Genomic DNA, 144179 nt, shown 5'->3' on the forward strand with positions numbered 1-144179 from the left:
TTTTATTAGACAAAATAGACTTTAAAACAAAAACCGTCACAAGAGACAAAGAAGGGCACTACATAATGATAAAGGAAACAATCCAGCAAGAGGACATAACACTTGTAAATATCTATGTACCCAACATAGGAGCACCTAAATATATAAAGCAATTATTAACAGACATAAAAGGAGAAATTGACAGGAACAGAATAACAGTAGGGGACCTTAACACTCCACTTACATCAATGCATAGATCATCCAAACAGAATGTTAATAAGAAAACTTTGGCCTATAATGACAACATTAGACCAGATGGACTTAACAGATATATACAGAACATTCCATCCAAAAACTGCAGAATACATATTCTTTTCAAATGTACATGGAGGGCCGGCCCCGTGGCTTAGCGGTTAAGTGCGCGCCCTCCGCTGCTGGCGGCCCGGGTTCAGATCCCGGGCATGCACCGATGCACCGCTTCTCCGGCCATGCTGAGGCCACGTCCCACATACAGCAACTAGAAGGCTGTGCAACTATGACATACAACTATCTACGGGGGCTATGGGGGAAAAAAAAATGTTTTTAAAAAGTGCACATGGAACATTCTCCCAGGGTAGGTCACATATTAGGCCAGAAAAGAAGTCTCAAGAAATTTAAGAAGATTGAAATAATATCAAGCATCTTTTCTGACCACAATGGTATACAACTATGAGTCAAGCACAAAAAGAATACTGGAAAAGCTGTAGATATATGGAGATTAAACAAAATGCTACTGAACAACAATGGGGTCAACAAAGAAGTCAAAGGAGAAATCAAAAAATACCTGGTGACAAATAAAAATGAAAATACAACATACCAAAGTTTCTCAGGTATGGCAAAAGTGGTACTAAGAGGGAAGTTTATAGCATTACAGGCTTACCTTAAGAAACAAGAAAAAATCTCAAATAAACAATCTAACAGTTCACCTAAAGAAACTAGAAAAAGAAGAACAAACAAAGCCCGAAACAATTAGAAGGAAGGAAATAATAAAAATCAGAGTGAAAATAAATGAAATAGAGACTTAAAAACAATAGAAAAAGTCAATGAAACTAAGAGCTGATTCTTTGAAAAGATAAAGAAAATTGACAAATCTTTAGCTAGACTCACCAAGAAAAAGAAAGAAGCCTCAAATAAATAAAATCAGAAACGAAAGAGGAGCAATTACAACGGACATCACAGAAGTACAAAGCGTTATAAGAAAATACTACGAAAAGCTATATGCCAACAAATTGGATAATCTAGAAGAAATAGATAAATTCTTAGATTCATACAACCTTCCAAAGCTGAATCAAGAAGAAAAAGGGAATCTGAATAGACTTATCACTAGTAAGGAGGTTTGAAACAGTAACCAAAAACCTCCCAAAAAACAGAAGCCCAGGACTAGATAGCTTCCCCAGTGAATTCTACCAAACATTCAAAGAAGACCTATCCTTCTCAAACTCTTTCAAAAAACTGAAGAGGAGAGCAAGTTTCCTAACTCATTCCATGAGGCCAACATTATCCTGATATAAAAATCAGACAAGGACAACACAAAAAAGGAAAATTACAGGCCAATATCACTGATGAACATAGAAGCAAAATTCCTCAACAAAATACTAACAAATCAAATACAACAATACATTTAAAAGATCATACATGATGATCAAGTGGGATTCATTCCAAGGATGCAGGGATGGTTCTGCATCTGCAAATCAATCAATGTGATACACCATGTTAACAAAATGCAGAATAAAAATCACATGATCATCTCAGTAAACGCAGAGAAACCATTCAACAAGATTCAACATCCATTTATGATAAAAACTCTGAATAAAATGGGTATAGAGAGAATGTACCTCAACATAATAAAGGCCATATATGACAAACCCAAAGTTAACATCATACTCAATGGTGAAAAATTGAAAGCTATCTTTCTAAGAACAGAAACAAGAAAGGATGCCCACTTTTGCCACTGTTATTGAACATAGTATTGGAAGTCCTAGCTAGAGCAATCAGGTAAGAAAAAGAAATAAAACAGATATAAATTTGAAAGAAAGAAGTAAAACTGTCACTATTTGTAGATGACATGATTTTATCTAGAGATAACCCTAAAGAATCCACCAAAAAACTATTAGAAATAATAAAAATATACAGTAAAGTTGCAGGGTACAAAATCAACATATCAAAATCAGTTGCATTTCTATACACTAACAATGAAATAGTAGAAAGAGAAATTAAGAATACAATCCCATTTGCAATTGCAACAAAATGAATAAAATACCTAGGAATAAATTTAATGAAAAAGTTGAAAGACCTGAACACTGAAAAATATAAAGCATTGTCGAAAGACATTAAGTAAGACAAAAAGAAATGGAAAGATATTCCATGCTCATGGACTAGAAGAATTAACATAGTTAAAATGTCGATATTACCTGAAGCAATCTACAGATTCAGTGCAATCCCAATCAGAATCCCAATGACATTTTTCACGGAAATAGAACAAAGAATCCTAACATTTATATGGAACAGTGAAAGACCCCAAAGAGCCAAAGGAATCCTGAGAACAAACGACAAAGCTGGAGGTATCACACTCCCTGATTTCAAATATACTACAAAGCTATAGTAATCAAAACAGCATGGTAGTGGCACAAAAAAAGCCACACAATCAATGGAACAGAATCAAGAGCCCAGAAATAAACCCACACATCTACGAAAAGCTAATTTTTGACAAGGGAGCCAAGAACATACAAAGGAAAAAGGAAAGTCACTTCAATAAATGGTGCTGGGAAAACTGGACAGCTATATGGAAAAGAATGAAAGTAAAGCATTATCTTACCCCACACAAAAATTAACTCAAAATGGATTAAAGACTTGAATGTAAGCCCTGTAACCACAGAACTTCTAGAAGAAAACATAGGCAGTACACTCTTTGACATCAGTCTTAGCAGTATCTTTTTGAATACCATGTTTCACCAGCCAAAGCAAACAAAAGAAAAAAATAAACAAATGGGACTACATCAAAATAAAGACTTGTGCACAGCAAAGGAGACCATCAACAAAATGAACGGACAACCTAAAAACTGGGAGATTATATTTGCAACTCATATATCTGATAAGGGGTTAATATCCAAAATATATAAAGAAATCACACAACTCGATAAAAGGAAACCACAAACAACTCAATTTAAAAATGGGCAAAGGATCTGAACAGACATTTTTCCAAAGAAGATATACAGATGGCCAACAGGCACATGAAAAGATGTTCAACGTCACTAATTATTAGAGAAATGCAAATCAAAACTACAATGAGATATCACCTCATGCCCATCAGAATGGCTATAATTACCAAGTCAAGAAATAACAAGTGTTGGAGAGGATGTGGAGAAAAGAGAACCTTCACACACTGCTGGTGGGAACGTAAACTGATGCAGCCGCTATGGAAAACAGTATGAAGATTCCTCAAAAAATAAAGAATAGAACTACCATATGATCCAGCTATTCTACTTCTGACTATTTATCCAAAGAACATGAAAACACGAATGCGAAAAGATATTTGCACCCCTACGTTCATGGCAGCATTATTTACAATAGCCAAGACTTGGAAACTACCTACACGCCCATCAATGGATGAATGAATAAAGAAGATGTGGTCTATGTATACACAATGGAATACTACTCAGTCATTTTTAAAAAAGATGAAATCTTGCCGTTTGTGACAACATACATAGACCTTGACGGTATTATGCTAAGTGAAATAAGTCCGATGGAGAAAGTCAAATACCATATGATTTCACTCATAAGTGGAAGACAAAAACAACAACAACAAATAAACACATAGATATAGAGATAAGATTGGTGGTTACCAAAGGGGAAGTGGGTAGGGGGGAGGGTGAAAGGAGTAAAAGGGCACATATGTACAGTGACGGATGGTAATTAGTCTTTGGGTGCTGAACATGATGTAGTCTACACAGAAGTCGAAATATAATGATGTACACCTGAAATTTATATAATGTTATAAATCAATTTTACCTTGATTAAAAAAAAGAAAGAAAAGAAAAAGGTGCTAGACCAAGAAACCCTATTTCAAATCCTAACTCTGCCACCAAATAACTTTATACTCTTGAGATAAAGAGTTCAGTTTTATGAATATAAATAATTTATAAATATATGCAATAAATGACAAATTCAGACTTTGTCACCACCCCCCCAAAAGAAAAGAATGATAAATTCAGGCCACGCTGTGGCAAAACTGGTATCTTCATATGCATATAGAGTGAGTGCCTTCTATCAAAGGTTCTGTACTATCTTTGAACCATTACCAATGAACCGTCATTCTTCTTATTTTAATGTGGTGGGAGAATGCAACTTCCTCCTTTATTTATAACCTGGGAATATTCTTCAGGATGGTAGTTGTGCCCATTTGCATAATTCAAAGCCACAAGGACCAATTTTCTTAGCCCACTTCTCTGATCTGCTTGTGTAAGAGGAATAGTTTTGTGACAGTGATGCTTCAAAGGTAATTAGCAGAGTCTGTTGTGTAGAACAGCTCCTGCCTTGTGCCTGCCACAAGAGACACATGGAGAGCTGGAGCCCAGGGGCTCCAGTGCCATTATCACCTACTCGTTGAAAGGCTGCTGTTGGACTAAGGGTCACAAAACTGCTCTGCTCACTCCTTATCTATATTCCTGTGGTGGTAAGATGGATGCGCCAGATTAAACCGGAGCAGAGGGGAAACATTAAAAGTGAGCCTGTGTGGGTTGTTTTTTAAAGCAGACTTTGTAATTACATTTAAAAAAATCATTGGCAACCTCTAGTGGTACTAGATATTACGACAGAGTTTAAAATCCAGGGGTTATAGCCTCCATGCATTTAATGACCTGTTTTACTGCCTAGGCACGTTCTTTTTGGTATGATCTTCTTTATTGTACCCATCATTGTTTCCTGTAGGATAGCTCTAAAGTGCAAAAAAGGGTGAGTAGAGCCATATTCTCCTAGAAAATGATCATTACTGTACTTGCCTCCTCTTGGAAGCCAAAGAGAATTAAAAGAAAACCTCAAAAAAAAAAAAAAAAAAAAACAACCCACTACCACATAAACAGATGTAGTAATTCTTATGGAGAAAGCCCTTAATACACATTATGGATAGTGAAGTACTCACACTAAAAGAAATATATATGATACCAAGAACACATTTTTTAAAAGCTTAGAATTTTAAGAAGGACTTGAGTTTTACAAAAGGGACAATGGGCAGAAGGAATTTTCAGAAAGGTGTTGAGGAGGCCGTTGGTATTCCAGTTTTGCTGAGACATTCCAGACTCCGACCTTTATAAACAGACCCTATCAGGGCTCTAGAAGTTAGATAGTGGGTCCCACTGGCACACATCACAGGCTGCCAGTGTGGAAGAATTGAAGCTTTGCTTTGGATACTAAAAACATAAGTAAATCTTTTATAAACACCATTTACTTTTTAAACTTGCAAAGACCTTGCAAGGATTAGGACCTAAATGAAGAAATATTTTTGACTGGGAAGAGAACATACACAGCTTTTGTACTAGTTGATTTAATTAGAACAAAATCAGTAAGATCAAAGTCAATGAGATCAGTGTTTAGAGGCTTGAGGAGCAAATTCTATACCCATGAGAAAAGCCTATAACTTTACATGAACAATTTTTTTTATAGGAAACAGTCTAAACGAAGGCAGCCTCCGACAACAAGCTTTACAGAAATTGAAGTTTTGAAATTTCAAAGAGGATACCAATATAAACTTTTTAAAAGCAGAATATCACAGCAGGTCTTCCTATAAGCAATCTCATGGGGAACTCAATTTCATGATAAAATAATTAGAAGAAATGTAAATTTAAGTTAAATCTTTATCCTCCCTAACTAACGTCTCTATATTTTGTGGCTTGATGTGTAAATACACCTCACTTCTGTTCATTACAAAAAGAAAGTGAAAGTAGCCTGATGCTTTTCATTAGTAAAACTCCTTGTGTCAACAACCATTTCCCCTTAAAGTTTCTCATTTAATACCACTATAATTTATGAGTCAATTTTTTTTTTTAATTTTAGACTTTCTAAAAATTAAGGCTGAATTAGAGTAGTTGGGACTTCTAATTCTATTTCTGTACCAGTCTCCAGTTAAAACCACCCAGGGCAAATGACTCTCTCTTGCTCATAGATATAGTCAAGATAATTCTCCACCTCCTGCTTTCCAACTACTTCATTCCTCATCCCCATGGCCTATACCTTGTTAATAAACCAGAGAATCAAATTCCCAAGACTAATTGATTTGTTTCACCCATGTAATTTAAGATCATTCCCTCATATTAGTCACCTTCAGGCATAACTAAGATTCAATACAATTTCATAAAAATTATTTCCTCAGAAATGATTATCTTGCCTTATCTAAATAACCTCAGATCACACACCATTTCTTCATGTATTCCATGTCTTAAAATCTGCCTCCTCTTTTTTCCACGATCTTTAAAAGTGTAAAGTCCATGGCACAACTAGTCTCTCTCTGAGCAGTGGCAACCAGGATGTGGCAGGAAAAGATCAAGATCCTCTTTAACCTTAAAGGTCAAGTAACAAACCTCCCAAACATCTAAGTAAGCCACAGTTAAACCTGTTATATATGTGTAATCCATGAAAATTTCAAAACATTGTCTAAACTTTTATTTTTGGCCTGTTTCAGTTTTTGGGATAACAAGTGGATTACTAAAACAAAATGCCATTTATTTTTGCATTAGAAAAAACACATAACTAAAATTAGGGGGAGGAGATAGTAAGCTTAAAAAATCAGAATACAGGGGCCAACCCGGCGGCATAGTGATTAAGTTCAGCATGCTCCGCTTCAGCAGCCCAGGTTCACAGGTTCGGATCCCAGGTGTAGACCTACACCACTCATCAAGCCATGCTTTGGTGGCAACCCACACAGAAAATAGAGGAAAGATGGGCACAGATGTTAGCTCAGGGCCAATCTTCCTCAAGAAAAAGGAGGAAGACTGGCAACAGATGTTATCTAGAGCAAATCTTCCTCACCAAAAAAAAAAAAAAATCCAAATGCAGTAGTCCTTTCTCTTAGAAGCAGTTGGGCTGATTAATCATGTAGTCATTTGTGCTTGTGCTTGTGCTTGTGGGGGTGAAGCTGGTACACTAAGCAGATGCAGCTACCTGGGGAGGACTGATTATTCTTATCAGGAGCTCAAGCTGTCCTCACCGCAAGAGAAGGGCATAAAGGTCCTCACAGTAAAGAAGAAGGAAGCCACGTGAGAAACACAGGACATAGAGCGGAGAGGACCTTAGTGGTTGTCTAGCCAGAGGAGCAGTTTATCTCAGAGCCAAAAGACTGACAGAGACAGAAGAGTGTAGAACGAGATGGCCTGCTCTGGGGGAGACGCAGAATGAAACCACGCCTGGAAGGGCACAGGCTGAGGTCTACCTCTGATGCAGGAGACAATTCAGAAACTATCCATGTTTCATTTGGTGGTAACACTTTTATGTGGTGTTTAGCACACGCATTTCATTTAGTAAATATTTACTGAGTACCTCTCTGTGCCAGGGACAGTTCTAAGGCTTGTTACGTATCCATCAGTGAAGATAGACAAAGATCCCTGCCTTTCTGGAGTTTGCATTCTAGTGGAGGGAGAGAGACTACAAACAACACACTTCAATCATTCATTCATTCATTTATTCATTCCATTAAAGGGGATAAAAGCTATGAAAAAATAGAGCAAAGTAAGACAGATTGGGAATGTGGGTGTGGGGTGGATGCAATCTGTAATATTAGATGTTAGAGTGGGCCTCAGTGAGGACGGTTTTAAAGTAAGATCATTTCTGTGTGTGTATTCTTTCTATTTTTGTCTCGCTTTAATTTCTTAGTAAACCTTCAAACTGCTTATGTGTTTGTAAAAAAAAGGAGATTAATGTTTTATGCCCTGTTGAGAGAGGGGAGCAGGAAAGAAGTGGCCAGGAAGGGATGTTAGCAGGGGAAATAGTAGCTACAAATACTCGTCAGCAGCTGGGGTGGTGTTTAGGAGCCAGCAGAAAGCAGGGCTGTGACCAGTCAGTGAAATCTTCCGGGGTGTGTGATGTCCAGAGACTGAAGGACTCTCACGGATATAACTGCCACTCTTCCCCTCAGGGAGTTCTGCCACACTCTCTACCAAGTCAAATAGTCCGTCTTTGACTTCTAAACTTACCCCAGGTTTCAAGGATGCTCATTGTTCAGGATCCTGACACTGAACTTGGTGAGCAAGTCTGTTTTAGACTAATATCACACTGCTGATGATTTCACATGGCTCCTCAATCCTCAGGTTCCGCAGATTCAGGATGCCGGTGCCTTTCCTCCCTCTCCCCCGCAGGGGGCTTTGTCACACGCTATTAAAAGATCTCTTGTGGTCTTGGTCTCCACGACAGGCCTCACCATCCCCCTCCCAGACAATGAGCTCCTTGTGAGCGAGGACCACCTGCAGGCACTCAAATTTAGTGATTTTTATCTCCACTTGTACAGTAGTCAAGATTAGTGAGAACAGCAACAGCTAACATGTTTGTTTACAAGATGCTTTACCATTTATTGTCTTCTTTGGTCCTCAAAGCAACTCTGCGAGGAAGGCAGGCCCGATGATGTGGTTATCCCAAAGCAGGGAAGACTCTGAGGTGCAGAGAAATTCAGTGACTTGCTCAAAATCTATTAGTAAGAAGCTGTTAAGAGTTAGGGCTTTGGTCCCAATTATTTGACTCAAAATCTTGAACGTATTCGCCTACTCCGTCGATAATTTTAGTTGTTCATTTCTTACTCTGTATCATCGAAATTCAGTATCCTGAAGTGCATACAGTAGAAAGCTAGAATATTTCCTTTTTTCTTTCAGTATTCCTTTTTTTCTTCCTCTATTGTTTTCCCCCTGAGGAAGATTCACCATGAGCTAACATCCATCGCCAATCTTCCTCTTTTTGCTGAGAAAGATTTGCCCTGAGGTAACACATGTATTCAGTCCTCCTCTGTTTTGTCTGTGAGCCGCCCTCACAGCATGGGACTGATAGATGAGTGGTGTAGCTCCACGCCTGGGAACCAAAACCAGGCTGCCGAAGATGAGCTGCCGAAGATGAGCACACCAAACTTAACCACTAGGCCACCAGGACTGGCCCTCTCCCTCTATTTTATCGAGTTTGTTTTGGCTACTCTGGTATATGGAGGTAGTATCCTTCTAGAGAACAGTATGCAATCTCTCCTTCTTTACTCTATTGTGAGCAATTAGGCTAAAAGAAAATTACAATATTTCTGTAAGGGCCTCTGTCGATATTAAGATTTAGTGAAAACTTGCCTGTCCATTCACACAGACTTGCAAGTTCTTTCTGTAATTTAACCTCACTGGCTTGACATTTCACTAGTGACAAAAATGCTGTTATCTGCACATTTGATATTTCACTGTGTATTTACTACATCAATAATTTATGACAAACGTTAAAAAAGAGAAGTCTGCACTGATCACTGAGGAATAATACCATTGGCCTCCTCCATTCAGAGCCCATTTATCTTTGCCTCTTCTTTCTGCCTCTCATCCATTCCCATTTCTATACAAAACAGCCTTCTTGTTCATAGATAAAACTTTAAAGATGTCACTGGTATGATGCTAGGAGTGACAACATTATTACATCCACTCTCCGTAAAGCCTCCCTGCATTACCCCGTGTCCACACTAACCACCATTAAGCAACTGGATAGCCATTCCTTCAGCATCCACTCACTAGGGTGGTATTCTCACACCCCATGTACCACTCACCATCCACGGCCACTTTTAGGCCATTCCTCCTGGAACCACTTAGTCACTGGCCCCTGGAAGCCCATGCCACCTGGCTGCACAACCCTCTACTCTGCCTCATGCATGGATTTCAAGTTTGCACTTCCTCATGCTGTGAACACTGGCTCCTGACTCACAGTCTTCCTCTGTCTCAAGTGGTGCTGTTCTTCTAATGTCCCTGGTGGGCAGAGTGACCGAGTAATGAGGAGGTACTAGCAAGTGGTGGAGTGAGTTAGCTCTTTGTGTCTCCATTCTTAAATCTCTAAATCCAACGCAAGCCTGAAATCTAAATGTATTGGTATTATATTATTTGCCATTTCATTTATGTAAAATCAAGTGCTTATTAAGTAATGCCCACAGAGGCAGAGTAGCAGACCAGGTAAGACCATGGGCTTTGCAATCAAGAAGACCTGTGTTCACACTCCCTCACTAGTTCTGAGACCCTGAGCAAGATACTGATCCTCTCTACACTTCATTTTCATTGCCTGTAAAATAAGGATAATAGCTCCTACCTCACACAGCGCCTTGCTTATGATGAATGTCAGAAAATGTCAGCTATTGTTACTTACACACGATTGTTATTACTGACATTTAAAAGTAATTAAATACTTCCTTTTACTGTTGGTTCTCATTTACCTCATGACAACTAGTGCTGATCTCCTAACTGTAGGTTTTAACTGTACAGAAAACAGAACTTATTTCTTCACTACAAGCGGAAAAGGAAGCCTTGTGTAAGATTGCAGTGCAAAGCTACTTATATTGTGAAGCTTAAATGTCACAGTCTTGTGGAAACAGTATTTACTAATCAAATTACTTTGGAAATAGTGAAATGTGTCCTTTTAAGGCGCAGGCACCTGCCTATAAGCAATTTAGAGTCTTCTGACACAATGTACAGGATAGTAGTATTTAGTATTTAGTATTATTTTCTAATCCAAGTTTATACTTAGTCTTTAAAGGTAGGACATGGTTATGTGTTTCCTTTTACATATCTTGCAAAGATTTCAGAAACTTGAGGCACATTATGCCCTAAATTTCAAAATGAAAGCTAATTTCTTTCAGAACAGAAACATATAATAAAGATGTTTTCCAATTTTTTTCCTCTACCAATTAGCAATAATACAGATGAAAAATCCAAAGAAGTGATTATCCATTTACACTCCCAAGAAGGCAGCGGTGTTCATCCTCAAACTCTGCAAACAAACCAGGAAAATCGCAGGTACCTAATACACATATTGAATTCAAAATGTTTTGAACAGCTGAAATATCGAAAATGGAAACAGGATTTGACTATGATATTGCACTAGTTGGATCATTGATACTAAAGAAGTTAGAAAGTACTTCAGGAGCTGTAAACGCCTTGTTTTTTCTTGGATTATGTTGTTTCCAGTGATTTGGGGTGATGACTCTGTCAGTGCTGTGCACAGGCACCATCTTTTCAAAGCCTCCCTATATTTTTGTGCATTTATGCTGTGAATCTTTGAGAAGTAGCAAGCTTTTCTTTTTCTGGTGGAACCCAAGCATTTGCCACGTGGGTGTGCCTCCACGTCCTCCAGCTCCCCTTAGATGTGCAGCATCTCTTAGGGACCCTGGGGAGACTTTGGCTTTACCTCCTCCCCTGCTTTCCCACTTTCACGGAATTCTCGACCTCACCCAGCCTCCTATGACTGCTTCTCCTTTCTGTCCTCCTCCACTTGGACTTGTTCCCATTCCTTATCCCTTCCTTCCACCTATCCACAGCAGCCTTACCACAAGCTGTTGTGTAGTAAACGTTTAGCTGTTTGCTAAAGGTTTGGGGTGAAAAGGGAAATTATACTTCAACCCAAGTGGCACACAACATAGAACTGAATATTAGAAATCACTGAACTGAAAAGTAACTGTTCCTGAAAAAAAGTTTTACTGGGCCAGCCACACCCAGTCGTTTACCTATAGTCTGTGGCTGCTTTCACACTACAACAGCTGAGTCGAGTAGATGCCAGAGACCCAGAGACAGCGTGGCGCACAAAACCAAAATACTTACTATCTGGCCCTTAAGAGGAAAAGTTTGCTGACCCTCACAGTGTGAGGATCTTCTCACTGCTGGTCCCTCTTTAGGCCTTGGCGTTCCAGCCTTTTCCCAGGTGTCTCTCACGTTAGACACTTGTCCCTTTTGTTCAAACCTTTAATGCACTCTCAGGGTACCTCACTTCCACTCTTGGTTTTCTTGTAAATTCAGAACCTCATTTTTCTTTATCATACAGAGCAGTTCACCTGGGCCTTCCTGACCCTGGCCATGCCCAGGAGTCCTAAAATTCCCATCCAGGAGATTCTCAGGGCATTGTTAGAAACAACAGCACCAAAAGCACTCGAAAGAGATTAGGCCGCTCCAGTAGAAAGCAGAATCAACAAAACCCACATTTTTTGTAAATTTCCTTTCTTTCTGTCCTACCTCTTTCCCACATCAACGTGCATTAACATAAACCTGGCATTTCATATCTACACACATGTCAAAATCTGAAATTCAACAGAGTACAGTGGAAGTGGCCACAGAAAAAGGTAAGGGGATGGGAGAGGCATTGGATAGCTAACCAAAATAAACGAAATTCAAATTTTTCCAAGCAAACAAAAATACAAATTATGTCCTATTTTCTACCCAAAAGAAATGAATTTGCAAAGCCCTATGTCTATTATCTGGCTTTTACTCACTTTGCTTCTGTCTAATAACTTGTTTTTCATGACTGTTTATGTAAGCAAACGAAATGTGCATTGTTTTTACACATTCAAAATTGGTAATTTACTTTGTGAAGGTTTAATAATCTTCTAGTCTGATCCTTCTCAAAGGGGCGTTTGCATATGTCTGGGGATGTGTGGCTGGTTTACCAAGGCGATACAGAAGTCTTGAGTGAAAATGGCATGGCTTCCTAGGAGAACATTTTTTCTAACATTATTCCAATAGTTCGAAGGGAAAATAGCATTATTTCTATATTAACACAAACACATAGATAAGGGAGCAGAAGGCCAATAATGCAGGAGACGTCAAGATAAAATCAGACAGAATATTGTGCTTTCATAAGTTCTGCCTCCAAGGCTCTTGGGGCGATGCATTGGCTTCCCTTTACAACTGGGGTCTATGATGGAAAAGCTGTGCAAAACTGATCCACAGACAGCCAAGCTGCCACCAGATATAACCAGACACAACAACAGCAGGCTGTGAAGGCAATGGTTGTCTTTACAAAAGTTCATCTAAAAATATTCCACAGCACTGGATTTCACCTCATTCCTGCCAGATTACCTGCCAAAAACACCTTGCCCCCTTTCTTCCCATGCAACTTGCATTAACCCAGCTCAGATTCACTCTCCCAGGGAGTTCTCCCGAATAACTGCAGTCCAAAGGGACGTCTCTGTGGAACTCACAGCACTTCCTGTCTGTACCATTTTTTAAATAAACCATTTCTTTTAAGAGTAATATGTGCTCACTATTGAGAATACAGAAATTATAGAAAAATATAAAGAATGTTAAAATTACCTGTAATAGCTTCCACCCAGTGCTTAGTATTCATAAGCTTCTTTGCATATCACTTTACATTTGCAGGGTTGTACCTTCAGATTATATTGTCTGCGTAATATTAAATCCTGTTTTTATTTCACCAAATGACAACCATTTCCCCCATCATTAAAAGCTATATCTAAACACATCCCATAATAGTCAACATTTCATGTGTTGTTTTTCGCCTATTAACTTTATTGCATTCATTCACTTGCTCATTCATTCATTCTTCAAACATTGATTGGTCACTTATAATGTACCAAACATTATGCTTATGTGTTTTCTTTCCCATGCCAAATTAACTTAAGAGTAAGGACACCTTTGTAAATTCTTTTATTTTTAAAGCATCAGAGAGAAGGTGACCCTTTTTTTTTTTCTTTTTTTGCTGGGAAACATTCACCATGAGCTAACATCTGTTGCCAATCTTCCCCTTTTTTTCTTTTTTTCCTCCACAAAGCCCCAGTCCATAGTTGTACATTCTAGTTGTAAGTCCTTCTAGTTCTTCTATCTGAGCCGCCACCACAGCATGGCTACTGACAGATGAGTGGTATAGTTCTGCGACCAGGAAACAAAGCTGTGCCACCGAAGAGTTGAAAGTGCTAAACTTTAACCACTAGACCTTCAGGGGTGGCTCGCCCTTTTAAAATTTGCCAAAATTTCTGAGTACAGACTTAATCAAATGTGCAGTGTACAGTAAATATTTGAGAATTAATTTATCACAATTTCATTTATCCTCACCTTTTTGGAAACATCAAGGTACATCTCAAATTATATGCATTTTCTGTTGACTACCTTTTAATAAAAGGAGAAAGTTCTTAATGAATTTGTCACAAATTTCTCTTTTAAGACTGGAATTTTGACCACCCTGTTCCACAGGAGCAAGGTTAAGCATTTGTGGCAACATATGGTAGACAAGGAATGAGTTAGAGTCTGTACCAAGCTTAAGACCTGTGTGCCCAGGCCAGGCACAGGGGCAGAGAGGGCGATACAGGTAAAGAGGCAGACTCCAAAGACACAGCCGTGTGCTGAAGGACATGGGAGGGTTCAAAGATGAGGCAGGTAACAGACGATGTTGGGAACTCCTCTGAGGTAGAAAGGGAACAATGATGAGGGATCAGGTAGCAGTGACAACTGGGGGTGTCGGGCGAGCTGATGGCTTCATCAGGGGTCTGTCAATTGGTGGAAGGACAGAGGTCCTGGCCTTCAGGAAGAAGAGAGGCTTCAGCATGGCCAAGGAAGCATTGGGATATCTTGGAGTGTACAACCCTTCTTTCCATCTTGACTGTGATTAGAGGAGGAGGACATGCTATCTGAAGCTGACCCTCCTCCAAACCACCAGCTCCTGTTTATGGTCCCCTGTCACATCCACAGTTCAGAAAAGAGACTCAAGGAAATATTTTGTCTGTTATGAGCAACTTGTATGTTTTCTGGAACAAGGCTCTTTTGGTTTAGTTGTTCAACTCTGAGAACACTTTTCCTTTGGCAAAAGAGCAATGAGGAAACGTCAAGTTATATTAATCTCTCTTTACCTACTCAGTGTCTCAGTATATGCCATACTTTCTTGTGCCCAACAGAGCAACCACAACAGAGAGCAATAAACACTTTTTTTGAACTTGTAATTTATGTGTAATGCTAGCATCATGATTATCAGCATATAAATTCTGGGTAGTTCAGTTGTCAACCATGTTGCCATCTAAATAAAAATATCCTGTTATTTCAGTGTCCTTCCTTAAAAGTGTACTATAAAGCTGGAGAACACCTCGAATTAAAAGGCTAGTTGCCAAGGAGACAATGCATTTCAACAGAAAAGACTTGAGACTTAAAAAATCTTTGAAGTAACTTCACAGAGATGCAAATATGCGCACTTGAAGATGCTGAAGGTCTCCCGGGGTCTGGTGAAGCTCCCTCCTCCCAGTTTGGATTATTGTCACTCCTTCACCCTCTTTCCTTTTGTTGAAAGCACACACCGTCTAGTCAGGGGAAAAGACTGCACTTAGGAAATATAAACAGTTTCCATTACTTCAAGGAAGAAGCTGTTGCTTAGGATTTCTGTTTACAAGTCTGTCATTTTTTTTCCTTATTTTAAAAGGTTTATAATATGGAATGAGCTCACTATGGACAATTTGGAAAATGTAGGAGGAAGATATGAAAAACATATAAATCACATATAATTACACTTCCCAGTGGTAATCACCGTTAATATTTTAATTCATTTTCTGCTAATCTTTCTTCATGTATGTTTCTTTACACACAGACGTGTCTTTCTTTCTTAAATAGCTTTTTTTCTTTTATAGGGCCGAACCCACTCCTTTTAGACATTTTGGAATAAAATATATGCTATATCAGTTTGCAGTTTCTCTAGGAGAAAAGGAATTTCTGTTTATTAAAAAGGCATTAAATAATTATAGGGAAGAGTGGTCAAGAGAAATATCTGGAAAAAAATTAAGCTTTGGATATTTCCTATACTCTGTTTGAAAAGCACTTTGTACTATGCTCAGTTTAAAAAATATACTAAAATTTAAATGAAAGAATTTGTATAATAAAACTAATTAGCTTACTTTTGTATGGATTCAGAATATGCCAAATTAACTAAGAAAGTATGACTTTTAAGAGCTTATAAAATTAATAAACGTATATTGACACTTTCTAAATATGTGGCCCTGGAGTCTTTAACGGGTCCACATCTTTATAGATCAAAAATTTATGTGGTATAATATTATGCACCATGCAAATGATCGCTAGAAAATATCAGAATCTTTCTGGATATTTAACAATAGGTTTGTACATGACTATTGCTAACTTCTGGGTAATTCTGGGTTTTAATAGTTGCTTCTAGAGTGTATTCTTCCATTTTTACCTTGGTAAATACAAAGAGTGAGCTGGATATGAACTTGAATTTCAATTTAAAATCATGCAAGATAAAAAAAAAAAAAAGCATAACCAAAGTCAACTGACAAACCGGGAGAAGAAAATTCAACTTACATAACAGACAAAGGGTAATTCGGCTTATTTAGAGAGTTAAACATTCAAAGACCACCCTTCCTCCCACCTCCCCCCAAATGAGCAAAGGACATGCACCCAGGTGACCAAAAAAAAAGAAAGGCAAGTAGCCCACAAATATATGAATAGATGCTCAATGGTTTTGCTTAGTTGAAATGTTAGCAAATCTCATATTATTTCCTGGATTCCTGAAGAAGTAACTGTGAAAGATGCCATGAGGGGAGCCATATTGAGATAGAGCCAGAGCAGCCATTACAGATGAGTTGCCTTGCACTTCTTTTCTTTATCTTCTAAACTGGACCAAACCACCAACATTCCAAGAAGTCAGTGAGCACAAGAATATCCTGTTCATAAGGACTGATGAAACTGGACTTTGCTGATGACCAAATGGCTAACCAATCAATGAAGTACCGATCTAGCCCTTTGCCTGATGACTGAATCTCAAGCCAATCTATGAAGTACAAACCTGGCCTTATCTCATCCAGGACCAATGAACTCTTCTTTAATACGGCTTACCTCATCTTCCTTTCTTTTTCCCATAAAAACCCTGAGTCCCTCTCCTGTAAGCGGGACACTTTGGGTTTCTACCTGAATCTGTGCTCCCTGAATTGTGATTATTTAATCCCAAAATGCTTGGGAATTGGCCTTTCTTAGAAATAAATTTCTCCATCACAAGAAAAAAATTTTTTTCCCAGAATTGAGTAGGTCACTGATCAATATGATTAACAAATATCTGATGCCCATGATTTTTTTAATTACAAGAAATACATGAGATTTTTTTTTTTCTATTACACTACTTACCTATGGGAAATACTATTTGTACTAACTATATGTAAAATCCTATATTGCCTAACTTAACTGGGATTATTGAGCAATTCTATTAACCTGGGGCCTTAACATTTTTCATCTGAAAAGCAGGGTCTGGACCAACTGGTCTCCAAAGCTATTGCTAGTGCTAACTTTCTAACTTCGTTTTGTTTTGTTTGCATTTTTGTAGACTTAAGGGTGAAATGTAAGTTAACGTCTATGACATTTAAATGAAACTTTCTGTCTCTCCAATTATAATGAGAAAGAAATAAAAGATTTTATCTTTGCAAATCTACTTATGGAATATAGTTTGTAGTACATTTACTTTTTAAAGCCTTCAAAAGCTAAGAGGAAATAAAATGAATATACGTTCCTTCTGAGAAATGCCCTCCTTTCTGTACTTGATTGGTTTCAGAATCCTCGCGGAGGGTGTGGCACACCACAGTAAAGCACTGACTGTGAACAGCTAAATATGAAGGTCCATTGGCTGTCAGCGGCTTACCAGGTATAAATAGAGATGGCAGGGCTCCCAGGGCCAACATCAAAAAGTGGCTTAACTATCCTCTGTTTAGCCATTCTCTTTCAGGTTTTCACAAATACCTAATGTGTAATTCACCATGACAGTGGAAAGCCTTTTCTGAGAGCATTCACAGGCCCATTCATGCTGCAACCCCCACCACTGAAAAGCATAATGTACATATACTAATTGAGGAGGCAAAGAGTCACCTAACATTAAGTTTTATGTGAAAGAAGTTGGCCTCCGTTGAATGACATCCCCATACACCTACCTCACCCTCCTGCCATTCATAAAGCCTAGGGAGATCTACCACACAGCTCAAAACCGGGTCTACAAACATGTGTATTCTCTTCTCTCCTCATTCTCTCTTTGGCAGTTTGACAAAATCTTGAGGGGGAGTTGGCTGAACCCCTAGTATTTACTCCCCTACTTCACTCAAAGCCTTGACTCTTGAGTTCCATCCCTGTCAGGACCTTAGGAAGTTCATGGTCAACACTCTCCCTCTGAACTCAGTCACTAAAATGATCTCAAGGCTAAGGGAGAGACAGTAGCTCCACTTCATAGGTCAGCTTACAATGCCTGCTTTAGGAGAGCTTTCTGTGCAGACAGTTGTAGCTCATTCCTTTCAGAGACAAATCCCATTTTGTTCCTAGTGTCTAAAAGTACTAAAATAAAAATCTCTCAGAACTTTCCCAGCATTTGGTAAATCCATGCTAGGGGAGAATTGGCAGAGACACGTTAAATGCACTTGACAGCAACATCCATTTATTTCATTCAGGATTTACTACATAGTGTTAAAAACCAAAATTCCACTGAGTAAATGTGAAGATCTAATTGGCTTTATGAAACAATTCATGAATGGAGCAGCATTCCATCCAGAAAGTAGAAGGGTGCTCTGAGGGGTTGTACAAAATGGAAAGTTTTTATAGGAAGAAGGGTGGGGCAAAGGAGCTACTGGCAAAAGAAACGAAACGGTTATTTTTGGCCAGGACATTTTCTTCTGGGGGGGAAGGGAACTGGCAAGGGTTTTATTACGCAGATTGTCTCTTCTTCCTCTGAGGGGTGGAGAGGGCCTACTTGACAGATTACTTTACTGGTACTTGACCAGAAAATTCCAGACTGGTAGATTAAGATGACATTTCTGGGAGAGGGTGAAACTGCAGTGAGATCAGGTATTAAATCTAGGTTTGGTATCATGGGCTTTTGGCACAAGTGACGCCATTTTGGGCCTGTGGTTTTCTTTTTAACAATAGGTATTTAATATGCACCTACTACAGGCCTACAACAGTCTCTGAACTGCAGATACAGCAAGAAAACTCTATGTCTGCCTCATGGAGCTTGTCCAGAAAAATAAGGAACAAGGTTCAGAACATTTCAAATGGAGCCTCTGTTGGGTCAAATCAAAATAAGTTAAAGAAATCAATGCGAAAGTCTTCAATTATATTCAGAATGGCTTGATGAACCACAGGTATACAAATTTCACTGATGAAAGCTCCAGTAAAACTCCAATCCTTGAATCTAATCTAGCACCTGTAACCAGGAAATCAAACACGAGCCAAATTTTTCCATTTTGTTAATTTTCTCATGAGAAAAGAAAAACTTCCAGTCTAGAAACAGATGAAGAAGTTTTTTTCAGCTTTATTGGGATATAATTGACATACAACATTATGGATCGCTGGCAGCAGAGAACAATAAATAGATTCTCTGTTTTCACAAATAAGTGCCAACACTGAGCCCCAGAAATTTTCTGTTTTATCACTCTTTTACAACTGTAAGAATCAACAGAAATTATAATTCCCCCTCATTGAGTTTCCTATTTGCTGTCTCCTTAATTATACCTCCTTCAATTAAGTGTTATCATGGAGTGTCTGGATTGTATAATCCAAGATACTAAGAGGTGTTTATTTTATACCTCATATCCACAGTTGGTGTCTATATGCTCTACCGAGAATTCAAACACTGCATTGGTCTGGGAGGAAGAGGAAATTGCATGGTTTTTTGAACCCAGAAAGTCTTTAGTACATCTCAGGTATAGAATTGTTTACATATAGATAAAGTTTTATAATTCCAGAAGATGCACTTGAGGTTTATACAGAGAGCTTCCATTTCCTCACCATCCTCACATACCTTAACCCTGTGCAATATAGGTTCTATCTTCCCTATTCTATGAACAAAATAGCAGTTGATATACAGGTTAGATTTTTTAATTTTTTTAATTTTTTATTTTTTTGGTGACAAAGATTGGTCCTGAGCTACCACCTGTTGCCAATCCGCCTCTTTTTGCTTGAGGAAGATTGGCCCTGAGCTAACATCCGTGCCAATCTTCCTCTATTTTTTGTATGTGGGTCGCCGCCACAGCATGGCTTTGATGAGAGGTGAAGGTCCACACTCAGGATCTGATCCCACAAACCCTGGGCCACCGAAGCAGAGTGTGCTGAACCTAATGACTATGCCATTGGGCTGGCCCCCAAATTTATTTTCTTTACCTGATTCCAAATGTAACATAGCGTCAATATAGAAAACTGAAGAGCACAAAGAAAATAAAATACCCATAATCCTATCAACTATTAGTTAACTTGGGTATATTTACAACTACTCTCTTTTTGTGTGTATTAATATACTACTTTTAATAAAAGGAATGCCAAAAGGCACACTCTGATTTCGAGTCTGCTTTTCCCGCTTACTAATATAGCATAGTTTCTCACATTGATATTTTTTTATACTGCTTGCTGCACAGAATTTCATCCCATAAAGCCACCTATCCAAAATTCCTGGGGCTGGCCTGGTGGTGTCACTGTTAAGTTCCTGTGCTCTGCTTCAGTGGCCCAGGGTTGGAAGGTTTAGATCCCAGGTGTGGAATGATGCACCACCACTTGCCAAGCCACACTGTGGTGGCGTCCCATATAAAGTAGAGGAAGATGGGCACGGATGTTAACCCAGGGCCAATCTTCCTCAGCAAAAAGAGGAAGATTGGCATCAGATGTTAGCTCAGGGCTAATCCTCCTCACACACCCCAAAAAAATACCTTATATTTTTGCTAGCCACTGAAGAGTTTATATTTTTTCCTAAATTATACATCTTTGATCACAGCTCTGATGACTTCTTTGGGATAAACTCTAAATGAAACTGGTGGTTTAAAAATCATGTCGCTTTTAAAACTTTTAATATATGGAAGAGTTATGTTAAAAATCCCAAGTCTGAGGGGGCCAGGCCCCCAATAGTTTTACTCACATTAGTTGACGTTTTTATTCTTTGCCAACTAATAGGAAGAAAACGTCAGCTCCTTTTGTTTGCTCTTTTAATACCAGTCACGTTACCTTTTTTTTTTTTCACTTTTGTAGTCATACAGGTTTACCCACGACTCTACAAATAAATCTTGCTCATTCTTAATTTTCCAGCACTAAGAGACTGTTTCCCCAGAAAACTTCTCCCTCTTACCAACTCCCAACCAAGCCAACAATAATGGCATTCACTGCTTCCAGGAATTTGGCACTTAATATACTCTCGTCCTTACCTTTTTCATACATGTATATTTCTTCTTCATAAACATTTAGTTGCTGAAGGGCAAGGGCCCATCCCATTGAGTTGAGGCGCAGTACCTAAGGGCTCAGTGTTCTTTAATAATTTACCTTCCCGGGCATCCCTTCAAGCGAGCAGGGGGAGAGTAATTTACATTAGGGGCTGTGAGTGCAGAGGCCAAGTCTTTGTGGATTTGAAGTCTAGCAGGCCTTGATGGGATTCAGGAGCAGAGGCTCAACCACGGTTCTCAAGTGTTGTCCCCAATTATGCCTGATTAACGCCGAATAGTGACCAAGGGCCCAGGCAGTCCTGACAGATGGAGCGCCCGGGACAAAACTGAAGCCCTGAGGGGTGTTGGCCCCATGGTGACCCGCTCCTGGGCGCCGGGTTTCTATTTTCAGGTCGATCCGCTTTATTCTTCCATCCAGCGTTCCGGAAAAGGGACAATGATGACCCCGCCGCTCTTGTTTCCTTTCCACCCTTCCTGAGCGGGGTGTTAACCGTTCTTGAACGCGGCGGTGACCCAGCGTTTCCCGCAAGCCTCCTCGGGCTTCCGGGCAGGTCTGCAGGGGGTGCGGCCAGAGAAGAGTCGGGCTCACGCAGGAGGGGCCGGGGCCGCCCGCCAACGCCAGTCCGTCAGATGCCAGTCAGGGTTACGCCGCGTCCTCTCCGGGCCTGACGCCCCGTCCCCGCGCCGACGCCCCGCCTCGCAGCCGCCAGATCGGCCCCGCCCGCCCACACCCCCGGCCCCGGTAGGTCGAGGCACTTCCGCCCCGGGCGCGGTAGAGGCCACGCCCACCTGCCGTTCCGCGCTGGACTCTGTGCGAGTGTGGGAATTGTTGCGTCCGGTGACCAGACTCCAGAAGGTCCGCTCGGCCGTCTCTCAAGACTCCCGCGGATCTCCCCGAAAATGACGGCGTCTTGCGCGCCGCGCACGGCGCCTCCCTGCCGCCCCGAGAGCCACTTCTCTTCTTGGAGCTTCGTTGGGGTCCTTTTGGGGGCCCTAGTGCTCCTGCTGCCCGTGTCGTCCGGTAGGAGCCTGGAGAGGGTGTGCGCTCCGGCGGCGAACGGAGCGGGTCGGGGAGCGGGCGGACCGGAGCCGAGGGCGGGGGAGCCTCGCTCGGTGGGTCGGGTGGGAGGCGCGGGGCTGGGTCGAGCCGGGCCGTGCGGAGTTGGCGCTCCGTGGCCAGGCTTCCCCCCGGGTGGTGCTGTGCGGGGATCCGGGGGGGTGAGGACCGCGTAGTGCGGGAGGCGGAGGCGTGCTTGGTGGTCGGCACTGAGCGGGGCGGGGTGGTGGGTGCGGCCGGCGTTTACCGGGGCCAAGCCGCGTCCCTGGCCAAAGCTTGCAGAGCGGTGCCCGCGCTGAGCCAAGTCGGGATGGGCGCGCGGACCGCTGCTTGCGGTGAGGGCTTGCTCTTGAGTGCCCGGGTGCGCGGGGGTGTTGCTAGGGCTCGGGCTGTGCCCGTGGGGAGGGTTTGTCCTTGTTCCCTGGGCAGGGTGGTGCCTTGTTGAGAGGGGTGTTTGTGCCCCGCTGGGCTGGGCTGCGGAAGCCCCGGCGGGTGTTACCGGGTGTGTGCTTTATGGAAGTGGCCAGCCCCGCGGTGCTGAGTGTGGGGCAAGGAAGCTGCTCGCTGTGTAAGGGGGCTGGGAAGTGCGTGGTGTGCCTGTAGCGCTGGGGTGAGAGCAGGCTCTGGGTGCCTGGGCTTTAGAGGGTTTGGGAAGGGCGCGCCATGCTTTTGTACCTGACGTTCACAGGCTCCTTGTTGTGCAAGATCGTGTTGATATCCGTTTGCAGGCTGTTGCTTTTTTTTTGTTTTTTTGGCCGTGTAGTTATATTCCTGTGCCCATCCAGTACAGACAGCCAATTCTATTAGTGAATGGCTTTTTAGCATTGTTCCCCTCTTTTCATTAGCTTGGATCATATTTGAGGGGATATCTGAAGTAACCTAAAAATCATTGGTAGTCAAACCTAGCAAGAAATGATTATTCCAAGAGATGAACGATAAATAATGTTAATCTGGTTTTCCCCTACAGCTCAAAAACTATAGCTGAAGGCCCATCTACTAACTTTGTTTCTTGTTTCATTGAATGGAAATAAGTACTTTAAAAATATATATGCTAAAAAAAGACATGCTTATTGTATAAAACCTAGTTAAAGGACAAGCATTTTTAATACTTGGGTATATTTCCTCTGTCTTCATATGCACATGTGCTTCTATGCCCAACTTATTTTCAGGACCCTATTACACATACAGTTTGTATGCTGCGTTCTTACCTTAGCAGCATTCATTCCACAAAGATTTGCCTTCTCTGCACCAGGTCCTGTGCTGGTCCTGAGCATACACTGGTGAGCAATAAGAAACCATTCCTGTTTTCAGGATCTTTAGTTGTCTGTTTGCACACATGCACACGAATATCAGCAGGGACTGTTGCTCGCTGTTATATCCCAGTAGGTAATCAAAAATATATGCTGAAATTTATTGGGAGTGGCAGTCAGTAATCAAAACATAATACTAATGAATACGTTATAACCCAAGAGAAGTGCTCTGGAGGAAAGGATCACGAGTCTCTGAGAGCATTTAACAAATGACTGGAGGCGGGGAAGACTTTTCTGCTCATCACACAGGCCGACTCTGCCACTTTGGGGCTTGTGCACTTGTATTCCCTCAGCCTTGGAACATAGTCCTCCTGCCTCTTGCATAAGTGGCTCCTGCTTATTCTTCAAATTCATTTGAGATGCTACCCCCTCAGAGGGACCTTCTCTGACCACCCTGTCTCAGATGGACCCCCACACACTCTCCAGCTTAAATCCCCCCTAACTTGTAGTCACCGTTCCAAAACTATCTTCTCTGTTTTCTCCCCATTACAATGAGGGATCTTGTCTGTCTTGTCACACTTGTGGTTGCAAACGCCCATTTTTTTTTTTTTGGCCTCCATATCAACACTCTTGCATTACTATTAAATACCAGAAAATTAAGTATACTATTCAGCAGGAGCTTAGAGCTCAGGCAAACATGCCTCCGGGAGGAAAGTCTTTTAAAGCACCATGCTTAGGATGGCCTTTTTGTGTTGCCTAAAAAGCTAAGGCTGGGATAGCTGAGGTCAGAGAGGCTCTGTCTTCCCTGTTAGTAGACTCTCCAGGGCTCACAGTATTGCAGACTTGCTTGTTACAGATCATGAACAAGTTCATTTCTATGTAGGAGGGGGGTGGGTGGTGGAAGAGTGGTAGTAAAACAAAAACAAAAGGGGGTGACGTCAGCATCATGGCAGAGTGAGCTTTCCCGTAAACTCTTCCCCCAATAAGATACAACAAAAGGAACAGTCACAGACCAACAACGGAATCCTAGACAGTGAAAAGCAAGGTCGGAAAGATCCATACTGCCGCACATCTGAGAGTGGAACTTGTTGGGCCCCCAGAGGAAGTGAGGAGAGGCAAAGAGAACTCCTCTCCCTCCCCATCAGATCAGCGATCCGGGTCCTCCTGGCTCCCAGAGAGGGGGGAGGGGCGGCCCTCTGCGGGGAAACAGTAGCTCTTCGGTCTCTCTCAGCCAGTGGGAAACTCCTACACAGAAGACTCAGAACTGCTACGGGGTACCATCAACATCTGAGCACCCCAGGAGAGCGGATAACAAGGGAGGAGTGAGAAGCTCCCCACGCCAGGGACCCTGCAGGTAAAAGAGAGATCCCCCCCCTCCCCACAAGCCGGACCCTGCAGCTCAGCTGACCAGACCAGACCAAACGACTGGCGGATCGCATCAAACAGCCAGGGCAGAGCGCAGGGGGCTCAGATTACACAGCCCTTTACCCCCCCAAAGTCACGGCGGGTGGAAATTGCAACCAGATATTTCCAGGATGAGGAAAAACAAAGCCAATACAAGAACCACAATGCAAAGGTACATGAAATCACCAGACCAGAAGGAAAATGACAAGCACCCAGAAACCAACCCTGAAGCCACAGAAATCCATAACCTAAAGGACAGAGATTTCAAAATAGCTATCATAAAAAAACTGAACGAAATATGAGACGACACAGACAAACAATTCAATGAGATTAGGAGTTTCTTCACAAAAGAGATTGAAATCATAAAGAACAACCAATCAGTGCTGATGGAGATGAAGAACACGATGGAGGAGATAAAGGAGAATCTGGAATCTTTAAAGAACAGAGCTGACAATATGGAGGAAAGAATTAGCATTATAGAGAACAGGAATACATATATGCTTCAGTTGGAAGAGGAGAGAGAACTAAGACTAAAAAGAAATGAAAAAAGTCTTGGAGAAATATCTGACTCTATTAGAAAATGTAACATAAGGATTATAGGTATTCCTGAGGGGGAAGAGAGGGAAAGAGGAACAGAGAGCCTATTCAAGGAAATAATAGCTGAGAACTTCTCAAATCTGGGGAAGGAGCAGGAAATACCAGTAAGCAAAGCCAACAGATCACCTAAATACATCAACAGGCAAAGGCCCACTCCACAACATGTAGTGGTAAGGCTGGCCAAACTCAATGACAAAGAAACAATATTAAGGGCAGCTAGACAAAAACAAAAAATAACGTACAAAGGAACTCCCATCAGGCTCTCAGCAGATTTCTCAACAGAAACTTTACAGGCTAGGAGAGACTGGAATGATATATTCAAAATACTGAAAGACAAAAACTTTCAGCCAAGAATACTCTATCCAGCAAAAATATCCTTCAAATATGATGGAGAAATAGTAACTTTCCCAGATAAACAAAAGCTAAGGGAGTTCATGGCCACGAGACCCCCACTACAAGAAATACTCAAGAAGGCCCTCAGGCCTGAAAAAAAGGAGAGAAAGGGAATACAAAGCTCGGAGCAGGGAGAAAAATAGGTAGACAAATTCAGAAAAATAGGAGATCTTTACCAGAATAGGTTAGCAACCACTTAAATACCAAAATCAAAGATCAAAGGAAGGAATTCACCAAAAATATATTTAACCTCATCACTATAAACACACAGCCACAACACAAGATAGAATAAGGCATGACAAGAACGACTTAGAAGGGGAAGAGGAAAGTGGTTGAATTGATTTAGTATAAGGAAATAGGAGGCCATCAGATGATGGACTATCTCATACACAAGATTTTTTACACAAACCTCAAGGTAACCAGTAAACAAATAATCCAAACAAAATCACATATGATAAACAAAGAAAACTAGAAGAGTCATAAGACAGAACAACCAAACTGAATTGGCTGTCCGAAGCAAATGGGACAAGAAACAAAGGAAATGCAAAAGAACTGGAAAATAAGTGACAAAACAGCAACATTAAGCCCTCCTATATCAATAATTACCCTAAATGTAAATGGATTGAATTCTCCAATCAAAAGATACAGAGTGGCAGGATGGATTAAAAAGCAAGACCCAACAATATGCTGACTCCAGGAAACACATCTCAGCTCTCAAGACAAGCACAGGCTCAGAGTGAAAGGATGGAGACAATATTCCAAGCTAATGACAAACAAAAGAAAGCAGGTGTTGCCATACTCATATCAGACAAGGTAGACTTCAAGATAAAACAGGTTAAGAGAGACAAAGAAGGGAAATATATAATGATGAAAGAGACACTCCATCAAGAAGACATATCACTTATAAATATATATGCACCCAACATAGGAGTACCAATGTACATAAAGCAACTATTAACAAACCTAAAAGGAGACTTTAACAACAACACAATAATAGTAGAGGATCTTAATTCCCACTTACATCAGTGCATAGATCATCCAGACAAAAAGTCAATAAAGAAATAGTAAACTTAAATGAAAAACTGGACAAGCTGGACATAGTAGTAGACATATACAGAGCGCTCCATCCAAAAACAGCTGACTACACATTCTTCTTGAGTGCGCATGGAACATTCTCAAGGATAGACCATATGTTGGGAAGCAAAGCAAGCCTCAATAAATTTAAGAAGATTGAAATCATAACAAGCATCTTTTCAGACCATAATGCTATGAAACTGGAAATCAACCATGAAAAAAAAACTGGGAAAGTGACAAAAATGTGGAGATTAAAAAACATGCTGCTGAACAACCAATGGATCATTGATGAAATTAAAGGAGAAATCAAAAACTATCTGGAGGGGCCAGCCCGGTGGCGCAAGCAGTTAAGTGCGCGCGTTCTGCTGCGGCGGCCCGGGGTTCGCCGGTTCGGATCCTGGGCGCGCACCAATGCACTGCTTGTCAAGCCATGCTGTGGCGGCGTCCCATATAAAGTAGAGGAAGATGGGCACGGATGTTAGCCCAGGGCCAGTCTTCCTAAGCAAAAAAGAGGAGGATTGGCATTGGATGTTAGCTAAGGGCTGGTCCTCCTCACAAAAAAAAAAAAAAAAAAACTATCTGGAAACAAACGAAAATGAAAATATGCCGTACCAAACCATATGGGATGCAGCAAAAGCGGTCCTGAGAGGGAAACTCATAGCAATACAAGCCCACCTTAACAAACAAGAAAAAGCCCAAATAAGCAACCTCAGATTACACCTAATAGAACTAGAAAAAGAAGAACAAACAAGGCCCAAAGTCAGCAGAAGGAGAGAAATAATAAAAATCAGAGCAGAAATAAATGAAATTGAGACCAAAAAAAGAGTAGAAAGGATTAATGAAACAAAGAGTTGGTTCTTTGAGAAGATAAACAAAATCAACAAACCCTTAGCCAGGCTTACTAAGAAAAAAAGAGAAAAGGCTCAAGTAAATAAAATTAGAAATTAAAGAGGAGAAATTATAACGGATACCATGGAAATACAGATTATAAGAGAATACTATGAGAAATTATATGCCAACAAATTGGACAATCTAGACGAAATGGATAAATTTTTAGACTCATACACCCTCCCAAAACTGAACCAAGAAGAAATGGAGAATCTGAATAGACCAATCACAAGTAAAGAGATTGAAATAGTAATCAAAAACCGCCCAAAAAATAAAAGTCCAGGGCCAGGTGGCTTCTAGGGTGAATTTTACCAAACATTCAAAGAGGATTTAATACCCATCCTTCTCAAACTATTCCAAAAAATAGAGGAAGATGGAACACTTCCTAAATCATTCTACAAGGCCAACATCACCCTGATACCCAAGCCAGACAAAGGCAATACAAAGAAGGACAATTACAGGCCAATATCGCTGATGAAGATATATGCAAAAATCCTCAACAAAATATTGGCAAACTGAATACAGCAATACATTAAAAAGATCATACACCATGATCAAGTGGGATTTATACGAGGGACACGGGGATGGTTCAACATCCGCAAATCAATCAACGTGATACACCACATCAACAAAACCAAGAATAAAAACTACATGGTCATCTCAATAGACACAGAGAAAGCATTTGACAAGATAAAACATCCATTTATGATATAAACTCTCAACAAAATGGGAATAGAAGGAAAGTACCTCAACATAATAAAGGCTGTTTATGACGAACCCACAGCCAACATCATACTCAACAGGGAAAGACTGAAAGCCACTCCTCTGAGAACAGGAACAAGGCAGGGTGCCCACTCTCACCACTCCTATTCAACATAGTACTAGAGGTTTTGGCCAGAGCAGTTGGGCAAGAAAAAGGATTAAAAGGAATCCAAATAGGTAACGAAGAAGTGAAAATCGCACTATTTGCAGATGACATGATTTTATATATAGAAAACCCTAAAGAATCCGTTGGAAAACTCTTAGAAATAATCAACAACTACAGCAAAGTCGCAGGGTACAAAATCAATTTACAAAAATCAGTTGCATTTCTGTATGCTAATAACGAACTAACAGAAAGAGATCTCAAAAAGATAATACCATTTACAATTGCATCAAAAAGAATAAAATATCTAGGAATAAATCTTACCAAGGAAGTGAAAGACATATACAATGGAAACTACAAGACATTATTGAAAGAAATTGATGATGACATAAATAATGGAAAGACATCCATGCACATGAATTGGAAGAATAAACATAGTTAAAATGTCTATATTACCTAAAGAAATCTACAGATTCAATGCAATCCCAATCAGAATCCCAATGACATTCTTCACAGAAATAGAAAATGAATACTAAAAGTCATATGGGCCAACAAAAGACCCTGAATAGCTAAAGCAATCCTAAGAAAAAGGAATAAAGCAGGAGGCATCACAATCCCTGACTTCAAAACATACTACAAAGCAATAGTAATCAAAATAGCATGGTACTGGTACAAAAACAGACACACAGATCAATGGAACAGAATTGAAAGCCCAGAAATAAAACCACACATTTACGGACAGCTAATTTTTGACAAAGGAGCTAAGAACATACAATGGAGAAAGGAAAGTCTCTTCAATAAATGATGTTGGGAAAACTGGACAGCCACATGCAAAGGAATGAAAGTGGACCATCTGCTATCACCATTCACAAAAATTAACTCAAAATGGATCAAAGACCTGAAGGTGAGACCTGAAACTATAAAACTCATAGAAGAAAATATAGGCAACACACTATTTGACATTGGTCATAAAGGAATCTTTTCGGATGACGTGCCTACTCAGACTAGGGAAACTAAAGAAAAAGTAAACAAGTTGGACTTTATCATATTAAAGAGCTTCTACAAGACAAATGAAACCAAAATCAAGATGAACAGACAACCCACCAGCTGGGACAGAATATTTGCAAAACATACATCTGACAAGGGGTTGATCTCCGTGATATATAAAGAACTCACACAACTGAACAACGAAAAAACAAACAACCCCATCAAAAAATGGGCAGAGGAAATGAACAGACACTTCTCCAAAGAAGATATACAGATGGCCAATAGGCACATGAAAAGATGTTCAACATCACTAATCATCAGGGAAATGCAAATCAAAACAACACTAAGATATCACCTCACACCCGTTAGAATGGCTATAATCACCAAGACAAAAAACAACAAATGTTGGAGAGTATGTGGAGAAACAGGAACCCTCATACACAGCTGGTGGGAATGCAAACTGGTGCAGCCTCTATGCAAAACGGTATGGAGATTCCTCAAAGAATTAAAAATAGAGATGCCCTATGATCCAGCTATCCCACTACTGGGAATCTATCCAACGAACCTGAAACCAACAATCCACAGAGGCTCACGCACCCCTATGTTCATTGCAGCATTATTCACTATAGCCAAGAAGTGGAAGCAATCTAAGTGTCCCTCCACTGATGACTGCATCAAGAAAATGTGGTATATATATACAATGGAATACTACTCAGCCATAAAAAAAGACAAAATCGTCCCATTTGCAACAACATGGATGGGCCTCGAGGGTATTATGTTAAGTAAAGTAAGCCAGAAAGAGAAAGACAAACACTGTGTGATCTTACTCATATGTGGAACATAAACTAACATGTGGACAGAGAAAACTAGATTGTGGTTACCATGGGCAATGGGGGTGGGGGTGGGCACAAGGGGTGAAGGGAGACATATATATGGTGATGGACAAACAAAAACGTACAACCCAAAATTTCACAATGTTAAAAACTATTAAAACATCAATAAAAAAATAAAAAAAAAAGAAAACAAAAGGAATTGTTAAAGAAGGATAATTTTTAGAATAGGCTTAAAGCTAGAAGTTGAAGGAGACTGAAACTTACTTAAAATAGAGTAAAATAGATAACTGAAATGAATAGGATGCATCATGGAAGGTAACAAAACTAGAAATGAAGAGGAGGAAAAACAAAGTTAAGGTTAAGGTTGAAAGGTAAAATCAGGAGTGGTATGAGACTTAGAGGAGTAAAAATGAGAATTCGCTATGCTGGGCAGGGAAGAATGTGGATGAAATAAACAGTTCACTTTTTTTTTCTTTTCTTTTTTTGGTGAGGAAGATTGGCTCTGAGCTAACGTCAGTTGCCATTCTTCCTCTTTTTGCTTGAGGAAGATTGTCCCTGAGCTAACATTTGTGCCAGTCTTCCTCTATTTTGTATGTGGGTTGCCACCACAGCATGGCTTGATGAGTGGTGTGTAGGTCCACTCCTCGGATCCGAACCCCTAGACCCCTGGCCGCCGAAGCAAAGCACGTGAACGTAACCACTATGCCACGGGTTTGGCCCCGAAACATTTCACTTTTGAAGCAGCTCATGAGGAGAAGATTTCGTAAGCAGACACTGTTGTGCCTGGGAGGCTTGTCATCTCAGAGGTACTTGCCAAATGTTATGAGGTCATAGAAGGGAACATTTGTCAAATTTTGGGAGCAGTCTCATTCCTCCAGAAAGAGTCTGCTTTTTTGACAAAACCCACAATCTACTGTTATGGGGGGGGTCTCTTCCGTCTACTGTAGGTCTTTTCTTTCCAGTAAAGAAGCCAAGATCAGTAAATGATAACACAGTAGTTACTTAGTTTCCTTCCTCTGCATATTACAGTGCAGAGAGCAGTCCTTATCTGGTCAATTGCTAGGTTACCAGAATCCTGGGAGATAGGCAACAAAAGAAAATATGTGGCCAGATCTCTCTCCAGTGCATAAAGCTTTAAGATGATTATCTTCTTGTCTGGAAGATGAGAGTTGAGCAGGAGTTGCTGCTGAGCAGGGAGGAAGGGTGTCCTGAGCAGAGGGAGCAGTGTGAGCAAAGACTCAGAGACGTGACAAGGCCCGGGGATTCATGGACTGCCAAGCTACCCAGTGAGGCAGCAGTAGGGCCAAGGAGGCGAGAGAAAGGAGAGGACTAGATCACAGAGTGATTGTGAAAAGCAGCAGGATAGTCAGGAATGAACAATCACCATCATAAAATTCAGACACGATGTTATTACCTGACCTTTTAGGGCTCCTGGAGCCCTTCTCTTTGACTTAGCACAACGCAGATCTAGACTAGGGTTGCTTTAATTTCCCAGACTCAGTAGAAGACCGTTTCTTGAGGACTAACTTGCAGACAGAGTGTGTTGGTGTAAGCACGCGAGGGTCCAGATGGGAGGCCGGGCCGGGAAGCAGTGTTGGTAGGAACCAGGCTGCCTGGCTTGGCTCCTGGGTCTGCTCCTACGGGAATGTTTCTTGGGCAAGTTACTTCACCTTACTGTGCCTCAGTTTGCGCATCTTAAGGAGGGGGAAATAGGACCTGTGGAACTATTATGGAAGAGTAATCTCAACTCATAGGATGATTATGAAGATTAAGTTAGTTTAAAAGCACGTAAAATATGGTTGGCACAAGTCGTGCTTAAATTTGCTATTTCTAAAGTAATTACTATCATCACTATTGTTGTAAGTACCAACTACTGGAATCTTTCATTACCATACTTTAGGTAAAAATATAACCCACAATATTTGGTGTTAACCTTTGATAATGTTAAAATACCATTTCATATAATAGCAGTAATGAAAAATGTGTTCATAGTGAAATAATAAAACATAAATATTTTGACATGAAAGAAATTTAAAACTCAGAAAAGGGATTTCTCTATAACTAAACCAATGAAATAAAATTGAAGACAGGCATAAAAACAGCAAAGAAAAAAGTCATGGTTTGCGGATACCTCTGGAACAGGTTGGCTGAACAGTAAAGAATTTGAATTTGGCCATTAGAGTGTATAGAACTGAGACCCGTGCTCAGTCAGCTCTGGCCCAAGGTCCTACAAATGCAGTGATGAGTGAGACATGGTCTTCAAGAAGGTGACAGTCTCGCAAGGAGTATCAACAATAAAGAATTACAATATGCAAAATGCTGTGAAAGAAGTAAATTGGGGCAGCATGAGGACACTTAGCCCAGTGTTTTGATTGAGAGATGTCAAGAGGTTCGAGGAAGAAGTAGCATCTAGGATGAAACTGAAGGATGAGTGGGGTGGGAGGAGTGGCAGGGTCTCTGGTCAAAGCTAAAGCAAAATGGTGCATGGAGGCCGAGAGTGCTAATGTCATTTAAGTAACTTGACGGGCTCGACATGGAATGGAATATGGCTTCAGAATAGTGTGCAAGAGTGAGCAGCATCCTGATAGTGACAGGTTTTAAGAGTCTGTTAGCCATGTTATGGAGGCTTAGACATTATCTTGAGGGCAATGGGGAGCCATTGACAGGCAGGTGACTTGGAAGAGGGTTGGTCACTGTATCACATCAATATTATTCTAGTTGCAGTGTGAGGAATTGCTGAAGTAGAAATGACATTATTCTAAGGAGAAAAAATCCCTCCCTCCAAAAAAAAATCCAGAAGTAAAAAATTTATCTAAAAGCCTAGCAATATAGTAGCTTTACTATAGGGATATATTGGATAAACAGCTCAAACAGCTACCTCAGGGAGCTTTTGAGGGAATGCACGATCCATAGATCAGCGAAGGAAGATTAAATTATGTAAAATAATGTCCAAGAAAGCAAAACTTTTCATGTAAGGCTATTCAAAGTAGTTCATTTGTGATATTTAAATGGCATCTATTCCTTTATAAAACGCTCATTTCACTGTTATGAAATCATGTCTTCTATTTGGAAGTTCTGCAGTCCATATTTATTTTGATCCATGAAATCCACGATGCTCATTTCATCTTTGCCTCTTACCGTAGCATTTCATGAGCACCCACTGGGTACGGGGTGTAGTAGAAAAAGAAGGCGTGTGGTCCCTGACCTCTAGGAACTTGCCTTGTGAGAGGAGACTGAGCCCAAAGTGACAGGTGGTCATGAGTTTGTGGTTCCAACTATGGAAGTGTAATCCCAGCAGAATGTTACATACTATAGAAGACTTAGAGGAGAGGTGAGTTTTGGAATGAATTTAGGAAAAGTGGAGAAGGATGCATACCTATATATTTTCCAACTAAAACCATTGATATTGTCTCTTAAATTTACTGTTGAATGAAAAGTCACCTTATTCCCCAACAAACCAAAAGCTGATAGAATGTTATTTAAAATAAAGCGAGAGACATCATCCATAAGTGTCACCATTTGGGTCAAAGCATGGGCCAGTCATGTAACGTCTTGATGAGAAGCTTTCCATTTATTCTGTACTACCTACCTGCTGCCAGGCTGGTGAAAGAGGTAAAATGCTTTATTTTTATGTTCTTATCCTCTTCTTTCTAGATGCCTGTGGTGATCCACCAAGATTCAATTCTATGAAGCTGAAGGGTGTCGCTCAATCCTCTTATAGTCCTGGGGACACAATAGAATATGAGTGCCGTCCAGGATACGTGCTCAAGAGACCTCCTCCTCCTACCTCTACTGTCTGTCAGTCTGATAACACATGGAAACCTCTCCAGGAGGCTTGTAGAAGTAAGCAAACAAAACTTATTTTGTATTTTTTTATGGCTTTAGAGATAGTCACACATTTTAGGGTGCATATTCCCCTACTGCAATGATGGTTTTCTCATGTGAATTTAGGTTTTAGAGAGCAATGTATATTTTCAGGCTTTGAAAAATCTCCAGAGAATCTTTTTCTTGGCAGTTGGTTACCTAGGTAGATCTGAATCTTAAGTTTGGCCTTAGAATAGTTAAGGAAAATAAATAATAGTCCCATGAATTCAAAAGAAGAGTTTTGATTTGGATTCAAATCTGTTTTAAAATTCACATAAAAGAATGAATTTGAAAATTACCTTTTAGGAAAATCATGTCCACAGCCAGGAGAACCCATAAATGGCAAAGTAGAATATATAAATGGAACTTTGGAGTTTGGTTCACAGATTCACTATGTTTGTAATGAGGGGTAAGTAAGTTGCTCCTTAGAGGAAATAAGGTAAATGTTATAAATTCCATTTTTGTTTCGCTTCTCTTCTTAAGCATTCCCATAAAGTTGATTTCATTTTGCTTACTATGTGACAAGTTCTACTTGTAGCCGGACAACTCTTGGGCATTTTATGGAGACTGAAAAGATGTGTAATTAATAGAAAGAAATTTAAATTGAAGGAAAGCAAAATTGTATAATACTGTATGTAATAATAAGCCTGTCACAAGCATTAAAAATGCAGTAACCATGGTGACTTTATCCTTGACATCAAAGTGCACCCTATTTAAAATGGTCAACTGTCAGAGTTGAAGTGGGGTTTATAGAAATGGGATGTAACATTGCCATCCAAAGATATTCTTATATCAAGATAGCTGTGTAAGGTGTCAGCAGAGCAAAATAGACCTGGTTAGCCTGGACCATAATGTTCATCAAGATTTCTAAGTTGGCAAACCTTATCTTTGAGACTGCTGCAAAGGAGTAGAGCATCTCAAAAAGAGGTACTGAGCACCTAATTATAACCTTTGTTCTATGGGGCTCTTTTAATACTTATTTATTATAACCTTTGTTCTATGAGGCTCTTTTAATAGTATGTATTGGGAACACTGGGCATTTATGAAAAATGTGCATTTAGAGGGTAAATGTAATTCACTATAGAAATGCAACTGATTTTTTTTTATCAACTTTGTATCCTGCTACTTTGCTGAATTGATTGATTAGTTCTAATTTTTTTGTGTTTGTGTGTGCCTGTAATCTTTAGAGTTTTCTACATTTGAGAGCATATCATCTGCAAACAATGATCATTTTATTGCTTCCTTTCCAATTTGGTTGCCTTTTATTTTTTTTCTTTCCAAATTGCTCTGTCTAGAACTTCCAGAACCATATTGAATAGAAATGGTAAAAGCAGGCATCCTTGCCTTGTTCCTGATCTTAGAGGAGAAGCTTTCAGCTTTTCACCGTTGAATATGATGTTTGCTGTGGATTTTTCATGTATGGCATTTATTATCTTGAGGTGGTTTACTTCTGTTCCTCATTTGTTGAGTATTTTTATCATGAAAACATATTGAATTTTGTCACATGCTTTTTTTGCAGCAATTGGGATGATCATCTGTTTTTTTCCCTCAATTCTGTTGATGTGGCATATTACGTTGACTGATTCATATGTTGAACCATCTTTGCATTCCAGGAAAAACTCCCATTTGGTCATGGTGTATAATCCTTTTAATGTGCTGCAAAGTTGTTTGTTAGGATTTTGTTGAGGATTTTTACATGAGTGTTCATTAGGGATATTGGTCTGTAGCTTTCTTTTCTTGTAGTGTCTTTGTCTGGCTTTGGTATCACGGTAATGCTGGTCTCATAGCATGAGTTTGGAAGAGTTTCCTCCTCTTCAAATTTTTGGAAAAATTCAATAAGGATTTGTATTAGTTTTTCTGGAAATGTTTGGTAGAATTCACCAGTGTAACCATGAGGGCCAGGGCTTTTCTTTTTTTGGAGATTTTTGATTACATTGCATTCAATCTCCTTACTCGTTATGGGTCTATTCAGATTATCTATTTTTTCGTGATTTAGTCTTGGTAGGTTTTATGTTTCTAGGAATTTGTCCATTTTATCTAGGTTATCCAATTTGTTGGCATAAAGTTTTTCATAGTGCTCTCTTATAATATTTTTTTATGTCTGTAGAATCAGTAGTAATGTCCCTGCTTAATTTCTGATTTCAGTAATTTGAATTTTCTCTTTTTTCTTAGTCCATCTAGGTACAGCCTTGTCAATTTTTTTGATGTTTTTGATGAACAAACTTTTGGTTTTATTGATTTTCACTGTTGTTTTTTTCTTCTCCATTTTGTTTCTATCAGCTCTAATCTTTATTATATACTTCCTTTTGTTAGCTTTGGATTTCTTCTTCTTTTTCTAGTTCCTTAAGTTGTAGAGTTAGGTTGCTGATTTCAGATCTCTCAATTTTTTTAATGTAAGCATTTTTAGCTATACATTTCTCCCTTGGCACTGCTTTTGCTGTATGCCATAAGTTTTGGTATGTTATGTTTTCATTTTCATTTATCTCAAAGTATTTTCTAATTTCCCCTGTGATTTCTTCTTTTTTTTTTTCAATTCAGTGGTTGTTTAAAAGCATGTTGTTTAATTTTCACAATTCTGTGAATTTTCCAGTTTTCTGTTTGATATTTTTTTCTAACTTCCTCCCTTGGGGTTATAAAAGATATGTTGTACAATAACTGTCTTTTTAAATCTGTGAATGAATTTATATTAATTTGTAGCCTACATAATTATGTTATTTATCATATAATTAATTGTATTATTAATAACATTAATTTGTTTTATTCATTTTTGGCCTGACATATGGTCTATCTTGGAAAATGTCCCATGTGCACTTGAGATGACTGTATATTCTGCTGTTGGGTAGACTGCTCTGTATATGTCTGTGACATCTAGTTGGTTTATTGTGTTGTTCAAGTCCTCTATTTCCTTACTTATCTTCTGTGTAGTTGTTCTATTCATTATTGTGAATGGGGTATTGAAGTCTCCAACTATTATCATACAAATGCCTATTACATAGAAAGGTGTATTTTCCCCTTCAATTCTGTCAGTTTTTGCTTCATATTTTTTGATAGGCTGTCGTTAGGTTCAGAACTGTTTATAATTGTTATATCTTCTTGCAGTATTGAACCCTTGTTAATATATAATGTCCTTCTTTGTCTCTTGTAACCTTTTTTGTTTGAAGTCTATTTTGTCTGATATTAGTATAGCCACCTCTGCTTTCTCTTGGTTACTATTTCCGTGGAATAACTGTTTCCATCCTTTCACTTACAAGTTATTTACATCTTTGGATCTCAAGTGATCTCTTGTTGACTGCGTATAGTTGCATCATGTGCTTTTATCCATACTGCCAAGCTCTGTCTTTGATTGGAGAGTTTAATCCATTTACATTTAATGTAATTACTGAAAGGAGGGACTTACTTCTGTCATTGTGCTATTTCATTTCAATATGCCTTCTGGCTTTTTATATCCCTCATTTCCTGTAATACTGTTTTCTTTTGTGTTTAGTTGATGTTTTTGTGTGTGTGTGAGCAAGATCAGCCCTGAGCTAACATCCATGCTAATCCTCCTCTTTTTGCTGAGGAAGACTGGCTCTGAGCTAACATCTATTGCCAATCCTCCTCCTTTTTTTCCCCAAAGCCCCAGTAGATAGTTGCATGTCATAGCTGCACATCCTTCTAGTTCCTGTATGTGGGACGTGGACCGAGCATGGCCGGAGAAGCAGTGCATCGCTGCACGCCTGGGATCCGATCCCGGGCTGCCAGTAGCAGAGCACACGGACTTAACCGCTAAGCCACGGGGCCGGCCCTGTTTAGTTGATTTTTGTAGCGAAATGGTTAAATTCTTTGCTGATCTCTTTTTGTGTTTATTCTTTGTCTATTTTCTTTGTGGTTACCAGGAGGATTCCATTTAACATCCTGTAGTTATAACACTCCAATTTGCATGTATACCAACGTAACTTCAATAAATTATAAAAACTGCTCCTCAACAGATCCATCCCCACCCCTTTTGGATTTTCATGTCATACTAGCCTCTACCCGTATAATTTTAATACTAGCTTCTACACTAATAATTACCTTCTTTACTTTAGAAAGATTAGTCTCTTAAATCAGAAAACAAAAATTGCAGTTACCGACCATTGTCACGGTAATACTAGCTTTCATAATTGCCCATATATTTACCATTAGGGAGAGCTTTATTTATCCAAATGGCTTTGGGTTACTGTAGAGTCCTTTCATTTCACCTTGCAGGACTCCCTTGAGCATTTCTTGCAGGGGAGGTCTAGTGGTTATGAAATCCATGTGCTTTTGTTTATTTGGGAATGCCTGAGTTTCTCCTTCACTTTTGAGACACAGTTTTGCTGGATAGAGGAATTTTGGGTGACACTTTCTTTGTTTTAGCACTTTGAGTCTATTGGCCAACTGTCTTACGGCTTCTGAGTTTCTCATGAGAAGTGTTCTGATAATCTTGTTCAAAATCCCTTGGACATGATGATTCAGTTTTCTCTCGCAGCTTTCAAGATTCTCTCTTTGTCTTTGGCTTCTAAAAGTCTGGTTATGATGTGCCCTAGTGTGGGTCTCTTTGAGTTCATCTTACTTTGAGTTTGTTGAGCTTTTTAGATAATTATATTCATGTGTTTTCTCAAACTTGGGAAGTTTTCAGCCATTATTTCTTCAGCTATTCTCTTTGCCCCTTTCTTTCTATTTTCTTCTGAGAGTCCCACAGTGTTGATGTTGATCTGCTTGTTGGTGTCCTGTGCGTCCCTTAGGCTCTCTTCACATTTCTTCAATCTTCTTTCTGTTCCTCGGGCTCAGTAATTTCCATTCTCCTATCTTCAGATTCAGTGATTCTTCCTTCTTCTTGCTCAAATCTGCATTTAATTCCTGTAGTGAATTTTTCATTGCAGTATTATACTTTCCAACTCCAGAATTTACTTTTGGTTTCCTTTATGGTTTCTATCTCCTAATTGATATTTCCATTGTGTTCCCACATTCTTTTCTTGACTTTCTGCAGTTCTTCTGTTGTTTCTTTGAGCATCTTTAAGATAGTGTTTTCTCTCTTCTTTCAAATTTTATTGAGGCCCCAGGTCCTTGGGGCTCACACAGGAGGCCACCCTGCAGGCAAAGGAGGAGCCAGTGGAGAGCCCGTATTGGACCTTCTTTCTGTGGCACAGGTTGTTGGCGTGTCCATACTTCTTGCGACAGTTGACAGCTCAGGGGTATAGGCGAGTGTAATACTTGCAGATCATCCTGTAGCAGTAGTATTTCTGGGTGAGCTGGCACCATGTACGCAGTGCACTCTTTCTGAATATTGTACCCTGTGAGAGTGCGACTATCCTCCAGCTGTTTGCCTGCAAAAATCAGACACAGTTGCTGGGTAGGAAGCCCTTATTGTCTTGGATATTGGTTTTGACATTCTCAGTAGTGTAACTGGAGTCGACCTCAAGAGAGATGGTCTTGCCCATGAGGGTCTTCATAAAGATCTACATCTCTGTGTCTGCCGCTCAGCCCCTCACTGTAGAAAATATAGTGGCAGTAGTGGAAACGACTGATTTGTGGCCAAGAACACCTGTGTAAGACAGTTATTTTAAAGTCTTTGTTTAGCAAATCTACCATGAAGTCTTCTTCAGGGGCCATTTCTGTTGATTTATTTTTCCTTTCAGTGGGCCATACTTACTGTTCCTTTGTATACCTTTTGATTTTTCGTTGAACTGGACATTTGAATCTAATAATGAGGTACTCTAGAGAGATTATCCCCCTTTCCTAAGGCTTGATGTTGTATTGTTTCTTGGTTTTATTTTTTTATCGTTGTAGAGTGTCTCTGTGCTGAGGATCAACCTGACGTATAAACTGAAGGTCTTCTCAGTTCTTTTCTGAGCCTTTCCCTGGACCTGTATAGTCACTGTCTGATTTTCCCCTCATATGCATTTGCTTTTCAATGTTCTAGTTTGTAATGTGTGGCTGCTGAAGGGGGAAAAAGTGAAAAATGAAGGGGGCAGCAAAAGGCACTGGATCTTTAAATCCCTTGAAGGTCACTTCAGCCAGCGTGGAGGGGCTTGCAAAAGTGTGCGTAGGTGTGACAGCAATGGCTTCCCACCCCTTTGTCAGCTTCTCTGTGATCGGAAGCAGCACTCAGTGATAAGAGCACAGATCCCCGATAATTGGAGGACAGAGTCCTTTTTGCCCAGCCTGGCTCCCACAGGCTGCTTCTTAGCTGCTCCAGGGACACATGCACAGTTGCCTGTTGGGGGTGGCGGATGGGTAGTTGCCACTGTGCTAGGAGTTGATATTGAAGGATATTAAGGCTAATTACCTGTCTAAGTCTTCCCGGGGAAATTGCAAGCTATCAACAGACTCCAGACTTCGTAAATAGTTACTTCAGGCCGATTCTACCAGTGCAGTTGTTGTCTAGGTGGGAAACAGATTCCTGGTGCTTCCTACTTTGCCATCATCCCAGAATCCACTCCTAATATATTCTAATATAGAATCAATGAGTGAGACTTGAGGGAAGAGTCCGCTGGAAGTGTGTACAGTCCGTTTTAGTTACTATTTTTTAATATGATCCAGTAAAGATATTGAACATCCAGGTAATACTTATAGAGAGAGAGCCTATTGGGCACTTTGAGGAATACCAAAGGTTAAGACAGAGACTTTTCTCAAGAAGTTATAGCCTTCTTGAGAAACACAATATAACCAGAAAGATGTCAAAGCAAAACAGTAAATGAGAAGTACCAAAAACATAGAATTACTCATGATCATTACAATGCGAGTCCAGAAGGAGGTAAGAGTACTGTGAATTTAAACCATCAGAGATTTCATCCAGTAGTATTCCTGAGCTATTCTTAGATATTCTGATCTAAAGGACATTAGTAAGAGCTAAAACTTAGCTGGCACTCACTGTGTGCCACATGCTACCTCATCTAGTCCTCAGAACACCCCCTGAGGTTCGTACTATAGCCCCTCTTCATAGATGAGGAACCTGAGCAAGAGAAACATTAACGGACTTGGCCAAGCTCAAATAACAAGTCAGTCATGGAGCTGGGACTTGAATCCGGCGGGGGGAAGGTTTTGGGCCTGTTCTCTCTACTCACCTGTTGTCCTTACTGAGCAGATGGCGTGAGCAAGGACACAGAAATGAATGTGTGATGTGATTGCCAGAGATAGCAAAGAGTGCAGATGGACAGCTATGACAGATTTATTTAGACATTTTTCCTCTTGGCCAATGTGTGTTCAAATGCAGAAACTCTTTAATTGAATTGCAGGTTTTATTAGCAGTTTCATTGTTTTACAAACTTTTTCTCAAACTATTGTCATGCAGGAAAACAACCATATAAAACTTTTGTTCATTATTATTTGCATCTTGTTAACTAGTAAAGAACACGGTAAGTTTTTCTTTTTTCTTTTAGTTTTAACTTAGTTGGACCAAAAATTCTATATTGTGAACTTGGAGAAATTGCAAGTTGGAGTGACAATCCCCCATTATGTCAAGGTAAGTGTATTCTCTCTTTAGAATTTCGAGCAGCAGTTGTCACACTTTTTGGCCTCAGAACCCTTTTCCCCTTTGAAATTAACAAAGACCCCAACGAGGTTTCCTTTATGTCATTTATATCTTGACATTCATTATATTGGAATTAAAACTAGGATGTATTTTAAATAATTGTTTGTTAATTCATTTTTAAGAACAGTAAGCTCAATACGTGTTACCATATGCAACATATTTTTATGAAACATCAATTTTCCAAAACTAGTACTGAGAATAGTGGCATTGTTTTACATTATCGCAAATCTCTTCAATCTCTTTCTTAAAGGATGACATCTGGGTTCAGTCTGTTGCATTATCACACAGTTTGTAGCCTCTGGAAAATTTCACCATACATTCATAAGGATGAAAGTGAAAAAAGACAATAATATCTTGGTATTGTAAACCACCAATTTAGCAAATGGATATATTTATAAATTACAAAGCATTTCTCAAGTAGCACTGAGTGTTATTTTTAATCACAAGCATATTTTCTCATTGTCAGCATCTCTTATCATGAGAACAAAAGACAGCATGACCTTGTAGATAAATGGAGATATTTCATATAGATGTTTGATATAGGTATTTAAGAAAATAGGTTTATTTTGAAAGTTGATTTCTATGTTAATGGTTTGAATTTGGGATGATATGGTGTCTCATAGAATCCTTCTTCTAAATGGATATTGGATTCATGACTAGATTTTACAAATCATATGTTAATGAATCTCTTGAAAGACTTTGCTAATGCTGTCTTAATCTTTTACCTTTCCTTTTGCCTTTCATGCCTTCTTTTTTTCCCTTTTTAAGAGATCTATTGTAGACCACCTCCAAAAATACAAAATGGAAAATACACCAGAAGCGACCAGGAGGAATTTAGATACAAGGATGTAGTAACTTACAGTTGTGATCCTTCAAATGGAACAGATGAATATTCACTTGTTGGAGAGAGCAGGCTCGTTTGTTCTGGGCATGACAAATGGAGTAGTGACCCTCCTAAGTGTAAAGGTAAAAATATTTCCATTTATTTCTATCTTCATTTGTAAATACTGTAGATATACTTTAGAAATAGTTCTACCTACAGGTAAATAAAACAGTCATATGTGCTTCCTCCTCCTGTTAAATTGACTTCTAATTTAATTTAATATAGGTCAAATTGAGTCAAAACAGTTCTCGTTGCAGAGTTCCCCACCCCTCACCTCCCGTGTTCTTGGCATTTCAGTTTTACATTCTGAACTACTGTGTACATGCCTGAGTTAGGATTTTTTTCTTGAAAGTATCCAAAAACTCAACACGCATTGGCTTAAATATTTAAGGACGTTTTATCATGTATTACAAGAAGTCTGAGAGTTCTGGCTATAGGAAATGGTAAAGTACTAGCTGTCTTACTGATAAGATTGAAAAATGTGATAAAAAATATTTTAAAAAGACTATTTCAGGCACTAGAGAATGACGAAAAGCAGGGAGACAATGGAGGGGATTTGACTCTTGAAAGAAAGGAACCACTGAATAACAATGAAATATTTACTCTTTTCAAGTGCGCTTGGAATATTCTCTAATACCATGTTCTAGGCAATAAGATAATTTTTAACAAATTTCAAAAAGTTGAAATCATTCACAGTACGTTGTCTGATCACAATGGAATGAATGTTAAAATCCAATAAAGATTATCTGTAAAATCCCCAAATATATAAAAATTATACAAAACACTACTAACAATTGAGTCAAAGAAGTAGTCACAAAGGATATTAGAAAGTGTTTTGAAATGAATAAAAATGAAAAGACAACATATCAAAATTTGTGAGATACAGCAAAAGCATTGCATAGAGGATATTTATAGCATGAAATACTTATATTAGAAAAAGAGAAAAGTCTCAAATTACTAGTGTAAACTTCTACCTTAAGAAAATAAAGAGAAGAGCAAATTATACCCCAAACTAGAAAATAGAATGAAATAAATAAGATAGAAAGAAATCAATGATATTGAAAAGAAAAAAATAGAGAATCAGTGAAACCAAATCTTTTTCTTGCAGAAGAACAGAAGAAAGGATAGCCCCATAGTCAGTATGACATGAAAAAAAGAAGATATAAATTACCAATATGAAGAATGAAAAAGAGGAAATCACTAAATATCCTGCAGACATTTAAAGGATAATAAAGGAACAAAACAAACAATTTTATGCCTATAAATTTGATAACTTAAACCTCATCACAAACAGAACTGCAGGCCCCACGTGCTCATTGGGATATTCTACCAAACATTTAGGGAAAAAATAATAGCAGCTCTACAGAAACTCTTCAAGAAAATAGAAGAGGAGGGAATACTTCTTAACTTATGTCATGAGAAGGGCATTGCCATAATACCAAAACCAGACAAAATCATTGCAAGAAAATAACAAACAACATCCGTAATGAAGATAGAACCAAAACTTCTTATCAATGTATTAACGAATAAAATACTGTCATATATAAATATAAGCATACATCATAATCAAATAGGATTTAACCAATGAATGCAAGGATGATTCATATTCAGAAATTAACTAGTGTAATTTGCCATATGAAGAGACTAGAAAGAGAAAAAAAATCAGATGATCATCTTAATAGATGCAGAAAAAAACCATTTGACAGAATTCATCATCTTTTCCTGATAAAACTCAGCAAACTAGTAATAAAAGCAGGCTATCTGAACGTGATAGAAGGTGCCTACAAAAATCCCACAGCTAACATTATATTTAATGGTAAAAGACTAGTTTATTTCCCACTAGAGTAGGAACAAGACAAGGATGTGTATTTTCACCACTCTGTTCAGCATTGTTTTAGAAGTCTTAGATAGTACAATAAGGTGAAACGTAGAAATAGATAAACATTTCGGAAAGGAAGAAATAAAATAGACTTTATTCACTTATGACATGATTGTCTGTGTAGGAAATTCGAAAGACTGAAGTTTTAGCAAGGTTGCAACACAAGATCAACCTATAGAAATCAACTGTATGTCTATACACTAGCAAAAAACCATTCGAAATTGAAATTCTTTTAAGGAGTATTTACAACAGCTCCAAAATACACAAAATACTTGCATATAAATCTAACAACACGTGCAAGATTTGAATGGTAAAAACAACTAAACACTTATAAGAGAAGTTAAAGAAGACCTTAATAAACAGAAATTCAGTGGTCATGGATTGGAAGACTCAATATAATAAAGGTGTCATTTCTCCTAAATTGATCTAGAAATTCTGCACAATCCCAATAAAAATCCCAGCAGAACTTTTTGTAGAAATTCACCAACTAATTCTAAAATTTATATGAAAAGCCAACAGAAGTGCAATAGTCAAAACAGTTTTGAAAAACATTAGAGGACTCATTCTACTTGGTGTCAAGACTTATTATAAAACATAACTATAAAGCATGTAATCCAGACAGTGTGCTACTGGTGAAAAGATAACCATATAGGGCAATGGAACAGAACAGAGAACCCAGAAATAGACCCTTTCAAAAGTGTCCAGTTGACTTTGTCACAGGTATACAAACAATTCAGTGGAAAAATGGTAAAATACAGGCACAATTGGACCTCCATATGCAAAAAAAAAGTCAACCCATGTTAGCAGTGTGTACATTTACTCAAAGTAGATCATACAGTTAAATGTAAAACCTAAAACTATAAGACTTTCAGTAGAAAACTTTTGTTACCTAGCCAAAGATTTCTTCAGTACAACCCTAAAAGCATGATCCTTTAAAAAAAAAAAGAATTAATAAATTGGACTTAAAAAGGTCAAAACGTCTGCTCTCAAAAGACATAGTCACACTGAGCCACAGACTGGGAGAAAATGTTTGCAAAGCACATATCTGATAATGGACTTCTGTCTACAATATATAAAGAACTCTCTAAACACAGTAATAAGAAAGCATCTCAGTTTTTTTTAAATAGGGAAAAATTTGAATAGACCTAGTTCACCAAAGAAGATGTATGGATGGCAAAAAAAGTACATATAAAATTGCTCAATATCATTAGTCATCATAGAAATGTAACTTAAAACCACAATGAGATACCACTATGCTCCTATTAGAATGGCTGAAAGTAAAAATAAAAACGAAAAAGTAAAAATACCATCTACTGGCAAGATATGGAGCAGTGGGAACTCAAATACATTGCTGGTAAGAATGCAAAGTGGTATGAGCATTTTGGAACACAGTTTGGTAATTTCTTATCAAGTTAAACGTACACTTAACACACAATCAGCAATCCAAGTAAAATGGAACACATGTTCACATAGAAACCTGTGTGAGAATATTCATGAAAGCCTTAGTCATAATCGCCCCACACTGGAAACAGCCCACATGTTTTTCAATTGGAGAATGAATAAACAACCACGATATATCCATGCAATGAGATACGACTTCGCAATAAAACAGAATGAGCTTCTAATCCATTTAGGAACAGGAATGAATCCACATGCGTTACATTAAGTGAAATAATCCATACTCAGAGGCTGTGATCCCATTCTGACATTCTGGAACAGCAACAGAATAGAGATAGAAAACTGATCAATGTTTGCCTCGTTGAGGCTGGCGGTTCATGGGGGTGTGGAGTGTTGATTATAAAGTGGGATGAAGAAATGTTGGGGGCTTACGGAACTTTTCTATCTTTATTATGGCGGTAATTACATGATTATTTGCATTTGTCAAAACTCATAAGCTGTACAGTTAAAAGGGTGGGTTTTACTGTATGTGAGTTACGGCTAGTAAATCTAACTTAAAGCAAATCATTAGTGCAATTAACAGCAGTTTAGCACAACAGAGAAAAGCTCAGTGAACCAGAAGTCAGGACAATAGAAATCCAACATGCTTTGGAAAGAGGAATTAAAGAAAGAGACAGGCTTTCAGACCCGTGGGAGAGTAGCAAGGAGTCAAACATACGTGTAATTGGAGTTTCAGAAAGAGAGGAGAAGGAACAGTAGAAACAATTATTTGAATAAATGTAGGCCAAAAATTACCTAATTAGATCTAAAACAACCACCCTATAGGTCCAGGAAATTCAGTGACCCAGCAGGATAAGTAAACTTTTAAAATTTACCAAGAAACTCCCACTAAACTAAACACATCATGGTAAAACTAGTGAAACAAAAGACAAAAGAAAAAGCAGCCAATGACAGGGAGAAAAACATATTTTTTTGCCCACCCCCATGTATGAATGACAGCTGACTTCCCTTAAGAAACTGTGGAGGAAGTGTGGACTCCAGAAGACAATAATATCTGCTAATGTGCAGAAAGAGAAACAAAACACTTAAGCTAGAATTCTCCGTCAAGGAGAAATCCTCAAAAATGAAGATGAAATAAAGAAAAACATTTTCAGATATACAGGAACTAAGAGAATTTGTCACTACCCAACCTGCACTACAAGAATTGCTAAAAGGAGTTCTTCAGGCTGAAGGGAAATGATACCTGATGGAAACTCAGATCCTCGGGAAAGGATGAAGAGCACTCTTCTGGCTGAAAAGGCTGGATATCATCTGGCCCTGAGCTATTGCTCAGATTTGATCTCAAAAGATGTTTTCCTGTACTCAGTGCCTAGGCTAGTGTTTTTTTGTTTTTGTTTTTTTTCCAAATTCTGCCAAGCCCATTAATGGGTCCTGAAATCAATCTAGAGGGTCATGACCAGCGTTTACTTCTTCAGAAGTAGAATGGAATGGGAAATACCAGAGTGCACTGGTATGGAGGCTAAGTACTAACTTTGTTGCAGGCCTGTGTGCTTGTATACTGGTTTACAACGTAAAATGTGTTTCTTGGTCTCTGGGTTGCAGGCCAAAATGTTCGGGAAGCACTGCCCTAACTCCACTGGCCTTTCTATTTCGTGAACATCCCAGTTCGTGTATGTTGTTGCTACCTCTGAACTTTCTTTTTGCATATCTTTGCATGTCTAGCTTCTTTTCTACTTTTAAATTTGAGCTCAAGTATTACCTGCTCAAAAAAGTCTTTCCTACCTTTCTCAAAAAGCAGGGTACTGTAATCGGTGTTTGCATGACCTTAGAAAAAATCCCTAGAGCTAAAGAGATTCTAAAGCTGATTTTGAACTTACCTGGAATTTGTATCTGGTAGTCCAAGTTTTCCCCAAACTTGTCAGTAATGGAAAAAAGTGTAGGAAAGCCAATAAACTAAAATGGCAGTCTATTCTAGGTGGGAAAAGTTATCTAATTTCTCTAAATCTGTTTACCTGGAATTAAAATGCCTACATAAAGTTTTGGTTCTTTTAAATTAACATCTTGCCTTTCATTCCTTGTCTCTTTGTTCCCACTGGAAATTGCTACTTTGTGCTAGTTTTTCTGGTGCTCTGTTAAAGCAGCTTTCCATTAATTCTGTAATTTCTCCACTTTTCAGTGGTCAAATGTGAACATCCAGCACTCGAAAATGGAAGACTGGTATCAGGATTTGCAAGAAAATTTTACTACAAAGCGACGGTTGTATTTGAGTGTCTCCAGGGTTTTTACCTCAGTGGCAGCGACACAGTGGTCTGTGGTGCTGACAGTACTTGGGAGCCTGCGATGCCAACGTGCATTAAAGGTACAAAGTGTCTTCTTCCTTCTTGTTCTTCTTTCTTTCTCAGATTTTATTTCTTTGATGTTAAATATCAGTGGTACAGAATAAGTGAAAAGATAATTTTACTATTTTACTCTGTCTTGTATTCATTTCCACAACACATGTATGACATAAAATCCACAAGGAATTCTTCTGTTGTGATTTTGCGTGTTTTCATAGAGTCTTAGCACATTCTATACAGCACACAGGCATATAAATTTATAGTGTTTCGGTTTATTACGTGTAAAAATGGATAGCAACCATTTTTGGGAAAATTGAAGCGTGGGAATTTTTACCTAAATAAGTCAAGAACAAAAGGCATAATTCAGATAAATGAAAAGAAAGCGCTAATTCCCAGGTGGGTGATCCAGTCTATGTTGTTTTGTTTTCCAGTGCTGATTGCTCTCAGTACCAAACCTCTGATTTTGAATCATTTGGGTTTAGTCATTTCCTGGTTATATTTTTCAAAATCTTTTCAATTCCTGGTGCACATGCCAGCAACACTCCCAAGTGTGTGATTCAAACTACATTATTTTGTTTTCTGGAGTCTACTCATCCTAGTACAAAACCTCCAGTTCCCAGTGTCTCAGGTTTAGTAACTTCCTGCTTATATTTTTCAAAATCCTTTAAATGTCTGGTGATTTACACTCTTTTATCATTTTTAGTAATAAAAGGAAGAACATATTTACAGCCATTTTAGTTGTTATAGTTAGTGATTCTAAAATTATTTGCTATAGTCTGCATATATAAACAGGTATGTCAACTTGAGCAAGTTACATAAACTTTCAGTATGTGTCCTCATATGGTAAAATGATTTCATGCCTTCCTCACTTGGTGATAGTAAAGTGGAAATGGAATGCATTTAAAGCACTTAGCGGAGTGCCTGGCATATAGGAATCTCTTAAAGGTACCTCATATGCCCTATATAGCATCACTCGAATTAATATTAGTGGAGAGGAAGGTCCATGGCTTCTGTTTTTTAATATGTATGTTTTCTGTGTCATCAGCTTTACTGTGTTATTCATTCTAAAAGTGATCTGTTGACATCTTTACAGGGTATCATCTTGGTCCAAGATTATGTTTCATTTCCTGGAATGCAACCAGTGTAGTTCTTTTTCCGTAGTACAACTTAAACTGGGGAATTCTGCTGTCTTCAGAAAAAGAACTTTATTTCTACTATAATTATTTGTTAATTCATTTTTAAGAACAGTAAGCTCAATACATGTTAACATACGCAACATATTTTTATGAAACATCAATTTTCCAAAACAAATAGTGAGAATAGTGGCATTGTTTTACATTATCGCAAATCTCTTCAATATCTTTCTTAAAGGACGACATTTGGATTCAGTCTGTTACATTTTCAGTTTGTAGCCTCTGGAAAATTTCATGATACACTCATAAGGATGAAAGTGAAAAAAGACAATAATATCTTGGTATAATGAACCACTGATTTAGCAATGGGTATATTTTTAAATTATAAAGCATTTCTCAAATAGTACTGAGATTATTTATTATTTTAACAACAAGCATATTTTCTCATTAAATTGTCAGCATCTCTTATTTTGAGAACAAAACGTAGCATGGCCTTATAGATAAGTGTAGCTATTTCATATAGATGTTTTATATAGATATTTAAGAAAATAGATTTTATTATGAAAGTTCATCTCCATGTTAATGGTTTGAATTCAAGATAATACAGTTTCTCATAGAGACCTTCTTCTAAATGGATATTGGATTCACGACTAGATTTTACAACTCATATGTTAATGAATCTATTAAAGGACTTTATTAATGCTGTCATAATCTTTTACTTTTCCTTTTGCCTTTCATGTCCTCTTTTTTTCCTTTTTAAGAGATGTATTGTAGCCCACCTCCAAAAATACAAAATGGAAAATACACCAGAAGTGACCAGGAGAAATTTCGATACAATGATGTAGTGACTTACAGTTGTGATCTTTCAAATGGACCAGATGAATATTCACTGGTTGGAGAGAGCAGGCTTGTTTGTTCTGGGAGTGACAAATGGAGTAGTGAGCCTCCTGAATGTAAAGGTAAAAATATTTCCATTTATTTCCTTTTTCATTTGTAAATACTGTAGAAACACTTTGTGAATACTTTTACCTACAGGTAAACAAAACAGTCATATGTGCATCCTCCTCCTGTTAAATTGACTTCTAATTTAATTTAATATAGGTCAAATCGAGTCAAAAACAGTTCTCGTTGCAGAGTTCCCCACCCCTCACCTCACATGTTCTTGACATTCCAATTTTACGTTGTGAACTACTGTGTATATCCCTGAGTTAGGATTTTTTCTTGAAAGCACCAAAAATCTCAACACCCAGTGGCTTGAAAATAAGAAAGTTTTATCTTTTATTACAAGAAGTCTAAGAGTTCTGGCTATAGGAAATGGTAGACTAAATTGTAAAGTACTAGCTCTCTCACTGATAAGATTGATAAATATGACAAAACGTGTTTTAAAAAGAATGTTTAAGGCACTAGAGAATGACCAAAAGCAAGGAGACATTGGAGGGGATTTGACTCTTGGAAGAAAGGAACCACTGAATAACAATGAAATATTTACTCAAGTGTGGTGAAACATTTTCTAATACCATATTCTAGGCAATAAAATAATTTTTAACAAATTTCAAAAAGTTGAAATCATTCACCATACTTTATCTGATCACAATGGAATGAAGAAATCAAAACAAAGATATCTGTCAAGTCCCCAGATGTATGAACTTTATGGAAGACACTACTAACTAACAGCTAAGTCAAAGAAGAATTCACAAGGGATATTAGAAAGTGTTTTGAATTGAATAAAAATGAAAGTATAACATATCAAAATTTATAGGATACAGCAAAAGCATTGCATAGAGGATATTTATACCATGAAATACTTATATTAGAAAAAGAGAAAATCTCAAATTATTAATCTATGCTTCTACCTTAAGAAAATAAAGAGCAAATTAAACCCAAAGCAAGGAAATAAATAAGATAGAGAGAAATCAATGATGTTGAAAAGAGAAAAAAAATAGAGAATCCAAGAAACCAATAACTTTTTCTTGCAGAGATCAGTAAGATAGATAGACCACAATAAAACAGAATGAGCATCTAAACCGTGCAGCAACAGGAAAAAATCTCACATGTATTACACTAAATGAAATAATCCATACTCAGAGGCTGTGATCCCATTCTGACATTCTGGAAGAGCAACACAGTAGAGATAGAAAACAGACCAGTTGTTGCCTCACTGGGGCAGGCGGTTGGGGGGTGGTGAGGATTGATTGCAAAGTGGCATGAGGACATGTTGGGGGCCTGTGGAACTCTTCTGTCTTTATTGTGGTGGTAATTACATGATTATTTGCATTTCTCAAAACTCATACAGCTGTACACTTAAAAGAGTGAGTTTTATTGTATGTAAATTATATCTTATAAATCTAACTTAAAGAAAATCATTAGTGCAATTTACAGCAGTTTAGCACAACAGAGAAAAGCTCAGTGAACCAGAAGTCAGGACAATAGAAATCCAACATGCTTTGGAAAGAAGTATTAAAGAAAGAGAGAGGCTTTGAGACCTGTGGGAGGGTAGCAAGCAGTCAAACATACATGTGATTGGAGTTTCAGAAAGAGAGGAGAAGGAACAGTACAGACAATTATTTGAATAAATATAGGCCGGGCATTATCATATTTGATCAAAAACAACAACCCTATAGGTCCAGGAAATTCAGTGACCCAGCGGGATAGATAAATTCTTTAAATTTACCAAGAAACACCACTGAACTAAACACATCCTGGTAAAACTAATGAAACAAAAGATAAAAGAAAAAGCAGCCAGCGAGAGGGGAAACAAATCCATTATCTCCTGCCCCCACCCTCACAAGGAAGAATGATAGCTGCTTCCCGTAAGGAACTGTGGAGGAACTGTGGAGGACAATAATACCTGCTAATGTGCTGCAAGAGGAAGAAAACACCTAACCCAGAACTCTCTGTCGAGGGAAAGTCTTCAAAACTGAAGGTCAAATAAATAAAAACATTTTCAGATAAACAAGAGCTAAGAGGATTTGTCACTAGCCAACCTGCACTACAAGAATTGCTCAAGGAAGTTCTTCAGGCTGAAGGGAAATGACACCTGAGGGAAACTCAGATCCAGGGGAAAGGAGGAAGAGCGCTCTTCTGTCTCACAAGCCTCTACACCATCTGGCCCTGAGCTATTGCTCAGGTTTAATCTCAAAAGATGTTGTCTTGTACTCAGTGCCCAGGGCAGTGTTTTTGCTTTTTTTTCCCCCTCAAATTCTGCCAAACCTATTAATGGATCCTGAAAATAATCTGGAGGGTCATGACCAGCATTTTACTTCCATTTACCATTTCCACATTTACCAACTTCCATTGGTCTGGAGGCTAGCTGTTAAGTTCTTTCAGGCTTGTATACTGGTTTACAACGTAAAATGTGTTTCTTGGTCTCTGGGCTGCAGGCCAAAATGTTCGGAAAACACTGCCCTAACTCCATCGGCCTTTCTATTTCCTAAACATCCCTGTTTGGGTATGTGGTGCTACCTGAGAACTTTCTTTTTGCATACCTTTGCATGGCTAGCTTCTTTTCAACTTTTAAACTTGAGCTCAAGTATTACCTGCTCAAAAACTCTTTCCTACCTCTCTCAAAAAGCAGGGTACTGTAATCAGTGTTTGCATCACCTTAAACAAAAAATCCCTAGACTGGGCTGGCCTGGTGGTGTAGTGGTTGGGTTTGCATGCTCCACTTTGGTGGCCTGGGGTTCTCAGGTTTGGATCCCAGGTATGAACTACACACCTCATCAAGCCATCCTGTGGCAGCAACCCACATACAAAATAGAGGAAGATTGGCACAGATGTTAGCTCATGACCAAGCTTCCTCACAAAAAACAAAAACAAAAACAAAAAAACCCTAGAGCTAGAGAGTATTACAAGTTGCTTTTGAACTTACTTGGAATATGTATCTGGTAGTCAGACCTTTCTCAAAACATATCAGTAATGGCAGAAAATGTTGGAAAGCCAATAAACTATAATGGCAGTCTGTTCTAGGTGGAAAAAGTTATTAGATTTCTCTAAATCTGTTTACCTGGAATTAAAATGCCTACATAAAGTTTTGGTTCTTTTAAATTAACATCTTGCCTTTCATTCCTTGTCTCTTTGTTCCCGCTGGAAATTGCTACTTTGCACTAGTTTTTCTGGTGCTCTGTTAAAGTGCCTTTCTATTCATTCTGTACTTTTCTCCACTTTTCAGTGGTCAAATGTGTGTATCCAGTACTTGAAAATGGAAAACTGGTATCAGGATTTGCAAGAAAATTTTACTACAAAGCGACGGTTGTATTTGAATGTCTCCAGGGTTTTTACCTCAGTGGCAGCAACACAGTGGTCTGTGGTGCTGACAGTACTTGGGAGCCTGCGATGCCAACATGCATTAAAGGTACAAAGTGTCTTCTTCCTTCTTGTTTTTCTTTCTTTCTCAGATTTTATTTCTTTGATGTTAAATATCAATGGTACGGAATAATTGAAAAGATAATTTTACTATTTTACTCTGCCTTGTATTCATTTCCACAACACATGTATGACATAAAATCCACAAGGAGGGGGCTGGCCCCGTGGCTTAGGGGTTAAGTGCGTGCGCTCCGCTACTGGCGGCCCTGGTTCGGATCCGGGCGCGCACTGACGCACCGCTTGTCTGGCCATGCTGAGGCCGCGTCCCACATACAGCAACTAGAAGGATGTGCAACTCTGACATACAACTATACAACTATCTACTGGGGCTTTGGGGAGAAGAAAGGGAAAAAAAGGAAGACGATTGGCAATAGATGTTAGCTTAGGGCCGATCTTCCTCAGCAAAAACAGAGAAGGATTGGCATGGATGTTAGCTCAGGGCTGATCTTCCTCACACACAAAAAAAATCCACAAGGAATTCTTCTGTTGTGATTTTGCGTGTTTTCATAGAGTCTTAGCACATTATATACAGCACACAGGCATATAACTTTATAGTGTTTCACTTTTTTATGTGTAAAAATGGATAGCAACCATTTTTGGGAAAGTTGAAGCGTGGAAATTTTTACCTAAATAAGTCAAGAACAAAAGGCATAATTCAGATAAATGAAAAGAAAGCACTAATTCCCAAGTGGGTGATCCAGTCTACATTATTTTGTTTTCCAGTGCTGATTGTTCTCAGTACCAAACCTCTGATTTTGAATCATTCGAGTTTAGTAACACCTGCTTATATTTTTCCAAAATCTTTTCAATTCCTGGTGCAAATGCCAGCGATACCTTCCAAGTGTCTGATTCAAACTGCATTATTTTGTTTTCCAGTGTCGACTTTTCCCAGTACTAAACCTCCAATTTCCAGTGTGTTAGGTTGCGTAACTTCTTGCTTATATTTTTCAACGTCCTTTAAATTCCTGGTGATTTTTTTCAAAATCCTTTAAATGTCTGGTGACTTACACTCATTTATTTTTTTTAGTAATGAAAGGAAGGACATATTTACAGCCATTTTAGTTGTTATACTTAGTGATTCTAAAATTATTTGCCATAGTCCACAGATATAAACAGGTATGTAAAGTTGGGCAAGTTATGTAAACTTTCACTATGTTTCCTTATATGTGAAATAATTTAATGCCTTCCTCACTGGGTGACAGTAAAGTGTAAATGGAATGTATTCAAAGTGCTTAGCACAGTGCCTGACATAAAGGAAGCTCTTAAAGGTTGCTCATATGACTTATAGCATCACTTGAATTAATATTAGTGGAGAGGAAGGTCCATGGCTTCTGTTTTTTAATATGTATGTTTTCTGTGTCATCAACTTTGCTCTTTTATTCCTTTTAAAAGTGATCTGTTGACACCTTTATGGCTATCTTCTATTTTGCAGTTTCCTTCTATTGCAATCAACTTCTAAATTGTTTAATAAGCCCTCTTATATCTTTTAATTTTAAGAAAAATCATACTGAATCCATAGGCTAATTTAGACAATACACTAATGATAAATTTGCTTGCTGTGCCACAGAATTGTCACAGGAAATGTTACTGGACAGGAAGAAGAATGCTGATGATGTTAAATATAAACTTATAATATTTTGTGATACTACTTTTAATTAGAAGCATTAATATAATTTATATAAGGAAAATTAAGTTATAAGGGCTTTAGTACAAAGGCAGAAAAATCAAACCTATTAATTTAGTGGTCTTTAAGCCTCATTATTTTTTATTCTCTTTTTTTTTTACTTATTTCCATTTCCTTTTTTTTTTTCTAGGACATCCCAGTCCCAGTGAAGAATCACTACCGCTTAAAAACTTGAAGACTTCAGGTATTATTTTGGTTACTAATAACCCTGCCTTATGAGACCCTAGAGTTCTTCATGGAAATATCATATTTCAGTTTTCTGTAGTTAAGAGAAGTAACGATGTGTCACAAATTGGTGATAATTGACATTAGTTGTTATTTTAATAGTGCAGAAACCATGACACCTGGAATCGGTAGTATGTGTAGACACATGCAGATCATACCTTTCTTAAGAGGACCCCCAAATTAGGATTCCTAGCAGGCGAGGTAACTTTCTTAAATGCTATGGTTATATGTAGGTTAAAATATATAAAAGATAACTTGCTTCCCATATGATAGTGTTATTTTGAGATGGCAATTTGTAGATAAAGTTTCTTTCTATTTGTACCTTGTATACACAAGCCTTAAAATACTGTGAGTTGGGTGAGTTTTTTTCTATAACAGGCTGGTGTAGCACACTTTGTGTAGGCTCACATAGTTCACACAATTTGCCTTAAAGAAAATAATGAAGTTTAGTTGTGACAGTTAAATGAAATATAAAGATGTCTTGATAAGTAAATGAAGAAAAATATCTATGACTTTTATTTACATTAGACGAGCTTAGTAAGGTTAATCCTTTTATAAAGTGCACTTTAGACTTGTTATATTTTCTCTCTGAAGACTGTGGTCAAACTTTCATTGTGCCAGGAACTCCAGTGCCATCTTAAGATGTGAAACACTTGATTTTTTCTGAAATTAAAAAAGCAGAGTTAAACATGACATTTTACGCTTTGATGTATAGAAAGTTAATAAAAATAATGGCAGTTTAGAAGCGTGGTACTACTGACCAACATTTCCACGCATTAAGGTTTTGTAGTATTATTTATTGCTCTCTGGGCAGTTAGAACATGTTAACTTAAATGCATGTTTAAGTTTCTCTGCATAATTTTTATCCATATGCCTGGTGTTTCATTTACATTCTCAGAATTTCCTTGGTAATTTGGACTATGTCTTAATTATTTTGTTGGGGTGGAGAATAAGAATGGGTTGATGATAAGATAATGTATTGTTTGTGAAGGCTCTGCAAATGGCATCTCTGTGATCGATTAATGGAGCTTTATTTATGACTTCTTCCACAGACTCACTTTTGGGCAAAAAATATAAATTAAATTCCTAACAAAATCATAAGACATGGTAGAATGAATAGTGAACTAAACCAATTAGTTTTTAAAACACTTTTCCTCTAATCTAGTGAATTCTAATTGTTCTAATAACCTTTACTAAATAACCTGGTGTGGTAGCTACAGCACAAAACGAGGAAAAGTGAGGTTCCCATGAAGAGTTTCACAAGGTGGATCCTGTATCTGGAATCGGATTAGAAGGGTCCTAGGATCAAAATGACGTGGATGCACTAGTGGTGACCCTCAAACTAGACAGATAAGCTTTTTCTTTGCTGTAGTTTTTAGATGATCTGACCAAAATGACAATGCAACTGCTATCTGGAGGCCCATATGTGCTCAATTATCTTCAAACTGTTTTCGTTTTTTCTCAGATGGACTAAACATTGCTCTGAGTGCTCTTAGTATAAGTATCCCAAACTTTGATAGGACTTAAATCAAAATGTTACTGTGAAGAATTGGATTATTTTCTTAATGATTTTTCTGTTTCTGTAGTTTTCATAGCTTCAAATAAGTAAACCAGTCTAGAAACCTGAGCTTTTATATGATATACTACCTTGTGTTGGTGACTTTATGTTCTTTTATATTCTATATATCCACTTACTGACAAACCCTAAATAATACATGTCTTTTCAAGATAATTAGTCATATGAGCTTGCTTACTCAATATGCTTTGGGTAGTTTTCTAAATTAAGCAAGGACTCTTCTCTGACTTACTATGGACTGTTTAAGTGATTCCAGGGAATGGGATTTAGATAATGGAGAGTCCAGATGGAATATAAATCTATATGTGCTTGAATAAAATAACCTTTTGTAGCCAGTGAAACGTAACCAACATTTATTTCTTCTGCTAGATTTTGAATCTTGGTAATTAGTTTTCAGTCAGATGTCACTTGTTTCCTGGTTTCTTGTAGTTCCTAGTGTTGGAGTAATCGGCACCATCCTGTATAAATATCTTCACACCAGGAAGAGTGTGCTTCTTCTAACTTACTGGTTCTTCTCATTCTTGACATATTTTTCTGGAGCTTTTCTTTGTACTCTCTATCGCATGCCTTCTTTTTTAAAAAGTGCCTGCATGAGTGTGCCAGATGAGTTGCACTCATTTACTAAAAATATTTTCGATTACTATTCATATAATTGTAACAAGAGTAACCTGTGCAGAGTTGCTTCAGCTATTATGACTGTACAGAAAATCTCTGTGGGATTTGAGGTTTAAGTTCTGCAGTGAATCATGGACCGTCATGAGGCCTTCCCTCCCCTAGGTATACCCTATTTCCTAAATTGGACTAATGGCCAAGATTAAATTTAAAATAATTCACTGTGGAGACTTTGACAATTGAATTCACAGGAATTTTCATGATGCAAGTTCCATTTGTATGCGTAACGTAGGTAGTCGTAAGGAACTCTGTAGTTGTCTCATTCAGATACACAATTTGATTTCTTTCCACATAGAGTGGTTATACATGTGAAACTGGGGAATTAAAGCAACACTATTTCATTTCCCTATTATGTTCTCTAAATTTACTAGATTGCAGTAAAACAGATGGGGTTAAACTTAAAGATGCTGAGAGGGGTAAGATTTACAAGGCACATTAACTTTGTCTTTTTATCTACAAAACTGAGAAAAGGGAAGGGCTTAGAATATAAAAAAATGTACAAATACATATCTTCTAAGGAAAATAGGATTTTTAAACAGCAAACTTAAATTTTAATGAGATAATTTACAATTTAATGAAAGTCTTAGAATAAATCCTAGAGTACAGACCAAGATTAGGTGCTTTAGAATTTCTGATTTTCAGCGATTTTTTTTCCCCTGTCACTTTGGAAATAGCTTTGACATCAAACTAAGAATGTTAAGACTTTTGGTATTTATGGTTATGATATATTTTCCTTTGAGGTTAATTACTACGTTTGGACTATATAATACAAGTACATTCTTCACTCATAAAGAGCTCAGACTTTTTTTTATATTACTTCATTGTCATTTTAAAATACCCAAGATGCCTTCATTTGAATCTTAAATCTTATATTTGTGGAACACATGATATGCATATTTGATTTCTCTATCACTAGTGTGTTTTTAAAAATACATATACACAGCAGTCTGACTTGGAAGTACTATGGGTGGAATACTTTTACAAGTCCAAAGTGTTTGTGTAGAAATGAATTCTCAAGAACCTAAAACAAAATAGCTTCCTGCTCCTCACTTTCCTTCTTTTTTTAAAACATCACTGCGTCAGAATCTTTAAAGGTCCTTTTTGTTAAGTACTAATCAAACTCTGTCTAGGTACCGCTTAAAGGACCCTTTAAAGCTGAACAATTATCTGAGGTTGTTCCGCCAGATTAAAGGCTCAGTAGCATCAGTGATCTGAGAGTCCATTTCTAATGAGCTCCCAGGTGACGCTGCTGCTGGGCCTGGACGTCACTTTAGGGATCCAGGGTGTAGACTATTATTGACGTGCCATGTTCTTGAAATGTGAAGAAACAGCATCCAGTTTATTGGCAAATTTTTCTCCTGTTTGAGATAATTGGAGTTTTTAAAGACTCCTCATCTATGTGTATGTTTTGTAAAAGAGTATGGGGTAATGCTTAACTTAATTTGCTTTTCCTTAAAAGAAGTCAGGATTTTTATTATATTCTTTGCACTATGTAATGTCCATGATCTTCTCCCCAAATTGACTGTTGTTGCCTGAGAAACTCCTTTACAAGACTATAAAATGTGTGCAGTTACTTCTCTATTTCTAGGGGTACTTCTGAAAGCAGGGTACCAGGCATAGATAATCCCAAATTCCTGTTATAACTTGGTACAAAATGGATTTGATGTAAACTGTACTTACGATGATTTGGAAACACAGTTACCCCTCCACATCCTTCATAGCACAGTACAAAAATAGTATAAGTAGTCATTTTAAGACCATTAAACATATTTAAATTACTTGATGAAAAATGGTCACAAGGTTAAAGTATCCTGCTATAGTTCTCTGATTCTTATTCTTCGGCCAAGAATAGAATAAGATCCCAATTGGTCTCAAATGTGCCCCACATACATGCTCCGTCCCTTTCCTTTCTACTGTCCTTTCTTCACTGATCTTTCTACCCTACTTTCTAGTCTTGGGATCCACAGCCCTTCCCTGTCCTTTGCTACTCCTTGAGTCCTCTTTTGCATGTCATGACTGTGTGATTCCAAGAGACAGATGCCTTTAGTTTACACTAATGTTTTCACTTATTTGTAAAGATTTTTTTCCATAAATGCATGATTTTCTTTACTCCGCTTAAAGCATCCCTGGATAAGTGAGAATTCACTCATTTCTTTAGAGTTCTTAGCATAATTTATGTATTTTATTACCTGTGACTAAATAGGTTTTGTTTTTTTCCATCAAGGTTATTTATTATGTGTTATACCTTAAACCTGTTTTTAATGTTATATGAATAATGACTAATTCAATAACTTTGTAATTTTTAAGCTGTCTGCTGAAATGAATGTTACAAAAGTTTTTTGGTTTATAGATATATAGTGGCCACTTCAAGTGGTGGTGAGTATAATGATAATGAGCAAAAAATTGAAGGATCCAGTTAACTTGAACATTGTTCTACTTCGTTCTCAAATTCTTGAGCATTCAACAAACTCTTCAAAAAATTTTTAATAGAAAATTAATAGGTAACAAAGATTTTATAATTAGTTTCAATAGCACATTTACAAAATTCAGATCTGTCCCAGAAAAATGGGACGTCACATACTATGTTTTACAGTGATCTTCCTCAGGTTGAAAACAAATGGGCCCGGGAAGAAACTGTACTCAATGCAAAAGTCCAGGTGCATCTCAAAATGTACAACTTGTCATAAAATTGATTTCCAAAACAATATACATGGATTTAATATATGGTCTGTGTATTCCCTCAAAATAAGGTGCTAGAGACCAGGACCCCTTCTCACACTGTCTGTTTTCTGTGAGAGAGAGTTTACATTATTCACTTCAGGCTAAATGGTTTCAGAGGTAAACAGATGGCACAGAAAATCAGAATTGGTTTATCTGCTGTATAATCTATAATATTTCCAAGCTTCTTCCACAAACTTCTGTTTCAAATTCCTAAGTGCGAATCAGAGAAGTCTTAATTTATGAACCTAATGATCAGCTTTACCTCTATTCTCCTCTGTCGTTGATTTGACCCCGTTTATTATGCCACTCTCGCTGCCTTTGGGTTTGATGTCACTTTTATATTCAGCCCTTTTCCCTTCCTCCCTTCAGCACTTACCTAACTGGTAACAGCCACAGAGAAGTAAAATTTATTTCCCTCTGAGAAGAAAGATAGAGAAAGGTTTGCTTTTATCATTAAAAGGTATCTGCTTCCTGTTGTGTTTCTTTTCAGAGATGTCGTTTCTTTGGAAAATATTCAGTGAACATTGAGAAAGCAATGGCCTGAGCTGAGATATGTGGGCAGGAAACATCAGAGGACACTCAGAGTCCTGTTGCCTTTGCTCAGTGATTGGTGTTTTCTTCTACCATTCCCGTTCTAGACATAACATTCCTAATGGCTTTAGCTTTGACGTACACTCCAGTAGAGTAATGTCTCCCTCGTCATTTTATGAAACTATGTAGCTTCCACTAACTTCTAGCAGCTGTGATTGGAAAGTGAGGAAATTTTTTTAGCCCAATGGGAAATAATCACAGAATCTGTTCATTCTAAGTACAAGGAGGAAAAAATGTCCTTTTACAGAAACCAAAATACATTTTACTTAATTTTGTAAATGTATTCAATGTCAATTTGTAAATAATTCTGTAAAGGCATTTATCTGTTTCCCTTGACCAGAATATTTTTAGCATATGAAAGAGAAACGAACAAAAAAAAATCCTCAGATTTTGAAAAATTATGAATTACACTGCCTTAAACCCTTTGACCCCATCCACCCTCTGTCTTTGAATGAAATGAATTTGAAATGTTCCTCTATTTTTGCCAAAAAGTGTGTCTACACAGCTGGGAAGAGAGGGAGATGTGTATCCCATCACTTACAATGTGAGGCGCTACTCTAGGTTACAATCAAGAGTTTGGGCTGATGTCCGCAACATGGCAGAGTTAGCTGTTCCGTTTATCTCCCCTTCTGCACTACAACTAAGTGGAAATTCATTGTCCAATGGAGGATACCCAACAGTGCAACAGAATGCCTGAGAGACCCACGCAGCTATACAACTGATGCTGGATGCACTGTGCCTCAGGGATGTAGTGGAGATAGGTGAGCCCTCCCCAACCCTTCCCTGGCAGCCCTGTGCATGCATGTGAATGCTTTCCCAGCCAGGAGCACCCATCGTGCTGTTGTCCTGCAAGTGGTGACTGTAAGAAGAGGTGGAGGCAGCCCTGAGCTCACATGCAAACACTTTCCTGCCTGGCAGCAGAGCCCCCTGTGCCACTGTGGTCCCAACAAGTAGCCCAGGCTCAGACCCCATGAAGAAGCCCCACCCAGCAAGCACAAGTTTGGATTATTGTCACTCCTTCACCCTCTTTCCTTGTGCTGAAAGCACACACGGTCTAGTCAGGGGAAAAGACTGCACTTAGGAAATGTGAACAGTTTCCATTACTTCAAGGAAGAAGCTGTTGCTTAGGATTTCTGTTTATATGTCTTTCTGTCTTAGCTTCTTTTTCTTTGATAGGGCCGAACCCACTCTTTTTAGACCTTTTGGACTAAAATTTATGCTACATCAGTTTTCACTTTCTCTAGGAAAAAGGTAACTTCTGTTTATGTAAAAGGCATGAAATGATTTTAGGAGAGGAGTCAAGAGAAATATCTGGGAAAAAATTAAACTGTGGATATTTCTTAAGCCCTATTTCCAAAGCACTTTGTACTATGCTCTGTATAAAAACATACTAATATTTTAATAGAATAATTTTTTTATACTAAAAGTAACTAGCTTCCTTTCGTTTGGATTCAAAATACACCAAATTAACTAAGAAAGCATGACATTTAGGAATTTATTAAGGTAATAAACATGCGTTGACACTTTCTAAATAAGCGGTCCTGGAGTCTTGAATGGATCCATGTCTTTATAGATCCAGGCTTAACGCGTCACCTCGCGTCGATGCCCCGCCTTGCAGCCCACTGATTGGCCCCGCCCGACACAGGCCACGCCCACCGGCCGTTCCGACACTTGACACTTTGCAAGCCTGGAGATTATTGTGTCTCATAACCAGACTCCAGAAGGTTCGCTCGGCCGGCTCTCAGGAATCCCGCCGATCTCCCCGAAAATGACGGCATCTTGCGCGCCACGCACGGCGCCTCCCTGCCGCCCCGAGAGCCACTTCTCGGGGCCTCGTTGGGGTCCTTTTGGGGGCCCTAGTGCTCCTGCTGCCCGTGTCCTCCGGTAGGAGCCTGGAGAGGGTGTGCGCTCCGGCGGCGAACGGAGCGGGTCGGGGAGCGGGCGGACCGGAGCCTAGGGCGGGGGAGCCTCGCTCGGTGGGTCGGGTGGGAGGCGCGGGGCTGGGTCGAGCCGGGCCGTGCGGAGTTGGCGCTCCGTGGCCAGGCTTCCCCCCGGGTGGTGCTGTGCGGGGCTCCGGGGGGGTGAGGACCGCGTAGTGCGGGGGGCGGAGGCGTGCTTGGTGGTCGGCACTGAGCGGGGCGGGGTGGTGGGTGCGGCCGGCGTTTACCGGGGCCAAGCCGCGTCCCTGGCCAAAGCTTGCAGGGCGGTGCCCGCGCTGAGCCAAGTCGGGATGGGCGCGCGGACCGCTGCTTGCGGCGAGGGCTTGCTCTTGAGTGCCCGTGTGCGCGGGGGTGTTGCTAGGACTCGGGCTGTGCCCGTGGGCAGGGTTTGTCCTTGTTCCCTGGGCAGGGTGGTGCCTTGTTGAGAGGGGTGTTTGTGCCCCCCTGGGCTGGGCTGCGGAAGCCCCGGCGCGTGTTCTCGGGTGTGTGCTTTATGGAAGTGGCCAGCCCCGCGGTGCCGAGTGTGGGGCAAGGAGGCTCACTGCTCGCTGTGTAAGGGGGCTGGGAAGTACATGGTGTGCCTGTAGCGCTGGGGTGAGAGCAGGCTCTGGGGGCCTGGGGTTTAGAGGGTTTAGGAAGGGCACGCCTTGCTTTTGTACCTGAAGTTCACAGGCTCTTGTTGCGCAAGATCGTGTTGGTATCTGTTTGCAGACTGTTGCCTTTTTTTTTTTGTTCGTGTAGTTCTATTCCTGTGCCCATCCAGTACAGACAGCCAATTTTATTACTGAATGGCTTTTTAGCATTGTTCCCTTCTTTTCATTAGGTTGGATCATATTTGAGGGGATATCCAAAGTAACCTAAAAATCATTGGTAGAGAAACCTAGTGAGAAATGATTATTCTAAGAGATGAACGATAAATGTTAATCTGGTTTTGCCCTGCAGCTCAAAAACTATAGCTGAAGGCCCATCTACTTTGTTTCGTGTTTCATTCAATGGAAATAAGTACTTTAAAGATATATATGGCAAAAAAAGAAATGCTTATTGTATAAAACTTAGTCAAAGGACAACCATTTTTAATACTTTGGTGTATTTCTTCTGTCTTCATATGCACATGTGTTTCTATGCCCAACTTGTTTTCAGGGTCCTATTAGATAGTTTGGATGCTGAATTGTTTCCTTAGCAGGATTCATTCCACAAAGATTTACCTTCTCTGCTCCAGGTCCTGTGGTGATCCTGAGTATACACTGGTGAACAATGACAAACCATTTCTTTTTTCATGATCTTTATTTCTCTGTTTGTGCGCACACACACGAATATAAGCAGGGACTGTGTTTTGCTCACTGTTGTATCCCAGTAGGTAATCAAGAAATAGTTGCTAAAATTTATTGGGAGTGGCAGACAGTAACCAATACATAATACTAATGAATATGGTATAACCCAAGAGAGGTGCTCTGGAGGAAAGGAGAACCAGTCTCTGAGAGCATTTAACAAGTGGCTGGAGGCAGGGAAGACTTTTCTGCTCATCACACAGACCGACTCTGCCACTTTGGGGCTTCTGCACTTGTATTCCCTCAGCCTTGGAACATGGTCCTCCTGCCTCTTGCATAAGTGGCTCCTGCTTATTCTTCAAATTCATTTGAGATGCTACCCCCTCAGAGGGACCTTCTCTGACCACCCTGTCTCAGATGGACCCCCACACACTCTCCAGCTTAAATCCCTCCTAACTTGTAGTCACCCTTCCAAAACTATCTTTTCTGTTTTCTCCCTGCTAGAATGCAGAGATCTTGTCTGTCTTGTCACACTTGTGGTTGCAAACGCCCATTTTTTTTGCCTCCATGTCAACATTCTTTTATTACTATTAAATACCAGACAATTAAGTATACTATTCAGCAGGAGCTTAGAGCTCAGGAAAACATGCCTCTAAGAGGAAGGTCTTTTAAAGTGCCATGCTTAGGATGGCCTTTCTGTGGTGTCTAAAAAGCTAAGGCTGGGACAGCTGAGGTCAGAGAGGCTCTGTCTTCCCTGTTAGTAGACTCTCCAGGTCTCACAGTATTGCAGACTTGCTTGTTACAGATCATGAACAAGTTCATTCCTATGTAGGAGGGGGGTGGGTGGTGGAACAGTGGTAGTGAAAAGAGCATAAAAGTAATTGTTAAAGAAGAATAATTTTTATTTATTTATTTTATTTATATTTTTATTTTTTGTGAGGAAGACCAGCCCTGAGCTAACATCCAAAGCCAGTCCTCCTCTTTTTCGCTGAGGAAGACTGGCCTGGGGCTCACATCCGTGCCCATCCTCCTCCACGTTATATGGGACGCTGCCACAGCATGGCTTGCCAAGCGGTGTGTCTGTGCGCACCTGGGGTTCCAAACGGGCGAACCCCGGGCCGCCGCAGCGGAGTGCACGCACTTAACCGCTTGCACCACCAGGCCAGCCCCGAAGAATAATTTTTAGAATAGGCTTAAAGCTAGAAGTTGAAGGAGACTTTGAAAGTTATTTAAAATAGAGTTAAATACATAACTGAAATGAATAGGATGCATCATGGAGGGTAACAAAACTAGAAATGAAGAGGAGGAAAAACAAAGTGTTAAGGTTAAGGTTGAAAGGTAAAATCAGGAGAGGTGTGAGACTTAGAGGAGTAAAAATGAGAAGTCGCTATGTTGGGCAGGAAAGAATGTGGAAAAATAAAAAAATTTTCTTCTTCTTTTTTTTTTTGGTGAAGAAGATTGGCCCTGAGCTAACATCTGTGCCAATCTTCCTCTATTTTGTATGTGGGTTGCCACCACAGCATGGCTTGATAAGTGGTGTGTAGGTCCACTCCTGGGCCGCTGAAGCAGAGCACACGAACTTAACCACTATGCCACAAGTGTGGCCCCTAAACATTTCAATTTTGAAGCAGCTCGTGAAGAGAAAATTGTGTAAGCAGACACTATTGTACCTGGGAGGCTGGTCATATCTGAGGTCGCAGAAGGGAACATTTGTCGAATTTTGGGAGCAGTCTCATTCCTCCAGAAGGAGTCTGCTTTTTTGGACAAAACCCACAATCTCGTGTTATGGGGAGATCTCTTCCGTCTACTTTAGGTCTTTTCTTTCTTTCCAGTAAGGAAGCCAAGAACAATAAGTGCTTACACAGTAGTTACTTAGTTTCCTTCCTCTGCATATTACAGTGCAGAGAGCAGTCCTTATCTGGTCAATTGCTAGGTTACCAGAATCCTGGGAGATGGGTAACAGAAGAAATTATGTGGCCAAATCTCTCTCCAGTGCATAAAGCTTTAAGATGACTATCTTCTTCTCTGGAAGATGAGAGTTGAGCAGGAGTTGCTGCTGAGCAAGAAGGAAGGGTGTCCTGAGCAGAGGGAGCAGTGTGAGCAAAGTCTCAGAGATGTGACAAGGCCCGGGGATTCATGGACTGCCAGGCTACGCAGTGAGGCAGCAGTAGGGCAAAGCAGGCGAAAGAAAGGAGAGGACTAGATCACAGAGTGTATAATTGTGAAAAGCAGCAAGATAGTCAGGAATGAACAATCACCATCATAAAATTCAGACACGATGTTATTACCTGACCTTTTAGGGCTCCTGGAGCCCTTCTCTTTGACTTAGCACAACGCAGATCTAGACTAGGGTTGCTTTAATTTCCCAGACTCAGTAGAAGACCATTTCTTGAGGACTAACTTGCAGACAGAGTGTGTTGGTGTAAGCACGCGAGGGTCCAGATGGGAGGCCGGGCCAGGAAGCAGTGTTGGTAGGAACCAGGCTGCCTGGCTTGGCTCCTGGGTCTGCTCCTACGGGAATGTTTCTTGGGCAAGTTACATCACCTTACTGTGCCTCAGTTTGCGCATCTTAAGGAGGGGGAAATAGGACCTGTGGAACTATTATGGAAGAGTAATCTCAACTCATAGGATGATTATGAAGATTAAGTTAGTTTAAAAGCACATACAATATGGTTGGCCCAAGTAGTGCTTAAATTTGCTGTTTCTAAAATTATTACTGTCATCACTATTGTAAGAATCAACTACTGGAATCTTTCATTACCATACTTTAGGCAAAAATATAAACCACAATATTTGGTGTTAACCTTTGATAATGTTAAAATACCATTTCATATAATAGCAGTAATGAAAAATGTGTTCATAGTGAAATAATAAAACATAAATATTTTGACATGAAAGAAATTTAAAACTCAGATAAAGGGATTTCTCTATAACTAAACCAATGAAATAAAATTGAAGACAGGCATAAAAGCAGCAAAGAAAAAAGTCATGGTTTGCGAATACCTCTGGAACAGGTTGACTGAACAATAAAGAATTGACTTTGGACCTTAGAGTGTATAGAACTGATACCCGTGCTCAGTCAGCTCTGGCCCGAGGTCCTAGAAATGCAGTGATGAGTGAGACATGGTCCTCAAGAAGGTGACAGTCTCGCAAGGAGTATCAACAATAAAGAATTACAATATGCAAAATGCTATGAAAGAAGTAAATTGGGGCAGCATGAGGACACTTAGCCCAGTGTTTTGATTGAGAGATGTCAAGAGGTTTGAGGAAGAAGTAGCATCTAGGATGAAACTGAAGGATGAGCGGGTGGGAGGAGTGGCAGGGTCTCTGGTCAAAGCTGGAGTAAAATGGTGCATGGAGGCCGAGAGTGCTAATGTCATTTAAGTAACTTGACGGGCTCGACATGGAATGGAATATGGCTTCAGAATAGTGTGCAAGAGTGAGCAGCATCCTGATAGTGACAGGTTTTAAGAGTCTGTTAGCCGTGTTATGGAGGCTTAGACATTATCTTGAGGGCAATGGGGAGCCATTGACAGGCATGTGACTTGGAAGAGGGTTGGTCACTGTATCACATCAATATTATTCTAGTTGCAGTGTGAGGAGTTGCTGAAGTAGAAATGACATTATTCTAAGGAGAAAAAATCCCTCCCTCCAAAAAAAAAAATCCAGAAGTAAAAAATTTATCTAAAAGCCTAGCAATATAGTAGCTTTACTATAGGGATATATTGGATAAACAGCTCAAACAGCAACCTCAGGGAGCTTTTGAGGGAATGCACGCTCCATAGATCAGCAAAGGAAGATTAAATTATGTAAAATAATGTCCAAGAAAGCAAAACTTTTTCATGTAAGGCTATTCAAAGTAGTTCATTTGTGATATTTAAATGGCATCTATTCCTTTATAAAACGCTCATTTCACTATTATGAAATCATGTCTTCTATTTGGAAGTTCTGCAGTCCATATTTATTTTGATCCATGAAATCCACGATGCTCGTTTCATCTTCGCCTCTTACCGTAGCATTTCATGAGCACCCACTGGGTGCGGGGTGTAGTAGAAAAAGAAGGCGTGTGGTCCCTGACCTCTAGGATCTTGCCTTGTGAGAGGAGACTGAGCCCGAAGTGACAGGTGGTCATGAGTTTGTGTTTCCAACTATGCAAGCGTAATCCCAGCAGAATGTTACATACTATAGAAGACTTAGGTGAGAGGTGAGTTTTGGAATGAATTTAGAAAAAGTGGAGAAGGATGCATACCTATATAGTTTCCAACTAAAACCATTGATGTTGTCTCTTAAATTTACTGTTGAATGAAAAGTCACCTTATTCCCCAACAAACCAAAAGCTGATAGAATGTTATTTAAAATAAAGCGAGAGACATCATCCATAAGTGTCACCATTTGGGTCAAAGCATGGGCCAGTCATGTAACGTCTTGACGAGAACCTTTCCATTTAGTCTGTGCTACCTACCTGCTGCCAGGCTGGTGAAAGAGGTAAAATGCTTTATTTTTGTGTTCTTATCCTCTTCTTTCTAGATGCCTGTGGTGATCCACCAAGATTCAATTCTATGAAGCTGAAGGGTGTCGCTCAATCCTCTTATAGTCCTGGGGACACAATAGAATATGAGTGCCGTCTAGGATACGTGCTCAAGAGACCTCCTCCTCCTACCTCTACTGTCTGTCAGTCTGATAACATATGGAAACCTCTCCAGGAGGCTTGTAGAAGTAAGCAAACAAAACTCATTTTGTATTTTTTTTATTGCTTTAGAGATAGTCACACATTTTAGGGTGCATATTCCCCTACTGCAATGATGGTTTTCTCATGTGAATTTAGGTTTTAGAGAGCAATGTATATTTTCAGGCTTTGAAAAATCTCCAGAGAATCTTTTTCTTGGCAGTTGGTTACCTAGGTAGATCTGAATCTTAAGTTTGGCCTTAGAATAGTTAAAGAAAATAAATAATAGTCCCATGAATTCAAAAGAAGAGTTTTGATTTGGATTCAAATCTGTTTTAAAATTCACATAAAAGAATGAATTTGAAAATTACCTTTTAGGAAAATCATGTCCACAGCCAGGAGAACCCATAAATGGCAAAGTAGAATATGTAAATGGAACTTTGGAGTTTGGTTCACAGATTCACTATGTTTGTAATGAGGGGTAAGTAAGTTGCTCCTTAGAGGAAATAAGGTAAATGTTATAAATTCCATTTTTGTTTCGCTTCTCTTCTTAAGCATTCCCATAAAGTTGATTTCATTTTGCTTACTATGTGACAAGTTCTACTTGTAGCCGGACAACTCTTGGGCATTTTATGGAGACTGAAAAGATGTGTAATTAATAGAAAGAAATTTAAATTGAAGGAAAGCAAAATTGTATAATACTGTATGTAATAATAAGCCTGTCACAAGCATTAAAAATGCAGTAACCATGGTGACTTTATCCTTGACATCAAAGTGCACCCTATTTAAAATGGCCAACTGTCAGAGTTGCAGTGGGGTTTATGGAAATGGCAAGTAGCATTGCCATCCAAAGATATTCTTATATCAAGATAGCTGTGTAAGGTGTCAGCAGAGCAAAATAGACCTGGTTAGCCTGGACCATAATGTTCATCAAGATTTCTAAGTTGGCAAACCTTATCTTTGAGACTGCTGCAAAGGAGTAGAGCATCTCAAAAAAGAGGTACTGAGCACCTAATTATAACCTTTGTTCTATGGGGCTCTTTTAATACTTATTTATAACCTTTGTTCTATGAGGCTCTTTTAATAGTATGTATTGGGAATACTGGGCATTTATGAAAAATGTGCATTTAGAGGGTAAATGTAATACACTATAGAAATGCAACTGATTTTTTTTATCAACTTTGTATCCTGCTACTTTGCTGAATTGATTGATTAGTTCTAATTTTTTGTGTGTTTGTTTGTGCCTGTAATCTTTAGAGTTTTCTACATATGAGAGCATATCATCTGCAAACAATGATCATTTTATTGCTTCCTTTCCAATTTGGTTGCCTTTTATTTTTTTTCTTTGCGAATTGCTCTGTCTAGAACTTCCAGAACCATGTTCAATAGAAATGGTAAAAGCAGGCATCCTTGCCTTGTTCCTGATCTTAGAGGAGAAGCTTTCAGCTTTTCACCGTTGAATATGATGTTTGCTGTGGATTTTTCATGTATGGCATTTATTATCTTGAGGTGGTTTACTTCTGTTCCTCATTTGTTGAGTATTTTTATCATGAAAACATATTGAATTTTGTCACATGCTTTTTTTTGCAGCAATTGGGATGATCATCGGTTTTTTTCCCTCAATTCTGTTAATGTGGCATAATACGTTGACTGATTCATATGTTGAACCATCTTTGCATTCCAGGAATAACTCCCATTTGGTCATGGTGTATAATCCTTTTAATGTGCTGCAAAGTTGTTTGTTAGGATTTTGTTGAGGATTTTTACATGAGTGTTCATTAGGGATATTGGTCTGTAGCTTTCTTTTCTTGTAGTGTCTTTGTCTGGCTTTGGTATCACGGTAATGCTGGTCTCATAGCATGAGTTTGGAAGAGTTTCTTCCTCTTCAAATTTTTGGAAAAATTCAGTAAGGATTTGTATTGTTTTTTTGGAAATGTTTGGTAGAATTCACCAGTGTAACCATGAGGTCCAGGGCTTTTCTTTTTTTGGAGATTTTTGATTACATTACATTCAGTCTCCTTACTCGTTATGGGTCCATTCAGATTATCTATGTTTTCGTGATTTAGTCTTGGTAGGTTTTGTGTTTCTAGGAATTTGTCCATTTTATCTAGGTTATCCAATTTGTTGGCATAAAGTTTTTCATAGTGCTCTCTTATAATATTTTTTTATGTCTGTAGAATCAGTAGTAATGTCCTTGCTTAATTTCTGATTTCAGTAATTTGAATTTTCTCTTTTTTCTTAGTCCCTCTAGGTACAAGCTTGTCAATTTTTTTGATGTTTTCAATGAACCAACTTTTGGTTTCATTGATTTTCTCTGTTGTTTTTTTCTTCTCCATTTTGTTTATATCAGCGCTAATCTTTATTATATACTTCCTTTTGTTAGCTTTGGATTTGTTCTTCTTTTTCTAGTTCCTTAAGTTGTAGAGTTAGGTTGCTGATTTCAGATCTCTCAATTTTTTTAATGTAAGCATTTTTAGCTATACATTTCTCCCTTGGCACTGCTTTTGCTGTATGCCATAAGTTTTGGTATGTTATGTTTTCATTTTCATTTATCTCAAAGTATTTTCTAATTTCCCCTGTGATTTCTTCTTCTTTTTTTTTCAATTCAGTGGTTGTTTAAAAGCATGTTGTTTAATTTTCACAATTCTGTGAATTTTCCAGTTTTCTGTTTGATATTTGTTTCTAACTTCCTCCCTTGTGGTTATAAAAGATATGTTGTACAATAACTGTCTTTTTAAATCTGTGAATGAATTTATATTAATTTGTAGCCTACATAATTATGTTATTTATCATATAATTAATTGTATTATTAATAACATTAATTTGTTTTATTCATTTTTGGCCTGACATATGGTCTATCTTGGAAAATGTCCCATGTGCACTTGAGATGACTGTATATTCTGCTGTTGGGTAGACTGCTCTGTATATGTCTGTGACATCTAGTTGGTTTATTGTGTTGTTCAAGTCCTCTATTTCCTTACTTATCTTCTGTGTAGTTGTTCTATTCATTATTGTGAATGGGGTATTGAAGTCTCCAACTATTATCATAGAAATGCCTATTACATAGAAAGGTGTATTTTCCCCTTCAATTCTGTCAGTTTTTGCTTCATATTTTTTGATAGGCTGTCATTAGATTCAGAACTGTTTATAATTGTTATATCTTCTTGCAGTATTGAACCTTGTTAATATATAATGTCCTTCTTTGTCTCTTGTAACCTTTTTTGTTTGAAGTCTATTTTGTCTGATATTAGTATAGCCACCTCTGCTTTCTCTTGGTTACTATTTCCGTGGAATAACTGTTTCCATCCTTTCACCTACAACTTATTTACATCTTTGGATCTCAAGTGATCTCTTGTTGACTGTGTATAGTTGCATCATGTGCTTTTATCCATTCTGCCAAGCTCTGTCTTTGATTGGAGAGTTTAATCCATTTACATTTAATGTAATTACTGAAAGGAGGGACTTACTTCTGTCATTGTGCTATTTCATTTCAATATGCCTTCTGGCTTTTTTTATCCCTCATTTCCTGTAATACTGTTTTCTTTTGTGTTTAGTTGATTTTTTTGTGTGTGTGTGAGCAAGATCAGCCCTGAGCTAACATCCATGCTAATCCTCCTCTTTTTGCTGAGGAAGACTGGCTCTGAGCTAACATCTATTGCCAATCCTCCTCCTTTTTTTCCCCAAAGCCCCAGTAGATAGTTGCATGTCATAGCTGCACATCCTTCTAGTTCCTGTATGTGGGACGTGGACCGAGCATGGCCGGAGAAGCAGTGCATCGCTGCACGCCTGGGATCCGATCCCGGGCTGCCAGTAGCAGAGCACACGGACTTAACCGCTAAGCCACGGGGCCGGCCCTGTTTAGTTGATTTTTGTAGCGAAATGGTTAAATTCTTTGCTGATCTCTTTTTGTGTATATTCTTTGTCTATTTTCTTTGTGGTTACCAGGAGGATTCCATTTAACATCCTGTAGTTATAACACTCCAATTTGCATGTATACCAACGTAACTTCAATAAATTATAAAAACTGCTCTTCAACAGATCCATCCCCACCCCTTTTGGATTTTCATGTCATACTAGCCTCTACCCGTATAATTTTAATACTAGCTTCTACACTAATAATTACTTTATTTACTTAGAAAGATTAGTCTCTTAAATCAGATAGAAAACAAAAATTGCAGTTACCAACCATTGTCACAGTAATACTAGCTTTCATAATTGCCCATATATTTACCATTAGGGAGAGCTTATTTATCCAAATGGCTTTGGGTTACTGTAGAGTCCTTTCATTTCACCTTGCAGGACTCCCTTGAGCATTTCTTGCAGGGGAGGTCTAGTGGTCAAGAACTCCATGTGCTTTTGTTTATCTGGGAATGCCTGAGTTTCTCCTTCACTTTTGAGACACAGTTTTGCTGGATAGAGGAATTTTGGGTGACACTTTCTTTGTTTTAGCACTTTGAGTCTATTGGCCAACTGTCTTACGGCTTCTGAGTTTCTCATGAGAAGTGTTCTGATAATCTTGTTCAGAATCCCTTGGACATGATGATTCAGTTTTCTCTCGCAGCTTTCAAGATTCTCTCTTTGTCTTTGGCTTCTAAAAGTCTGGTTATTATGTGCCCTAGTGTGGGTCTCTTTGAGTTCATCTTACTTTGAGTTTGTTGAGCTTTTTGGATATTTATATTCATGTGTTTCATCAAACTTGGGAAGTTTTCAGCCATTATTTCTTCAGCTGTTCTCTTTGCCCCTTTCTTTCTATTTTCTTCTGAGAGTCCCACAGTGTTGATGTTGATCTGCTTGTTGGTGTCCTGCGCGTCCCTTGGGCTCTCTTCACATTTCTTCAATCTTCTTTCTGTTCCTCAGGCTCAGTAATTTCCATTCTCCTATCTTCAGGTTCAGTGATTCTTCCTTCTGCCTGCTCAAATCTGCATTTAATTCCTGTAGTGCATTTTTCATTGCAGTAATTGTACTTTCTAACTCCAGAATTTACTTTTGGTTTCCTTTATGTTTTCTATCTCCTAATTGATATTTCCATGGTGTTCCCACATTGTTTTCTTGACTTTCTGCAGTTCTTCTGTTGTTTCTTTGAGCATCTTTAAGATAGTGTTTTCTCTCTTCTTTCAAATTTTATTGAGGCCCCAGGTCCTTGGGGCTCACACAGGAGGCCACCCTGCAGGCAAAGGAGGAGCCAGTGGAGAGCCCGTATTGGACCTTCTTTCTGTGGCACAGGTTGTTGGCATGTCCATACTTCTTGCGACAGTTGACAGCTCAGGGGTATAGGCGAGCGTAATACTTGCAGATCATCCTGTAGCAGTAGTATTTCTGGGTGAGCTGGCACCAAGTACGCAGTACACTCTTTCTGAATATTGTACCCTGTGAGAGTGCGACTATCCTCCAGCTGTTTGCCTGCAAAAATCAGACACAGTTGCTGGGTAGGATGCCCTTATTGTCTTGGATTTTGGTTTTGACATTCTCAGTAGTGTAACTGGAGTCGACCTCAAGAGAGATGGTCTTGCCCATCAGGGTCTTCATAAAGATCTACATCTCTGTGTCTGCCGCTCAGCCCCTCACTGTAGAAAAAGATAGTGGCAGTAGTGGAAACGACTGATTTGTGGCCAAGAACACCTGTGTAAGACAGTTATTTTAAAGTCTTTGTTTAGCAAATCTACCATGAGGTCTTCTTCGGGGGCCATTTCTGTTGATTTATTTTTCCTTTCAGTGGGCCATACTTACTGTTCCTTTGTATACCTTTTGATTTTTCATTGAACTGGATATTTGAATCTAATAATGCGGTACTCTGGAGAGATTATCCCCATTTCCTAAGGCTTGATGTTGTATTGTTTCTTGGTTTTATTTTTTTATTGTTGTAGAGTGTCTCTGTGTTGAGGATCAGCCTGACGTATAAACTGAAGGTCTTCTCAGGTCTTTTCTGAGCCTTTCCCTGGACCTGTATAGTCACTGTCTGATTTTCCCCTCATATGCATTTGCTTTTCAATGTTCTAGTTTGTAATGTCTGGCTGCTGAAGGGGGAAAAAGTGAAAAATGAAGTCGGCAGCAAAAGGCGCTGGATCTTTAAATCCCTTGAAGGTCATTTCAGCCAGCGTGGAGGGGCTTGCAAAAGTGTGCGTAGGTGTGACAGCAATGGCTTCCCACCCCTTTGTCAGCTTCTCTGTGATCGGAAGCAGCACTCAGTGTTAAGAGCACAGATCCCCGATAATTAGAGGACAGAGTCCTTTTTGCCCAGCCTGGCTCCTACAGGCTGCTTCTTAGCTGCTCCAGGGACACATGCACAGTTGCCTGTTGGGGGTGGCGGATGGGTAGTTGCCACTGTGCTAGGAGTTGATATTGAAGGACATTAAGGCTAATTACCCGTCTAAGTCTTCCCCGGGAAATTGCAAGCTATCAACAGACTCCAGACTTCGTAAATAGTTACATCAGGCCGATTCTACCAGTGCAGTTGTTGTCTAGGTGGGACACAGATTCCTGGTGCTTCCTACTTTGCCATCATCCCAGAATCCACTCCTAATATATTCTAATATAGAATCAATGAGTGAGACTTGAGGGAAGAGTCCGCTGGAAGTGTGTACAGTCCGTTTTAGTTACTATTTTTTAATTTGATCAAGTAAAGATATTGAACATCCAGGTAATACTTATAGAGAGAGAGCCTATTGGGCACTTTGAGGAATACCGAAAGGTTAAGACAGCAACTTTTCTCAAGAAGTTATAGCCTTCTTGAGAAACACAATATAACCAGAAAGATGTCAAAGCAAAACAGTAAATGAGAAGTACCAAAAACATAGAATTACTCATGATCATTACAATGCGAGTCCAGAAGGAGGTAAGAGTACTGTGAATTTAAACCATCAGAGATTTCATCCAGTAGTATTCCTGAGCTATTCTTAGATATTCTGATCTAAAGGGCATTAGTAAGAGCTAAAACTTACCTGGCACTCACTGTGTGCCAGATGCTACCTCATCTAGTCCTCAGAACACCCCCTGAGGTTCGTACTATAGCCCCTCTTCATAGATGAGGAACCTGAGCAAGAGAAACATTAACGGACTTGGCCAAGCTCAAATAACAAGTCAGTCATGGAGCTGGGACTTGAATCCGGGGGGGGGAAGGTTTTGGGTCTGTTCTCTCTCCTCATCTGTTGTCCTTACTGAGCAGATGGCGTGAGCAAGGACACAGAAATGAATGTGTGATGTGATTGCCAGAGATAGCAAAGAGTGCAGACGGACAGCTATGACAGATTTATTTAGACATTTTTCCTCTTGGCCAATGTGTGTTCAAATGCAGAAACTCTTTAATTAAATTGCAGGTTTTATTAGCAGTTTCACTGTTTTACAAACTTTTTCTCAAACTATTGTCATGCAGGAAAACAACCATATAAAACTTTTGTTCATTATTATTTGCATCTTGTTAACTAGTAAAGAACACGGTAAGTTTTTCTTTTTTCTTTTAGTTTTAACTTAGTTGGACCAAAAATTCTATATTGTGAACTTGGAGAAATTGCAAGTTGGAGTGACAATCCCCCATTATGTCAAGGTAAGTGTATTCTCTCTTTAGAATTTCGAGCAGCAGTTGTCACACTTTTTGGCCTCAGAACCCTTTTCCCCTTTGAAATTAACAAAGACCCCAACGAGGTTTCCTTTATGTCATTTATATCTTGACATTCATTATATTGAAATTAAAACTAGGATGTATTTTAAATAATTATTTGTTAATTCATTTTTAAGAACAGTAAACTCAATACGTGTTAACATATGCAACATATTTTTATGAAACATCAATTTTCCAAAACAAGTAGCGAGACTATCGCAAATCTCTTCAATATCTTTCTTAAAGGATGACATCTGGGTTCAGTCTGTTGCATTATCACACAGTTTGTAGCCTCTGGAAAATTTCACCATACACTCATAAGGATGAAAGTGAAAAAAGACAATAATATCTTGGTATTGTAAACCACCAGTTTAGCAAATGGATATATTTATAAATTACAAAGCATTTCTCAAGTAGCACTGAGTTTTATTTTTAATCACAAGCATATTTTCTCATTAAATTGTCGGCATCTCTTTTATCATGAGAACAAAAGACAGCATGACCTTGTAGATAAATGGAGATATTTCATATAGATGTTTTATATAGGTATTTAAGAAAATAGGTTTATTTTGAAAGTTCATTTCTATGTTAATGGTTTGAATTTGGGATGATACAGTATCTCATAGAATCCTTCTTCTAAATGGATATTGGATTCATGACTAGAATTTACAATCATATGTTAATGGATCTCTTGAAAGACTTTACTAATGCTGTCTTCATGTTTTACCTTTCCTTTTGCCTTTCGTGCCTTCCTTTTTTCCCTTTTTAAGAGATCTATTGTAGACCACCTCCAAAAATACAAAATGGAAAATACACCAGAAGCGACCAGGAGCAATTTAAATACAATGAAGTGGTAACTTATAGTTGTGATCCTTCAAATGGAACAGATGAATATTCACTTGTTGGAGAGAGCAGTCTCATTTGTTCTAGGAATGACACATGGAGTAGTGACCCTCCTGAGTGTAAAGGTAAAAAATTTCCATTTATTTCTATCTTCATTTGTAAATACTTTAGAGATACTTTAGAAATAGTTTTACCTACAGGTAAATAAAACAGTCATATGTGTTTCCTCCTCCTGTTAAATTGACTTCTAATTTAATTTAATATAGGTCAAATTTAGTCAAAACAGTTCTCGTTGCAGAGTTCCCCACCCCTCACCTCACATATTCTTCACATTCCAATTTTACATTGTGAATTCCTGTGTATATGCCTGAGTTAGGATTTTTTTCTTTTAAGCATCCAAAAACTCAACACATATTGGCTTAAATATTTAAGAAAGTTTTATCTTGTATTACAAGAAGTCTGAGAGTTCTGGCTATAGGAAATGGTAAAGTACTAGCTATCTTACTGATAAGATTGAAAAATATGAGAAAACATATTTAAAAAAGAATATTTCAGGCACTAGAGAATGACCAAGCAGGGAGACAATGGAGGGGATTTGTCTCTTGAAAGAAAGGAACCACTGAATAACAGTGAAATATTTACTCTTTTCAAGTGCGCTTGGAACATTCTCTAATACCATGTTCTAGGCAATAAGATAATTTTTAACAAATTTCAAAAAGTTGAACTCATTCACAGTACGTTGTCTGATCACAATGGAATGAATGTTAAAATCCAATAAAGATTATCTGTAAAATCCCCAAATATATAAAAATTATACAAGACACTACTAACAATTGAGTCAAAGAAGTAGTCACAAAGGATATTAGAAAGTGTTTTGAATTGAATAAAAATGAAAAGACAACATATCAAAATTTGTGGGATACAGCAAAAGCATTGCATAGAGGATATTTATAGCATGAAATACTTATATTAGAAAAATGAGAAAAGTATCAAATTACTAGTGTAAACTTCTACCTTAAGAAAATAAAGAGAAGAGTAAATTATACCCCAAACTAGGAAACAGAATGAAATAAATAAGATAGAAAGAAATCAATGATATTGAAAAGAAAAAAGTAGAGAGTCAGTGAAACCAAATCTTTTTCTTGCAGAAGAACAGAAAAAAGGATAGCCCCATAGTCAGTGTGACATGAAAAAAAGAAGATATAAATTACCAATATGAAGAATGAAAAAGAGGAAATCACTAAATATCCTGCAGACATTTAAAGGATAATAAAGGAACAAAACAAACAATTTTATGCCTATAAATTTGATAACTTAAACTTTATCACAAACAGACTGCAGGCCCCACATGCTCATTGGGATATTCTACCAAACATTTAGGGAAAAAATAATAGCAGCTCTGCAGAAACTCTTCAAGAAAATAGAAGAGGAGGGAATACTTCTTAACTTAACGTCACAAGAAGACCATTGCCATAATACCAAAACCAGACAAAATCATTGCAAGAAAATAATAAACAACATCTGTAATGAAGATAGAACCAAAACTTCTTATCAATGTATTAACGAATAAAATACTGTCATATATAAATATAAGCATACATCATAATCAAATAGGATTTAATCCATGAATGCAAGGATGATTAATATTCAGAAATTAACTAGTGTAATTTGCCATATCAAGAGTCTAGAAAGAGAAAAAATCAGATGATCATCTTAATAGATGCAAAAAAACCATTTGACAGAATTCATCATCTTTTCCTGATAAAACTCAGCAAACTAGGAATAAAAGGGAACTATCTGAACATGATAGAAGGCGCCTACAGAAATCCCACAGCTAACATTATATTTAATGGTAAAAGACTAATTTATTTCCCACTAGGGTAGGAACAAGACAAAGATCTGTTTTCTCACCACTCTATTCAGCATTGCATTGGAGGTCCTAGATAGTATGATAAGGTGAAACGTAGAAATAGATATACATTTCAGAAAGGAAGAAATAAAATAGACTTTATTCACTTATGACATGATTGTCTGTGTAGGAAATTTGAAAGACTGAAGTTTTAGCAAGGTTGCAAGACACAAGATCAACATACAGAAATCAACTGTATGTCTATACACTAGCAAAAAACCATTCGAAATTGAAATTCTTTTAAGGAGTATTTACAACAGCTCCAAAATACACAAAATACTTGCATATAAATCTAACAACACATGTGCAAGATTTGAATGGTAAAAACAACTAAACACTTATAAAAGAAATTAAAGAAGACCTTAATAATTAGAGAGAAATTCAGTGGTCATGAATTGGAAGACTCAATATAATAAAGGTGTCATTTCTCCTAAATTGATCTAGAAATTCTGCACAATCCCAATAAAAATCCCAGCAGAACTTTTTGTAGAAATTTACAAACTAATTCTAAAATTTATATGAAAAGCCAAAAGAAGTGCAATTGTCAAAACAATTTTGAAAAAAATTAGAGGACTCATTCTATTTAGTGTCAAGACTTATTATAAAACATACTATAAAGCATGTAATCCAGACAGTGTGCTACTGGTGAAAACATAACCATATAGAGCACTGGAACAGAACAGAGAACCCAGAAATAGAGCCTTTCAAAAGTGTCCAGTTGACTTCGTGACAGATGTACAAACAATTCAATGGAAAAATGGTAAAATACAGGCACAATTGGACATCCATATGCAAAAAAAAAAGAAAAAAAAGAATCTCAACCCATGTTAGCACCATATACATTTACTCAAAGTAGATCATACAATTAAATGTAAAATCTAAAGCTATAAGACTTTCAGTAGAATACATAGAAAAAATTTGTGACCTAGCCAAAGATTTCTTCAGTGCAACCCTAAAAGCATGATCCTTTAAAAAAAAAATTAATAAATTGGACTACTTAAAAGGTCAGAATTCCTACTCTCAAAAGACACTGGTACAAGAATGGAAAAAATGAGTCATAGGATTGGAGAAAATATTTTCAAGGCACATGTCTGATAATGGGTTTCTATCTATATTATATAAAGAACTCTCAAAACACAGGAATAAGAAAACGTCTCAGTTTTTTAAAAATGGGCAAAAATTTGAATAGACCTAGTTCACCAAAGAAGACATATGGATGTCAAAAAAAGTACATGTAAAATTGCTCAATATCACTAGTAATCACAGAAATGTAATTTAAAACCACAATGAGATACTACTATGCTCCTATTAGAATGGCTGAAAGTAAAAATAAAAACGAAAAAGTAAAAATACCATCTAACTGGCAAGATATGGAGCACTTGGAACTTGTGTACATTGCTGGTAAGAATGCAAAGTGGTATGAGCCTTTTGGAACAGTTTGGTAATTTCTTATGAAGTTAAACATACACTTAACACACAACTCAGCAATCCAAGTAAAATGAACACATGTTTACCTAGAAACCTGTATGAGAATATTCATGAAAGCCTTAGTCATAATCGCCCCACACTAGAAACAACCCACATGTTTTTCAATTGGAGAATGAATGAACAACTGTGATATATCCACGCAATGAGATACGACTTCGCAATAAAACAGAATGAGCATCTACTCTATGCAGCAGCAGTAATAAATCTCACATGCATTACACTAAGTGAAATAAGCCATACTCAGAGGCCGTGATCCCATTCTGATATTCTGGAACAGCAACAGAATAGAGATAGAAAACTGATCAATGTTTGCCTCGTTAGGGCAGACGGTTCGGGGGGGTGTGGAGGGTTGATTATAAAGTGGAATGAAGGAATGTTGGGGGCTTGTGGAACTTTTCTATCTTTATTTTGGTGGTAATTACATGATTATTTGCATTTGTCAAAACTCATACAGCTGTACAGTTAAAAGTGTGAGTTTTACTTTACGTAAGTTATGTCTAGTAAATCTAACTTAAAGAAAATCATTAGTGCAATTAACAGCAGTTTAGCACAACAGAGAAAAGCTCAGTGAACCAGAAGTCAGGACAATAGAAATCCAACATGCTTTGGAAAGAAGTATTAAAGAAAGAGAGAGAGAGGCTTTCAGACCTGTGGGAGAGTAGCAAGCAGTCAAACATACGTGTAATTGGAGTTTCAGAAAGAGAGGAGAAGGAACAGTATAAACAATTATTTGAGTAAATGTGGGCCAGAAATTACCTAATTTGATCTAAAACAACCACCCTATAGGTCCAGGAAATTCAGTGACCCAGCAGGATAAATAAATTTTTAAAATTTACCAAGAAACTCCCACTAAACTAAACACATCATGGTAAAACTAGTGAAACAAAAGACAAAAGAAAAAGCAGCCAATGACAGGGAGAAAAACATATTTATTTTACCCACCCCCATGTATGAATGACAGCTGACTTCCCTTAAGAAACTGTGGAGGAAGTGTGGACTCCAGAAGACAATAATATCTGCTAATGTGCAGAAAGAGAAACAAAACACTTAAGCTAGAATTCTCCGTCAAGGAGAAATCCTCAAAAATGAAGATGAAATAAAGAAAAACATTTTCAGATATACAGGAACTAAGAGAATTTGTCACTACCCAACCTGCACTACAAGAATTGCTAAAAGGAGTTCTTCAGGCTGAAGGGAAATGATACCTGATGGAAATTCAGATCCTCGGGAAAGGATGAAGAGCACTCTTCTGGCTGAAAAGGCTGGATATCATCTGGCCCTGAGCTGTTGCTCAGATTTGGTCTCAAAAGATGTTTTCCTGTACTCAGTGCCTAGGCTAGTGCTTTTTTGTTTTTGTTTTTTTTCCAAATTCTGCCAAGCCCATTAATGGGTCCTGAAATCAATCTAGAGGGTCATGACCAGCGTTTACATCTTCAGAAGTAGAGTGGAATGGGAAATACCAGAGTACACTGGTATGGAGGCTAAGTACTAACTTTGTTTCAGGCCTGTGTGCTTGTATACTGGTTTACAACGTAAAATTTGTTTCTTGGTCTCTGGGTTGCAGGCCAAAATGTTCGGGAAGCACTGCCCTAACTCCACTGGCCTTTCTATTTCGTGAACATCCCAGTTCGTGTATGTTGTTGCTACCTCTGAACTTTCTTTTTGCATATCTTTGCATGGCTAGCTTCTTTTCAACTTTTAAATTTGAGCTCAAGTATTACCTTCTCACAAAAGTCTTTCCTACCTTTCTCAAAAAGCAGGGTACTGTAATCGGTGTTTGCATGACCTTAAAAAAAATCTCTAGAGCTAAAGAGATTCTAAAGTTGATTTTGAACTTACCTGGAATTTGTATCTGATAGTCAGAGTTTTCCTCAAACTTGTCAGTAATGGAAAAAAGTGTAGGAAAGCCAGTAAACTAAAATAGCAGTCTATTCTAGGTGGGAAAAGTTATTAGATTTCTCTAAATCTGTTTACCTGGAATTAAAATGCCCACATGAAGTTTTATTCTTTTAAATTAACATCTTGCCTTTCATTCCTTGGCTCTTTGTTCCCACTGGAAATTGCTACTTTGCATAGTTTTTCTGGTGCTCTGTTAAAGCAGCTTTCCATTAATTCTGTAATTTCTCCACTTTTCAGTGGTCAAATGTGTATATCCAGTACTTGAAAATGGAAAACCGGTATCAGGATTTGGACAAAAATTTTACTACAAAGCAACGGTCGTATTTGAATGTCTCCAGGGTTTTTTCCTCAATGGCAGCAACACTGTTGTCTGTGGCGCTAACAGTACTTGGGAGCCTGCTATGCCCACGTGCATTAAAGGTACAAAGTGTTTTCTTCCTTCTTGTTTTTTTTTTCTTTCTCAGATTTTATTTCTTTGATGTTAAATATCAATGGTACGGAATAATTGAAAGATAATTTTACTATTTTACTCTGTCTGGTATTCATTTCCCAAAAAATTCACAAGGAATTCTTCTGTTACGATTTTGCATGTTTTCATAGAGTCTTAGCATGTTGTGTACATCACACAGGTATATAAATTTTTAGTGTTCAGCTTTGTTACGTGTGAAAATGGATAGCAACCATTTTTGGGAAAATGGAAGCATGGGAATTTTTACCTCAACAAGTCAAGAATGAAAGGCATAATTCATATAAATGAAAATAAACACTAATTCCCAAGTGGTTGATCCAGTGTCTATCATTTTGTTTTCCAGTGCTGATTGCACTCAGTACGAGAACTCTGATTTTGAATCATTCGGGTTTAGTAATTTCCTGGTTATATTTTTCAAAAATCTTTTCAATTCCTGGTGCAAATGCCAGCAATACCTCCCAAGTGTGTGATTCAAACTACATTATTTTGTTTTCCAGTGTCAACTCCTCCCAGTACAAACCCTCCAGTTCCCAGTGTCTCAGGTTTAGTAACTTCCTGCTTAGATTTTTCAAAATCCTTTAAATATCTGGTGATTCGCACTCTTTTATCATTTTTAGTAATAAAAAGAAGAACATATTTACAGCCATTTTAGTTCTTATAGTTAGTGATTCTAAAATTATTTGCCATAGTCTGCATATATAAACAGGTATGTCAACTTGGGCAAGTTACATAAACTTTCACTGTGTTTCCTTATATGTAAAATGATCTAATGCCTTCCTTACTTGGTGTTAGTAAAGTGGAAATGGAATGCATTTTTTTTTTTTAAACATTTTATTTATTTTATTTTTTCCCCCCAAAGCCCCAGTAGATAGTTGTATGTCCTAGCTGCACATCCTTCTAGTTGCTGTATGTGGGACTCGGCCTCAGGATGGACAGAGAAGTGGTGCCTCGATGCACACCCGGGATCTGAACCCGGGCCACCAGCATCGCAGCGCGGGCACTTAACCACCAAGCCACAGGGCCGGCCCTGGAATGCATTTAAAGCACTTAGTGCAGTGCCCGGCATATAGGAATCTCTTAAAGCTAGCTCATATGACTTATAGCATCACTCGAATTAATATTAGTGGAAAGGAAAGTCCATGGCTTCTGTTTTTTAATATATGTTTTCTGTGTCATCAACTTTACTGTTTTATTCATTTTAAAAGTGATCTGTTGACACCTTTACAGGGTATCTTCTTGGTTCAGGATTATGTTTCATTTCCTGGAATGCAACCAGTGTAGTTCTTTTTACGCAGTACAATTTAAACTGGGAAATTCTGCTGTCTTCAGAAAAAGAAATTTATTTCTACTGTTGGAGAGGAAAAATTTTCCTTAGAAATTTTAGAAATTAGAAATTTCTAAATAGAAATTTAGAAATTAATTCCTTAGAAATTAGAACCCTCTTAGGCTGATCTAATAATGAAATTAACATGAGACAGATTGGCAGGAGAAAAACAAATTTAATGACATACTTATGGGGGCCTCATAAGAATATGAATCCCACAGGCAGTCAGGCAATTGAGGCTATTATATGCTATCCTCAGCTAAGGAGAAGAGAGGTAGGGCTCTGAGAATTCAAAGAGGAGGAAGACAGTTTACAGGGAGATGGGAAGAGCAAATGTTTAGTAAACAAATGTTTGCCATGCCATGCAGATACAAAGTGACACAGAGAGGACTTTGAATAAGTAGGCCTGGCTAAATGCCCCCAGGTCTACCACATCTTACTCATATGTTTTGCAGTTATCTCTGGTGATAGCTCCCTTCCTGGGACAGGTCCACAATCTAATTTCTTTTTTGCAGTTAAGGGGCAGGTAAAAAGAACAAATTCCTGAATCTTTTGTTTCTTAAAAATAATTAGCCTAAAATAATCCTTATGCCTAAGAGACACATTTTACAGTGGCAAATTTTGCTCCCTTACAGCCTTTGAAGCTTCCCCCAAAAGTTTCACAGTCCAGAAATTGAGTTGGTAGCTTGTTCTATCTTATTCAACTAGTCCCTTAGTGTTGACAATAAGTCAGTTATGTTAAACTTATTTCAGGTTAAACTTTGATTCAGGTGTGATCTCAAAGTTAGGCTTATGGTGCAGCAGTCAGGTATTTAATAAGAGGTATTTCTATGGACACAAAAGAAAAACAATGGTTAATGATTGGAGCAGACTATAATCCCTGTTTCTGAGTCAAGACGATTTCTAGGCTCAAAGCATCTTCAGATGGAGTGAGGGCAGGCAGTAGCAATCTAACAGATTTTCCTGGTTTGCAGTTTGAATGTCTCTGATGATGTCATTGGGTGTACCTGTAAACTTTCTCAGTGGCCCATATAGCAACAGGCAGGAAGAAGATTGTCTAAACCTGAGCTATTGTGGTGATTTCTCTGAATTTTATATCAAGTTATTTGTATTCAGTTGGCAGTGCTTCAGGGAAAAGGGCAGCTTTTGTCCTTAGTGATCTGAAGTAAAATGAGTGGGAAAAAATTAGCAATGTTAATTGGGAAGGTTGTAGCCAGATGTGAGGAAACTAGAAGAATTCAGGATCAGGTCCAGTTTAAAGGGAAAATCTTCAAAGACAGTGAACAGCACTAGAATTTGATATCAACAAAGGTGTATTACCAAAACAATTTTTTCTCAACTGTCACCCCCATTTTTCTCAAAGATAACCATAGTAAGACTAATTTGTTTATAGAATAAGTCTAGTCTCAATAAACTTGGCCTGATTATTTACACAAGTGCAGCAAGAATAGTGATTGACTGTTTAAAATCCTTTCCTGGCTAAGAAATTAACCATGGACCTGCCATCAGACTTCGCCTATAATACCTGTAGATTTGGGTTAATTCCTCTCTTCTTGAGGTCCCCAAATTATCCTGAGGTTCCAAGATCTGCTAGAAAGTGACCTTCTTACTCACTTGGTAAGGCTGTCAGGAACTCTGTATGCAAGGTACCAGGCTGATTTTTCCAAGGGGCTTTATTGGTTCCATAAAGTCAATCTTAGTGCCTTAAGGCTGTCCAGTCATATCTGAGTCTACGGATATCTCTCTCAAATATGACATTCCAATCAAAGCTTGGTAATATAACCAATGTTTCTAATTATGTTCTGTTACAAGGAGAACAGATTCTTACTGAACTTATGCAAATAACTGTATTGCCATGAAAACAGAAGAATACTCACTGAGAGTTTCCAAATTCTGGAGGAATCAGGTAGAGAGAAAAAGATAAATATTTCATCTTTATTCAAAAAGGTATATATTTTACCAAATTGCTCTAAGTCTTAGGTAGCTTAAGAGAAAAGAGAAAAAGGGTTCCTTAAATCTGGAAAATCAAAACATTAAAAAAAATCAGCAACGTTGCAGAGAAAAGTCTTAAAAAATTATAATCATCCTCCTCAGTTCATTTAGTCCCATGTAATTAATTCTTATTATGCTTGAATCCAGGTTTTCTACCAGTTTCGGAAATTCTTACCCAGTTCAGTTTTATGATCTTAAAGTTATCAGAAAACTGTACTTGTCAAAGTTCTTTCCATGAATTCTCCTTTGAGATGAAGCACTTTTGCAGGAATGCTTTTGTAAAAGCATCAGAGTAAAACAACAACTCTCTGTAAATGACAAAAGACTTAAGAATACCCATTATTAAAGATCTGATGAAAGTTCATTATGAGAATTGACAAGGAAATTTGGTTATTTCTGTGACACACAACATTGTAAGATAAAAACTGGAATTATGACTGATAACATTATACTAGGACATAGCAGATATTCAGAAATTTCACATAATTTCTGGAACACTCATATACCTATACAAATACAACATAAAGATGACTTAGTCCATATAATTTAACATGTCACATAAGTGTAATTAGTTTAACATCTCCCTTTTAGAAGGAGAGAGAACAGATTCTTTGAGATGTTCCAGGGGCTTTCTGGAAAATTTCAGTTAGTTCAAGATCACAACAACTTCATTTAGAATTTTATTTGGGGAAGTTTGTCAAAAATATCAAAAGATCTTACACTTGGTTAAATAGGGTCATAGGTCACTATGAAACGATACTTAGTCATCCATTTAAACATAGTGACAATTAAAGATTTCGCAGAGAAATACAAAAAGTTAAGTAGTTGAAAAAAAAACCTTTGCTCTTTTAATAGAGAAGACCTAGCCTTCTTACATAATCAAAAGACCTGATATGAAACAGGTATGTATATGTATTTGCCCTTGACAAGTAATCTAGCATTTCAGCAAGGAAGGCTTTATATCACTTTGTATTTTTAAAAGACCTCTTTTCCTTTTTTTTTTTTTCATTTTTAGCTCACAGGAGGAGGCCAAAAAAAAAAAATTCTTTCAGGCTCTGAATATCAGCTATTTTCACGAGTTCAGTCAGACCAGTGGCCTCCCATATTTTCTGCCTTTTTTATCTATCTGCTAATCTCAGGAGGTAACTTGTTTACAGAAACTTTTGAGAATCCTCCCTGGGTTTAAGAAGTTCTTTAAGTATGGCCCTTGGTTTGGCCTTTGACGAAGGAGTGAAAGATATCTGAGGAGGATCACCTTCAACCTTAGGTGGTTTTATTTTAAAGGGTAACTGTTTAATAGTTTCTTCAGAGTGGAAAGGCAGTCCAGACAGAGAATTAGTAAAATAGGAACACTCAGGTAATGAAGGATAGAGGGGAGCATCAGGAGTCACCTCAGTCCTATTGTGCTTTGTTTTAGGTAACTCTTGTGTCCCTAAGTTTTCATTTGCTCAACTTCCAAATAGTTCCTCTTTTTTTTTTTTCCTTCTAATAAGAAACTTCTCCCTAAAGTTTGCATTTCAAAGAACAGTTTTAGGTCCTAGAAAAAAATAGGTAGAAAATGAATATTACAAAAGCAGAGAAAGTATCCAAGTTTTCTTCAAACTTTTGGGGTATATTTCTCTATTATCAGAAATCTAGAATAGTTACTATTTAAAATTTTCCTTCATTTTAGAATAATTCTGTTCCAATGTGCTGATTTCTTAATGTCTATAAGCATTTTGAGATGAATAGGGGAGGTTTGGGGGATGGCCTCTCTAAACTGAAAATAAGGTGAAAGGGCTTTCTAATTTAAAAGATCTGCTGCTGTCCAGGGGCCATGAATTCTTTGAGTGGGGGTCTAGGATGTATCTGTGGTTACATGAAGTTCATATATAACAATCTCTGTATATAGCAGTCTATGTTAAGTTGAAAGTCCCTTAAGTTTGAACACATTCTAAAAGCTCTGCATTTTTACTACCCCCTCCCATGGTGTAGAGTTTTTTTTTTTTTTTTTTTGCTGAGGAAGATTCGCCCTGAGCTAACATCCATGCCAGTCTTCCTCTATATTTTTTAGTATGTGGGCCGCCAGCACAGCATGGCGGCTAACAGAGAGCAGTGTAGGTCTGTGCCCGGTAACCAAACCTGGGCCACCGAAGCAGAATGCGCAGAACTTAACCACTAGGCCACTGAGGCTGGCCCCATGGTTTATGTTTTTGACATCATATTTTACATCTTTTTATACTGTATATCCCTTAACTACTTATTGTAGTTAGAGTAGATTTTACTAATTTTGTCTTGTAACCTTCATACTAGTTTTACAAGTGGTTCATCCACTGTCTACTATACAGTCGCCTTTACCAGTTAGGTTTTTTTTTTCCCATATATTTTCTTGTTTCTAGTTATGGCGTTTTGTTTTTTTCTTAAAGAAGTCCCTTTAACATTTCTTATAAGGCCAGGTTAGTGGTGGTGAACTCCTTAGTTCTTGCTTGTCTGGGAAACTCTTTATCGCTCCTTCGATTCTGAATGATAACCTTGCAGAGTAGAGTATTCTCTGTTGTAAATTTTTACTTTTCAGCACTTTGGATGTTTCAAGCCACTCACTTCTGGCCTGTAAAGTTTCTGCTGAAAAATCAGCTGATAGCCTTCTGGGGGTTCCCTTGTACTTGACTAGTTGTTTTTTTTTTCTCTTGCTGCTTTTAAGATTCTTTCTTAACCTTGACATTTTAATTGTAATGTGTCTTGGTGTGGATCTCTTTGGGTTCATCCTGTTTGGGACTCTCTGTGCTTCCTGGACCTGTATGTCTGTTTCCTTCCCCAGGTTAGGGAAGTTTTCAGCCATCATTTCTTCAAATAGTTTTTGTGCCCGTTTCTCTCCTTCTTCTTCTGGGACCCCTATAATGTGAATGTTTATAATCTTGATGTCATCCCAGAGGTCCCTTAAACTATCCTCATTTTTTTAAATTCTTTTTTCTTTTTGTTGTTCTGATTGGGTGATTTCCATTACTGTGTCTTCCAGCTCACTAATTTGTACTTCTGTGTCATCTAATCTGCTGCTGATTCCCTCCAGTGTATTTTTCATTTCAGTTATTGTTTTCTTCAGCTTTGATTGGTTCTTTCCTATATTTTCTAACACTGTTGAAGTTCTCACTGTAAAAATTCATCCATTTTTCTCCTGAGTTCTGTGAGCATCCTTATAACCATTACTTTGAATTCTTTATCAAGTAGATTACTTATCTCCATATCATTTAGGTCTTTTCCTGACGTTTTTGTCTTGTTCCTTCATTTGGAGCGTATTTCTTCCTTTTTTCATTGTGCTTGGCTCTTCGTGTTTGTTTCTTTGTATTAGGGGAAAGTGCTATGTCTCTCAGTCTTGAAGGTGTGGCCTTGTGTAGGTGATGTTCCTTCCCATTCAACCCTGCCCTAGCTCTTGGTTTTCTATTGATCTGATGTGGTGGTCTAAACTGCCTGATTTATTCAGGCATGCCATGACCTGTCAGTGTTCCAAGGGGAACAATCTCATTTAGCACCTAGTTTGAGGCTGATTGGAAGCCAGGCCCTCAGGCAGCAGTTTTTAAAGTGTGCTAATATATATAGTCTTGTGGGGCCCCGCAGTCGTAATCCCTGCTGGCCTCTAGACCCCAGAGATCTGGAGGTGTCCCCTGGGCAATAGTTGCAGATGTCAGGGCTCCTGACAAGTGTATAGGTTCCTTTCCGGGGGGCTCTCACTGAGCTTTAGCGAGGCCAAGGGGGTGTGCAAGGACAGTGTCTACCTGCTTATGTTCCCTGGGAGTTACTCCTTAACCTCTAGGAATGAGGGAAACCTGAAGCCTGTCCCTCAGGATTAAGCTGCAGGCTAACTGAATATACCTTTCTCAAAGGAAGACTGGGGTTGTGTTTCAGTCTGCTGAGTGTGCAGTGCCCTGTGGTGGTAGCCTGCCAAGAACTGTCTTTCTGATTGTTACAGTCCCCTGTAGCTCAGGAACACCAGTGACGTGGCCACCAGGGCCAGGTAACCAAAGAGTTTCCCCTGTGTTGATTGCACGTGCCCACTGGCTTTAGCTAGGCAGCTGGAGAGTGTAGGGGCAGGGCTTGCTCTTTGGCTTCAGAACAGGCAGTGGGGAAAAATGACTTGAATGCATGTGCCCACGGACTTCAGCGGTGCTGCAGGAGAGTGCCTTGTCTCTCACACTGGTTTTAGGCTGGGAGCAAGAGAGTATCAAGAATGCTCAGGCTCACAGCCCTAGCCCAGGAGCAGAGGAGTGTCACATCAGCTTTTGCCCGATAGCCTGGTAGCCAGGTAATCCCTCTATCACTTGTACTCTTCAGCTATAGCCAGGGGGAGGGGAAGTGTCCCAGCCACCTGTGCTTGCAGACTTGAGCTAGGGAGCAGGAGAATGCCGAGTTCCTTTTCACCTGCCCACCCCAGCCAGAGAGCAGGGGAATGCAGCAACTGCTGTATTTCTCCCGGCTTAGCAAGGTAACAGGATAGTACCACAACTGCTTGCCCCCATGTCTGAGCTCACCCGCCTGTGCTGGAAGCTTAGGTAGGAAGCACAATGGCCCCCACCAGCACCTCAGTCCCCAGGTAGTGTTTCCACTGTCCCCGTCCCCTCCAGCCATTGCTTTTAGATTTGCAAATGGCTCTCTTTCACATATAGTCTTGGCACTTTTAAAACTGCTTTTATTTCCCTGGGTCTCCAGGTGAGTGAGATTGCACATGAGCCCGTAAAGAGGGGAATTTTAACGTCCTATAGCACTTTGGAACCCTTGGCCATCGGTCCCCTTGGTTTTCTAAGCCAGACATTTTGGGGGCTCTTTTCTCCCGTGCCGATCCCCAGGGCTGGGATGCCTGATGTGGGGCGCTGACCCCTCCCTCCTCTAGGAGAAGCACCTGTCTGGTGAGATCCCTCCCCATCGTGTGCTGCCACGCCGGGGGTGGGGTATTTTGCAAGAGCATTTCTCTGCCTCTCCCACCCATCTTGATGTGGTCCTGTTTCTCCTTGGTTGTGGAACAGGTGTTCCACTAGCTCTGTCTCTTTCAGGTGGAATTGATCCATATGTAATTGTATATTTGTTGTGTCTGTGGGAAGAGGTAAGTTCAGGCTCTTCCTACACTGCCATTTTGAACCCCCACCTAGGATATATCTGCAAAAAGACATTGCAGAGGAAGGCCTGAAGCTGGCAGAGCCTAATTATAGAGCCCTGCAAAACAAGCCTTATACCTGAGCCTTATTGTCCGTCCTGGGTGCTTCTGTTAAATTTATGTCCTGGTTTGTATTATTTACATGAGTAACTTATATATTCTAGGCTTAGAGATCAAGCCAGAGTGCTCTCTGTAAATCTTGTATGAAAACGGAAGCTAAAATAAATAAATAAAAATTTAAAGGATTTTCTGGGGAGAGTGGAGGAGTTTTGGGAGCTAAGAGAGTTTGCTGAAGAGACCGGGCCGGATTTTAAGAAGAGGAATTTATGTTGTATGGGGACTTTAATTTTTCTTCTAAGTCTAATTTCTGTTCTTTCAGCTTATTAAGGGAGTCCTTACAGCTAGCCATTATACTTCTTTGTATCCGCACTTCAATTTGGACATTCCGTAGGTACCAATGAGACAATTGTTTAGGATGAGACCTCCTAAACAATTAAAAAGTAAAAAAAAATTTTTTTTTTAATGTAGAAGTTTTTCCAATTCAGACGATCTATTGTCTGGCCATTGATGAGTAGGATCTGTTAACCTCAATAACGACTCAAACCAATAAGCCTTTTTATCGCTTAACCATGGATGTAAGAGGCTTCCCAAAGTAGAGTGCAAAAGATGCAGCCCTCAGAAGATCTAGAAAGTTCATTCTCAAAATTACCCTAAGACAGCAAAAGCCTTCATTGTTATAGGCAGTAAGAATGGTGTGGTGAAAATGGTGTCTCTGGTTTCCCATGAGAATTTGAGACACCTCCAGTCACAGACCTGCTAATCTGTGACACTGGGCAAGTGCTACTGGAATGAGACTTTTTCTAGCACTAACAAAACAATGAAGTGTGAGACAACAAAACCCCTTATGGATGGGACCCCTTATGACAAACTCTCCTGAGAGCTGGCACAGTCAGACAAAGAGAGTGCTGCTTATAACTTCATGTCTTGGAACCCCAGGCTGTTCGACTGGCCACCAAGATACAGGTTGGTACGTGTACCTTCCAGCTGGTGGAGACCAGAGAGAATATTTTCAGTCATCAAAAAGCCAAGCTCTCCATTATTCACCATAGCCAAGAAGTGGAAGCAACCTAAGTATCCCTTGACTGACGATTGGATTAAGAAAATGTGGTATATATATACAATGGAATATTACTTAGCCATAAAAAAAGACAAAATCGTCCCATTTGCAACAACATGGATGGGCCTGGAGCGTATTATGTTAAGTGAAATAAGCCAGAAAGAGAAAGACAAACACTGTATGATCTCAATCATATGTGGAATATAAAACCAACACATGGACAGAGAAAACTGGACTGTGGTTACCAGGGGCATTGGGGGTGGGGGGTGGGCACAAGGGGTGAAAGGAGTCATATATATGGTGATGGACAAACAAAAATGGACAACCCAAAATTTCACAATGTTGGAAACCATTAAAACATCAAAAAAAAAAAAAAAAAAAAGCCAAGCTCTCAAGACATAGAACAAGACGAAAGGAAAACCTCATCTGGTTCTTCTTATATGCGCATTAACAGCTTTAGCTAAGTCTTGAGTTTCTTGAAGTCAAACTAGTGTTTCCAGGATGTCCCTTACCAACAGCCTTTACTTCATGTGCACGTTAACCCACAGCAAAGTTTGTCTAAATAGACACCAGTCTGGTGAGAACTGTGAACTCACCAGTCTGTGAGGCCAGCTGGAACAGCAGACTTATAGGACCTATACCTGTGTTCTACCTCATGGTTTCCATTCTTATGACAAACGACACAACAGACAGAGACAAAGAAAAATAGTGACTGTCTCTGGGAGGAAAAGGATCAATAAAAACCAAGAGTACTTGGGGCCGGACCGGTGGCGCAAGCGGTTAAGTGTGCGCGCTGTGCTGCAGTGGCCTGGGGTTCGCCGGTTCGGATCCCGGGCGCGCAACGATGCACTGCTTGGCAAGCCATGCTGTGGCGGCGTCCCATATAAAGTGGAGGAAGATGGGCATGGATGTTAGCCCAGGGCCAGTCTTCCTCAGCAAAAAAAAAAACAAGAGTACTTATAACAAATCTTTACCAGCGTCGCTATACCCAAGAAACTAGTTCCAAAAATATTTTCTCCTGCTACTCTAAATGGAGAAAAGGAAAAAGGACTCCCACCACTCTTGCTTCCACCAGACCCTGCAGGTAGAGAGCTGGGAGACTGACATGGTAAGAATTCTTACCTTCTGCCAGTGCTTGTCAGAGGTCCCAGGATCTCTCAGCTGCAGCAGCCCCATAGTGAGCACTGTCTAACCAGTGAGCTATCTCCTGCCAACTACACCAACTGTTGGGGAGGAACAATGTAACTTATATCCTTCTAGGTTCTTTGGCTGGTCTGATAATTAAACAAACATAAGACAGATTAAAGGTGAAAAATAAATTTAATTATGTACAAGGGCCCCATAAGAATTGAGACCTACAGGCAGGCAGGCAGTTATGTCAGGCTTATATGCCATCCTGAGCTGCGGAGAAGAGGGGTAGGGGTCTGGGACTTCAAAGGACAGGAAGACAGTTTACAGGAAGATGGGAAGAACAAATGTTTGGTAAACAAATGTTTGGCATGCCTTGCAGAGACAAAGGGACACAGAGAGGACTTGGAATAAGCAGGCCTGGCTGAGTCTGCCGTACCTCGCTCACATTCTTGGGAGTGATCTCTGATGACAGCAGTCTTCCTGGAACAGGCCCTCTATTGAAATTTTTTTAAGCAGTTAAGGGGGAAGTTGAAAGAAAAATTCTGCACATCTTCTGTTTCTTAAATTAATCAGCCTAAAATAATCCTCATGCCAAAGAGACACATTTTGGGGTGGCAAATTTTGCTCCCCTATACTGCCCCTCGACCTCCCCCCATGTCATTATTCTTTTATCTTTACTGGGCAGTTTAATTTGGCAAAAGAAACTGAATTTCATAGCAACTGAAAGGCAGGAAGAGTCCTTATTTATTGAAGTGAAATGGAGGATTTCTTGCAGGGACTCCTTCTCAACTGCTGAGCTTAAGACTTGAGAGATGATTTTGAGATGGTGGAAGGAATTATCTTCCTGATTCCAGTGCCGCTATCTCTGTCTTCTCTTTGGTTGCAGCAGAAGCAAGAGACAGCAGGAACAGTGGGAAGAGCTTTAGCCTGGGCAGACCTCGTCCAGGGTCCTAGTTTGGTTCTGCTTACTCACATAACACCATTCCTGTAGTTTCCCCTTGTTTAATGAGGGTGTTGAACTCAAACAAATCTCAATTACTGGCTTCTATCTTGTTGGTGTATTTCCTATGACCCTAATATTTAAAGGATTGAGGGGAATTATGGATGTTAATATGGTAATTAGAACACCTTTTTGTAATTCTTGTAACCTGGTACCTGGTAGCCTCCTTGAGTACTTACCTGAGTGCTATGAGGTTTTGGGGGGCAAGAGATGGTTTTTTGGTGGACTGATATATTAAGATTGCATATGAAATTTATACCCATTGACCTATCCCTGTTTACTCAGATGCTCCTAGTGGGTATGTGCTCTGTGGTATTCTGTGTTTGTTGATTTGCTTTTTTGAAAGAGTTGCCCATAAGCATTTCATAAGGATTTATTAAACACTGATACAGTTTAGTGTTTGAAAGAAGAGAGAACTGATTGTGAGGAAAAGTTTACAAAGAGGATAAACTTGCAGTGATCTTTTCTTAAATATCAAAAATCAAAATTCCTCATAGGACTGTCAATCATTTTTTATCATCGGAGAAAGACTATACAAAAAGGATAAGTAGCAACATATAATGGTGATAAGGTAGATCTGATTGTGCTGATATGAAAAAATGTCCATGAAATACTAAGTGGAAAAGAAAAGGATACAAATTATGTAGTATGATACTACTTGGGTTGTAATTTCTTTAAAAAATACATATGTTTATTCTGAACACGTTATTTTTATGATTTATTATTAGTTAACTTCTAGGATTTCCATTATAAAATATGAAGCTATAGTGAACATTGTTATGCATACATTCTTGTGTGCTTGTGCAAATATATATTTAGGTTAAATTCCCAGAAGTAGAATTGCAATATCAGAAAGTATGTATATTTTCCATTTTGAGAAATAATCTCTTTAAAAATATCAAAAATCAAAATTAAATTCATAATTTTGTATTGATAAGGCTGTTGAATTGAATCTAAGGTTCCACATCTTCTCCTACAACCAGGCCCCCAATTTTAAGTCATCCGGGTACGCTAACTCTTTATCCTACTGATCTTGTTAAGAACTTTATAAGGTGATGGCTGAAAAATGACGTCATATTTTAATCTGCTTTTCTTTATCAATGAAGCTGAAGATTTTTTGGTCTACATTTATTTATTCATGTCCTTTGCTCATTTTTCTATTTAGTTTCTAAAATATTTTTCTTTTTTTTTTTTTAATTTTTTGTTTATTGCAGTAACATTGGTTTATGACATTGTAAAAATTTCAGGTGTACATCATTGTACTTCTATTTCTGCATAGATTACATCATGTTCACCACCAAAATACTAATTACAACCCATCACCACACACATGTACCGAATTATCCCTTTCACCCTCCTCCCTCCCCACTTCCCCTCTGGTAACCACCAATCCAATCTCTGTCCCTATGTGTTTGTTTATTGTTGTTATTATCTACTACTTAATGAAGGAAATCATACGGTATTTGACCTTCTCCCTCTGACTTATTTCACTTTGCATTATACCCTCAATGTCCATCCATGTTGTCACAAATGGCTGGATTTCATTGTTTCTTATGGCTGAGTAGTATTCCATTGTGTATATATACCACAGCTTCTTTATCCATTCGTCCCTTGATGGGCGCTTAGGTTGCTTCCAAGTCTTGGCTATTGTGAATAACGCTGCAATGAACACAGGGGTGCATGTACCTTTACAAATTGGTGTTTTCAAGTTCTTTGGATAAATACCCAGTAGTGGAATAGCTGGATCATATGGTAGTTCTATCCTTGATTTTTTGAGGAATATCCATACTGTTTTCCATAGTGGCTGCACCAGTTTGCACTCCCACCAGCAGTGTATGAGAGTTCCCTTCTCTCCACATCCTCTCCAACACATGTTGTTTCCTGTCTTGTTAATTATAGCCATTCTGACGGGCATGAGGTGATATCTCATTGTAGTTTTGATTTGCATTTCCCTGATAGTTAGTGATTTTGAACATCTTTTCATGTGTCTGTTGGCCATCTGTATATCTTCTTTGGAGAAATGTCTGTTCAGGTCTTTTGCCCATTTTTTAATTGGGTTGGTAGTTTTTTTGTTGTTGAGATGCATGAGTTCTTTATATATTTTGGAGATTAAGCCCTTATCAGAAGTATGGTTTGCAAATATCTTCTCCCAATTGTTAGGTTGTCTTTTCGTTTTGTTGATGGTTTCCTTTGCTGTGCAGAAGCTTTTTAGTTTGATGTAGTCCCATTTGTTTATTTTTTCTGTTGTTTCTCTTGCCCGGTCAGACGTGGTGTTTGAAAAGATGTTGCTAAGACCGATGTCTAAGAGCGTACTGCCTATGTTTTCTTCTAGAAGTTTCATAGTTTCAGGTCTTACATTCAAGTCTTTAATCCATTTGGAGTTAATTTTTGTGTATGGTGTAAGGTAAGGGTCTACTTTCATTTTTTTGCATGTGGCTATCCAGTTTTCCCAACACCATTTGTTGAAGAGACTTTCTTTTCCCCATTGTATGTTCTTGGCTCCTTTGTCAAAGATTAGCTGTCCATAGATGTGTGGGTTTATTTCTGGGCTTTCGATTCTATTCCATTGATCTGTGTGTCTGTTTTTGTGCCAGTACCATGCTGCTTTGGTTACTATAGCTTTGTAGTATATTTTGAAATCAGGGAGTGTGATACCTCCAGCTTTGTTCTTTTTTCTCAGGATTCCTTTATCTATTCGGGGTCTTTTGTTGTTCCATATAAATTTTAGGATTCTTTGTTCTATTTCTGTGAAAAATGTTGTTGGAACTTTGATAGGGATTGCATTGAATCTATAGATGGCTTTAGGAAGTATGGACATCTTAACTATGTTAATTCTTCCAATGCAAGAGCACGGAATATCTTTCCATTTCTTTGTGTCTTCTTCAATTTCTTTCAGAAATGTTTTATAGTTTTCGGTGTACAGATCTTTCACCTCTTTGGTTAAGTTTATTCCTAGGTATTTTATTCTTTTTGTTGCAATTGTAAATGGGATGGTATTCTTAATTTCTCTTTCTGCTACTTCGTTGTTAGTGTACAGAAATGCAACTGATTTTTGTATGTTGATTTTGTATCCTGCAACTTTACCATATTCGTTTATTACTTCTAAAGTTTTCTGGTGGATTCTTTAGGGTTTTCCATATATAAAATCATGTCATCTGCAAATAGTGACAGTTTCACTTCTTCCTTTCCAATTTGGATCCCTTTTCTTTCTTTCTCTTGCCTGATTGCTCTGGCTAGGACTTCCAGTACTATGTTAAATAGGAGTGGTGACAGGGGGCATCCTTGTCTGGTTCCTGTTCTTAGAGGGATGGCTTTCAGTTTTTCACCATTGAGGATGATATTAGCTGTGGGTTTCTCATATATGGCCTTTATTATGTTGAGGTACTTTCCTTCTATACCCATTTTATTCAGAGTTTTTATCATAAATGGATGCTGTATCTTGTCAAATGCTTTCTCTGCATCTATTGAGATGATCATGTGATTTTTATTCTTCATTTTATTAATGTGGTGTATTACGTTGATTGATTTGCGAATGTTAAACCATCCCTGCATCCCTGGAATAAATCCCACTTGATCATGGTGTATAATCTTTTTAACATATTGTTTTTTTTTTTTTAATTTTATTTATTTATTTCCCCCAAAGCCCCAGTAGATAGTTGTATGTCATAGTTGCACATCCTTCTAGTTGCTGTATGTGGGACGCGGCCTCAGCATGGCTGGAGAAGCGGTGCATCAGTGCACGCCCGGGATCCTAACATATTGTTGTATGCGATTTGCTAGTATTTTGTTGAGGATTTTTGCATCAATGTTCATCAGTGATATTGGCCTGTAATTTTCTTTTTTTGTGTTGTCCTTGTCTGGTTTTGGTATCAGGGTAATGTCAGCTTCGTAGAATGAGTTAGGGAGCTTCCCCCCCTCCTCAATTTTTTGGAAGAGTTTGAGAAGGATAGGTATTAAGTCTTCTTTGAATGTTTGGTAGAATTCACCAGGGAAGCCGTCTGGTCCTAGACTTTTATTTTTGGGGAGGTTTGTGATTACTGTTTCGATCTCCTTACTGGTGATTGGTCTATTCAAATTCTCTACTTCTTCTTGATCCAGTTTTGGAAGGTTGTATGATTCTAAGAATTTATCCATTTCTTCCAGATTGTCGAATTGGTTGGCATATAGCTTTTCATAGTATTCTCTTATAATCTTTTGTATTTTCAAGGTGTCTGTTGTAACCTCTCCTCTTTCATTTCTGATTTTACTCATTTGTGCCTTCTCTCTTTTTTTCTTGGTGAGTCTAGCTAAAGATTTGTCAATTTTGTTGATCTTTTCAAAGAACCAGCTCTTGGTTTTATTAATTTTTTCTATTGTTTTTTTGGTCTCTATTTCATTTATTTCTGCTCTGATTTTTATTATTTCCCTTCTTCTACTGATTTTGGCTTGGTTTGTTCTTCTTTTTCCAGTTCCTTTAGGTGCATCGTTAGATTGTTTATTTGAGATTTTTCTTGTTTGTTGAGATAGGCCTGTATCGCTATAAACTTCCCTCTTAGAACTGCTTTTGCTGTATCCCATAAATTCTGTCATGTCGTATTTTCATTTTCATTTGTCTCCAGGTATTTTTTGATTTCTTCTTTGATTTCTTTGTTAACCCAGTCGTTGTTCAGTAGCATTTTGTTTAATCTCCACGTATTTGTGGCTTTTCTGATTTTCTTCCTATAGTTGATTTCTAGTTTCATACCGTTGTGGTCAGAAAAGATGCTTGGTATTATTTCAATCTTCTTAAATTTATGGAGACTTGTTTTGTGGCCTAATATGTGATCAATCCTGGAGAATGTTCCATGTGCATTTAAAAAGAACGTGTATTCTTTGGTTTTTGGATGGAATGCTCTGTATATATCTACTAGGTCCATCTGTTCTAGTGTGTCATTTAAGGCCAGTGTTTCCTTATTAATCTTCTGTTTGGATGATCTATCTGTTGGTGTAAGTGGAGTGTTAAAGTCCCCTACTATTATTGTGTTACTGTCTATTTCTGTTTTTATGTCTGTTAATAATTGCTTTATATATTTAGGTGCACCTACATTGGGTGCGTAGATATTTACAAGTGTTATATCCTCTTGTTGGATTATTCCCTTGATCATTATGTAATGCCCTTCTTTGTCTCTTTTTACAGTTTTTGTTTTAAAGTCTATTTTGTCTGATATGAGTACTGCTACCCCAGCTTTCTTTTCATTGCCGTTTGCGTGGAGTATCTTTTTCCATCCCTTCACTTTCAGTTTGTGAGTGTCTTTAGGTCTGAAGTGTGTCTCTTGTATGCAGCACATATATGGGTCTTGTTTTTTTAACCAGTCAGCCACCCTATGCCTTTTAATTGGAGCATTTAGTCCATTGACGTTTAAAGTAGCTATTGATAAGTATGTAATTACTGCCATTTTTTAACTTTTTTTTTTTTCCTCAGTGTTTTAGTAGTCCTTCTCTGTTCCTTTCTTCTTCTATACAGAATTGATGGTCACTTTAGTTTGACCTCTGTCTGAAAGCTGTACTCTTACCTCCCCTCCTCCCTCCTTTTATGTTTTTGATATCATATCTAACCTCTGTTTTGTGTATTTGTATCCATTACGTTCTAATCATGGAAATAGATAATTTTTCCTATTTGTGGTCTTCTCTTTTCCCCTTAAATCAGTCCCTTTAACATTTCTTGTAGCACTGGTTTCTTGGTGACAAACTCCTTTAATTTTTGCTTATCTGGGAAAATTTTGATCTCTCCTTCCATTTTGAATGATAACCTTGCTGAGTAGAGTATTCTTGGCTGTAAGTTTTTTCCTTTTAGCACTTTAAATATTCTCTTCTAGCCTGTAAGGTTTCTGCTGAGAAGTCAGCTGATAGCCTCATGGGGTTTCCTTTGTATGTAACTTGACATTCTCTTGCAGCTTTTAGGATTCTCTCTTTATCTTTAATTCTGGACATTTTGATTATGATGTGTCTTGGTGTGGGCCTCTTTGGGTTTATCTTGTTTGGGGCTCTCTGTGCTTCCTGTACCTGGATGTCTGTTTCCTTCCTTAGGTTAGGGAAGTTTTCATCTATTATTTCTTGAAATAGATTCTCTGCCCCCTTGTCTCGCTCTTCTCTTTCCGGGACACCTATAACACGGATGTTAGTGCGCTTGATGTTGTCCCAGAGGTCCCTTAGACTGTCCTCACTCTTTTTAATTCTTTTCTCTTTTACCTGTTCACCTTGGGTAATTTCTTCTAGTCTTTCATCCAGCTCACAGATCCATTCTTCTGTATCCTCTACTCTGCTTTTGAGTCCCTCTAATGAATTTTTCATTTCCAGTATTGTATTCTTCATTTCTGATTGGTTCTTTTTTATATCTTCCATTTCTTTGTTGACATTCTCACTGAGTTCATCTATTCTTCTCCCCAGATCAGTGAGCATCCTTAACCCTCTTAGTTTGAACTCTCTGTCAGGTAGGTTGCTCATTTCTGTTTCACTTAGTTCCTTTTCTGGGGTTTTGTCCTGTTCCCTTACTTGGAATGTATTCTTTTGCCTCCTCATTTTGCCTCTTTCCCTGTGCTTGTGTCTACGTATTAGGTAGTTCAGCTACATCTCCTGCTCTTGGATAGGTGACCTTATGTAAGTGATGCCTTAGGCTTCCAGTGTGCTTCCCTCAGTTCTCAATGTTCCAAGGGTGACCCCTATGTGGGCTACGTGTGTCCTTCTGTTGTGGCCTGTTTGCTGTCCCTGTAGGCACCCAGGGAGGCTGAGTTATGCTCCTGGCCAGCTGTTGTAATGCTCAGCTGCTTGTAGTTGTTGTGGGCCCTTCAGTCTCTTTATCAGGTGTGGGGAGCCCCAGCACAGTTGGCTGCAAGTTCTAATACCACATTTGTGTTGCAGTATTTCTTTTAAGTGAGTAGGCCCCCAGCGTGGCAGGTTGTTAGGCTCAGGGCCTTACAATTGCTGTAAGCCTCTAGCCTATTAGGTCTCTTGTCAGCTCTCTGAGGATTGCAGCTGGGTGGGGCTGGCCTCAGGCACGGGAGCACCCAATCGTTTCAGGCTTTGGAAGGTGGGGCAAACCTCCTATGTGGGTCTTTGAGAAGCACAAGTCTTCTGCAGCTGACAAACCCTGCCGCCCACAGTTCCACACACACGGTCAACACAGTCCTGCCCCGTGTGAGCGCCCCGACCTCCCCAAGCAGACCCAGTCTCTCCACGGTGGGAGCCCCCACACACTCCGCCACCGCCCCACACTCTCCACCCGCTCCTTGTGCACACCCTGCCCCGCTCAAGTCGGCTCAGTTGCCAGGTTGCAGAGAATCCAGTCACCAATCTATGCAGGCCCACAAGTTGCCTGAGGGCTTGTTGGGTGGGGCCAGTCTCTAGGGTGGGCTGCCTGCCCTGGCTGAGCTGAATTAAATGGGTGCTCTAGCGGGTGGGGCAGACCCTGGGCTAGCAGGCCTCAGGGAGAACTCCAATGGCATCTGTGTCAGCACACCCACACCGGGCCACAACAATGGCCACCGCCAATGTCCCAGTCCCTGGAGAGGTCTCACCCCTCACCAAGATGCACTCAGGGCCTATTAGGTGAGTCTCTTTTCACCACAGCACTGTGCACCTTTCTTTCTGGTGATTTTAGGATGCTTTCTGAAACGGGTGAGTTTGCGCGTGGGCCCTTTAAGAGCCAGTTTTAGTTTCTTTGTGAACGGGGTTTTCTGGGGGTACTCCCCAATGTTTTAGTAGCAGGCACAGTCGGGTATTATGCCGCTGGACTCGATTGTGCTGGGTCCACAAAATCCCCACAGCGGGGGCGCTCCCGGCTCAGGGCCCTGCCCCTCCAGGGAGGCTGCGCACCTGTGAGCTGCTCCCCGCGGCCGTGAAGCTGGCGGCTTGTGAAGGCGGCGTTTTTCCTCTCCAGAAGGGAGTCTCTGCCTCTTCTACCTCAGTGAGGATTGTCCATTGTTGCAGGAGTTCCTCTTATGCGGTTTTCAGTTCTGTCTCAGGGGTAATTTTTCCACGAGTAGTTGTAAATTGGCTGTGTCCATGGGAGGAGGTGAGTTCCAAGTCTGCTTAACGCCGCCATCTTGACTCCGCCTCTAAAATATTTTTCTTGTTGTCAGAACTCACAATAACTTAAAGCCCTTTTAACTTGAAAGAACCTTTTTTCCTAGTTTTTTGTCCTTTGCCTTATTTTTATTCGTCAGGTTTCTTTTAACATTTTTATACTATTGGATATAGATTGCTTTTTCTAACTTTTAATTCCATAAATAGTATATGAATATAAATTGGTAAAATTTCAAACATTACAAAAGTATACAGAGTAGAAGATTAGTTCTCCTTCTCTTTCTCTAGTCCTTTACCCAAGTTAATCACTTAATAGTTTAGGGTATCTTTTTATCTGTTTCTATACATCAACATCCTTATATGTGTAGCTATATACGTATATTGGCATTTTTGGCATTTTTTCTTTTTTCTTAACCAAAAATGGCATCATGCTGTTCATATTTTTCTGAAACTTGCACTTTTTCAACTTAATGACGTGAGTTTTATGTAGATGTATTCCCATCCTTTTTAGTGATAACTCTAATATATATTATATTTAACTATTCTCTCATCAGTGGTCATTTGTACGTGTAGAAGTTTTACATTAATAGGTAGTTGGATGTATCGATCTTTTCCCTAAAGGCTGTGAGTGTTATGTCTTTTTTATAAAAGTTTTAGGTCTTCCTGATGCTAAATTATATAAATATTTCAACCATGCTTTCTGCTTTCATTCTTTGCATTTAAAGCATTGGTACATCCGAAATTCATTATGGTGCATGGAATGAGATAGGTTTCCTCTCCACGTCACCTGCCCCATTCAATGGCTAAGTGCACACTTTGTTGAATAAGTTTTTCTCTCCAACTGTTTTGAAGTGCCAGTTTTTATCATACATTAAATTCACAGGTGTTCCACTCGCCTTCCTGTTCCCTTGAACTGTGTCTAATCCTGTGCCAGCACCGAATTGTTTTTTTTCTCACTATAGTTCTAAGATATGTTTAATATCTGGTAGAACACTTCCTTTTCAGAAATGTTCAGGCTACTCTTCTATGTTAATTTTTCAAGATCAGCTTTTATTTTTACCATTTTAACCCTTTTAAGTGTACATTTCAGTGGCATTAAGTACATGCACATCGTTGTGCAACCATCACTACTTTCTATCCCCAAAACTTTTTCATCATCTCAAACTGAATCTTATACCCATTAAACAATAACTCGCCATTCCCCAGGCAGGTAAGCACTATTCTACTTTCTATCTCTATGAATTTGACTATCCTAAGTTCCTCACAGACGTGGAATCACTTCTGGCTTATGTCACTTAGCATAATGTTTTTAAATTCATCCATCTTGTAGCATATATGAGAACTTTATTTCTTTTTATAGCTGAATAATATTCCATTGTTTGTATATACCACATTTAGTTTATCCATTCAACTGTTGATAGACACTTGAGTTGTTCCCACCTTTTGGCTATTCTGAATAATGCTTCTCTGAATATTGGCATTCGAGTATCTGAGTCCTTGTTTTCAATTTTGGGGTATATATACGTAGGAGTAGAATTGCTGTGTTATATGGTAATTCTGTGTTTACGCTTTTGAGGGACAACCATCGTGTCTTCCACAGTGGCTGCACCATTTTACCGTCCCACCAGTGATGCACAAAGGTTCCAATTTCTCCACTTCTTTGCCAACACTAATATTTTCTGTTTTTTGATAATAACCATCCTAATATATGTGAGGTAGTATCACATTGTGGCTTTTATTTGCATTTCCCTAATGATTAGTGATTATCTTTTCATGGGCTTATTGGTCTTTTATATTATCATCTTTGGAGAAATGTCTGTTCAAGTCCTTTGCCTATTTTTGAATTGGGTTGTTTTTTTATTATTGAGTTGAGGAGGTCATTGTATATTTTGGATATTAATCCCTTGTCAGAGATATGATTTGCAGATGTTTCCTCCCATTCTGTGGATTGCCTTCTCACTATTGATAATGTCCATCGATGCACAAATTTTTTAATTTTGAGGAAGTCCATTTTATCTATTTTTTCCTTTATTGCCTATGCTTTTGGTGTCACATCCAAGCCAAGAAATCATTGCCAGATCCAACATCGTGAAGCTTGCCCTCTATGTTTTCCTCTAACAGTTTTATGGTTTTAGCTCTTAAGTTTAGTTCTTTGATTCATTTTGAATTAATTTTTGTATATGGTGTAAGATAAGGGTCCAACTTCATTCTTTTGCATGTGGGTATCCAGTTTTCCAGGAACCATTTGTTGAAAAGACTGCTGTTTCCTCATTGAATGTTCTTAGCACCCTTTGTGGACAATCATTTGACCATATATGCGAGGGTTAATTTCTGGGTCCTCTATTCTATTCCATTGGTCTGTGTGTCTGTCTTTATGCAAGTACCACTCTGTTCTGAGTACTGTAGCTTTTTAGGAAGTTTTAAAATCAGGATGTGTGAGTCCTTTCAAATTCATTCTTCTTTTTCAAGGTTGTCTTGACTTTTCCTAGTCCCTTGATTTCATACGAATTATAGGGTGGATTTTTCTATTTCTGCAAAATGCATATTCAAGATGATAGGGGTTGCATTTAACATGTAGATTGCTTGGTGTGATATTAACATCTTAACAAAACTAAGTCTTCCAATCCATGAACACAGGATGTCTTTTCATTTATTTATGTCTTCTTCAATTTCTTTCAGCAGTGTTTTGTAGTTTTCACTATATGAGTCTTTCACCTCCTTGGTTAAGTTTATTCCTAAGTATTTTATTCTTTTTGATGCTATTATAAATGGAATTGTTTTTTTAAATTTCATTTTTGGATTGTTCATTGTTAGTATATAGAAATGCAAATGATTTTTGTGTGTTGATTTTGTAGCCTGCAACTTTGCTGAATTCATTTATTCTGCCAGGTTTGTGTTTGTGTGTGCATGTGCACACGTGTTTATATCTTTAGAATTATCTGTGTAAAAGAACATGTCATCTGGAACAGAGGTCATTTTGTTTCTTCCTTCCCAACTTGGATGCTTTTAAGTTCTTTTCCTTGCCTAATTGCTCTGACTAGAACTTCCAATAGTATGTTGAATGGAAGAGACAAACACAGGAATCCTGTCTTGTTCCTTATCTTAAGGGAAAAACTTTGTCTTTCACCATTGAGGATGATGTTAGCTATGAGTTTTTCATAAACGGCCTTTATTATGTTGAAGTTTCCTTCTATTGCAGATGAACTTCTAAATCGTTTATTAAGCCCTCCTATATCTTTTTATTTTAAGGAAAATCACACTGAATCCACAGGCTAATTTTGACAGTACACTAATGATAAATTTGCTTGCTGTACCACAGAATTGTCACAGGAAATGTTACTGGACAGGAATAAGAATGCTGATGACATTAAATATAAACTTATAATATTTTGTGATACTGCTTTTAATGGGAAGCATTAATATAATTTATATAAGGAAAATGAAGCATAAATATTAACTTAATATTTTGTGATACTACTTTTAATGAGAAGAATTAATGTAATTTATATAAGGAAAATGAAGTTATAAGGACTTTAGTACAAAGGCAAAAAAATCAAACCTATGACTTTAGCACTATTTAATCTTCATAATTTTTTCTTCTACTTTTTTTTTTTACTTATTTCCATTGTTTTTTTTTTTTACCAGCACATCCCACTGATGAATTACCACCACCTAAGAAGGAACATTTAGGTATTATTTGGGTTACTGATATTCCTGCATTATTAGACCCTAGAGTTCTACATGGAAATATCATATTTCAATTTTACTGCAGAAACACCTGGAATCGGTAGTATGTGTAGACACCTGCAGATCATACCTTTCTTAAGAGGTCCCCCACGTTAGGATTCCTAGCAAGGGGAAGTAACTTTCTTAAATGCTATGGTTATACATAGGTTAAAATATATAAAACATAACTTGCTTTCCATGTGATAGTGTTATTTTGGGATGACAGTTTGTGGATAAATTTTCTTTGTATTCATATCTTTAATACACAAGCCTTAAAATACTATAAGTTGGGTGAGGTTTTTCTATAACCGGCTGGTGTAGCACACTTTGTGTAGGCTCACATAGTTCACACAATTTGTGTTAAAGAAAATAATGAAGTATAGTTGTGACAATTAAATGAAATACAAAGATTTCTTGATCAATAAATGATGAAAAATCTCTATGACTTTTATTTATATTAGACGAGCTTAGTAAAGTTACTCCTTTTATAAAATGCACTTTAGACTTGTTATATTTTTCCCTCTGAAGACTGTGGTCAAACTGTCATTGTGCCAGGAACTCCAGTGCCATCTTAAGGTGTGAAACACTTGATGATTTCTCCTGAAATGAAAACAGCAGAGTTAAACATGACATTTTACACTTTGACTTATAGAAATTTGATAAAAATAATGGCAGTTTAGGAGTGGTACTACTGACAAACATTTCTACAAATCAAGATTTTGTAGTATTATTTATTGCTCTCTGGATAGTTAGAACATGTTAACTTAAATACATGTTTAAGTTTCTCTGCATAATTTTTATCCATGTGCCTGGTGTTTCATTTACATTCTCAGAATTTCCTTGGTAACTTGGACTATGTCTTAATTATTTTGTTGGAGTGGGGAATAAAGATGGGTTGATGACAAGATAATGTATTGTTTGTGAAGACTCTGCAAATAGCATCTTTGTGATTGATTAATGGAACTTTATATATGACTTATTCCACAGACTCACTTTTGAGGAAAAAATATGAATTAAATTCCTAAGAAAATCATAAGAAATGATAGAATGAATAGTGAACTAAACCAATTAGTTTTTAAAACAATTTTCCTCTAATCTAGTGAATTCTAATTGTTCTAATAACCTTTACTAAATAACCTGGTGTGGTAGCTACAGTACAAAACAAGGAAAAGTGAGGTTCCCATGAAGAGTTTCACAAGTTTGGACCCTAGACCTGGAATCTGATTAGAAGGGTTCTGTGATCAAAATGACCTGGATGCACTAGCAGGCACCCTAAAACCAGATTGATAAACTTTTCTTTGCTGTAGTTTTTAGTTGATGTGACCAGAATGAAAATACAACTGCTACCTGGAGGCCCATATGTGTTCGATTATCTTCCAACTGTTTTCATTTTTTCTCAGGTGGAGGAATCATTGCTCTGATTGTTATCTGCGTACGTAAGTATCCCAGTCTTTCATAGTACTTCAAATATTACTGTGAAGAAGTACATTATTTTCTTAATGATTTGTCATTTCTATAGTTTTTATAGCTTGAAATTAAGTAAACTGGTCTAGAAACCTGAGCTTTTCTGTGATATACTACCTCATCTTGGTGATTGTATATTCTTTTATATTCTATATGTCCACTTAGTAACAAACCCTAAATAATGTGTTTTTTCAAAATAATTAGTCATACGAGTTTACTTCCCAAATATACTTTGGGTAATTTTCTAAATTAACAAGGCCTCTTCTCTGACTTACTGTGGACTGTTTAAGTGATTCTGGGGAAGTGGATTTAGATAGTGGAGAGTCCAAATGGAATATAAATGTGTATGTGCTTAAATAAAATAACCTTTCGTGGCCACTGAAATGTAACCAACATTTATTTCTTCTACTAGATTTTCAATCATGGTAATTAGTTTTCAGTCACATGTCACCTGTTTGTTTCTTGTAGTTGGTGCTGTTGGAGGAATTGGCGGCTACGTCCTGTGGAGATATCGTCGCACCAAGAAGAAAGGGTAAATTAAAGCATGCTTCTTCTAACTTATTGGTTCTTCTCATTCTTGACATACGTTTGTGCAGCTTTTGTTTGTACTTTGTATCACATGCCGTCTTTTTTAAAAATGTGCCTGCATGAGTGTGCCATTAGAATTGTATTTCTTTACTAAAAATATTTTCAGCTGCTTTTAATATAATTGTAACAAGAGTAACCTGTGCCGAGTTGCTTCAGCTATTATAACTGTACAAAAAATTTCTGTGGGATTTGAGGTTTAAGTTCTGCAGTGAATCATGGACCATCATGGGGCCCTCCCTACCCTAGGTATACCCCATTTCCTGAATTGGACTAGTGGCCAAGATTAAATTTAAAATAATTCACTGTGGAGATTTGGACAGTTGAATTCACGGGAATTTTCACAATGCAAGTTCCATTTGTCTCTGTAACCTAGGTAGTTGTGAGGAGCTCTGTAGTTGTCTCATTCAAATACACAATTTGATTTCTTTTCACATTGAGTTATTTATACATGTGAAACTGGGAAGAATTAAAGCAACACTATTTGATTTCCCTCTTATGTTCTCTTAATTACTAGGTTGCAGTAAAACTGATGGGGTTAAACTTAAAGTTGCTGAGAGGGGTAAGATTTGCAAGGCACATTATCTTTGTCTTTTTATTTATAAAATTGAAAAAGTGGGAGGGGCTTAGAATAGAAAAAATGTACAAATCCATATCTTCTAAGGAGAACAGAGTTTTTAAACAGCAAACTTAAATTTTAATGAGATAATTTACAATTTAATGAAAGAATAAATCCTGGAGCACAGACCAAGATTAGGTGCTTTGGAATTGCTGACTTTTTTTTCCTGAATTTTTTTTCCCCTGTCGCTTTGGAAGTAGCTTTGAAATCAAAGTAAGAATTTTAAGACTTTTGGTATTTATGGTTTTATGCTATAATTTGCTTTGATGTTAATCATTGGTTTTGGACTATGCCATAAAAGTACATTCTTCACTCATAAAGAGCTCAAACTTTTTTTTATATTACTTGGTTATCATTTTAAAATACCCATGATGCCTTCATTTGAATCTTAAATCTTATATTTGTGGAACACATGATATGCATATTTGATTTCTCTATCAGTAGTGTCTTTTTAAAATTACATATACACAGCAGTCTGTCTAGGAAATACTATGGGTGGAATATTTTTACAAGTCCAAAATGTTTGTGTAGAAATGACTTCTCAAGAAACTGAAACAAAATAGCTTTGTGCTCCTCACTTTCTTTTTTTGTTTAAAATATCACTGCATCAAAATCCTTAAAGGTCTCTTATTAAGTATTAAGCAAACTCTCTCTAGCTACAGTTAAAGGACCCTTTAAAGGTGAACAATTATCTGAGCATTGTTCCCCTAGATAAAGGCTCAGTGGCATCATTGATTTGAGATTCCATTTCTTTTTTTTCTTTTTGTGAGGAAGATGAGCCCTGAGCTAACATCCATGCCAATCTTCCTCTTTTTGCTGAGGAAGACTGGCCCTGAGCTCACATCTACTGCCAATCCTCCTCCTTTTTTCCCCCCTTTTTCTGCACAAAGCCCCAGTAGACAGTTGTATGTCATAGTTGCGCATCCTTCTAGTTGCTGTATGTGGGACGCCGCTCCAGCATGGCCGGACAAGCGGCGCATCTGTGCGCGCTGGGGATCCGAACCCGGGCCACCACTAGCGGAGCACGCACACTTAACTGCTAAGCCACGGGCCGGCCCCCTGAGAGTCCATTTCTAATGAGCTCCCAGGTGACGCTGCTGCTGGGCCTGGACTTCACTTTAGGGATCCAGGGTGTAGAGTGTTATTGGTGTGCCATATTCTTGAAATGTGAAGAAACAGCATCCAGTTTATTGGCAAATTTTTCTCCTGTTTGAGATAATTGGATTTTTTAAAGACTCCTCATCTATGTGTATGATTTTTAAAAGGGTATGGGGTAATAGTTAGCTTTATTTTGCTTTTCTTTAAAAAAAGTCAAGATTTTTGTTATATTCTTTGCATTATTTAATGTCCATAATCTTCTTCCCAAATTGGCTATTGCCTGAGAAACTCCTTTACAAGACTATAAAATGTGTGCAGTTACTTCTCTGTTTGTAGGGGTAACTCTGGAAGCAGGGCACCAGGCACAGATAATCCCAAATTGCTGTTAAAACTTGGTTCAGAATGGATTTGATGTAAACTGTACTTATGATGATTTGGGAACACAATTACCCTTCTACATCCTTCATAGCACAGTACAAAAATAGTATAAGTAGTCTTTTTTTTGGGGGGGTGAGGAAGACCAGCCCTGAACTAACATCCAATGCCACTCCTCCTCTTTTTGCTGAGGAAGATTAGCCCTGGGCTAACATCCGTGCTCATCTTCCTCCACTTTATATGGGACCCCGCCACAGCATGGCCTGACAAGCGGTGCATTGGTTGCATGCCTGGGATCCGAACCTGTGAACCCTGGCCCGCCGCAGCGGAGTGTGCGCACTTAACCACTGCGCCACCGGGCCAGCCCCCTATAAGTAGTCATTTTTAAGATCATTAAACATGTTTAAATTACTTGATGAAAAATGGCCACAGGGTTGAAGTATTCTGCTATAGTTTTCTGTTCCTTGTTTTTCAGCTAAGAATAGAGTAGGATTGCAATTGGTCTGAAATGTGCCCCATCTACACGCTCGTTCCTTTTCCCCTCCAGTGTCTTTTCTTACCTAATGTTTCTACCAGACTTTCTAGTCTTGGGATCCACAGCCCTTCCCTGTCCTTTGCTACTGCTTGAGTCCTGTTTCGCATGTCATGACCATGTGATTCCCAAAAACAGATGCCTTTAGTTTATATTAATGTTTTCACTTATTTGTAATGATTTTTTTTCCATAAATGCATGATTTTCTTTACTCCGGTTAAATCATTCCTGGATAAGTGAGCGTTCACTAAATTCTTTAGAATTATTTGCTTAATTCATGTATTTTATTACCTGTGACTAAATAGATTTTATTTTTTTCCATCAAGGTTATTTATTATTTGTTATAACTTAAACCTGTTTTTAATGTTCTATTAATAATGACTGATTCAGTAACTTTGTAATTTTTAAGCTATCTCTCTACATAAATGTTACAACAGTTTTTTGGATTTAATATATGTAGTGGCCAGTTCAGGTAGTGGGGAGTGTAATGACATGGGGTAAAAAGTTGAAGGATCAAATTAACATTTTTCTACTTGACTCTCAGATTCTTGAGCATTGAACAAACTCTTCAAAAAATTTGAAACAAATTAATAAATAAATCTTTTGTAATTAGTTTTGATAGCACATTTATGAAATTTAGATCCGTCCCAGAAAAATGGGAGGTCATATACTAAGTTTTACAGGGATCTTCCTCAGGTTGAAAACAAATGTGCCAGGGAAGAAACTGTACTCAATGCAAAAGTCCAGATGCATCTGAGAATGTATGATGTCATAAAACTGATTTCTGAGACCATATTACATGGACTTAATTATATGCTCCGTGTGTTCCCTCAAAATAAGGGTGGGGCCCAGGACCCCTTCTCCTCACACAGTCTGTTTTCTAAGAGAGAGAGTTTACATTATTCACTTCAGGCTAAATGGTTTCAGAGATAAACAGATTGCACAGAAATTCAGAATCTGTTCATCTGCTGGGTGATCTATAAGACTTCCAAGTTAAAGTAGCTTCTTGTACAAACTTCCTGTTTCAAGTTCCTAAGTGAGAATCAGAAAAGTAGTAATTTATGAACCTAGGGATCAGCTTTACCTCCATTCTCCTCTGTCATTGATTTGACCCCACTTATTATGCCACTCTCGCTGCCTTTGGCTTTGATGTCACTATTATATTCAGCCCTTTTCCCTTCCTCCGTTCAGCACGTACCTAACTGCTGAGAGCCACAGAGAAGTAAAATTTATTTCCCTCTGAGAAGAAGAGATGAGAGGTTTGCTTTTATCGTTAAAAGGTATCTGCTTCCTGTTGTGATTCTTTTCAGAGATGTCGTTTCTTTTGAAGAATATTCAGTGAATATTGAGACAGCAATGACCTGAGCTAAGATATGTGGGCAGGAAACATCAGAGGACACTCAGAGTCCTGTTGCCTTTGCTCAGTGATTGGTGTTTTCTTCTACCATTCCTATTCTAAACATGACATGAAGTGTCCTCATGGCTTTTGCTTTGCTGTACACTCCAGTAGAGTAATGTCCTCCTCGTCCTTTTATCAGACTGTCTAGCTTCCTCTACCTTCTAGCAGCTGTGAATACAAAAGTGAGGAAATTTTTTAGCCCAAGGGGAAATAATCACAGAATCTGTTAAGTACAGGGAGAAAAAGTGTCCTTTTACAGAAACCAAAATACATTTTACTTAATTTTGTAAATGTATACAATGTCACCCTGAAAATAATTCTGTAAAGGCATTTATCTGTTTCCCTTGACCAGAATATTTTTAATATGTGAAAGAGAAACCAGCAAAAAAAATCCTCAGATTTTGAAAAATTATGACTTGCACGGCCTTAAACCCTTTGACCCCAACCACCTTCTGTCTTTGAATGAAATGAATTGGAAATGTTTCTCTATTTGTGCCAAAATGTGTGTCCACATAGCTGGGCAGAGAGGGAGATGTGTATCCCACCACTCACAACGTGAGGTGCCACCCGAGGTTACAACCAAGAGTTTGGGAGAGATTCTGCAAAGGGCAACAGGAAGGGCAATTTCTTGGTAAAGCCGAGTGGTGTCTGTGAGCACAGGGGAAAGGGAGAGACAGAACATACCAGCTAGAAGGGCAGTCTGGGCCCACCCAGCCCTGTGTGTCTTCCTGGGCTCCTAGCATTCCTTTAAGCTAAACCCAGCCAGGAAAGTAGTTTTCACACTGTCGTGAGCTTCAAGGTGTCTATCAACATTTGAAGTTAATTCAGTGAATGCTGAAGTTAATAGAAAATATCAGTACTTAGTGATTCAGTCTCAGATTTTTATGATCTTCAACTAGGTTTGTTGTTTAATCAAATAAATATTTCTTTAAATTTATATTAATGCTTACTTAATTTCTCATATCTTGGATTTCTATTTAAAGAAGAGGATGCCACTACTACAGAAAAAAAAATGTATTGACTTCGAAAAATAGGAGAATATAGTGGTCTTGGAGAAATACTGACAGGCAGAAATACTGACAATTATTAAGTCACTCACCACAATTGTCCGTAAAAACTGCCATATTACAAGTATAGTACTGTGACAGTGATGGTTCATATTGATGGGCTCCCCCACAAAGAGAAATATTAAAGTATCCGAAATTAACATAGTTAGCTGTTACATTGGTAGGCATCCCTGAAGTGTTTGCTGTGGGAAGCATCACTAGCCCAAATTTAGTTTTAGTCTGTCTATTAGAGTCAGTTTACTAAGGCAGGGACTAGAACTGCATTTTCCAATTTAATAGGCAATAGCAATGTGTGGCTACTGTGGACTTCAAAAGTGGCTAGTGCAATGGAAGATGTGATAGAGGTATAAAATACACTCCAGATTTCAGACTTAGTATGAAAAAATGTAAAATAAATGGCAAAATGTTAATATTTTGACTGTATTGGGCTAAGTGACGTATATTAAAATTAATTTTGCCTGTTCTTTTACTTTTCTAAATGTGGCTTATAGAAAATTTAAGATTACCTATATGATTCACATTATATTTCTCTGGATAGCACTGGACCAGAATAATAGATTTTAGAAGGATATCTATTGTTACAATGAAAGCGTGATGGAAAATTTAGTTATTTAGGAGAATCTCTTACTGGAACACAGGATTTCCTTGACAGTGAGGGGTAAAGGAGGCATTATTGAACTTGAACACTGTGGGAATCATTACCTTTTTAAAAGTTTCATCTCAGAGCCGGACTTAAAATTGTGATATTAGGAAAACACGTGTTTCTCTCCAGTCTTTCCCACTGGCCCTAAGTTAAAACGAGGAAATATTTACTAAGTACTTTATATGCGAGTGCTCTAGTTCTTGTTTTGGAGGGAATCAAAAACATAATACAGGGATAGAAGAAATGTTTCTAGAGTGAGACTAGTTGAATATTTGAAATTACTTTAACAGAATCATTTATTTCCTGGTTCAGGAACTCTTGATACTATAAATACAGGGTTGTTTTTTTTAATTGTCTGTTTTCTAAGTGGGCTTCTGGAATTGAATTTCTGTACTTAATGATGTTTATCTCTGATTCTGTCTTTTTACCTTGCCTTGTAGGGAAGCAGAGGTTAGCACTGCATACAGCACTTACCAGAATAAATCAACCATTCCAGCAGATCAGGCGCTCTAAATGGTTTCCACAAACCAGTGCATCAGTTTATCTTTTGATTCTGTTAAAATGTTAAGATCTACAGTAAGTTCATATAGCTACTATGGAAAACAGTATGGAGGTCCCTCAATAAATGAAAAATAGAACTACCATATGATCCAGCAATTCCACTTCTGGTTCTTGACCCAAAAGAAACTAAATCACTATGTGAAAGAGATATCTTCACCTCCTTGTTTATTACAGCATTATATATAATAACCAAGACATGGAAACAACCTAAGTGTCCATTGACAGATGAATGGACAATATGGTGTGTGTATATATAATGGAATACTATTCAGCTGTAAAAAAGGAGTCCTGCTATTTGTGACATGGATGGACCTTGAGGGCATTATATTAAGTGAAATAAGTTGTATATATAGAGAGAAATACAGTATGATCTCAATTATGTAGGGAATCTTAAAAAACTAAAACTCATAGAAAAAGAAATTAGATTTGTGATTGCCAGAGGCAGTGGGGGCACGGTGGGGGTGGGGGGTAGAATTGGGTGAGGCTGGTCAAAATGTGCACACTTCCAGTTATAAGATAAACAAGTACTGGGATGTAATGTACAGCATGGTAACTATAATTAGTAATACTGTATTGTATATTGGCAAGTTGCTAAGAGAGTAGATCTTAAAAGTTCTGATCATAAGGAGGAAAAAAAATTTTTTTGTAACTATGTGAGGTGATGGATGTTAACTAAATTTATTGTAGTAGTCATTTTGCAAAATATATTTATCAAATCTTTATGTTGTACAGCTTAAACTCATATATGTCAATTATATCAATAAAACTGGAAGAAAAAAATTTACAAAAGTTATTCTGTTGTTTCTTTCACTGTCATGAATGCAATTGTTAAGAAATAATGACAACATTTTAATGTGGTTTGAATGTAGTCACCATCCTTTGATGCTCCTTTGAAACATGAATGAATTTGGATGTGAACATCTTGCCTGTTTTCCCATAAATAACACTTGCATTTATACGGCAAGTCACAACAGTATCCCTGGTAGCATTAAGATGGGGAAATGATGTTTTTTAATAAAATCTCCATTTTAGACAAGTATAGTTCAAAATGAAATTACATTTCATTCATAAAGAAAGTGATTTTGAAATCTTTTTTGTTCAAAGATTAATGCCAACTCTTGATTCATTCTTTCAACAAATCTAAAGTGGGGTTTATATATTGTTTATTGTAAAGAGTCTTTACGAATATGTGTCTACTCCTTCAGACCTTAAAATTTAAAAACAAGAACACTGAAAACTGGGATTTTGAACAAGTTTGACTTCCTTAATTAAGAATACTATTGGAAAATACTCTTCAAGTTAAAAGGGTAAAATTCTACTTTGTAAAAAATTATTTGTAACTTCTTGGTGATGTAAAGAAGCTGTAACGTTTATGGATGGCGTTTGTTCTTCACCTTTTTTAATATCAATAAACCAGTCTAAGGAATCAGTAAGGATTCAGAATCAGTTGCTATTTCTGTAAAAAGTTAGAGAGCTCTAACCCCCATAACAAGACGCCATCCCGTGGTACAGCGTGAGCACTGTGGCCTTGTGGTTTTCTTAAAGAGAATTCCATCTTTAAGAGAATTAGAATCCACTCTAAATTCTGGCTATAGGTGGTTTTCTGTCCCTACTTGAATAAAATGATGTCTTGTTTTAAACATGTCATCTAAGGGTAGGCAGTTTTACTGGAAATAAATTCGTCAGATAACTTCCAGTTGTATCAGAATCTTAGTGTTTTGTGTGCATCTCACCTCATCTGCTAAAAGCCATATATTTCAGAAAAGGAAACTTAACTTTGTGTATTTGCTGTTGGTTGTAGGAAGGGACGAAAAAAGGGAACACAGCTCAGGTAGCACTTTATACTCAGGTGGAATAGATCCCCCTCTTCTGAGTCCTCACACCAGGCAGGGTCTCTCTCAGATAAGCCAGTGGGAAAAGGAGGGACCGCCACACTAATTCAAATTACGTTTTTACAAGTGGTGTTTTGCACTTTTATATTTAGTAGCACATAATGGGCCAAAGATACATTGCCTGAGGAGGGTATGAATTGGGGACTCGAGTGGACCACAGTAAATATTGTTTTACTCTATAAAGACATGTTTATAATGCACTGTAAGTGCTCCTTCCCTTGTAATCTCTGATGAAGTACTTTAGGAAGATGAGTTCGGGCAGAAATAAACCAGAATTCTGAATTAAATATAGAGTTGAAGTTTTACTGTACCCATTTTCACATACTTTTCAAGAATGTAGCACTTGCTTAGAAGCAAGGGATGGCTGTACTATTTATGTTTTTAAAAGCCTGCTTAAAGTGTTTTTCAACCAAAGATTTGTTTTGCTTACCATAATAAATTGACTTCTATAGTAGTTTCACTTCAAATTTAGTTTTTTCAATTTGATATATGTGAGATTGATATATTTGTGCAAATATAAATTATGTTCTGTTTGTCAAATAATTTATCAATTACTTAAATATATAGGGAAACCAGTTTTCTCTAGAAAAGTTTGTTTCAATGACAAGGAAAGAAGCATATTTGAATTTAAAAGTTTCTTAAAACTGCAAGAATGTATTTGAGTGAAATGAGAAGTGCCTGTATAGTGGTCTTTATTGTTCATTTTTTGAAAATTGGATCTTCAATTCTGGCATAAAATAAAATGTAGATTTGAAGAAGTTTCATTTGTGATGATGTGTTTATTTCCAGTGTGTTTTATCTCAAGTCAGAGTATGCTTCTAATTGGGGCCCATCTTCTCTAATCTTTCCGCTCCCACAATCATCACTCCTGCCCTCACATCTCAGACCCGTAAGCATGTCAGGGCTTCTCCACTCCCAGCCCCGCAGGTGCCTCTCCTGCTCAGAGGTTCAGTGACACCACATTACCTACAGCAGGAAGTCGAAGTCTCTTAGCGTGATGCTTGACGGCTTTCTACAATTTAATCCCAACTTTTCTTCCCAAGCCTTCTCTTTCTGCTCCATTTCTTCAAATAACCTGCTCTCAGTCAAGCCAGACCATCTGCCCTGTGCTCTTGGCTGTATTCCTGGTTCACTGTTGCCTGAAGCGCCTGTGCTCCTGTCCAGATCCCGGGCGTCTTCCAAGGCTCAGCTTGAATACTGCCCATTCGGTGAAGCTTTCCCTGATTTCTGCCCAGCGCTCATAGCCTCTGTTATTACCTAACCTTGAGTTAACCACATTTAAGTATCTCTATGCATGTGTCTGGTAGAAAACATATCTTCCACATCACTTTAATGCATGGGTATGGCTAAGTAATTAAAAACCCGAGTCCCAACAATATAAAATTTAATTTCCACACTAACAATAAAATTCATTTTTGTTTATGCAAAAATAAATTCTTGCTGTCTTTGCAGATTTTATTAAATCAGATTGCTAAACTTCTGAGCTCAGGCCTCAGTTTCTGAACCATGGCTGCAATTGGAATCACCCGGGGAGCTTTACTGCTGCCAGTTACATGAGAAACCTCCCAGAGGTTTCTCATGTAACTGATCTGGGATGTGGCCTGGGTATAAGGTGTTTTTTGTTTCCTAAGTGATTCTAATAGGCAGCTAAGGTGGAGAACCTCTGCATTAGTGTTTCCCAAGCTTCACAGTCCATTTCTACATATAAACTGATACAGACAGAAGATAAAGGCTTATTTTACAAAAGAAAATCATAGTTTTACTAATTCAGCCTATTAAAGAAATCAGAAGCTAAGACCTGAATTAAGGTCTTGTCTTGTTGCCTGGCTAACCAAGCAAGGCAATCTTACATTTAAAAAAAAAACAGAAGCAATCTAATAACACTGGATGAAAATTAGGTTGACTATAAATAAAGCATGTTATCAAATTTTATTGGGCCTTGAGACTATAGTATAGTTTTAAATTGGCATAAACTATCTAGGGAGAGCTTTTACAGTGACGAACAATGAAAGTGAGAACGTTGATGAGATCTGGGATAGGCAGGAGTTTCAATCTGCATTGTTAAAGTAGATTCTGGGTTTAAGGAAAATAGGCAACTGATATTCTAAAACTTAGAGAGAGGTGCCTGACAGCTAACATTGTAACCAAGAAGGAATTTTTTTTGCATATTTAAAAACTTTGCCTACTTCCTGCATTGCTTTTATCATCTCCAGGCTCATCCAGCAAAGGTTACACTAAAATGGTCAGGCTTTGTAAATCGTAGCACTGCTGCCCTCCTGTGGACTGTTAGGGCATTTGACAGTCTCTCCCTTGGTCATGCAGAGGTTTCAGTCATTGCTCTGACTCCCAGAGGCCATTTTTAATTTCATTTTGGATCTAGTATTAACTAGCTCTTTTCTGCTTTCCTTCTGTGATGTTAACATTTTAAAAAGGGCTAAACTCTGTCCCTTGTTGCTTAAATATGGGAGAAGCATAACACTGGGGTCTGTGGTCAATAAACTAGTTTTCCTTCCCTCTCCCTTACACAGAGCAGAAGGTGAACAAACTGCCACAGTGTAGACAACATGGAGGAAGTTACCCACCCCGATCCTGACTTGCTCGCCCAAGAAAACCTGTATAGGGGGAGTAAAACTGATGTTAGCAGCAGAACACGCTTATGTTTATATAATTTACCTTCCTTATGTAGCTTTTAAAAAAATTGAACTATTGTACGTCCCAGTGGCAAGCCTTGTGCTGAACTATCAGAAACAAGAGCTCTGACATCCTGGTGCTTAGGGCTTGTGGCTTCACTGAGAATTCTGGAGACTGCTGTCATTTAGATGATCACTTACTGGGCCGGCCCCATGGCTTAGCGGTTAAGTGCGGGTGCTCCACTGCTGGCGGCCCGGGTTCGGATCCCGGGTGCGTACCCACTCACTGCTTCTCCGGCCATGCTGAGGCTGTGTCCCACATACAGCAACTAGAAGGACGTGCAGCTATGACATACAACTATCTACTGGGGCTTTGGGGGAAAAAATAAATAAAATTATAAAAAAATAAAAAAAATAGATGATCACTTATTTATGCTGTTTGGGAAAAGGATCAGTCATCTGATCACCCACTGCCACCTGAAAAGGCTCCTAAAGAAAACACTCCTTCAGTTTGTATTTGACGTGGGACTCAATTATTGGAGAATTCATTGGGTCGGATACAATAGAACCATGCTTCTCACATTTTGGCGTGCAGGTGAATCACTTGCTGATCTTGTTAAAATGCAGATTCTGATTCAGCAGGTCTCAGGTGGGGCCCGAGGGTCTGCATTTCTAGTTCCACATACTGCTGTTTGTGGTAGGCTGTATCGTGGCCTCCAGATATCCCAGTCCTGATACGTGGAACCTGTGAATGTTACCTTATATGGCAGAAGGTCTTTTACAGGTGAGATCTTAGATTGGGAGATTATTCTGCATTATCCAGGTAGGGTCCTAATGTAACCACAGGTATCCTTATAAGACGAAGGCAGAGGGAGATGTGACCACAGCAGAAGGCAATGTGACTGCTAAAGCAAAATGCTACGCTGCTGGCTTTGAGGATGGAGGAAGGGGCCACAAGCCAAAGAATGCAGCTCTGGAAGCTGGAAAAGGCAAGGAAACTGATTCTCTCCTAGTGACCTCTGGGGGGAGCCCAATACCTTGATTTCAGCCCAGTGGAACTGAGTTTGGACTTCTGACCTCCAGAACTATGAGAATAAGTGTGTGTTGTTTTGAGACACTGTTATGGTGTGAATGGTTGTGTCCCCTCAAATTCCTGTGTTGAAATCCTATCCCCCAGGATGACAGGGGGTGGGACCACAGGGAATTGATGAGGTCTGGAGCACGGAGCCTTCATGAATGGCATCAGTGTCCTTACAAAACAGACCCACAAAAGTCCCTCACCTCCTTGTGCCGAATGAAGTTACAGCTAGAAGGCACGTCTGTGAACCAGAAAGCTGCCTCTCACCAGACAGCGCGTCTGCCAGCCCCTTGACCTTGGACTTCCAGCCTCCAGAACTGAGAGAAATAAATGTCTGTTGTTTGTAAGCTGACTAGTCTGCAGTATTTGGTACAGCACCCGAGGAGACTAAGAGAGACGCCAAGTCTGTTGTCATTTGTTACAGCAGCCACAGGAAACTAATACACTGATGCTAGGGGTCTTCAGACCACACCTGGAGTAGTAACGCCTCCTAGAAACCAGTCCATAGAGGAGTGGCTCTCAACCCTGGCTGCACATTAGACTCACCTGGGGAAACTTTAAAACACACAAGTAATGTCCAGGCCCTGTTCCTACAACAGTTAAACCAGAACTTGTAGGGCTGGGATTCCTAAGAATCACTAATTTAAAGGCTCATTGAGTGAATCTAATCAGAGGGTAGGGTGGAACACTAGTGCTTTAGAATAAACCCAAATCTATAACTTTCCTTGTGTCAAGGAAGTCTTAAGCTGCCTCAAAATAGGGACACAGTTGTCTGCTAGGAACTCCCTGAAACTATACACCAGCTTCTCAAAATGCAGGCGTGGGCCAACACCTTACTTGAAGAATTACCAAGTTTGAGACAACGCATTCTGTTTCACCTAAATTGGTCAAAGATTTGACTTGTCTATTTATTAGGAACTCATCAACACTGACGTCCACAGATGGGAATTATTTGCTAGTAGAACTTGCGTGAGGCTCGTGAGTGCTCTCAGTCTGACACTCCCTCTCCACTACACATTTACAGCTGAGTATGTGGTCAACTTAGGCAGGCGGGACCCAGGCCTGACCACGCATTTTCTGTCTAGGTTGAAAGTATGGCCTCGAAACCAGATCCAAAATGTCTCCAGAAGAAACATTCTGCTCACAATTTGTTATGAAGAACCTCGGAATGGCAATTTTAGGGAAAGGGCCGTCAGCCTCCAATGAATAAAGCAAATATTCCTGTGTGAGGGGCACCTGAGTACCTCAGGGCCTGCATTTTGCTTCTCATGACCTAGACACGTGGACTGTTTAAAATGAAGCGTTGAGTGGGAGCACCAGAAACTACTTTTATGGAAAAGATGTCTCAAGTCATTGTTTTTGTGCTTTAATGCTAAATTTGATCTTGTAGCACTTATTCATTTGGGGACTGGAATCAGCTCCACCTGCAGGCAGAATCCATGTCTAACTGGTATTTGCAATACCTGGGCTGGAACTTGGGACACAGTAGATGAATCAATAATTGTTCAGTTGGTTACAACCCACAGGTCCTATTGTGACCTACCTCAGCAGAGAAGTAAATAAAGCAACTTGGAGTCTTAACTATTCCCACCAGCACATCCTGGGGATGAGAACATGGATTCTTCGGTCAACAGCCTGAAATAGCACTGCAGCCACAGAGAGGGGGCGCATCTCACTCACTGGGAAGTTTTCCCAGCAGATGCTTCACCCGCCCCCCCAGCCCACCCCACTGGGCAGGGCCGCATCTGGGGGAAGACTGGCAGGATGCGGACTTAGAAAAGCTTCCCAAGCGGTTGAGTGGCCACCGCTTATTGCGAACCACAGGAGTGAAATCAAAGCACTGCAGGTAGTTCACTGTTGGCCACGCATCTCCTGTGCTAAAAGCTCAGTCAGGGGCCACAGCTGCCCTCCCTTAAGATTCCCCAAGTCCAATCCCCTGTGACGTCCAGTCTGGCTAATCTCTGTGAACCTTTACAGAACGGGTTCACCCTGTCTTCAAGGTTGATAGAAACTAAGAGCCAAAAGTAGAACTGCATCTCTTAACACAACTGAAATCCTCGGGCTGCTCCCTTTAAGGGCCACGTGACAGTATGTTCAGTTAAGCAAAAGTTTCTCCAAGGAACACTGACTGCGGAGGGGCCAGGGCTGCGGCCCATTTTAACTGACATCGGTTTTCCCTTTCAATAAGGAGCATCCCTCGGCCCAGGTCTTCAACATTTCTCTCTTCTGTAATCTGTTCTCTCCTTTTATTTCTTGGCTCATAGAATTTCATTCTTGTCTTAATGGGCTTCGTTTTTAATGTCTGTCTGCTGTAACCAACCTCAAATTCTTTATGAAGCAGGTAAGAACTGCATAGCAAATTAACTTTTCAAGACCCCACTTCTCATTAGCATAGAATTACGAGTGGAAAATAACAGATGAAAAACAAAAGACATGATATGTTTAATTCAGCAAAACATTTATTAAGGTCAGGATGCATGAACAAACTCTTCTTAACAGAAAGATAACTCAACAGCAACCACTCAGAATTTACAGCACCACCACATTTCAGCAACATGCAACTGAAGACATCAGACAAATTCTAGTGATTTGTTTTTAAAAATCCATTGAATTATCTCTTACCTCTTCAATAACGTATCATAAATGCAGTTAAAGAAGTTAGCAGGAAAAAGTGTGATCTTCCTTCCCCACTCTCTGCCCATCCATCTTCCAGGAAACCACAGGGGGTTGCTGAGCAGACTTGAAATGAGGCTTCGAGGCTGCTGCTTTTCCCCCTACATCATAACCGATTTCAAATGGTGCTAGACAAAAACAGACTCTGAACACCAGGAGAAATCGGTCAGCCTGTGTAAGAGATGGGTCCAGTGGTGCTCCTGGCGGTCCTGCACCTTGACAGTGTAGGTGGCAAGTCTGATTTCAGCAGGGCTGCAACGGCAGCTGAATGTTCCAGGGCATCCAGGAGCAGGCAGACAGTTGTGATGTGGATGAAACAGTCCTGCAGGTAGACAGCCCTCTCCACTTCCCTAATACAATCAAGTATTCAATCGAGCCTTTCCCCATCACCATGCTCAAAGGCCCTGCCGCTTATCAACAAAAAGAGTATTGCAACCTCTGCCCCTGCTCCAACCACTGAGTTGGAGACACACTGAGTGTCTTAAATACAAACTCCTCCCTGCACCGTCACCCCTCCACAACCGGACACACTGAAGGATGTATTTTGCTTTTCAACTTCCTCCTTTCTTGAACCGGCTCAGGTGGCAGGAGGAGGGGAGCCAGTCCCCCAGCAGCAGCTCTTCTGCAGTCGGTCCTTTGCTGTGCTGCAATTCTTACTCCTAAAACACTGATTTCAAATGGTGCTAGATACAAAGATGGAAAAATCTAAGCCACCATGTGAAACCAGCTTCCAGAAGAAGAGGATCTCACTGAAGAAAGGAGGGAGATGCGACCGGAAGACCCAGCCTCTGCCGTGAGGAGAAATGTCTTCTCGGAGTTCTACTTGTGACGTGACACATAATGTAATAATCCGTTAGAAACGCAACAGAGGAGAGTTACAAAGTGATGCTCAAGGAACATGCAAGTCACAGCTGATGCTTCACATAGAGAAAAGCAATACAAAACTCATGAATCCTAGTTAATTCTGTTTAATTCCACGAGTCCCTACAAATTATTATACATATGACGAAATAAAATGGCCAAAGCTAAATTAAAATGAGTTAATATTTACATTAGTATTGCCCTGCTTTGTAAAATAGTTCACAGTATGCAAAGTGTTTTCCGATATTACTCACTTCATCAGGAAAGCAGCACCCTCTCTGCCTGTGAGGCTCCAGCCTGACCACAAAGGTGAGTTTCAGCTGGCCAGGGCAACGCGTCCACGTGCCCTATTCAGGAAGAGCATGGACTCCTTCCCAGCCATAGGGAAGTGTGAGAACACTGGCAATCTTATTTCACCTCTGGTGTGACACAAAAAACTGGTGTCCTAAGATTGTATTAAGTAGATAATCCTCTAACATAAGAATTGAGTGTTTTTTGTTGTTTTCAAAATTTCCTGAAAATAAGATTTGCAAACTGTGTTCAAATTTGATTTCCCTTCTCCCAACTCCATCATCTTTTTTGGTGGTTTGAAGCTAAGAAAACATGGCTATTTTTCCTCTGATACCATAACCAAAAGAAAGAAGAGACACACAGTAGAGTCTGTATCTTTCAGGTTCCCTACCAATTCTTTAGGCCTCCAGATATAGGCTTATATTTTTTATGGCTCCTGGAAATAAAGGCACGTGCTGCTTCAGGGAAGAGAAGGAAAAACACCAAGTTCTAATTCTCACAGTGGTCCCGTGAGGCAGGTATTATTCCCATCTTTGCAGAAGAAACTGATCCTTTACATGGTTCAAAATCTTGTCCAGGTTCACACGACTAATGACTGGTGTAGATCCCAGGTCTAACTCTGAAGTCTGTGTTCCTGCTCCTCTGCCCACTGCCGCCTGCTCCATAGCTGGACTCTCATCTCATTCTGTTCTTGAACTTCACTATGAGAAAGACTGCCTGGGGCGGGGGGATCCTAGGCAATATTTTACACAGAAGTGGGATGTTCCTGACTGCACACACATTAAACTTGGGTGGAGACGGGAGCACGACTGGTACTGCAAGGGGCTGCGTGTTCTGGGGTAACTTGTTTTGCTGTCCTGCACCTCTGGTGGCTTGTGGTCTCCCATAGCATGACTGCGGGAGTGGAGAAGACACTGGAAATGAACCGCCCCGCAGTGCCTGTGCTGGACTCCTGAGCGATTCTGACACAGCACTAGGCTCGGCAGTCTGTGGGGCTTTGCAAGGCCTCGGCCACAGGTGGGAGAGCGGGGGGTCTGCTCTGCCCACAGGGGCTCTGAGGGAGGACACCAGCAGCCAACAGCTGGGCCCTGTTAACCAGGTAACCGCTAGGGTTTTAAGGTCAGGAGTGAGTGTTAAATGACAGTCATTACTCCTATAAAACGAGGGGATTGAAGGAGATCTACATTTGGTAATTCTCAGCTTCTCTGCTTTTTACTTCAGTCAAACTCTTCTTCCTTAGCAACTTCCAACTGCCAGTCTCCACAAAACCCGTTCCTAAGGTGTTGTCACACGGATGTCCTTCAGTGATCCAGACAGCATCCTTCCTCCCACCAGAAGGCCTCTGTACATGCTGCTCTCTCTTTCCATCCACTCTCCCATAACTGTCACCCCTCCACCCCCCAACCCACCCTAGGTAACCCAGGTTGTCTGAAGTCCTCCCTAAGATCTCAGCTCAGCCCTCCCTTCCTCAGGAAAGCTTCCGCCAAGCTAGCCCAGCTTTCAGTTGGCTGCCCTCTCACACCACCAAGTTCTTTTCCTTCAGAACACACTTATGCCATTTGGTCATCCGGTGATTAGTTCATGTCTTTCCTGTGACCCAGGAAGCCTCAGCCCAGAGCTCGAGGGGGTTGCACAGAGCAGAGGAACAACTGTCACTAAGGGAACTAAGGGACACGAACCATCATGAGGGCTCCCAACTCTTGAGTTGTAAAATAATCTTAGCTCTCTGGAAAAAGAGATGAGAAATCATTAACAATGCATCGCTGTCAACACTCTGAAAGAAGAAGAGGGGGAAGAAAGCAATCTTAATGCCAAAAACTCTGCCCTTCCGATCCCATTGGATAAAAGGGTCTGTTCAGGTCTTAGCCCTCCCAACACAACCAGGCGTCTCTCTCTCGAAGTCTGCTGGGCAATGACTCACTTACCTGAAACAAGCTGGCATTTTTGTTCCCTAGTTGGATGTAGCTGGGTGGTTTGATGGGGGCTGGAAGGGAGCTGCTCTCCCCGGCACCCAGTCCGAGGCACCTAGATCTGGAAGAAGCCCCAGCCTGCTGAGGGCTCACGGTCATCCTCCCACCTTGACCTAATGGCCCCATGCAAACTGGCCAGTGGAAAAGGGCTTGGTGGGCTGCCTGGGAAGGAAAACCACCCACTAGAGAGGTGGGCATGTCAGCCCTGGGAGGTGCCATGACGCAAGAAGAGAGCTTGGGGAGCCACACTGCAGCCCCAGTCCATTTCTGTGCCCACATCTGATCTGGACGTTTTTCCACCCCCTCATGCCTAGGACACTCCTCTGCCTGAGCAGGGACCTGAGGGTGGAGGAAAGGTCACCACACAGTGAATTAGAACACAGTGGCTTTAATTCCTGCTCATCCCAGACTCTGAGCACAGGGGCCTGCACTTCCCTGGAATGGGCCTCGGAGGGTTCATCTGAAAAGAGAGGGGGCTGGCAGACTGGTCACTGCACGCTCAAATATTGGGCAGGAAACTTAAGACAGAGAAGCAGCGACAGCGTGCAGCAGAAGTATAGTGACCCGGAGAGGCTGGGTTTTGTCTAAAGGCATGCAAAATCAGATACATTAAAAAAAACAAAAACAACCCTGTGCAGGACAAACAAAAACATCTGAGGGTTAAATACAATTCATGGGCCATCAGTTAAAGGACAGGCTGGAGATTACAAAGAGAGCTTCTATTTCATTTTATAAATGATGCTGTCTATGTCCTTTTAAAGTCCTAGGAATGCTATGCCCAGCATGGTGCCTCAAAAATAACATGGGAGGAAAACGGGAAGGAGAGGAATCCTTGTTTAAGAAATCCATAAGCAAACCCAGAGAACAAACAGATATTCACCGCAGGAACCTAATGCTGCTGGCTTGTTTGGTGCTACCAGTGTGTTCAAATCCAGAAGGCTGGGAAGGTTCCTGTGAAGCAGCAGCTTCTCCCTCCCTCCCGACCCGGCTGGGTGCTGAGTCACAGCTACTTACTTGACTGACGCAAGTTCCAGCCAGAGCGGGGGAGGGGTGCCGGAAGGAGAGCCCAGATCATCCATCTTCCTGCCACTTGGAATGCTGATTTCAGGGCTCCTGGCAGTGAGGAAGAGTCATCTTGGTGAGAGAGGAGCCTGGGGAAGGCCCTTTTGAAAAAGGGGAACGTTCTGCCCTCCAGACAGTCCCACACCATTGTGTGTATGAACTGAGAGGCCCAACCCAGCTTCCTGTCACTCTGGCTCTGGCCCAGGCCCAGTGTCCTGGACATTTTGTCTTGAGCTGTCAGGGTGGGGCCTGTTGCCAACTAGCTGTGGTTACTGAATCAGAGGAAAGGGTGATAAAATGAAGGGTATGTGTATGCGGGGCTGGGGTGGAGGGGAACATGGAGCTGGAGCTCTCTTTCTGGCAGTTTGGCCCCCAAAAGGAGAGCTCAGCATCCAGGGATCACCTCACTTCCCAGGCCCTGGAGCCCAAAGTGGGAATAACACACTCCAAACCCACCGAGCCCCTCAAATGCCCGCTGACGTAACAAGGTCACAAGTCACAGGCTTCTCAGCTGACGTGGGCCCGGCATCAGCCCTTCTGGTTTCCCTTGAGGCAGGGGTAGGCAGCTGCTTTCCACAAAGTTAGGTTCTCTGTCCCTTCCTCAACACCACTGGTGAAAACCTGGGTCTGGAAACCTCCCAGACACGGTACAGGGCACAGAAGCCCTCGGTGGGGCGGGCTGGCTGGCTGAGAGGATGCACCAAGGCTACTCTGCCCTGGGATGTCATGGGGCGTCAGGGGCAGCAAGAGACAGTGGGGAGCAAGGGGAAGGAGGATGGATGGAGTGAAGATGGGAGCACGGATGTCTGCATGTTCCCCTAGAGAATGGCTTAGCCCTGGTGGAGGAGGATGGGCACAACCGTGAATTGCTTTCAAGGAAGCTAGTGCTTTCCACAAGAGGAAAAGCGAGCATGCCTACGGTCTATTACACAAATACAATGCCCACCACACAGTTCACAGGTCCAAACCAAAGCGGATCCAAAGGAAAACCACCAACATTGCTCCCTTGTCACTCCCAAATCATTTACTTGACTCGGTAATGATGGACTCAGAAGTGAAACTTCAGTCTCAGGTGAAATCTAACTCTGCAGATTGCGAGAGAGATGCCCCAGAGCCCAGCTCCCCACCTCCCCAGGCAGAGCTGGGTGGCCCTCTCCTTCAGCCGCCAAGTTAACTAGCAGATGCAGTATCCCACCAGGCACCTCACTCACAGGACCGTGTGCCTGCTTGCTGGGAGAAGCATGTTCCTGTCCCCATGAGCCCCTCCAGAGGCGTGCCCCAGCCTCAGCAGCACAACCCCTACTCCTCCTGGAGGGAGAACAGAGCATCTCCTCAAGTCAGACATCCTCCCCAGAGCATGACCCCCAGCGGGCACCAGGAAGCCTGGGGTGTACCCACGAACCTCCAAGTGGCGGTTCTACCCAGTACCTGGGCACACACACCTGGCGGAGCACATGAACTGGGGCACACCCCGTGACATGGTTCCACTTCCCTAGTTGGGGGAGGGAGGCTGGGCAGACAGAGGGTAGGTCCAGAGTCCAAAGCCAACTTGGAGCACCTTTCTCTCCTGCTTCCCCTGCAGCTGGCCCGGCTGGTAGCTGTACCTACAGTGCTATGCCAGCCTCATTCTGTTATCAGGACCTATGTCTGCCAGTCTCAGGACCGGGAACAGTGAGTGGTAGGAGGAGGCAGGAGGAGGAGAGAGGAGGGAGGAGGGAGAGAGGGGGAGGGAGGGAGGGGAGGAAGTTTCACAGTCTAGTGCATTCTCATCAGATCAGAGAGAGGGGAACACGTACAACTTCCCTTTTTCAAGCGCGTCTCTGCCCTGCTTTCATTTTGGTTCCTTCCCTTCTGGACGGGGGATGGCGTGGATGGCAGGCTGGGCAGGGGCAGGCGCCCAGGTACCCAGCCAACTGGGCTTTCGCCCGGCTCCATCTCGGCCTGGCATGCTCTCTCGGCCACTACCCGGCATGCCCTTCTCCTCGTCAGGGAGGCCTCGCCCTCTTGTTTTCAAAGTTTTATAACAGTATTGTTTGTTGTCCAGCAGATTAAATTCTTTTGGAGGCTGGGGGGCGGGGGTGGTGAGGGAGAGAGAGGAGGTTCGGAAAAGAGAGAGAGAGAAAACACAAATAACTTCCATTAGGGCCAAAAGACTAAATGAGTTCCTTTTTGAACACAGAGTTCACCTGTCTTGGAGAGAGGCTAGTGGCCAGGAGCCCGTGTTCTCTTCCTCTCTGCCCCTGACCCTCTCTGCCCCGCTCCTCACCTAGCAGGGTGGCATGTGGTCTCAGACTTTCAAAGCCACTACTCAGAGTTCAAGCCGAAAACAAGAAACAGCTAACAATGTCTGCAGGGACGGTTTGTGCCTGAGCAACCGCCACCGCAAACAGGAGGCACGCTGAGGGGCTGAGCTGGTCCTGGCAAGGACACCCTTGCCCCTCATCTCCCAGGGTCTGGATGACCGGCTCCAGGCCTAGGTGGGGAGGGGGGCTCTACGAGCAGCTGCCCCATCTCAGAGATGGTTCATCTCTGCAGTGAGCTTGTGGTTCATTCACATTTGAAATAAAAGTCATATATTCAATGTCGGAGAGAGAGACGTGGGAAGAACTGTACCCCAAGGAAATAATAACACAAATGCATGGACAGACATTCCTGTACACGTAAGAAATGAGTGAGAGTGGGAAACGGGAAAGAAAGGAGACAAAAAGTCAATATAAAATGAGCATGATCTTACAGACAGGAGGGCCCGCTGACAGGTTCCTGACCTGTCAGGCCTTTCGATGCTCAATTTGCAGGTAGTAATAACTGCCTGGCTATAAGATTGTCCGTATTTAACACAACCCTCATTTGGACATTAACTGGTTTATTTCAGACTCTAGGTTACTTCTAAATAGTAGGCCCATTTGAACATACACCTGTGCCTTCAGCATAGCAGGCAATGCTGGTGGTCCCAGAGCTGTGGACCTGCCCTGAGACATTCCTCTTCTATCTCCTACCTTCTTCCCAGCAAATCATGTCTGGCCCTGCCTTCTGCACTGCCCCCCTCACACACACTCTCATTCACATCTCCAGTGCCTATCAAAGGCCCCTAGGGCTGGGGGAATCGGCAGGGTAGGTGGTGGCAGTGGTACAAATATCGCGTAAGAGCAGCACAGTGCTCCTTCCTGGAAAAGATGAAGGACGACGTGCCTTTCTTCTCTGTTTATGTGCAAATAATACCAGTCCTATAGGGTCAGTTCCAGAAGTTCTCTCTGCACGGGGAACAGGGTTAGAGCTCCAGGCCCGATGCTCACATGCCACCCCCACCCCCACCCAGCTTAGGCTTGCCTCAAAGGCAGAAAGGCAAGATGGAGAGTGCAGCCATGGGGCCGCTCTAGATCCTGGCACCCAAACCTCATGCTGTTCTAGGGACGATATCAAAGTTCCAGGGGCTTGGGACTGGAAGGATCCTGTCAAAGACATCCAGTCTCTCCCTCTCAGATAAAGAGGCTTCATCTTTCCTCAGGAGCCCTCAGTAAAGGGGATGCCACGGTTTTCCCTGAAGTCTAGCATAATCACTCTCCCTCTGCAGGTTCAGCCGTCCTCCTTCCCGTGCTCCAGGCAAATGGAAAGAACTGGGTCCGATAAGACAAATCTTCACAAGTAGTTATCGAAGGCTTCATCCACCAAAACAACTCCCCTGTGGATTCCCCCATCACAGGGTTTCTCTGCAAGCCGAGGCTGCATTCAGGGGATACAAACAGACAAGACATTCACAGACATCTGCATGCTGCCCCCATCCAATCCCAACCCTTCCTCAAGGCACACCCCCAGATAAAGCCTAAACCATCTGAGCTAAATGTGCTATAAATAAACACTTCTCTCCTTCATACAAGTTCTGGGTCTATTCGAATGATGATCAGTCAGAGGGCCACATGCCAAGAAGGCATGCAGTCCGTGCCCTGCCTCAGCACTCCTTATAGAGAGTGGGGACTATGCTCAGCATTCAGGGAACACCGACACCCAAGAATTCTCTGACCCACCTTCCTCTCCATGGGTTAAGGCCTACTTTTTCAAGTCAATCACGCAGCAAACATTCAGAGCTGAAGCCAGCTGAAGCCAGCATTGCTAGTATCTTACTTTATATTGTACATTAGCCAATTATTCCAGCAGGTGCTGTACACTAATTAGCCAACAAACAGGTAACATACACACAACACACATGCTAGGCAAAGCTCTGGGCATACCTTATACATCTGTTGGAAAAATCTCAAAGATCCCACAATGAGGCCTCATTCTAAGAGAGCTACTTAGCAGAAACATGACTATATGCACATGCATGAAGTGTGATACAAATGTGTCAGAATGGCTTGAAGAGCCACATATTCCAGAAGCTTCCAAATGTAGGACACCTCATCGGAAACACATGATGAATGGCTGGCTTCCTAGCCAAGAAGAGCAAGACACTTTTCACAAGAGCGCCAAGAAGTTGCAAGACATCAGCGACTATGAGAATCTGGATATTCTGAGGTTTCCTTCCCCCTTCAACGTATATAGAGCGGACCTACGGCCACCAGCGATCAAGTCAACTACCCAAGACCCATTCCACTCTTGCCTCCGCTGCACCTGTCAGCTGAAGAACACAACTAGAACCCAAGGAAACGACAACTAGAGTCAGGGTCCTGGGTGGGTGACCCAAATTAAGCAGGTAGAAGCAGTCAGATCTTGGCAGGATTCTCTCTGGCTCAGCTTCATCAACTAGGGGGATAATACCACCTACCCTCAGGGGGTTGTGTGAGGACGAAATGATCTAGCAAATGTGAAAGGAACTGTGCAGTGTCACATGGGGCGTGTGAGACGATGGTTACTAATCAATTCCTCTCCTGCCCGAGTCCTGGCCCAAATCCCTGTTTGCTACACCTTCCTGGGGGTGAGAGGGGGGTGGGCTTATAGTTATGAATCCCAGGTGAGTGGCCAGCAAAGCGGCAAGCAGACAGTGTCTTGGAGAAATGTAGCTATTTTTAAAACTCGGCATTCTGTTCAGCGGATTGCACAATGTGTGCCCTCAGCCCCAGGGGCTCCTACCCACGCAGCCTTGAAGAAGTAGTGGACGTTGGGGACTGAGGCTGCCATGGAGAAGCTCGGTCAGGGCCCCAGCCGCCCCTGGCCCCGGCCTGGCCTTGCACAACAGCCTAGGAGGGCCTGGGACCCTGGGCTTTCCTGCATGTGTTTTATTTTTGCTCTCTTTTAAAGAGTGACTCAAGACTAAAAAGCCAAAATGGAACTGGTGGCTCTGAGATATTTTTGTTTTTGTTTTTTTTTTCCTTTCTCATTTTCTTCTTTTTTCTTTTTTTTTAAATAGAAGGGCTTCAACAACCACATGAGAAAAGAAGGCTAAATATAAAGGAAAACTTCCTGAAGGCAAAGGGGCAAGGACCCTGAACAGATGTCTCAGGGAAGGCACAAGACACATAGGACCTGCGGTTCCATTTTCTCTCCAGGATTTAGGGCCAGAAAGGATGGAGCATCTCTCCTGGAGCACGACATCTCAAGTCACCCTCTGCAGCACAGCAAGCCCCCCCAGGAACTCCTACACAGCCCATCTCCAGGCAAGCCTCTTGGTGGGAAACAGAGTCCACATCCTCTGTCATGTGGACACTCCTCATCAGCCACCTTCACGCAATCACCAGCCCCTTCCTACTTACTTCTGGGTGGGGGAGGTCCTTCAAAAACTGTTTCCACCCACCTGCCCTAATTAATGGCAACAGCATCTCTTCAGAAAACAGGATTGTGGCTGCTCTCAGACAGGTCCTTCAAGATCCCCCCCACCCCTTCTCTTGTCACTCAGGTCTAGTCTTCCTCGTCCTGAGTTCCTGGCTAAGAAATACCTCAAGGACCTCAGCCACCTGGGGAACATCCACGGGGCCTCCACATCAGAGTTGGCAAAGAACCTCCAAAAAGATTCTGGTTCAACTCTCTCATTTTATAAATAATGAAACTGAGTCCCAAAGAGGTAAAGAGAGCACGTGAGTTTTTACCAACGTAGCCAGGGCCAGAGTCCAGGCCTGCTGACTGTCCTACGCCAAGCAACATAAGCCCCACTTTCCCTGATCCCCCCACAACCACACCACCAAGACCCACACCTCATCCTTGTGCAACATCAGCCCCCTGGCAGCAGGGGGCAGTTTCCACGGTCCAGGTGGGCCAGGTGTACGACTATGGGGCCAAGGAGGGAAGAAATATGTGGCCTGACTCACCATGGGCCTGGTGGCTGCTTCTACCACATAAACAAGTCCTGAGCCCTGGAGCCACACACACCAGGAACACCCCCTCCCCCACCTCCAGCCACCAACCTGCCTCAAGCTCTCAAGACGCAAAGCTCCTCCAAGCATCTGACACAAGGTGATTTCTCCTTCCTTACCCTCTGCCCGTCCCTTCCCTATCGCGATAATCTTGGAACCACGTGTTCTGGCAGGAGAGGCTGAGCTCAGAGTTCTGCCTCCTACAGGCACATATTTTACCAGTGACTCAGCAAAGACTTAATCCGAGTGTTCCCCTGTGCTGCATGGGCAAGAGAGGGGCACGGTGACCAGGGTGAGGTAGAGACGCCAGCTGGCACCTGGTGAGGGTAGGAGACGGAAGGCCAGGAGCCATGGCTAATGGAAAAAACCCTAGTCTGCTGGTGACCAAAGACCTGACGTCTACTGCCACCTTGATCGCTGACTCACTGCAAGTTCCTGTAAGCCATGGGGGACCTTGGAAGATTTTTCTAGCTGTTAGGAAAAGAGAGGGGTTAGCACCCATATCAATCCTAACTCTTTGGAGGCTTGATCAATGCAGCTTCCCCAGGTGGCTAAGGTCCTTGAGTCTCTCAAACTTCCTCCTTGACCAACATCTGGATCCTCTCTTCTTATGTATGGGTCTCCTCCTTTTCCATATATGTCTACTTGATATATTTTTTAATTCTATTTTTTTTATTATTAATAAACAATCTCCCCACACTAGAATGTACCCCAGGAGAGCAGAAACTTGGTTTTGTTGAGTTCTGCATCCCCAGCACCCAGTCCAGTCCCTGGCATATAGCAGAGGTTGAATACATATTTGTAGGAGGAATGCATTGGCCATACTCAGCCCTGCCTGTCCATGGATAACCAAAGTGTAACTGCCTGCCTCTGCCCTGCCTCCCCAAAAAGGGATGTGGCGTAGCCAACCCCGTGACTACAAAGTTCTCCTGGGTATATGGCCTTTCACTCTGGTTCACATCAGTTCTCCTGGCTACCTATCCTGTGAGGGTCTTAGCTCTCAAAAATGTCTGACTTCAGCCCAAGAGGATGAAGAAAAAGTACAGGCTTTGGAATCAGAAGTGCCTGGGTTTAAATCTCAAGAATGCCACTTCCCAAGTGTGTGACCTTGGTTAAGTCACTAATAATCACAGTTTCTTTAACTATGGTAAAAGGGAAGTAATACCTACTTCATATGGTTGTGCTGACGATGAAATGAGATAAGCAAAGGAGGACCCTTAACAAAAGTCAGTTTCCATTTCCCTGAGGGCATGCTCAGACCAAGAACTCTGATGCCCATCTCATACCCTCACGCCTCACTACAGACCCTGATCTGGGCTCCACGTACACACACATCCATTCTAGGCCGCAGCAGGCAGCCGTGGTTGAATACTGGACACATCCTCCCACCCCCTCCTGGCCTTGAGCCCGTGGTCAGATGATGCACAACCATCTCCCCACGTGGCTCTCTCCATCCTTGTCCTCCCATTCCTCCCCTGCCCAGGCTCGACACTATTGCATCAGGCTCTGCATGGGCCTTGGGATCTGCAGGTGTCCTCTGGTTTTATCAGCCCTTGAACAGCTCCTGTGGAAGGAGCCAGCAAGAAACCAAATCCAGTCCATGCTTTCTCCAGTCACTCCAAGTCCCAGCAAAGCAAAGCAAAATGAAGGCCTCCCACAGACAGCTGGCTAGTGGAAAAGGACAGTATCTCTTACATATCTCAAAAGGAGGCAACATGCCCAAAAAAGTGACCAGCACGAGGTACAGATCCTCTCTAAAGCTGCGGCTGCAGCCTCGGGGGCACTTGTGCCAGGGGACAGAGCCAAGATATGCATTAAACAATTCACAGCCCTGACGAGACCAGGATTCAATGGAACAGAGAAGGTGCTGACCAATCAGGTCCACCGGCAGGGCCCCTCCCCATCGCCTCCTGGCCAAGCCACACCACCACAGCTCCAGCACCACCAGCTCTGTTCACCTCTGCAGGACCCCAGACGGAAAGCCCCCATGCTGCCCCAGACCACAGGGGTTCAAAGGTCAAGAAGGAAGTGCCAGATATGCCTGGTCGCCCTCTCAGAGCACGCCAACTGTTCTGCTAGGCTGACTTCTGACAACACAATGCCCCACGTCACGTCAATCAAAGCCAGGCTGGTAAGCAGAGAGGAAAGAACTAGAAGAGAGACAATAATAGGAAAATCAGCAGGGAAGCAGCAACCCCGATTCTGGAAACACCAGAGGCCTCAGGGGACAACTGGGTCCCAGGGGGCAAAACCAACCTCCCCTTTGCTGCCCACTCTGATTGTCCCAATCTAGCCAAGGGTAGGGCGACCACCCAGAGCCAGGCCCAGGGACCACCCGAACACGGCCAGCGGCTCCATCCAGCCCCAGTCCCACAGCCAGTGCTGGGCAGACTCTAGCCGACACAACTTGAGGGACTTGGCTCGCTCCTCATCATCTCCCCAGCTGCACCAAAGCTGATCTCTCCACTTGATTCATGTTCTGGGCCCAACACCCCCAGCCATCCCTCGCTACATTACTGCTGGAGGGGCTGAGACTTGTCAAATTCCTTGAAGGAAGAGACACTGGACTCTTCCAAATAGCCCTGGACTCCTCACTCAGGGAGGATCTCAGGCTGCTCACAGCCAACTCAGGGACTCGTCTCCGATGGGAAGAAGAGAAGACGAAACAACGCGAGGCAGAATTTGCCAATCTTCCTTGGATCCTTGGGGTGGGGACGAGGACACACCACCCACGTGCATGAGACACGAGCAGAGAGGCAAGATCCCACAGATGACCCCTGATATGAGCCAAAAGCATCATAAAATTACCCAGCACCATTCCTTTTATCTTTAGACCCCAGATGAATCTGCTGTCAGCTAATTTCAACCAGCCCTCCTGGCCCAGAACATCACAGGAATCTACCTGATAGGAGAGATTTCCTAGTGACGCGGCAAGTGCCTACAGTCTGCTTTCTGAACTGACTCTATAATGCGACAGACCTCCCTAGTTCTGCAGGCTGTCATCATTTTTAATCATCGTCGCTATTACTGTGACCAGCACCAAGTGAGGCAGAGAAAAAAAACACTTCTACGTCAACTGCCTAGAGATGCTTTGCAATGGCTTACTGGGCCAGGAATTTTTTTCTAAGGCAAAGGCAATGAGGGCCTAGAAGAAAGTGATTCACTCAAAAAAAACCCCAAAAGTAGGGAAAGAGCCCCAAAGTCCACTGCCAAGCCCATGGCCTAATCTCCAGACCAGAGCCCTAGACTAAGGCCCAGCAAGGCTAAAAGTGCCTCAAGTCAGAGAGAACATCCACCATCCACCAGGATGACAGGGGGAGGAGAAAGCCCAAGTCCCAGGCAGGCTCCAGGCACCTCTGAGGGGTTATACGCAGAATCTCATGTTAGATGTTGGGGGCCAAGGAGAGTTCCCGGTCAGTCACTATGGGAGGCCCAACTGCTCTGCCAAGTGCCACACCCAGCAACGCTTCCCAGCTATTTCCCACACATCCTAGCAGCCTGATCACTTCAGCTGGCTGCCCTTCCCCCAAGCCTTTGCTAGCTACTAACCCCATTCACAGAAAAGCCAGGAGTAGGAGAATGGAAAGAAGAGAGCAATTGTTTGGGAGATTCTGAATGGAGAAGTTTGAGGACTGCCCACTGAATAAGAAAAATGGTTTCCATGGGAAGGGAAGGGGGCTCAGGTAAGGTCAGAGGGAGGCAGCCTGACTTACCTGGGAGGCAGGGAAGGGGTTAAATCCTGTTTTCCTTGCTGTATCTGGTTTCCAATAACCAGCCTGCCAGATGATTCATTGACAAGACGGGGATCATGTCAGCATTTGCAGTCACAGAACCACACAAACTGGTGGCTTAAGAGCACCTATGAGAGGGAGGAAGCAAATATCCAGACTACTCTGCCCTATACCACCCGCACAACACATTGATTCACCACCAACTCCTCCTGAGGACAGCTGACCCCTCTCTGCCTGAGCTAAGCCAGATTTCCAGAAACTCCAAACAGGGGTGAGGGCAGAGAGAAGACATAGCTCCCGGATGCTTATAGCTGAGTTTGCCCTCATATAGCCTAAAGAAAATCAAAGGAAGGAGGAGGAAGTGGTGGAGGAAGGCAGGGAAGACAAGAGGTCCAAAAGAAGGAAGAGAGAGGTCAACAGACATGCTTGGGCAAAGCACAGCACACAGGAAACCAAGACAACATACGGGGCTGGTCTTTGCCGCAGGCCACACTGTGCCTTCAGCCACATTGTGCGCCCCAGCCTCTCCTCCTCCAACCCCAAAATCCATCAAGAACCGTCAGCCCCTCCTGGCCCTCATCCCACATCAGTACCCTCATCCACATGACTTTTGAATCTATCAGCACCTGAAATAAGGGAAAGGAAAGCAAGCTTGGCAGCCTTGACCCAGAAGCAGACGCACGCACACGCACCCCTTCCCTGAATGAAAGGCCCCTCAGAGACGGCTCACACTCTCCAGGTTCCGGCTCCCTGAGAGAAGTGCTCCTCTCCCACAGGGGAGGGCGGACACGGCCGATAAGAATTGCTTAGCACAATGCTATATATAGTCTAGGTTCCTACCGGCCTAGAGATTTGGAGCTAGAACTTGGCAGAGAACCATGCTAGATGCTGGCAAGGACCAGCCTCCCCCAGCCAGTCAACTGAGAGCCTCTCCTCCCTGCTGGGGGCAGTAAGGGCAAGCAGGGTCCTTCCACTCAGCCCATTAACACTCTGCACTGAGGGACACAGGCTTTTGGCTCCGTTTTAGGGAAAATCGACTTGTGAATGTGAGGGGCATGTGTGAAGAATGAACGCCGAGTTCTAACCTCTCTGCAGCCATCCAGCAGCACCAGAAAATGGATCTATTCCTCTCTTCTGGAGGACCGAGGGTGGGGTTGTGCATGAAAAAAAAACTGGAGAAGGCACAGCAGCTGGCTGGGTTCAATACACATCTATCCACTTCCAGTATTTGAAGGAATAAAAGAACGCAGACGAATACTTACTGCAGAGAATCAGGCTGCCAGGCATCCCCTTTTTTTGTTCCAAATAAATGCAAACAGGCCCTTCTATCCGACAGTATGACGGCTGTCTTATGCTTACCAGCACCATCTTCAGCTGAGCCCGAGTCTCCAGGAGGTTGTCACCTACTCATAGAGCTGAACTCCGCTGAGTTCTCTGTGGAGAAGAAGAAAAGAGAAGACAGGTAGGCTCGGCTCACAGGGCCAACCAAACAATGAATTGTGTAGGTCCCAATCATGGTCCTATCTGGGGTTAATATGTGGCCCTGGGACTACGGCCCTCAGCTGCTGCTCACCATCCAATGACAGAAGCAAGACAACGCAGGGCCCATGGTCCTGGACAAAGGCCAGTACCAAGAGGCATGGGGTCTCATCAAAGAGGGCCTGCCCACCACCTCTTTCAGAAAACAAACCTGAGGGACAACAGAGCTCTCTCAAGTACAGAATCTGGGCTCTCTTTATGCACAGCTTCTGGACAAAGAAACATGAGATGCAAAGGCTCCAACACCCACATACATACAATTTTTTTAGGTCAAGTTGCTCTCTACTCAGGCTCAAAAAGACATGATGTTAAGGGCTGGAGCTGCCTTTGCACTCTGGGTGGGGACGGTTGGCTCCCATCCCTTGCCCTGCCTAACTCTCTGCCGTGACCTGGGCCAGCTCTCCCTGCTCCCTTAGGCTCCCAAGCCCCCAAAGCCAATCCTTCCAGAGATCCCCAATGAGTCACCGCAGGAGGTCCTTGGGGAGTGGAGGGGGTACTCACTGACAAATGTCAGTGCTAGTACCATCTACAAGCAAGTGTGAGACTGAAAAATGGTACATGGAGAAAAGAGGCAGGGAGCTCCTGGGCCAGGCTGTCCCTCATTTCCCACCACAAGTTGCTTGCTTCTCTGCCCCCAGACACTGGCCGAGGGAGGGAGAGGAGAGAAAGGGAAGCCAGATGCTGGGGATGAGGGTTTGGCCATGATTCAGTGGTAATGGAAGCCCATCTTCTCTCTTGCTCCCAAGAAGGCATGGCGGACAGGGCAGGGCCCGGCGGGCGGGGCAGGGGGGGATGTCACGCGCATGTAGCGCAATGCTGCAGATTCAAGAAAAGCCTAGAACCCTGAGCCGCCATGATGACACACACAAAATGGTCAAGAACTCAAGGACCACTATTTCACCTAAGAAGGAAGCAAGGAAGATGAAGGAGAGAAGATAAGCTTTGATTTGGGACAATGAGGAAAGGCGAGGCTGAAGCAGGCTGCCCAAGAGCTGGCCTTCAGCTTAAGGCCGGTGATGCGGATCTACCATCTTCACGTAACGCCAGCAGAGGAAACCTAAAACGCCATATCCCCATGACGGGCACTTGCTCCTGCGGTCCTGGAGCACCAGCGTTCACTAAGAACTGCCAGGCCCACCCCCACCCCAAGAAGAGACTCGCCCTCTCTCCAAGGCAATGAACCACAGCAAGAAATCCCAAAGGGTTTTCTGGCCCTGGGAAGATGTCTCTCCTTTGGGACCAGTGAGAAGAGCTCAAGAAGTGACCCTATTTGCCAAGCTCATCCAATAACACAAACAGCTGCATTTTCTTTTCAGATTCTAAAATTCAAGTGTCCACAGAGCCCTGTTGAGTTACCTGGTGTCGCCCCCACCCTGATGTCCAGCAGTGGCCTTCTTCTCTGCCAAACTCTTCCTGACAATGACCCCAAGCCTAAGGGTCAGCTCCGAGCCCCGACAAGCTGTTTTTGCTGCTTTCATGTTGACAGAACGTCCTGGCCACCCGGCTGAGCGCTCCATCTCCCAGCTCCCGACACACTGAGTCATCATCCAAAGAGGAAAAAAACAACAAAGCAGCCGTCACCAGGGTCCCCACTGCCGTCGGCTGACGACTCATGGGCTGTCGTCACTCTCCGCTCTGCAGCCCCGGAATTGGTGATGAGGGGCTTCAGGGTGCCCAAGTCCCCTCCCACGGGATGCAACAGTGTCAGGAAGGAGGCAGCCACTGCTGTGATTCGGAAGGAAGGGAAACTAACCTGGCATCGAAAGGCTCCCAGGAAGGCTCACTGGTTAACCCTCACTCTGCCACCACCAGTTCTCACGGCTCCGTTCCCACGGCGTCATCCTGACGCAGAAGTTAAAGCGGTATTTACTCCAGGTGGGGAAAGGCATCACCTCAAAGGCTTCACGTGCGTACTGCCCGGTTACCTCCTCCCCTGCCCCTGCGTACGATATCACCAAAGGCAAGCAAGGTCCCTTCTCCCTCATTTCTTCTTGAGCCACCTGCTGTGTTCCTGTCTTAAGTTCCTGATAAACAACTGGACAGGAGGAAGGGAGCTGCAAGACTTTCTATTGGGAACCTATCTGCTTGGTAATATATTAGGCATTTCTGAGTAGTAGGTTATGGTGGCTCCATCTCACTGACTGAGGACACTAAGACTTAGCAAAATCAAACCACTTGTCTAATAAGACCACCCAGCTAAGGACGAGGCAGGGTCAAGATGCAAACCCAATCTGTCCAAGTGCAATGTCTCTGCTCCCTGCCTTCTACTGTCTTCAATGACTCTGGGTTCTAGAGCTTATTCTGCTCTGAAAATGCTACAACCCACCCCACCTCCACTCCCTCTTCTACGAGGAAAGTGACCAGGATAACTGAAGTTTGTTAATCCATCAATTACAGCTACAAAAAAAAGCCATCACCTTGAGTGAATCTGGCCACAAAGGAAGAGGAGAAAGGCAACGAGGGAGCAGTGAGGGTGGCATAGAACAGCTAATTGACCCAGACCTTGGGCTCAAGATCGGTCACTCAGACTCCCACACAGCATCAGGGACTCACAAAATTCCTTAAATAGACACGTTTTGGGGATCTACCTTGTAAGAGGCATTTTGCAGACAGTGAGGATTGAGAAAGGAAAAACACAAAGGCTTTAGGAAACCGGGGTTCTAATCATGATCGGAACACTTACCAGCCATGGGACTCTCCTCGCAGGGTGTGGTAAGGAGTAAGTGAAATAACCGCAGTGAGAGACCCTGCCATGGTACCTGCAAATAGGAGGCACCAAACAGGTATGTTTCCCTTCTTCCTGCCCTCGCCTCTCAGAGCTCACAATCTAATAGTTGACATAAGACTCATACACAAAGAACCGTAACACAACTCAAGCAGCATAAAAGAGGGATGAAGCGTATGGGAGTCCGGCCGAAGGTGGCAGGGGTGGTTACAAGGATTGCTTCTCGTGAAGGTAATCAGGAAAGTTGCCCGGAAGACAGCGGGACTGCCGCAGGTGGGTGCGGTGGAGAGGAGGCACAAAAAATATCTCCAGTGAAAACAGAGAGAAAGAAAAAGCAAGAAAAAGTCAGTCTCCTGGTTTTGTTTCCACGTAGGGAAACTCAAGAGAGGTAAGACTGTATAGGAGAACTAAGGCTAGTTACAGACAGCCTTCAGCATCACGCTAAAGGGAAGGGATTTTATTCTGGAAACGACGAGAAACCATTTTAAATTCCTGAGCCAGAAAGACAAGATGGCCGCTACACGCACAAGGGCCTGGAGAGGAGAGGGACAGGCAGCAGGGAGCCTCACTGGAGGACTACAGCTGGAACCAAGGCAGAGGCAGGGGGCAAGAGGAGAAACAGAGAAGAAAAACAGTAAAAAGGTAGGGCTATCTGAACAAATCCTCAAAGCTGCCATGGACCCCACCCCCTGTCCCTCTGGGGAGACTGCTGGAGACAGAGCCTATTTGGGGAACACAAACCACAGGTCTGACACGTCTGAGATGAGCTGCCATGTCTCTGCCTCCACTCTCCCCCAAAACTCAGCTTCTCCCCTGAAGTGCTCTAAGCCTCAGGCTGATGAGGGCATGGGAGACCCAGAGCTTCAGGTAGCAATGCCCAGGCTCTGGCAAAGCCGGTGCCCCAGCTAGTGGAACCCCCACCCAGGGATGCGTCCGAGGGTGGGACTGGGCGGTCCTGCCCCTGGGGCCACCTCCACTGCGGCAGTCACCACTGCGCCCGCCTCTGCTGCGCTTCCCCCCCTCCTCCGTCATAGCCCCCACCCCCCGCCCACTCTGCGGAACTGGCACAGCAGGACCAGAAAAACCAACGCCACCATGTCGGAGACCAGCAGAAATGCCTCCAAAATGGCAGCCTTATGATGAAAGGAGTCCAAAAACATTATCAACCCACCCAGAGAAAGGGAAGCCAGTGACAAGGAGGAGTGAACTGTCAAGCACCTCCCAACTGGGTCCCCCTCACCCTTCCTTACTCTCACGACTGTCACATCTTTCCCTTCAGAAACTTCCTCTCAAAAGTCACAAAGCAAAGAAGGGCATCCCCCCCATCCCCCAGAGAGGTCCTGGGGGCCAAAGGTGACACAGGGCGTTCAGAAGGACATTCTGCATTCCGTACCCCAAAATCGGGGGCAGCAGTCCATTTCTGTCTTCAAATCTAGCTCCTATCACTAACTGGACAAGAGCTAGCCCTCCAAGGGAGTGAGGTCTTTCCTTACTCCCCCATCAGACCCTCCTGGGCTCTGTAGGCCCTGGGGAGCCAGGAGGTAGGGTTGCAAGGAAGGGCCGAGAAGGCATAGACATGCCCTCCGTTATGTAATAAGAAGGGCGGTGCTGTCCTAGGCCAGAGACCCAGGGCGCATTGCGCTCCCAGATGCGCAGTCATGGGCGGGGGCCAATGCGCAATGGTGCAGGGCTCAGAAACCCCCTCCCCACAAACCTGAGACCTGCAACAGGACTGGATGGGGAGCCAGGACCCTGATTTTTCCAAGTCTCCCTCCCCCAACCAGAGGCGAACAGCCTGCTGCCCTAGTTTTGCTCTCACTCTCCTCACTTCCCACAACGACAAACCTTACATGCTAACCTGGGACCTCCAAACCTCTCATGGCCCTGTGGCTTCCCGGAAATCCCACCAAATACGCAGTTTCTGAGCAACATCCTGGGGTCGGTCCCCATCCTCACCTTTCCAAGCACCAGGGAGCAGCAGCTTCCAGAAGGCAGGTCCTTTCCATACTGGGCTCAGCTCTGGGCAGCCCCGGACGTCAATGCAAATCTCTTGTCCCCGGGGAGTAACCCAGAGTCAGCAGGAAGCCCAGGGTGGTGGCAATATCAGCAGCAGCAGCTCTGCCCTACCTTGCCCATGCGTTTCCAGGGGAGCCAAGAATTATTTTGCCGCAACACTGAGGTGTGGCTGATTGGAAAA

At 40.5% G+C, this 144179-nt stretch overlaps 1 protein-coding gene and 1 pseudogene across 1 annotated transcript; one reads left to right on the forward strand and one right to left on the reverse strand.

The window, feature by feature from the left end:
* Window positions 1–63146: 63146 nt before the first annotated feature.
* CD46 (CD46 molecule) lies at window positions 63147–116692 on the forward strand. The gene is given in 12 exon segments (XM_058539762.1): window positions 63147–63208; window positions 63210–63262; window positions 69114–69302; window positions 69631–69733; window positions 76710–76792; window positions 77617–77814; window positions 83223–83405; window positions 96099–96146; window positions 106826–106870; window positions 108307–108342; window positions 108839–108902; window positions 115129–116692. Coding segments are annotated over 12 exon segments (1137 nt in total). The 3' UTR covers window positions 115202–116692.
* On the reverse strand, window positions 74365–74790 carry LOC131404749 (uncharacterized; annotated as a pseudogene).
* Window positions 116693–144179: the final 27487 nt, after the last annotated feature.

Source organism: Diceros bicornis, chromosome 4 (genome assembly GCF_020826845.1).
Source record: "Diceros bicornis minor isolate mBicDic1 chromosome 4, mDicBic1.mat.cur, whole genome shotgun sequence".
Lineage (NCBI taxonomy): Eukaryota > Metazoa > Chordata > Mammalia > Perissodactyla > Rhinocerotidae > Diceros > Diceros bicornis.